Raw genomic sequence first — 117,822 nt, 5'->3', positions numbered from 1 at the left:
GGCTCAGCTGCCCACACGCACGATCTGGGCTCCAGCCCCAGCTGCTTTGCTCCCTCTGCCACCTCCTCTCCATCCTCACCACAACTTCCCCAACTCAGGCCTTCCCTCTTGCCACCAGCTGTTGTACCGGCTTCCTAACAAGTCTTTTTGCCACAATTGTCTCCAACATCCCCATTTCTAGAGTTGACATGCTAAAATGCCAGTGGTTCCTGTGATTGTCGCACATCCTCCATAAGTGCCCCCTGACTGTTGATCTGGGGTCTCCCCCAACTGTCTTCCAGGGGCTGGCGTGGGAGATCCTGCACAGCCCCCTTAGCTGCTGGACCAACTTTGATGGGGTCCTCGGATCCAGCCTCGCCTGCCCTGCTGAGGGGAGGGGCTGGACATGAGAGTCCTGGAGAATGAGGATTCTGTTGAATCAGCAGTGGGATGCGGGGGGCCAGCGTTGGGGAGGTGTTAGGAGTTTTATTGTGGCCCCCCAAAAAGGTGCCGGTGCTGCAGAATGTGACCTTAATTTGTAAATACAATCTTTACAGAGAAAATCAAGTTAAAATGAGGTTATTAAGTTAAAATGAGCCCTAATTCAATATGACTAAAGACCTTATGAAAAAATGTTGACACAGGATGCCATGTGAAATCTAAGGCAGAGATTGGTGTGATCTGCAAACCAAGGAACCCCAAAGACTGCCAGAAAACCGCTGGAAGCAAGGGGAGAGGCACGAAGCAGATTATTCTTACAGCCCTCAAAGGAACCAACCCCACCAACACCTCAATCTGGGCCTTCTAGCCTCTAGTGAAATAAATGTCCAGGCCACCCAGTTTGGGGAACTTGGTTACAGCAGCCCTGGCAAACTGAAATAGAGGCTTCCCAGACAGCCTAGCGATGATACTCAGGCAACTAGAGATGAGGGCTTGGTGCTCAGTAGAGTGGTTCGTATCATGAATGATGAACATCTGCTGTTAATTAATGATAGAACTTTGGCGAATCATTGAATCTCTATTTCTGAAGATGAGATAAAGTCGTAGCTCCTAAAGCTCTTTGAAAATGTTGACAGTATAATAACCATGCAAGTATCAGTATGAGGTCTATCCTCTCATGCCTAGAACTGTGCCTGGCACATAGTAGGCACTTGTAGATGTTTGTCAAACTAAAAGGAGAAAAAAAAATCCTGTAGTTAACCCTTCTGTACAGAATGGGAGAAGCACAGCACTCCACCTGTCCCTTGCCTGGGCCCAAGGTTCATTCCATCCTCACCACCCTGCACGGGCCCCATTCCCTGCACACACCAGCGCCCTGCCTCTAGGTGCTCTTGGGTGTGCCTTGCGCCTTCTGCGTGTAGAAATTCTACCATCGTTTCAAGGCCAAGCTCAAATGCCTGTCAATGAAGCCTTCTCTGCATCCTCCCTGTCAAAACCAACCTCTTCTCCTGGGCTCCTGCAGGGCTCTGTGCCTCGGCAAACGCACTTAGCAAGTGCTGCTGGGTCTTCAGGTCAGCCGCGCACCGTGTTTCCTCCGTAGCCTTTACTGTCCTTAAGAACAGCAGTCTGTGTTGTTTATCTTCGCCAGAGGTTGGCAAGCTGCGACCCACAGGCCAAATCCTGCCCACTGCCTGTTTTTGTAAGCAAAGTATTTATGAGACCCGGCTGTGCTCCTGTACCTGCGAGTCACCTATAGCCGCTGTCGTGCTACTGTGGCACAGACTATGTGGTCCTCAAAGGCTGAAATATTTGCTCTTTGGCCCTGTATGGAAGCAGTTTGCCAAAGCCTGATCTTCACAAGCCTCATAATACTTAGGACAGTGCCTGACCATAGAAGGGACAGGCTCAGGGCTTCCATGGTCTGTGGACACACTCCCCTGGGAAGACGACTGCAGTACAGGAGCCAGGAGAGTCCTGAGGGCCAGAGGGGCCAGAGCACTCAGGAAAGTCACACGAGAACGGACATCTCTAGTGGGCAAGGCTAAAATCCAGGTCTCCACTCTTAGTGTGCTGCTTTGGGTTAAGCGTTAAGGCAAAGCTGGAGCATCTTAATGCTGAAAGCACGTTTGTGGGGAGGCAACCATGACCTCCTAATACCATGCACATCCTATGGTCTGCTATTTATTTACAGAGAACACTGCGGTCCGTGCTTACACGCCAGTCCAGGGTCCCGGACTCTCTATTTCCTCTTCCATCTTTGCTTTTAATGCCCTTTTTTTTGTTCCTCTTGGAAAGGAATCTTTGACTAAATCAGGACTAACAGTCCTCAGGATTACCGCTCACTGAGCCCTCACATGTCTAGCCCAGACCCAACTATATACTGGTGTACGTGATCTCAAAAACTCTTCTCTCTCTCTCTCTCTCTTTTTATTTTTATCACCCCCACTTTACAGAGGTGAGAGGCCAGGCTCAGAGAAAGCAGGCAACTTTCTAAAGGTCACACAGCTGGTAAGTGGCAGAGCTGGGATTGCAGCCTGGGTCTTTTAGACTCCTGTAACACTTAGCACACTCCTTGCCTTCAGCCTGGAGACTGAGCAAGGCGAGGGAGTCAGGACACCGTGTTCTAATCTGAGCTTTACCTCTGTGCCTTGCCTGACCTTGGCTAAGTGGCTTCACCCCTCTTCACAGGGCACTGCCCTGAGGAGCAGGAGCAAGAAGATGTCCTGGCAGGGTCAGCAGTGAGCCGAGAGGTGAGCTAGCTCTACAGGGCTGAATGCCCCTACCTTCTCTTGTCATGGCTCTGTGTGACCTTGGGCCAGTCACTTCCCTTCTCTGGGAGTCAGTAGCAAAAGAAGGATACAGGATACATATGCCTGCCACGCTCCGAGCTGGGGCTTTCCCTGGCAGCACAGTACAATCACGGAGGATCCCGCCCACATCTCTGGGCTTGCGGTCCTGGCCTTGAGGATTTTTACAAAAGCTCTGGGTGGGAGGAGAGCCACTACTCTAAGGATGCCCGCCTTCGAGGCTTTTGGGATGGTGTGGCCGTGTGCATGACCGAGGAGGCACACATGCTGGCTTTGTCCCTGGAGCTGGGAGGCCCCTCCACAGCAGGCTGGTGGCCTCAGCCCCACAGCCACCAGGCAGCCTCCCCTCCCTCCTCCCTCTCCTCCCAGGCAGGGCAGCCTGAGCTGCCAGCTGCTAGCAAGGCCTATTGTTCAGCAGTGACAAGAAATGGCTGCGGAGCACGGGCTGGGAGAAGGCTGGAGGCAGAGGGGGAGGGGTAGGGCGAGCTGGGAAATGTCTCCCAACACCAGCCTCCCTGGGGGGGGGGGGGTTGGTCTGCCTGCCAGAGAGAAGTCTGAGAGTCTGTCCCCTCCCTGCTTAGGGTCTAACAGACTTCCTCCCGCCACCCCCAGTTGTGTTCTCAGGACGTGGCTATGGGTGGAAGTGTGTGGCACTGTTTGTGTGTCCGTGCAGGGAGTCAGGCCGCCTGTACAAAGATTTATGGTCACTCGTCTCCCAGCTGAGTGCCTGAGCATGGTGCCAGGTGGCCAGTGCGTCTGCAATTGTGTTCCAAGTCAGTCCGATGCAGACTCGAGCGGAACACCACCTCCTTGGGCCAGGAGAGGCGGCAGCGGTGCTGCCCGTGATGATCCCTGAGCTTTGTGTCTAGCTCAGTGGCACAAGATGCACTTCACACACACGGTCGCTGTATTTGATTCTGGTGATGATGCTGGAGGGGGTTCCGGGTAGGGGGCCCTTCTCGGGCCTGAGGAAACTGAGGGGCAGGGAGGGGCACAATGCGACTCAGTGCAACCCCGAACTCTGGACCCTCCCTTTGTTACCCTGGGGGGAGTGGAGGAGGCTTCAGGAAACTGGCCAGAAATCTATTTAAGAAGAAAAAAAGCTCCCAGCGAGCCAAGGAGCCCGAAGTCACATATTCTCTTGACGCTTTGTAACATGGGCTTGGTGGGAACAGAAGCTATTCAGAGCTTTGGTGCTATCCTGTCTGTCCCTGAGACCCTCCCTCCCTGGGCCCAAACGCACACGCTCAAAGGCAGTTGACAGGGGCAGGAGTGGCTCACCTGGGGACACCATCTTCCCCATGGCGCTGCCTAAACATTCCGCCTCGCAGACGGAGACACTTGCTGTGTTGCCTTTGAAAGCTCCCTGGCCCCCGTCCCGCCAGACTGCTGCCCCTGAGCCAGTGCAGAAATCCTATAGCCACCAAGCTGCCCCTTCTCCCCCGTCTCTGACTCTGTCTCTGTCCTTTTCTCCCTTCCCCTACTTTGTGGTCTCTCAGTCAGTCTTTCTGTATCTCTCTCTGCACGCTTTGCGTCCCTGAGCAGCTGGATGTCACAGGTCCCTGCCCTCCCGAGGCCTTGGTTCTCCTGGGCAGTCTCATGTGCTTGGCTCCAGCACCTGGACTTTGAGGCAGACCTGGTGGGGTTGGGCAGCTCTGGGCTCAGGCTCATGGAGGTCTGGGGACCTCCAAGTCACTTCCTGGGGGGCCCACCCACTGGTCCAGGGCCTCAGTGCTGCGTCTTGAGGACCCAGCGTCCCCATCTGGTCTGTCCAGCCTCCCTCGGGCTCAGTTGGGATAGAGGTTGTCCATCTCTGTTTTCCAGGTTAACCCGAGCATTTCCGATGGGAGGTCTAGTTGGCCAGCAGGTGTGGAGATGGTCAAAGCAGACAGCCCGCCTGGCTGGCCAGGGGGGGCGCAGGCTCCTGGGGGAGGTGGGCTCTGAGGAAGGACGGGTGTGTCTGCCGGGAGAAGGGTAGAAGCCTGTGGTGCTGGCGAGGAGAGGGCTGCAGAGTTTTGAGTCATTTGCTCTAAGTGGTCTGCAATCAGAATAGGTGGTGTGGGCAGGCGACCCCAAGCCAGGGCTGGGGGCCTGTGCCCTCAGGGAGACTGAGCTGGGGAGACTACCTTTGTAAAGCACTTTCTCTTTACAGAAAGTGTGGGCCCTGGCTGGGCCCTCTCTGGTCACCACTCGCTGATCCAGAAAGGGAAATTAATGCCCAGAAAGGTTAGGCAAGTTGTCCAAGGCAGTGAAGGAGCTCAGGAAATGTCACCCCAAAATATGACTCCTTGGTATTCAGAGTACTTTGAATTAAAGGCCCTTAGGCCGGACCAGGTGGCTCACGCCTATAATCCCAGCACTCTGAGAGGCCAAGGCAGAAGGATTGCTTGGCTCAAGAGTTCTAGACCAGCCTGAGCAAGAGCAACACCGCATCTCTACAAGAAAAAGAAAAATTAACTGGGTGTGGTGGCACATGCCTGTAGTCCCAGCTACTTGGGAGGCTGAGGCAGCAGGATCGCTTGAACCCAGGAGTTTGAGGTTGCAGTGAGCTATGACGATGCCACTGCACTCTAGCCTGGGTGATGGAGCAAGACTCTGTCTCAAAAAAAAGAGGATTTTGGAAGTGAGAAGGGCTCACACCCACTGAGGTGGATCCCTGTGGGCCATGACAGACAGCTTGTGTCTGATGGCTAGTAGCAGCTGGAAGACTGGCTGGGGCACCCCTGCGACACAACTACCCTTTACTGGCTCACTCCCCAGTGTTCCCCCCACGGTAGGTGGCACCACCATTCACCTAAGTATGGTGCCCACATCCCTGGAGTCATTCTTTCCCACCTGCACCTGCTCCGTCAGCAAACCCTGCTTATTCTGCCTTCCAGACAGATGCAGGACCCACTGACGCCTCACCGTCCCCACTGCCATGGCCATCCAGATGGTCTCCCTGCTCCCATCCTTGTTTGGATGTCTGTTCTCAGCAGAGTCCCCAGAGAGATATGGGAAATACACATTAGTCCTGTGCTTCCAAATATGAGCACCTGGGGACCTTGTGAAAATGCAGATTGGAATTCAGCAGCTTTGGGATGGAACCGAGAGCCTGCATGGCTAGCAGGCGTCAGGCAATGGTGGGTCAGCTGTTAGAGATGTCACTCCTGTGCCCCAACCTCTCTCCACTGGCTTTCTTGGCATAAAATCCATAATTCTTATTATACCCTTTGTGTCCCCAGCTGCTTGTCCCTCCCTACACCTCCCCTCTGCCCCATCACTTCATCACAGCCTCACCAGCCTTCTTGCTATTTCCTCCTCTTGGCCTCCACACCTACTGTTCCCTCTGCCTGGCACAACCTCCCCCTCCTCCCAGGTCTGCCTCCCAGTCACGCTCTAGCACTTTCCCTGCCTCCTCACTGTGTTTATTTGATGACTGTGTCTCTCTCACTGCAGTGTAGAGCCAGGGAGGGCTAGAATGTGTGTGTGGTGGGGGCAGGGGCTGTGTCCCCAGTGCCTGGCAGAGAGGCAGGCCCTCGGGAACCACCTGCTGAAGGAAGGAACAAAGGACTAGACCCTGCCAGGTGCTGCAGCCAGGACAGAGAGAGGCAGATCTGGCGCCTGCCCTCTGTCACCTACAGCCTTGTTCCCCAGCAGGACAGGGCGTGGGGCTGGGTGGTGGTGGGTGTTTCCTGACCTCTTCCTGTGTCTGCCCTGGGCCGAGGGTTTCCCATGAATTACCTCAGGTAGGCTTCTCTCCTGGCCAGTGAGGTGGGCTTTGACATCACCAACTCCCCATGGGAGTTGGCCTCCTATGCTGTCCCACGGTTTCTAGGGCTCCCCTCTCCCTGCCCCTGGGTCAGTGGTCTGACTTCCCCGCCCTACTCTGCCCGGAACCAATGGCCCAGAGCCAGAGCCAACACATGGGCAGCCTGCAGGGAAGAGAAGCATGTAGCACCCCCCCCTGGCCTGGGGCACTTGGATAATCCAGCCCCCATCCCAGGGCTGGTGAGGAATGGGAGGGTGAGAAAAGGGAGGTGCAGATAATTGATGGAGATAATGGTTTGTGAGAGCTAGTTACCTTTTCCAAAAGCAGCTTTGTGCTGTTAGCCTGAGCCGCCCCCACCCCCACCCTAAGTGGTGCTCTGGGCAAGGCCTTCTGCTGGGAGAGGAGAGAGCTTGCTGGCAGTTGGTGCTGAGCAAGAGGGGCTGCCTGGCCCTGCCCTGAAGGAGAGGGGAGTGGGCCGCATTTCTTTAAAAGTACTTTTACATTTTTTAATTAATAGACTGTTTTAAAAGAGCATTTTTAGATTTACAGAAAAATTGCAAAAATGTACAGAGTTCCCATATACCCCTCTTCCCGGGGCCCCCCAAGTTTATTATTAACATTTTGCATTTGTATGTGACATTTGTTACAGTTGATGAGCCAATATTGATACATTATTATTAACTGAAGTCCATAGTTTACATCAGAGTTCACTTTGGGTGTTGTACATTCTATGGGTTTTGACAAATGTGTGATGACATATATCCACAATCACAGTATCATCCCTGAAATCCCCCGTGTTCCACCTGTCCACCCCTCATCCCTCCCCAGGAATCTGGCCAACCTCTCATCTGTTAAGTCTCCATAGTTTTACCTTTTCCACAATGTCATGTACTTGTGGGTTTTTTTGTTTGTTTGTTTGTTTTTCTGAGACAGAGTCTCATTCTGTTGCCCAGGCTAGAGTGCCGTGGAGTCAGCCTAGCTCACTGCAACCTCAAACTCCTGGGCTCAGGTGATCCTCTGACTCAGCCTCCTGAGTAGCTGGGACTACAGGCACGTGCCACCATGCCCAGCTAATTTTTTATGCATATGGTTTTAGTTGTCCAGCTAATTTGTTTCTTTTTTTTTTTTTTTTTAGTGGAGATGGGGTCTTGCTCTTGCTCAGGCTGGTCATGTCTGGCCTGTCATGTACTTGTAATCATATAGTGTTTAGCCTTTTCAGACTGACTTCTTTCACTTAGCAATACACGTTTATGATTCCTCCATGTCTTTTCATGACTCAGTAGCTTGATAGCTTTTTAGCCCTGAATAATAATCCACTGTGTGGGTGAACCACCATTTATTTATCCTTCACCCACTGAAAGACACCTTGGTTGCTTCCAAGTTTTGGCAATTTTGTGAATAAAGGCAATAAAACATTTATGTGCAGGCTTTTGTGTGGACATTTGGGTAAATACCTAAGAGGATGATTGCAGGATTATATGGTAAGAATGTTCTTAGCTTTGCAAGAAACTGCCAAACTACCTTCCAAAATGGCTGTACCATTTTGCATTCCTAGAATAGGACACTCATTCAGCAATGAATGAGTGTCCTATTGCTCCTCATCCATATCAGCATTTGGCCTGTTGTCAGTGTTTTGGATTTTAGCCATCATAATAGGTGTGTAGTGGTATCTCATTGTTATTCTAATTTGCAAATCCCTAATGACATATTACCTTGAGCATCTTTTCATATGTTTATTTGCCATCTGTATGCCTTCAGTGAAGTGTCTGTTCAGATCTTTGCCCAGTTTTAATTGAACTGTTTGTTTTCTTATTGTTAGTGTTCTTTGTGTATTTTGGATACCAGTTCTTTGTCAGATATACATTTTGCAAATATTTTCTCCCAGTCTGTGGCTTGTATTTTCATTCTCTTAATAATGTCTTTTGCAGAAAAGTTTCTAATTTTAATGAAGTTCAACTTAATTAATGTTTTTCTTTCATGAATCATATTTTTGGTGTTGTATTTAAAAAGTCATCACCAAATCCAAAGTCACCTAGGTTTTCTCCTATATCATCTTCTAGAATTTTTTAGTTTTACATTTTACATTTAGGTCTATGATCCATTTTGAGTTTATTTTTGTGAAGATGTAAAGTCTGCGTCTAGATTCATTCTGTGTGTGTGTGTGTCCATTTGTTCTAGCACCATTTGTTGAAAAGACTGTCTTTTCTCTATGGAACTGCCTTTGCTCTATTTGTCAAAGATTAGTTGAACTATGTTCCTGTGGGCTTATATCTGGGCTATCTATTCTGTTCCATTCATCTATTTATTTATTCTTTTCTTAATACCATGCTATCTTAATCACAGTAGCTTTATAGTAAGTCCTGAAGTTGGGTAGCATTAGTCCTCTGACTTTGTTTTCTCCTTCAATATTGTGTTAGCTATTCCGGGTCTTTTGTCTCTCCATGTAAACTTTAGAATCACTTTGCCAATATCCACAAAATAGCTCGCTGGGATTTTGATTGTGATTATATTGAATGTATAGATCAAGTTGAAAAGAACAAATATCTGAACAATTTTGAGACTTGCTTTCTATGAACATGGAATATCTCCTCATTTATTTAGATCTCCATTGATTTCTTTCACAAGCATTTTGTAGTTTTCCTCATATAGATTTTGTACATGTTTCATTAGACTTATATCAGAGTTTTTCTTATTTGGGGGTGCTAATGTAAATGGTGTTGTCTTTAATTTCAAATCTAAAACATTGAACACTTTAACATTCCAAACATGAATCAGTTTATTTCCTGAACTTCTACAGTTATTTTTCCCACTGATTGTAAACTCTCAACTCCTTCCCTGACCAGGCCTCCCCTCCAACCCTATTTTTTCCTGTGTGCTCCCTCACTCAGTACCCTGTCATTGCACTAGCCTTTCTGACCTGAGACCACCACTCCAAGCTCAGTGCTGCCTCAGTGCTTTTGCACTTGCTGTACTCTTCACCTCTATCCTATTACATTGAACCTCTGGAATTACTATTTTTATAGTCAAAAAACCCTTAAACATCAGTGATGACATGGGGTTCTACCTACGATGTCTCACTCCGTCTTATCCTCCAAGTCTCAGCTGAAACGTCACCTCCATAGAGAGGCCTTCTCTGACCACTTCATCCCAACCAGGTACATCATTCTGTTTCTTTCCTCCAGCATTTATCACCATCCAAACTCATCTCATTTCTGCATTTGCTTCCTTGTTTCTCACCTGTATTCTGTCCTCTACCATATGAACCTCCTGATACTAGGGACATTGTCTTGATTGACAAGGCCCTCAGAGACCAGATGGACTGAGGGCTCCAAATACTTGTACCACCCCAGGGAAGGGAAACACCCCTCCACCCAATCTTGACTGGTGTCATATTTCCAACTGGCTGTCTGACCAGGAATGGAGCCTGATTTACCTGACATAGAACAATAGGGAAGCGTGATATTTCTGCCCCTAAGTGTTGAGGACTAAATTCAAAACCTCCATGATCATGTGGTTGAATAGTACCAGGGATTGTTCAGAAAAAGATTCTGTTGGCGGCAGAGGGGACTGGGTGATGACCAGCTCTGCCCCAGAAACACCCATTTGCTTCCTTGGCTACCCCTCCTCCAGCCTGTCCCCCGCTCAACAACAGAAGAGCTTTCCTTACACCCACCGTGCTACTGCATCTTTTACTCAGACCCATTCCTCTTGTGACTCCCTATTGCCATAGGACAGAGTCAAACCCATTCCCATGCCTTCGAGGCCAGTCCTTGCTCTGTCCTGCCACTCTAGCTCCTCCTGGAGTCCTTCCCTCTCTCCTTAGGCCAGTGAACCCTGCCCATCCTCCCAGCTCGGGTTAAGCCCCACCTCTTCTGGGAATGTTCCCGTCAGCCTACAATACAGGCTCCTGTGCACCTCCTGCCGGAGTCCTGGTTGGCTTGCTTGGCTCTCAGGGTTTCTTTGAGAGTTTCTGAGGCCTGTGTCAGAGCTCAGGCTCTGAAAGAATAGGGACTGAGTCCAGACACTGAGCACCAGCTTGTGAGTGTGACTTGTTGGAAGGGGAAGGAGGGGAGACCAAGGGGCCTCCAAACCAGAGAGGACCTTTGTGGACTGAGTCTCCCCCTTGGTGGGGGTTGGGCCCCCACGAGCACAGCAAGTACACCAGCTAAGAGGGCTCAGAGAAGTGGCTCGTGGTGGTTCCTTCCAGTAGAAATCCGTGCTGCACTTCATCCACCCCTTTCTCCCCTCCCCCACCGAGGGTGGAGACAGCCGGGTTGACTCAAGTGGCAGGAAAAATGTCCCCCCCCTCCAAGCTGTTGCACATCTGTGCCCAGACAAAGCCAGCTATTAATCCTTGCCTTTGTATGAGTGTTTGGGTGTTGAATTCCACTTGGATCTGCTGGCTTTGGGAAGGGGAGATTGGAGGGGATTTAGTGGAAACAAAAGGAACCCACTGAGGGGAATGGCTTGTGGAGGGGCCAAGTTGGGGGGTTGTGAAGGGGAGCTAAGAAACCCAAGTGCATTCACTTTTAGTCTGGTGAGGGCTCCTGGGAGCCCAACTTCAGCCAGAGCTAAACAAGGCTCCCAAATTCCCAGCATCTGAGTCACAGAAAGGGGCCACTCCCCAAGAGAAAAACACCCACCCTGCAGGGTCCTGCCTTTGGTTCCAGATGCTGCCTGAGGCAAAGCCTGCCCGGGCCTGGGTACTGCCCCTTTCAGAGGGGAGAGCCCATTGCCTGGTGGAGCCCAAGGGTGGGAGACAGCAGGAGATAGGGACTAGGAACTCCAGAGCCCTGAGGACTGAGTCCAGACCAGAGAGAGAGCCTCAAAGCCACCAGGAGTCCCCAGCTGAGTCCAACTTGGCAATAAGGCCAGAAGGCCTGAGGTAGGATGGGTGCTCAAGGCCCGAGTTTGGGCTCTCAGGAAGAGTTCTTGGGTAGGGTCCCAGGCAAGAGATCAATGTCCAGGGTATAATCATACAAGTTCTATCTCTGGCTTAAGCACCGCTTACAATGGCCCAGGACAGGCTCACAGTGTATGTGACTGTGTTTGTGTGTGTGTGTGTGTGTGTGTGTGTGTGTGTGTGTGTGTCCGCGAGCAAGCAGCTCTGAGGGGAGGACCCGCCAGTTGGGCAGGTGTTGTTTGATTAACGTACTTAGCAGAAGCTCTGGTCTAGTTACCAGATTGCTAGGAGAGCAGCTTGGGGTGTGAACTGAAACACCCTGATCTGCCCCTCCTACTTTGTTAATTTCATTTAAAAAATGAGATTCCCCATCTGTGGGTGCTCGACTCTAAAGGCTCACAGAGTTGTGAGTTGTCAAGTCACACCAAGTACAGATGATTTTAACTCTATGTGGGTGTGGAGATACACACACACCCAAAGCTTCCTCCCCCTTTCCCCACCTTATCTGAGATGTGTGCTTTATCATTCGTTCATTCACTGAATAGTTGGCTGAACTATTGCCCTCCATGGCCCCGTTCTCGTTCAGCTGCTGGGCAGAAAAAGCAAAATGTGGCTGCCTACAGTGTTCAGCTAAGCTTCTGGGCTTATTTAACTGTTTCCTTTTTCTTTTCCTTTGCTTTTTTGTTTTTTTGTGGGTTGTTTTTTTTTGTTTTTTTTTTTTTTGAGAGAGAGTCTCACTCTGTTGCCCGGGCTAGAGTGCCATGGCATCAGCCTAGCTCACAGCAACCTCAAACTCCTGGGCTCAAGCAATCCTTCTGCCTCAGCCTCCCAAAGTGCTAGGATTACAGGAGTGAGCCACTGCGCCCAGCCAACTGTTTTCTAATTTGTGTTAGCACTTCCAAGGGTGTTTTATTCTCTCTCTACTTTAATTAACTCTAGAAATAAAGGAGTACACTAGAGACATTCATTCATTCAACCCCTCACTCATTCAGGCGAGGGGAAGGCAAGGATGGCCTAAATGTTCTTTCTCGGTCTTTGGGGGAGGGAATTTGGGGATCAACCTGCTGTTGGGAAGGCTTCCTCCTCTCAGCACTGCTGCCGAGTGAGGACCTGGCTCCAGACAGCCCCACTCTGGAGGTGGGGGAGAGTAGGTGGGCCAGTTCTTGCCTCTGGGACTACGGCCTCCTCTGAGTCAGAGCTAGGCACTCCTCCTCTCACTCCCAGATGGGCCTTTCAGAAGACCATAAAGCCACTGTTGTTCCCAATATTGTCAGAGGGCCTCTGCACTGTTGCTGAGACCCTCCCTGGGCCCGGTGACTCTACACCTGGTGGAGACCTTGCTCTGCACGGAAGAGCCAGTGACCTCGGTGGGCAGCTTCCCGGCTGGGCCGACAGTGAGGGGCTTCGAGGCACGGAGGTGATCGTGGCGTTGAGAGGACCAGCGCGTGTAGTGGTTTAGAATTGCCCACTCCCACATCCTTGCACGGCACAGGGGGCTACAAGCAGTGGCAAGTTCAGAGGCAGTGAGTGGGCAGCTCTGACCCGTCACCAGGCCGACTGTGACAAATGGAAGTCCTGCGGGAGGAAGGGCCAAGAGGGGCAGCGGGATGTTGATGGGATGGTGTGACTGGGCAAATGGGGAAGGGGTTGGGATATAGAAGCCCGAGTCGAGTGGCCTCCCCGGTAACAGGTGCAGGACAGAGGCCAGGAAGGCCCTTCTGGAATCCATGGCTCTGAGGCTTGGCTTCTCTCCCCACCTTCCCTCCCAGCATGGCCCCTGGTGGGCTTGGTGAGGGTCCAAGCCATCACTGCTCATGGCTCTCCATGTCCATCTGCCCACCCCTGGGGCAGGGAAGGGTCTGGCTTCCCATATCAAAAATGATCAGAGTAGCATTTATTGAGTGTTATGTGCTGGGTGATTTGCTAAGTCCTTTACCTCGCACTGTCTCCATAAAGCCTTGTAACTGCCCATAAGGTCAGTACTGTTATCATTCCCATTTTATAGCTGTGCACATGGAGGCTTAGAGAGTTTAAAAGTCTGACCCAAAGTCACATGGCTACACAGAGCTGTCAGAGCCCAGGCTCTTCTCTGCGCAGATGAGCATCTCTCAGACCCCTGGGTCTTCCTTTTTTCCCCCAGTTCCATTTCCCTCAGCCTTTCTCAGACTAATTATGTAGAAAAGGCCTGGAGGATGGGGAAAAATCTAGTTTGAGCTTGAATTTTGGCTACTTGGTCAAAGGTGAGCTACAGAAATCCAGAGGGTGGATGGTCAGGGGATTATCTGGGAAGAAAACAGATTAGCTAACTCTGCTCTGGAAAGTAAGTAAAATTTTTTAATTACAAATAATTTTTTTTTTGACAAAACAAACACAGTATATCCTTTGTAGGGAAAAGCTAGAAAATACAGAGAAGTGAAAGTAAAAATATAAAACACCTTTTTACTACACACAAGTAATTAAGCTAAAACCTTACATATATTTTTGCAAACTCTTTCCTAAACACACACACATGTACTTTTCATATTCTTTATTCTTTTTAAAAGCAAAAATACAATTATTTGGAAACTGCTTTGTTTCACTCAATAATTTATCTGAGCAGCTTCTCGAGTGAGGATATATTTATCCACTATATCATATTCAATGGCTGTGTGGCATCCTATTTTATGGTTAATTCATTGAACTAATCTCCTAATGTGAGATATTTAGGAATTTCCAATTTTTTGTTCCTGCTCTGATTAGCAGGTTAAATCTCAGTACATCCTTATTTATTCATAAGACCTTAATGTGAAATTAATGGGTCAAAAGGTATGTGCATGTCCCCCAACTGCCCTCGGGAAAGATTAGCCATTTATTCTTATAAACGGTGTTTGAGACTCTCATCCCCAACCCCCAACACACACACACACAAACACACCACTGTTATTCCTGAGAATATTCTTTCATTAGGAAAAAATAAGAGTGACAATTTGATACATGAAATGCTATCTCATTATTGTTTTATTTAGCATTTCTTTAATTATTAATTGGGGTCAACAGGTTTTCATGTGCCTATTAGCCATTTTTGTTTTGTCTTTGTGAATCGCCCATTCATATCCTTTGTCCATTTTTCTATCGGATATTGTTTTTAACACAGTTGTCTTATTTTAGGTGAGTAGTTCTTAGCCCTGGCATATTAGAATCACCTGGGAGATTTTAAAAAATCCATAGAAAGAAAGAAATAAGACAGGAAGAAATACAAGAGAAAGGAAGAAAGAAAGAAAGAAAGGAAGAAAGAGAAAGAGAGAGAGAGAGAGAGAAAGAAAGAAAGAAAGAAAGAAAGAAAGAAAGAAAGAAAGAAAGAAAGAAAGAAAGAAAGAAAGAAAGAAAGAAAGAAAGAAAGAAAAGAAAAGAAAAGAAAAGAAAGAGAAAGAGTCCTATCCTAGGGTAAATAGTTGTTGGGGGTCTGGGCATCAGTATTTTTTAAGTGTTCTTGAGCTTCTAACTTGCAGCCATGGTTGAGAACCACTGTTATAAATTAAATTTCTCCCACTGCCTGGCTCCAAATGCTTTCATTGCAGAATCTATTTTAATTTCTTTGACACCCAGTGTTTTCGTGTGAAACCCGGGCAGCAGGACTGTGAAGCAACACAACACCCCCCTCCCCAATTCCGTAAATCCCTCGGAGGAGGCCGGAGTTTCAGGAAGGAGGGCGAGACAGATGCTGCGGTCAGGCCCCCTGCCAGGTGGATTGGGAAAAATGAAAAGGGCTTGCTCAGGCGACGAGACCTTCCTGTAGGTCGCGTGAGCTCTCAGTGGAGGGGAGAGAACTGTGTTCCCAGGGAACATTCGCCTCTCTGTTGCCCCCGCCTTCAGATACACAGCATTCTTGCCCTCTCTGGGACTTCCTGGCTGAAGATTAGCATTTTATCTGAGGCAGTTCGTCTCCTTTCAGACATCAGCATGAGGAGGAGGAGTTTGGGCCCAAGGATTTGAGTCCTTCTGCAGAGAACCTGCCAAGGTGTGGGAGGGATCAGGGGTGGCGCTTCTAGTTCTGTGGAGGGGTTTCTGACATTCTCAAACTTGTTTGAATTCACTGCCCTTAATACGCAAAGGACCTGCTCTCCTGCCCTTCCCCCTCTGTTCCACCCTAGGACCAGGCAAGGTGTCCTCCTGGGAGACAGGCTGGGGTGAATTCAGTCAGGAAGGTCCCTAGCATCCCACAGGCTGGCTCGGTGTCCCTTCAGGTCGGGGACTGCAGATGCCTTGCAGAGGTCTACTGGTGTGGAGGAATGTGGTCTGTAGCCCGACTCCTAGTCCACTTGATGTCGGTGCATGAGCCTGAGCCTCAGTTTCTTCTTCTGTAAAGTGGAGTGATTATATAATGCTGATACTCAAGGCTGCCGAGAGGACTGAAAACGCAGTGAATGCCAGGGTGCCCTGCGGTGGCCCCTCCACGCCCTCTCCTTCTCCGTCCTCTTCCTCCCCAGTCATGTCGCATTTATTCTGTAGCTGAGGTCGCAGGAGGCAGCCCTGCCTAACTGGTTTCCCAGCCTCCAGCCCCTAGTAGAGCCTGCACCAGAAGCTGCGCCCCTCTGCCTACACACACACACACACACACACACACACACACACACACACACACACACACACACGGCCTCCTCCGCTACCCAGGCCTCACCCAGCCTCCCTGCCTCCTTCAGCCCCCGCCCTCCCCCAGAGCCCACACTCCCACACCAGTTCCCCGCCCAGACTTAACTTTAGAAAGTCTGTTTAGTTTTATTGAGCCAGTACTTTGTGCCAGGGACCCCATACTTTGTCTTCATTACCTCATTAACTGCTCACAGAAACCTTTTGTTATCTCCTTTTAGGAGAGATGAGGAAAGCAGTTCAGCCTAACTTGCCTAAAGCTATGGGGCCTTGGGGAGCAGAACTGGGACTCTGATACCACCCTGCTGTCCTGCTGGAGTTTTGTATCATATACAAGGAGGCCTGTCTGGAAAGTGTCCAGCCCTGGATACATGGATACAATGGCTGGATACTTTCTGGACAGCCCTTGTACACTGACCCTCTCCTAGGTGCCTGCCCACAAGAGGCACCTCCCCTGGACCCCTCTGCCCTTGCTCCTCACCCTAGCCTCACCCTGCCTCTTCCACCTTGCCTCACGCTGGCGTCTTCTGGGTACCTCTTATCTCCTTTGACCTTGAGTCCCCTCCAAGGCAGAAAATGTGTCTTTGTATCTTTTTATTTTTTTTTTAGATAGAATCTCACTCTGTTGCCCAGGCTAGAGTGCCATGGTGTCAGCCTAGCTCACAGCAACCTCAAACTTCTGGGTTCAAGCGATCCTCCTGCCTCAGCCTCCTGAGTAGCAGGGACTACAGACACGTGCCACTGTGCCCGGCTAATTTTTTTTTTTTTTAGTTGCCAGGCTAATTTCTTTCTATTTTTAGTAGAGACAGGGTCTCTCTCTTGCTCAGACTGGTCTCGAACTCCTGACCTCAAGCTATTCTCCTGCCTCCGCCTCCCAGAATGCTAGGATTACAAGTGTGAGCCATCTTGCCCGGCCTATCTTTATATCTTATTCATCTTTGAGTTTGGCACAATGCTTAGAACATTGTAGGCTTTTAAATTATTATTTTTTAATTCAAAAGAAACACTCGCTCATTCTAGAAAAAATTGAAAACAAACAAACAAAAACAAAGCAGAAAACCAATATAACGCCCTCCCAAAGAGGTGCGTTCATAGGTGATATTTTAAAATATATATATTTAAAAATATATTTATATATATTTTAAAAATATATTTTTCCTTAGACAAATAATACGTGTTTTGCATAAAGCAGGCATCAGGCAATGTCATTTTCTATGCTGCTTTTCACCTCATATCATGAGCAATTCTCCATGTCCTTAGAAATTCTTTGAAAAATGGGATTTTTTGGTGGCTGCTGATTGTGCTCTCATGTGACTGGGCTCTTTTTAAACCATTCCATACTGTTGTTCATTTAAGGCCCTCTGATTATTCCCATAAGAGAAACTCCCAAAGTGGAACTGTTGGGACAAAGAGAAGGGATATCTCCAAGGCTGTTGACACAGCACAACTGGCCCTGAACAAACCTTTGCTCTATCCAACCCTCTCCCAGCCTCCCCCTCCAGGGGCACCCACAGAGCAGCCAGAAAGCCCCATCCTCTGGGGCCCCCTCTCATTCCCCTGGGTTAAGGGCAGTGTGGCTCAAAGGTGGTTGGCTGCAAAATGGACTTCCAGTAGGAAACATTCTGCACTAAGCCAATAATTCTTAACCCGCCATGGCCACTAGGTTAGCCTTCTCTGTCACAAGGTTAACAGCAGAGACTTGTGCCTCAGGAGATGGGACACGTTACAGAGTTGTGTATGTGTCAAATTTTGTTGTAAATATTATGTAAAAATATTAAGGAATATTCTGGGAAAAACACAAAAAGTCCTGGCCACATCTTTTTAATTTTTCCACATTTTTCTAGGTCAGAAAAGTAGTCTCTTCCTATGAAATGGGAATAACCTTTAACGAACTATAGGTCAGCATTTGCAAGTGTACCCCAAACCTTCTAGGGTTGATTTTCACTCAGCCTGTGAAATGCCAGCCACAAAGCAGTGGCCCAGGTCCCCAGCAGAGGCTGGGTATGTGAGCCAGGCCAGGGGCCACAAGCCCAAGCCCCTCGGAGAACATCCACCGCAGAGCCAGAGTGCTTTTCCAGCTCCATTGTAAACAATTTGGGGTATAATCTAAACAGATGTTAAGTGGATCAATTCTTGGAGGAAATCTGTGTCAATTTCCAAGTCACTCTTGGTCATCATCCAGGAAAGAATTTCTATTAAAGAACCAACCCCAGGGCTGCCTGTAGGAACAATTCTCCCAGGCTTACCAATCAGTACTCAGCAGGACACTCTGCCATTTGTGGGAACAAAGGATCCCTGGCCCCAAGGAGCTCAGCGGACCCTCCCACCCAGGAGCTGGAGGCGGCCGTGGGGACTCCCTAGCCGAGGTCTCCAGCTGCCGGGGGAACCGCCTGCAGGGCCTCAGAGACACTGCTGGTGCAGAGATTCTGATCCAGTGCGTCTGGGGTGGCTAGAGAGTTTCCGTTTCTAACGCGTTCCCGGGGGATGTGGCTGCTGGTCCCAGGACGGCACTCTGAAGAGCGCTGGCCCAGGAGGTCAGAGGGAGTGACCGCCAGGAACGGCGCCCCGGGGAGCTGGCGCCCGGCCCGGATCCGAGGGTGGCGGCGGGGGCGGGCGCGCCGGTCGGAGGGCCGGTCGGCACCGCGGTGCCCGGGGCGCGGCCGCCCGGCCTGGGGAGCACGACCGGGAAGCGGCCAGAGGCCGGAAGCTCGGGCGCCCGGGGCGGTTGGCGGCGCGGGGCTGGATGGCCAGGCGGCCGCGGGCTCCGACGCGCCGGCCCAGCCGCCCGGGCCGGTTCGGGCTGCCCCGGGGGAGCGGCCGACAGTGAAGCCGGAGAGGGCGCCTCGGAGGCGCCCGGGTGGCCTCCGCGGAGGGAAGGGGCGGAAGCCCCCTCCGATCACCCAGCGCGCCAGCGGCACCGCCCCACCCCAGCATGGGCCCGCAGACCCAGCTGGGCATCGGTTCCCAGTCCTCGTGTGCCCCGGGGACAGAGGGAGAGCTGGGAACCCACCCGCCAGGACAAAGGCTGGAGGAGGGGACCGTCAGCCGAGTCCTGCCACCCCCTTCCTTCCGGAGTGTCCGCGTTGACTAGGTCCCTGCCTCTCAAACCCTTCCTCTTCCCCAGCTTCCCGTCACTGGAGCACAGGGCTCTTGTTCACCAGAGGCGGGAGGCTTCCAGAGCACACACTGCCCTGCTCCCGCACCCTCGAGCGCACTGGCCACAGCTCCATCCCCAGCGCTGCCGCTCACGGCCGGGGCCCCTTCTCAGCGCGCTGCGCCTCCCTGGCCTCCACTTCTCCTTCTGGAAAGCCACGGGGTTGGATGGGGATGGGTCTGCGGCCCCTTCCAGCTCAATCGTTCACCTTAAATGTGGAAGTGGCAGAGAGCCGGGGTTATAGACAGGCAGGGGTTATGAGGTGGGTGGGGGAGAGGAAGACAAGAGGCAGGAGAGGGCGACGTCGAGGACCCCTTTGCCAGCCCAGCCTCCCAGTCCTGGCCCCCAAGAGCAAGCTGGCAGAGCCCAAAGCGCTATGCTACGGAAGGCCCCCACGGGAATCCCCTCGCTTTGTGGGGTGTGTGGGTTGCAGAAATATGTTTGCCAGAGAGCGAGGGAAGGAACAGGAAGGAACGTGCAAGCCCGACTGGAAAATCCAGCTGGGCAGGAGACAGCCCTGGCTGTACCTCACACTGGAGGCTGAAGCTTTGCTTGGCTCTGCACTCGTGTCACGTGATGCTGCTGGACCCCGGGAAGCCCTGTCCAGGGAAGTGACTGCCATTGGGTTGGGACCTCCTGAGCAGAAAGTCTAGTAGTTTTAAACTTTGGGGCCTTACACATATGCTGCCAAGACTGTATGCCAATGACATTATTTGCAACTTAAATACACTTTCTTAAAGATTTACTCAATGCATTCAAAGATGTTGATTCTTAATTTGCAAACTTGGCGGTAGTTTCCAACACTTTAACCCAAAGGGCTCCGTGTCGTCCTCTGCAGCCCACCCGTTTCCCCCTCAGCAGAAAGGGAAGCTCCCACAAAATGTCCAGATGGTTCGGAGAAGTATTTAAGACTGTCTGTTGCAAGTGGCAGAAATGCCCCTCCAAGTAGTTTAAAGACATGGGGGGGTGTGTGTATGTAATATAAATAATAATTTTCTTTTTGTTTGCTCAAAGAATCCAGGTAAATAACTAGTAGGAAGAGCAGGAATGCGGTTGAATACTGAATACTGAGGACTGAATACTGAGGACTGAATACTAGAAGACTCTCCAGTAGCAACTCCTAAGCTTGACAACTTAAAGTCTCACCACAAGTTTTCTCCAAAGTTCTAGTTCAAGGCTGACCAATCAACTGTGGTCAAGAAGACGGGGTGCTGTGATTGGAGGAGTCTGAGCCAGGCGCCCACTTCTGAACCAATCATCGGGGCCCAGGGGCTGGACCTTGTTCCGTTTCCCACACGGCTTCCACACCCACCGGGTTTTGGGAGATGGAGGTGGGCGGACAGTGCCAGGGGTCTCAGTGAGAATGCAGGCTACGTCTGTGTGGAGGATGAACGAGCAAACCACACAGAACGTTGGAGAAAGGGCTGGACCTGATGGGCTGGCCACTTGGGAATTTGACCTGTTCAACAGAAGTGTCCGAGGCGATGTGTTCAGTGGTGCAGGTCGCACGCCATGGCTCTGGGCGTGCCGTCTGTACTGTCGACCCTGTGGGGGCATCCCCTGCAGTTGTGCAGTGCGCAGTGTGTGTGTGTGTGTGGCCCTGAAGCCATTTCATTATTACTCAGGACGAGCAGGCTGCTGGGTGATCTTTGGGAACATCAGAATCAGGGCTCCCTGAGGTACCTGCTCACACCTGACCTCCCCTGTAATCACCTGGTGTGGCTCCTGATGAGCAAGTCTCCGCATGGCCTGAGTCCTGGCACCTGCGGGGATTCCCTCTTTCAGTGAGACGCAGGCCTCTCCTACAGACCGGTAAGCAGGCAGCTGTGAATGAAAGTGGGACCCCTGTGACTGATGCAGAATAAGGAATGAGAGTGGGTGTTAACCTTGGGACCTGGGCTCCTTCTGCACTTCTGGGCCAATAAGCCACATCTCCTGGGCTGGGGGTCTGGAAGGAGGATTGGCGGCTCCCTGGCTCCCCGAAGCTGTCCCCTCAGATACACACATCTGAGCTTCAGGGCCTTCCAGATTCCCACTGCCCTCTGCTTGAATCCTCTCCTGTCACCCCTACCTAGAGTGACCTCTTGCCTCTCTGGATACCTCTGACTCTTCTTTGGCTCTCAGCTTTCACAGCAGGAGGTATGCAAAGCATGGGGTGATCTTGCACTGCAAGTTGTGCAACCTCAGTGTTATCACCTGTAAAATGGAGATAAAAATAGTAGATACTTCTGGTGGTCGTGAAGCTCAGATGAGATAACAGAGCTTGAGAGGTCCTATAGGCGCAGGGACCTGGAGCCAGAACTTCTGGATTTAAATCTCATCTGCCATGTGCTTTTGGGTAAGTTACTTACCCTCTTTGTGCCTCAGTTTTATCATCTGTAAAGGGAGACAAGAATAATGAGAATAACCTAATTCATAGGATTGTTGGGAGTTATATGAGCTAATTCATGGAAAGCACCTTGAACAGTGCCTGGCACTTACTAAGTGCTAGGTGAAGAACTAGCTGTTATTACTGTTGTTCTTACAGAGCTTAACATTGTGCTGTGTGTACAGGAAGCCCTCAAGAAATAACTTGGCCTAGAGTGTTGGCTCTTGCCTCTAGTCCTAGCACTTTGGGAGGCTGAGGCAGGAGGATTGCCTGAGGCCAAGTGTTCGAGACCAGCCTGAACCAGAGCAAAACCCTTTCTCTACAAAAAAATAGAAAAATTAGCCAGGCCTGGTGATGCGTGCCTGTAGTCCCAGTGACTCAGGCAACTGAGGCAGGAGGATTGCTTGAGCCCAGGAGTTTAAGGTCACAGTGAGCTATGATGATGTCGCTGCACTCTAGCCGGGATGACAGAGACCCTGTCTCAAAGAAAAAAAAAAGAGAGAAATAAATAATAACTCAACAAAACAAAACCGTAACCTGCCACCTCCCACTGGCCTTGTCTACTCAGTTAGCCTAAACTCCTGGATGAGGTGGGGGCACAGCAGGAGTTTGACACAACTTTGTTGGTTCATATATCCCAAAAGTTGCCAAGGGTTATCTCTGTATTTTTCTTACCCTCGTTTTTGGGTTGGAGGGAGGGTGCCACAAACTCTCTTGGGAAACCGATGAAAGCTACAGACCCTATCCCCAGAAAGGTGTTCAGAAGCAAATATTGACAATATACTACACACAGTATCAGGGCGTTCCTGGAGCCCCTGCTGGCCAGGCTGAGAAGCCCCGCTTGAGATGATGCTCTGTGCCACGTGTCACTTGGTGGTTTTACCCAAATAGAACACAAGCCAGTCCCCTCCTTCACTCATCAGTGGGTGGCACCCCCACTTCCACCCTGGCTCCCAGAATCCCCCACTTCCTCTCCTGGGCCCTGGGGCTTGGTGCCCACTCCGAGCCGCAGCCCCTGGCCAGGAGTTGACTGCAGCACCTGGGCAGCATTTGAGGGCTAAACAAGAACACAGCAAAAAACAAACAAACAAAGAAAGTATACTCAACTTTGAAACAACCAGACAAAAGAAAGCATCCTCGAAGCCAAGTTCACTAATTCACAGGGCCACATTTGCTGGGTGGGACTAAATGGTATTTATAGCCAAGCAACCCTGGGCTCACCCTGAGTTGACTGACCCAGGAGTTGCGCAGAGTCTGGTGGAAAGGGCAGGACGAGGCCTAAGGGCTGGAAGATCAGACAACTTGCAGGGGGAGACTTTATTTTTGTTCGCAGATGATGTGGGTTTTTCCTACTAATATTAAGTATAGTTTCAGTACATGGTTCTGGGCAGATGATAACCTCAAACAGTATGCGTTTACTCGGGGTCAGTTATGTGCTTGGAATTGGGCTCTTTGCTGTGGGGCCCTTTCATTCATTCATTCATTCACTCATTCATTCAAGGTTTATTAGGTGCCTTCCGTATACAAGAAGCTGTTCTAGGCACAGCAGTGACCAAGGCACCAACAGTCCCTGTCCTCATGACGTTTACTGTCTTGGCAGGAGAGATAGAGAACACAAAACGCACAATAAATATATGCTGGATGGTAATATGTGCTAAGAAGAAACATACAGCAGGCAGGAGTTTAGAGAGGGTTGGGGGAGGCACAATGTTAGCTAGTGGCCAGGAGAGGCTTCTTTTAGCAGAAGCCTGAGGAGGGAGGGAGCTGAGCAGAGGTCAGGGGAAGGTCCCAGTGAGGAAGGAAGGCCACCTACCAGGGGCCAGTCCTGGTTGGGTTGGGACAGCCAGCAGGAATGATGACCCACAGGGCTGGTTCCACTGCTGGGGGTCTGGATGACAAGGTTGCTGTACACCACCACACTTACAGGCTTTTATACTATTAGAGGAAGCATGGGGAACAGAGGGACAAGCTAGATGACACAACAGGAGACAATCAGATGCATCCAGGGCGTGGAGCATTCTACAAGACACCTGGCCTGATCTCTTCAAAAAAATCAATGTAACGAAAAAAGGCTGGGAAATGATTCTAGATTAAGAGAAACACACAGTCAGATAAATGGGCTGTGTACTCCTTAAGCAGACTCTTTGGTTTGAACAGGCAAGCTATAAAAGACCTTTTAGGGACACTTGGAGGAATTCAAATGTAGGCTGTGTTTCAAATGGTGTTCGAAAATTATTGTCAACGTTCTTAGGTGTGATAATGCTACTGAGGTTAGATAGAAAAATAATACTTTATTTTGGATATGATGTTGGTGTGTGGGGGTGATGTGATGATGTCCATAATTTATTCTGAAAAAATTCACCAAAATAAACAAGTAAATAAAATCTAAGCTATTTGAGGTTTGGGATGGCTCAAAGGAGGAGAATATGATGCCCCAAGGAACACAGCTCACCTTTCTGGGCTTGGCCAGACACCAAATGCTTGGCAAAGCCCAGGGTGTGCACAGGCAAAGCCCCTGTGCTTTTAGGAAGGGAATGTGCACCAGCACCTGGTGCATGGGCCATACCTGATAGAAGGCTAGAGGATGAATGGGTGCATAGTTTTGTTGTGTTTCACTTCCCAGGATGGGCCCTGGCTAAGCACCCAATTTCTGCATGTTTGCATCCCACTCACCTTCAAGGCCATCACAAGAAAACTTAAAACACGAGCTAAACATCAGACAATTAAAAATGTGCGCAGATTGCCAAGGGTCACCTTCTATGGAAGTGCCTGGGGAAGCCCTCTGTGGGCTCTTTGGCGAACCTTGGCAGCACGGCCATCTCCCCAACCTGAGCCCCTTCCACGCCTCCTGGTAGGGCCGCCTCGTGGAGCCTGTCTACTTCTGCAGCCTCATGGTTCAAGTCATGGGTAGGTTGCTCATAATCACTTGATCATGAGCAGCTGGCTTCATGGTCCCTAATTATTTCATTTACTCAGGTGCCACATCTTACCCTGACACACTAAAAAGCTCCCAAGTCAGGCAAGACACATTGTAGGCACTCAGTAAGAACTTGGTGTCCTAAATAATACCTAACATTTATTGAGCATTGACTATTTCCAAGCATCATGCTAAGTGTTTAACATGAGTGGTATGTTCTGAATGGTTGTGTCCCCCCAAATTTATATGTTGAAACCTAATTCCCAATATGGTGGTGTTAAGAGTTGGAGCATCTGGAGGTGATTAGGTTATGAGGGTGGAGCCCTCATGAATGGGATTAGTGCCCTTATAAAAGAGGCCTGAGGGCACCTGTTTGCCGCTTCTTCTCCGTGGGGACACAGAAAGGAGGCACCATCTTCGAAGTAGAGAGTGTGTCTTCACCAGGCACCAACTCTGTTGGCACCTTGATCTCAGATTTTGCAGATTCCAGAACTGTGAGCAACATGTTTCTGTTGTTTATAAATTACCAGGTCTAATGTAATTTGGTTATAGCAGCCCAAATGGACTAAGACAATGAGTTACCTCTTTCACTCTCCTAAGAAAGCTGTTTTGGTATTTTTTTTACGTTAGTTCCTATCCACATTTTACACACTAGTCTATGTTCTCACAATTAGGCGTGGCAGTACCAGGCTTCAAACTCTGGCTGCCTCTTTCTGTGTCTGTTCCAAGAGCAATATGCAGGCCACCTCTTCTGTGGCTCTGGAAGGCTCAGGATTCCTCTTGTCCTGGGGCTGGTGCATGCTTGAGGACAGCAACCTAGGAGAGCCTTGAGCTGCCAGGGCCCAAGAGCTGCCTCACACATAAAACACACTCTGGGTATGTCTTCTATTCCACACCAAGCTCCATGTTGAAATGATTATCTGAAATAATAGCTCATACTCTTTCCTTCATAATCCTTTAGGAGCACACAAGACAATGAAAACTCAGGCAGATTGACAGGTGTCACCTTTCGTGGGAGTGCCTGGGAGTCAGCCTGGCAGAGGTACATACTGTGGTGGCAGACCCCCTTCAGCGGGAAACTGGTCAGGACTTCAGGCACCCTTGGCTTTCCTGTCTTCCCAGTAGGTCCCGCAAGCATCTGCAGCTGGGCTAGATCCCATTTTTTCTTTGCTCGGCTCTCAGTGCAGGGTTGCCCATTCATTTCCCTGCCGGCGGAGGGTGATATTAGGTAAATACCAGCTGTCACCGGTGGGCTCTGGCTAGACTTTCTACCCCTGAGTACATCCTTTCAACAGGTGTCTGGTGACACAGGGCCCATGTGGTCCTGTCTGCCTCACAGATGTTAGCTTCCAGCCACAAGACCGAAAAAAAAACCTGGGGTGGGAAAGAAGTGTCCAGATTTCACTGCAAATGAGGCTTTCCAAGGGCTGCTGACTAAGGAGTTTTCTTTCCAAACATCTGAAACAGCAAACAGATTGTAAATTAGGAGGGAGTTACAAGATAGTAGCTGAAGGGAAGCAGCACCGCCCTGTCTCTGGGCTGTCGCTGCTGGGCTGCCAGGACACTGGTAGCCAAGGAAGGTGATTCAGTGCAATAGGGTAGGGGAGAAGGTCTCAAGATGGAATGGGGGGTGCCCAGACAAATAGCAGGCTCATGGGGAGAGAGTTCAGGCCTCCTCTCTGAGCCAAGGGAGAACATTTTATAGTGACAAGAGTTCTGGGCCATTCTCTTGAGCCAATGAATTAATGATTCCCACCCAGTTCAGGCTCCCGAGGCAACTCGGCAAAAATAAAGTGGAACCAGTTGCAACCACGCTCAAACTGACACTTCCCACCACCAGAGTGTGAAGCGAGGAGTTGGACACTCCTCAAGACACTTGCTTTTCTCCTGCCCTGGAGTAAAAACACTACTTTCAGGAAAATGTCTCCTTTCAGCTGAGGGACTCTTTTTAGCTGTGGCTTGAATTGGTAATGAAAGGAGAGCCCGGAATAGCTTGCTCTGGCAGTAAGCCTGCTGGATTTGGGGGTCCTGGGACTGGAGGGGGGACCTGGCCCCAGAGCTGCAGAGTCAGGAGCAACTTCCTGCCCTGGCAGCCCTGCCTCCAGCCCATGGTGGAAGTCTTGCTTTGGGTAACAGGGAGAAAGAAAGGGTGGGGCAAACAGCATGCTGAAAGCTGAGGATAACTGCCTTCAGGTGCCCCTGTGGTGTCACTAGAGTGCGATGACACTGTTATGATGTCTCGTGACAGCCCCTTTCAGAGGGGCTCAAGCTTTGTCCGAGGACCCAAGAATGTGGTCATCTGAGCCACACTCAGGCCTTGCTCAGGGACTCAAGGCATCTTTACTGATTTCCTATAATCACCCACTCAGGGCCCCCTTGGAGGAGTGGTCAGGATGGATTCCAGGTTTGGGAGTCTCTCACATAGAGCCACGTATGGACTGGGGCTGCCCGGTGTTGTGGGCTGCATGGCTGTACTGCATGAGCCGGGTCACCCTGTATCCAGCTGGTTGCACAAGGCAGGGTTGAAGCAAAACCAACAAAAACAAATAGCATTTGGCAAAATGGAAACCCTGTGGGTTGGTGTTTGGGGAGGTGGGGGGTTGCTTCAGAGCCTGAAGAATTGAGTCAGTGATTGATAGAATATGATATTTTGAGGAAAAATTCAGATGAGGCTGAAGGTGAAGTACACAATATTTGCTGATAAAGGCAAAGTGCAGATTCTGGAAGGGTCCCTGTCCATTTCGCTGAGGGGTTCATGTATAAACAAATTAGGAAGCAACAAGATGAAAGTCTGCCTGTGTGTCAGGCCCTGTCCCAGGGACCCGGGGAACAAACGTGAGCCAGACACAGTCCCTGCTGTTGGGAGCACACAGCCTGGGGAGCAAGACAAGCAAATCAGTTACCTGGAAGCAAGGTGATGGGTGGCGTAACAGCCCTTGTCCTGCTTAGAGGTGGAGACTGTGGGTGAATGTTCAGGCTCTGTGATCATCCGGACCTGTGATCAAGTCTCAGTCTCTCTCTCTCTCTCTCTCAAGTTATGTAATGTCCCAGTCTTGGTTTCCTCATCAGTAAAGCATGGATAAGTATGATTCACATGCCTCGTGGGGTCATTGTGAGGATTAAGACAGAACATGCATGTAAAGCCTAGTATCTGGCCCTCAATAGCATACTTTATAGACATCAACTAGTTTTATGTTGAGTGTTATATGGCTGGAGAGGTTTGCAAAGCACTCTGGGAGGCTGGAGAGCCAGCTCTGTCCCGTGTGGGTGGCCCAGATTGGCTCCTAGAGGAAGGGAGACCGGCTGGCTGATCAGAAAGGGTTTTCCTGGGAGAGGACTGGCGTGGACCAGCCCCCAGCGGGCGTTTGGTGGCCAGCAAGGAGTAGGCCAGCCAGGAGGGAGCCCCCGTGCAGACAGGAGGAGGATCCCAGTGTTGGGCAACATGCCAAGGAGTGAAGACTTTGTCCAGAGGGCAAGGGGGTGCCATGAAGGATTTTTCTCAGGAAAAGAGCATTCTGTTGGCATAGTGGAAGAATAGATTGAAAGGAAGAAAGGAGGAGGAAGGTCAGTGTGGAGGCAGTTACAATGGTTGTGTAAGAGACACTGCAGGCCTGGAGAGAAAGGCAGTGGATATTTAGGAGGTGTGATTGACAGGACTGCAGACCAGTAGGATTAGGTGTGAGGAGGGAGCAGTGAATAAGGAGTGTGTACAAATAGAGAAGGGCCTGCCAGGGCCAAGGGGCCCAGTGGCATGGGGGATGGGAGGCCAGTGGGCACACGGATTTGTACTAAATAGTGCACGCACTTGCTTAATTTCAGGAGTCTCGGGACAACTAGGTGGGGAGGGCCAGGGGGCTGTCAGAAATGTGGTATGGAGCTCAGGGGAGAGGTGAGGATAAGGGTTGAGATCAGAAATGTTTGTTAGCTGATTCTGCAGAGGAAATACTGGGTTGGAGACGAGAGAGAGCAGCCCCTCTTCTGAGGCAGACACGGTGCAGATGATACCAGGTCTCATTCGCACGACTTGACCCTTCTGATCTTTCATGACCCTAGTCACTGACCTCCAGTAAAGAGATGGTGAGGTGGGAGAGGGGCATGAGCTCTGGTCAAAAGATCAGCCCGGAGGGGGACAGACAAAGGAGCTCAAGTCACAGTTCACACGGTAATTCAGGGTTTAAATAAGGTGGATATTATTTTGTCTCCTAAACTCTGGTTTTTAAAAACAGAAGGAAAGGAGTAGTTCTTTAAAGAGGTAAATTTAAAATAAAATCATGTAAAGTGATATGCAATATTATCCTTAGAGATAGTCCAGGCTGAAAAGATAACTGAAATGATGGATAATTGAAACAAAACAGATACCTTTAGGGCAACTTTAATATTCTGGAGGTCAGGCTAACTTTCTGTCTTCCCATCAGGAAGACAGCCACACTCTCCCACCATCGGCCTTTATCTGCCTCCTCAATGACAGAATATTGACCTGGATGAATGATGATAAAAAATCATTTACTATGTGTTTACTATGTGCCAGTGATTATATGGATTTTCCTCATTTAGTCTCCCATCCTGAAAAGGTGTAATTTTATCTTCTACTTGTATCATCCTTAAGCTTATTTTGGAGAACTAGTCACAGAATTTTTTTTTCTTCCTCTTCCTTTTCTCTCTCTCTCTCTTTCTTCTGAGGTAGGGTCTTGCTGTGTTGCCCAGGCTGGTCTCAAATACCTGGACTCAAGTGATTCTCCTGCCTCATCTTCCCTAGTAGCTGGTATTATAGGCACACCATTGTGCCCAGTAGTCACAGAAATTTTCAAACTGCATGAGGTTTTAGAGATCATTTGTAGAAATGCTCAGATGGCCCATGAGATGCCACAGGTGTAGTGTGATTAGATTTGACAAGGCTTCACTTGCTCTTATGATCTGTGGGCAAGATGAAATGTGAGCATCTTTGTGTTGAGAAGCCATATCCAGGGTCTTCCTAGCACACTGGACAGGGAGTTGCAGAGATTTTTATTGATCAACATTTATGTCGGTGATTTGGATTACGAAGGATATTTATTAATCTGTGGATGACAAAGCTGAGGAAGTCTCTATGCTAAATGGTGCAATGAAGATTTGATGAGACGGACAGGCTGAAGCAATGGTCTAAAGCTGACACAACAAAGTTGGAAAAGGATAAATGCAAAACTCTGCTTTTAGGTTCTAAAAACTCAATGACACCAATAGATAATAATAATAAAAAAAATCTGGCTTGATGGCAGGCTGTTCACACAGTGAGCTATGGCAACACTGTTGCCATCAACAGCAATGCAATTTTAGGCTACCTTAAAAGAAGTGTCTGAAACAAACATCAGCCCCATGGCAGTGATGAGGTGACATCTGGTACAGTCTGGGAAGAACATTTTAAGAGGAACTTTGGCAAATAAATGCAAGATGTCCAGAGAAGAATGCCATGTGTAAGAAAGGCCTGGAAACCATGTCATCATGGGAGGCTTGGTGGGAGGAGGAACATGATAGTGATTTTCAGATATTCATAGAAAAGAGACAGGAGTTAGCCCATGCCGCATGAGAAGGGATAACCTGAAGCAACAGGATGTCTTAGGATATCAGGTTTCCACTTAGCATCCTAACAGTCTGTGCTGCCAACAAAGCACACGTATGTGCACGTTGTGGGCTGGGGCACACTTCCTTGCAGGGTCTTGAGCCTGCATGGTGTCCCTGCAAATGCTCAGGCACAGGCTGAAGGCTACCTATTTAGAGCAGAGATGCGGGAGTGTGTGAACAAAAAGGCCAAGAGTCTGGGAAACTGCCCCTGCTTATAGATGTGTAAGGTTGTGGAAGCCAAATTCCTTATTTTCAATTGCTTCAGCTGTGAGAATTGAATCATCTTTGGCTTCCAACTTTTGGTAGCAATGGAACCTTCTTATCAAATAAAATCTTCTGCAATTGCCCTTCCTAAATATATAAGCCCAGTGTGTTACTATGGGACACCCCTCACTGCAGGGCTCCTGGGAGTAGTTTAGAAAGCACTGGAACAGCTTATCTTTCAGCTCCAAAAGTCTACAATTCTCTGAGTTTTCTTCTTACCTTAGGTTTTGATTCTACAGATCCCAACCCCCCATTATGTGAAGTACCTGAGACTTAGAAAAGGGATTTAGCCAAGATCTTACAGCTGCGTATTGGTGGAGCCGTATTAACACACAACTCCTAGTCTAATTTGGTGCTGCTTCTACCTCATTAGGCTGCTCTCTGCTTCTATCCATTTATCTTAGCTTTTGTTCCCTCAAGGTCCCAGGAAATCCTACACTGCTCTCTGTAAGATTCTTTTCCCTCTTGGAAAAGCACCAGGAAGGCAATAGATCTAGTCTAAGGCATTGCAGCCTGAGACAGTGATCCTGGAGTCATTTCTCTATGTATCACTTTATCTCAATGAAATATGTTTCTGTGGGCTGAGAAGTGAAAAATAGGTGTGGCTCAGACTTCTGGTTGCTTTACATTCTATTTCTTACAACTAGAAACTCTTACTTTTAGATGGCCACTCAGAATAAAGGTATTTCCCAGTCTCTTTTGCAGCTAGACAGGACATTACAACTCAGTTCTGGCTAATAGATTGTAATTGGAAATACTGTATATGCCGTTTGGAAAGTGTCCTTAATGGGAGGGAGAATCCCTTCTTCACCTTTCTTAGCACAATGGCTGGAATGCAGGATTGGTGGTCATAACCAGCTACCTTGGATCATGACATAGAAAATGTGTTGAGAATGGTGGAGTGACAAGACAGTAAGAATGTCTGTCTCTGACCTTATGAAGCCCCCTTACCAGCCCTAGTCTGCTTTCTACCAGTGTTTTACAGGAGACAAATAAACTTCTATTGTTTCAGCCACCATTACCATTTTCATCAACTCTGTCATTGGTTGTAAGACAGTATTATTTAACACATTGCTAAGAAAAGGAAACCACTGCCAATTAAACAGACAACCCATCCAATTGTATGACACATTCCAATTTCAGTGAAGTTAAAATGTGACAAAAGGATGAGTCTTATTACATGAAATGCAGTATTTTGGGTTTTTGTTACTCACAGCAATGCCTAATCCTGATTCAAGAAACATGAAGGAATGAAAAGATGATGAATTCCAAATAAAGAACACAGAAGGAAGAACAAGTTTCTCTATAAAAAAAAATGACTCATAAAAATAGTAGTGATGTGACTCAACTTAGGAAAGTTTTCTCCTATACTTCCCAGTCTGGCTTGGATTAACTGGGGAGTTATGTATGGCTGTTGGGACTTGGCCACTATGTGGGATGACACTCTGGGGATAAGAGAGCTGGTTTTAAGGTGTAAAGGACACAGAGCCAATTGTTAAACCAGTGTGTGATTTGGCCTGTTGGGGCTCCTACTCCTTAGTTTCTTCCTCTCCCAAGTCTGCAGGGTCTTCCTGGTTGACTTTGAGAAAGGCAGGTGGGAAGCTGCTGTCAGAGTAGTTGATACCCAAGACCAGCTTCCAGGTGACAGGCTTGCCCTTAGCTGAGATCCCAGGGAGATTCTCAGGGTTCTTCCCACCAGCCACAGCTATTGCTTTCTGGTAGTAATTCGAACATGGTCTGGTGCAAAGCTGGCAATATTTGGCCCTCAGTACTGGAGCAGTGCCTTTAACATATGACAATACAATACTACTGTACCTGTTGTGATTAAAACATCAAAGACCAATATGACAAACAAAAGGGAAGTCTGGCTTATCTAAAGGTAGTTCTAAGATGAAACATCCATTCTGTGAGTCACTAAAACAAGGCCACTCCCTTGAGGAAGGCCCACTTGATCATTTTAAAATAAAATATTTTTGTATTATTATTTAAAGTGGTCCTTCTGTGACTGCTGCCTGAATCTGCTGGGCCCCCAGGAGCCTTCAGAGTGCTGAGTAAGTGGCTCTGACCACCACTTACTCACCATTCATGTGACAGTGTCTTATATCCAATATTAACCCCCCGAGGTAGGATCATTCTCATTTTTATAGATAATTCAGTCTCAGAAGTTGATTAACTTTCTCCTAGAAACACAGCTAGTAAGCAGGCTTTATACTTATTTTGGTACATTTAGTTGTAATGTTCTAGAGAAGCAGCCCTTTACGCTGCAATTACTGAAACATGCAAAGTTCTGCTGAGGAATATTTTGAGTTGTCTTCTTCCATTCAAAAGATTCACTAGGCTGGAAATCTGTGATTATTTCGAAGGAAAGAATCCTCTGAAAAAGATCGGAAAAAAAAAAAGAAAGGAAAACTGGTAGGGAATGGATAAGCATCTTGTCACTCCATACTTATATTGCACTCAGGCAAGCATTCTAGTGGCCCATGTAATAACCTGTCAATGACAGAGGTGCAAAAAAGTTCCATGGAGCAGCCCCTAGTAGAGGAGGTGGACTACTATCAGGCTGCCTTCCTTAAAAAGTATGTCATGATTTTTGTTGAAGCAGTATCTAATAATATTTAAAATTACTTTTTAGAAATTTTCTGCTCACTTTCATCTAATGCTTATATTTCCTTGGAAAGAAAAAAATTTCCTACTAATTCCTATTTAACCTTGTTGATATTCTGATGAAGATATGTTATAATGAATCATGGGAATTTCTTTTATGATCTCATGTTCTATATAAAGACAGCTCAGCTACTAAAAGGTACTGATCCAATTCTTCTGGATCAGATTCTAATTCTTCCTGGTTTCAACAAAGTAGAAGCCCTACCAAATGATTTCTTAATACTGAATGAAACTTCACATCCAAACTCATTACATTTTTCCTTAGATACAAAGACAGCAGGCTAAATTTCTTTTAAATTATTTTATTTTTGTGTAAGCTAAAAGGAAATTTACACACTGAAATCTCAAAAGACCTTGGGCATGCACATTAACCTTGTTAGAGGTTCTTCTACATGTCTCTCTTTTTTCCATAGGAATTTCCCCAAACATTTAAAACCCATAGTTTTCACTGTATATACAGCCTAAACCATAGCAATCTATGATTATGTCATTTTACACTGTGCAAAATCCTCAAAAAATAGTGGTACGATAAAACAAAAAAATCAGTAACAGGTAAATTTCATTGTAAGACATTCATATAATTTGGTCCTTCTCCAAATCAAACTGATTTAAAACAGACACAATCTCTTTAAACCCCTCCAATCAAGTTCTGACGATGATCCATACCCTATAACAAAAGAGCAATCGATGAAGTACCTTGCAAAAGGTCAAACAGCAATATGCCGGATTGAAAAGATTAAAAAAGAGCCCCAAAACGTCAACAAAAGCCAGATCTGAAAGAAACCCATCACACACAAAATTTAAAAAATTAAACAAGGATGCTGGAACTTATTTATGATAGCAAAAGTAATTTAACATATGGTATGAAAAATTAAGAGGACATTCAATGCAATCTGAAAAGACTGAAGGGGATTTCACAGACAGTGGAGATTTGATTTTTTTTCTTTTTTTATTTCAAAAGTTTTGTAAGAAGGACACCACCAGTGTATTTCACAAAGACATAAATGTATACACCCCAGCAACACAAAAAGAATAAATCTTCAAAAATGTTCACCCCCGATTATTTACATTTTTCTAATATAAATTTAGGACTTCAGTATGTAAATAAATATACATTACTATGTATACCTTTCTAGTGCGGCTTACCAACAAATCAGCTGAATTTGATTTTTTTTTTTTAATTATAGCAGGTATGCTTTTGATGGTAGGGAAGGGATGGAGGACAGGACAAGCAATTGAAACTGTCCAATTCACATCAGTTATCAGTCTGCTTTTTCTTGGGAGCTTGTGGAAGGTGTTAACGTGGCTGGGAACATCAACACCTTGGCATGCATGAACGTTAAGTCGGGAAGGCTAGCGATCACCTTGATAGCTTCTTCACTCAAGTGCTCTTCTCTTTTCGGTTTCCTATTGACAAAAAAGAGGAGTGTGTTAATGTGACTTTGATGTAGATCAAATGGGAGAAAAGCTACTCTCAAGGTAGGCAGCAATCTGTGGGGACTTGAGTATTTTTTCCTCTGCTAGTTCCTGAATCTTGTACTATTTCTGTGTAGTATGATTTCTATGCCAGGTACCAAATCTCTCATGAAAAGCAACACATGGCCTATTTAGGTATGTTTATTAAAGTGAGGAGTGTAAATACAGATATTCACAGGTATACCAGTGTAGCCTGTGTACTTCCTAGCCTTAAGGCTAGAAGCATTTACCCAGGCATAATTTTAAAATGTTACTAAGCAGAAATATAAGGACAAAGCCTTAATAACACTACACCCAACTGGATTTCCCCCCCTTCCCCTTGTGAAACTACCAAAATTACCTCAACATAAAACAAAATATGTCTGGGGGGAGGCTTAAGTCATTTTAACCTCAGGCTTTCTTTATCACCAATGGGGAATTCCAGGAGAGCGAGCTCAAAAACACCCGTCTCAGCCCACTGGGATGCGGACAGCAGGTCCAAAAGCAGCAGCACTAGGCTGACTGCTGGTGTTCAGGATGTACTTGGGCAGGAAGGAACTCTGTAGAAGGAAATCTCTAAATTCTATGGGTCTTGTAGATGAAGTGTATTTTATTACACTGGCTCCTGATATGAGAAGTAAGTAGTTTGGTGCATATCACAGATATGAAAAATTCCTGGTAACCCAGGTTTTCTCAGCAGGTGAGCTGTAGAAAATACCAAATGAACCTTAAATATGGCTCAAATTGAGCACATGACTGCAATCCAGACTGACTTTTTTTCTAGGATGTTAAATATAATGAAGGAATAGTTACAGTCATATGGATTATTAATTTTAGACCAAAGATCATTTAAAATTGTTCACTATAAAAAGCCAATTCTCTTTTATAGTAAAAGAATAGTTGGTACTCTGTTAGAGGTCACACAAGTTATTTCTTCCACCTAAATGTTTCCTTTGCCCTTGGGATGGGGAGCAGGAAGTCAGGAAGTAAAGCAAGAAAGGAAGGATAGATGCAGGCTTTCATATTATACTTAGACTTCTCTGTTGTAAAGTTCTTCAACAGGGAAACAACTGCAGACATATCAGCAGATCAGCCAACACTGAATTTGGTTCTAAGATTTCTTGGAAGAATGAAATAGAAATCCAAACTTTTTTCTGATTAAAACCTATATTTTTAATTGCACTTAAATGGTGGCAAAGCTATTAGGTGGATGTTTGATGGGAAATTGGATATCTACATCATTCCAAAGTAAAACCAGATATATGACTTTCCAGTCTTGAAGTGAAAAACTGGAACAGTATAATGGAAGAAGTTGGCTTCTCACCAATGGCCAATCTTAGCTTTACTAATGGAGTCAACCAGATGTTATGGATCTTCTGATGCATATATTTGAGCTAAAATGTTTACCCTGAATTCAGGAAGCCTTTAGCCTTTATAATTTAGCCTTTATAATTTCCAATTTACAAGAAATTAGGGAAATAGAGAACATAGTAGATACTACTTGAAGGAGGCAAACAAATCCAAAACATTTTAGGACATTCTACAGGACTAGACTGGTCTTATTTAAAAATTAAAAAATTAGCCGGGCATGGTGGCACATGCCTGTAGTCCCAGCTACTCAAGAGGCTGAGGCAGAAAGATCACCTGAGCTCCAGGAGTGTGAGGTTGCTGTGAGCTAGGTTAACGCCACAGCACTCTAGTAGGGGCAACAGAGATTCTGACTTAAAAAAAACAAACAAAAAAAACCCAACCTTAATGTAAGAGTTGAAACTATCCAACTCTTAGAAGAAAATCTAAGTATAAATCTTTGTGACCTTGAAGTAGGCAATGGTTTCTTAGATGACAACTAAATTACATGTAACAAAAGAAAAAATAGATCTATATAAATTAGATTTCATGAAAATTAAAAACTTTTGTGCTTCAAAGGATACTATCAAGAAAGTGAAGAGACAACCTGCAGAATAGGAGAAAAAATCTGCAAATTATACATTTGATAAAGGTCTAGTATCAGAATAAAGAAATTGGCTGGGCATGGTGGCTCATCTCTATAATCCTAGCACTCTGAGAGGCTGAGGGAGGAATGCTTGAGCTCAGGAGTTCGAGACCAGCCTGAGTAAGAGCGAGACCCCGTCTCTACTATAAAAAAAAAATAGAAAGAATATTAGCCAACAACTAAAAATAGAAAAAATTAGCTGGGCATGGTGGTGCATGACTGTAGTCCCAGCTACTCAGGAAGCTGAGGCAGAAGAATTGCTTAAGCCCAGGAGTTTGAAGTTGCTGTGTGCTAGTCTGATGCCACAGCACTCTAGCTGGGGCAACAGAGGGAGACTCTATTTCAGGGAAAAAAAAAAAAAAAAAAAGAAATCTTACAACTCAGCAATAAAAGACAAATTATCCAATTAAAAAATAAGCAAAAGATCTGAACAGACATTTCTCCAAAGAAAATATACAAATGGTCACTAAGCACATGAAAAGATGCTCAAGATCATTAGCTATCAGGGAAATTCATCATCATTTTGATTTGCATTTCTCTACCCACTGGGATGGCTATAACCAAAAAGACAATAGCAAGTGCTGGTAAGAATGTGGAAAAATTGGAATGCTCATACATCATTGATGGGAATGTAAAATGGTGCCATCACTTTGGAAAAGTTTGGCAGTTCCTCAAAAAGTTAAACATAGAGTTACCATATGACCCAGCAATTCCACTCCCAAGAGAATTGAAAACATTTTTCCACATAAAAACCTGCAGACAAATGTTCACAGCAACATTAATCAAAATAGTCAAAATGACCCAAATTATCCAATGATTAATGGATAAGCAAAATGTGTTATTTCTATAAAAATGAAATATTATACAGCCAAAAAAAGTAATTAAATACTGGTACATGCTACAACATGGATGAACTTGAAAACATAATACTAGTGAAAGAAGCCAGACACAAAAGGCTACAGGATTATAGGATTCCATCCATATGGAATAACCCAAATAGGCAATTCCATGGAGACAGAAAACAGATTAGTGGTTGCCAGGGAAAGGAAAGAATAGGGGGTGACTACTAATGGGGTACAGGATTTCTCTCTGTGGTGATAAAAACGTTCTGGAATTAGACAGTGATGATGGTTGTACAATCTTGTAAATATACTAAAAACCAGGGACTTGTACATTTGAAGGGTGAATTTTATGACATGGGAATTATATCTCGATAGAAAGGCCCCCCTCCCCAAAATCTATTCCTATTGGCACTAGTTCTTTGGCCTTTAATAAACTTAAGTTAGAGGTCTTCAGCTACTAACCAGATGGCCACCCACTGACTTAGATTAGGAAGTTAATTTCCCCCCTCCCCAAAATCTATTCCTATTGGCACTAGTTCTTTGGCCTTTAATAAACTTAAGTTAGAGGTCTTCAGCTACTAACCAGATGGCCACCCACTGACTTAGATTAGGAAGTTAATTTTTCTCCATATTAGTAAAGGTAAGCAAGATGAAACTATTTTAAAACTAAGAACTTGCAGTTCTTTAAAAAACTCAAAGTAAGAAGTCATTTTCACAGCCTGTGTATTAGAAGAGAATCTTACAAGTTCCCTTACATATGCAAAGGTACTTAGAAAACAGTACTGATTGTTGTTTGTTCCACCTCAAATTTCCTCTACCTTGAGTACTCTTTCTTAACCCCTTCTTACCCTACAGTGTATCACAATGCTAGGTTATTTCCCTCTGTCTTTTGTGTATTGTCAATAGCCAAGAACATTTTGCTGGGCTTTACTTTCTGTAGTTTACTTTACTCAAAACAAAAAGAAAAATGAAACAAATCTAAAAACAACCAAAACATTAGAAATGCTTTCTGAAGTTGTACATGGCACCCACTTGTCTCTTCTCTGTACAGTTGAGAATCACTCACTGGGACATTTCACAGTATTTTGAGACTGTAAATACTAATTGTAAGACTCGTGAGTATTTGTACTTTTTTTTTTTTTTTTGAGATGAAGTCTCACTCTGTTGCCTGGTTAGAGTGCCATGGCATCAGCCTAACTCACAGCAACCTCAAACTCCTGGGCTCAAGCAATCCTTCTGTCTCAGCCTCCCGAGTAGCTGAGACCACAGGCATAGGCCACCATGCCCGGCTAATTTTTTCTATATATTTTTAGTTGGCCAATTAATTTCTATTTTTGGTAGAGATGGGGTCTTGCTGTTGCTCAGGCTGGTTTCGAACTCCTGACCTTGAGTGATCCACCCACCTTGGCCTCCCAGAGTGTTAGGATTACAGGCGTGAGCCACCAATATTTTCACTTTTACCATTCTCAAATGACACTGATTTCCCAAAACAAAATACAAAGTTGGCAACTTGTTCTCCTTTCCATTTATTTTGTTTTAAATATGATGGTCAGATACTAGAAAGTAACTGAATATAGCTATAACATTGGTTCCAGGATACACATTATAGTTTAAGTTCATTCCCTAATAGTATAGAACAAGGGGAAAAAAATGAAAATAACTTCTTAAAGCAACAGAGGTTGGAAGAGTTCCCTAGTGCACGGCATGTTTCAAGGATGAGTTAAAAAATTAGGACAGGAGGCAAATTAACAATGTGGTTTAGAGCTCCTCCTAATGGCACAAAATGAATTCTCATCATTGGTACTTTAAGCCTCTACTAAAGTTCTTTGGTTAGGTTAGTGAAACTGTAGGGGAGCAAACGTGAGGAAACAGTAGAGTTGTCCCAGAAAGAATTGTCCTAAAAATAGCAGGGGAAGGCCCAAACAATAAAAGCATCAGTTTTCATTTTTTACAAGTCAAATGTGCATTAGCTTTTAGTTAAGGTATGTAGAAAAAAATAGATGACAAATATGTATGAGAAGAATTTTTTTTTTTTTGAGACAGAGTCTCACTTTGTTGCCCAGGCTAGAGTGAGTGCCGTGGCGTCAGCCTGGCTCACAGCAACCTCAATCTCTGGGGCTCAGCGATCCTACTGCCTCAGCCTCCCGAGTAGCTGGGACTACAGGCATGCGCCACCATGCCCAGCTAATTTTTTGTATATATATTTTAGTTGGTCAATTAATTTATTTCTATTTTTGGTAGAGACGGGGTCTCGCTCAGGCTGGTTTCAAACTCCTGACCTTGAGCAATCCGCCCGCCTCGGCCTCCCAAAGTGCTAGGATTACAGGCATGAGCCACTGCGCCTGGCCTAAGAAGAATTTCAATTTATTTGGAAAGAAAAAAATAGAAAGCAAGAAAAATTCCACAGGCAGCTTTGGCAGTGGCAGGTAGCATACTACAATCACACGGGGCAATGAGAACAATGGACATAATCTGTGGACAAATAAGGATATGCATGCTACAAATCCATTCTAGAAAAAAGTTAACAATTATAAAATGAATAATAGATTTTCATAATTATAAATATTGATAATATCTGTTGAATGGATATAAGCACACAAAGTTTAAAAGACAATGTCATTATTCAAGCTAAAGTTTTTTTTTTTTTTTTTTTTTTTTGAGACAGAGTCTCGCTTTCTTGCCTAGGCTAGAGTGAGTGCCGTGGCGTCAGCCTAGCTCACAGCAACCTCAATCTCCTGGGCTCAAGCAATCCTGCTGTCTCAGCCTCCCGAGTTGCTGGGACTACAGGCACGAGCCACCATGCCCGGCTAATTTTTTTTATATATATATATTAGTTGGCCAATTAATTTCTTTCTATTTTTATAGTAGAGACGGGGTCTCGCTCAGGCTGGTTTTGAACTCCTGACCTTGAGCAATCCGCCCGCCTTGGCCTCCCAGAGTGCTAGGATTACAAGCGTGAGCCACCGCGCCCGGCCCAAGCTAAAGTTTTAAGACAGATAAAAATTCATTATTAACAGGCTCAGCATGGTGGCTCACACCTATAATCCTAGCACTCTGGAAGGCAGAGGCAGGAGGATTGCTTGAGCTCTGGAGTTCCAGATTAGCCTGAGCAAAAGTGAAACTCCATCTCTACCAAAAAGAAAGGAGAAAAAAACCAAACAAAAAAAAACCCAGATGGGCATTGCAGAATGTGCCTGTAGTTCCAGCTACCCAGGAAGCTGAGGCAGAAGGATCCCTTAGAGCCCAGGAGTTGGAGGTTGCAGTGAGCTACAATGGTGCCTCTGCACTCTACCCAGGGCAGCAGAGTGAGACTGTGTCTCAACAAAAACAAACAAGGCAACTGAACACTCCTCTTCACAACCCCCCACCCCTTAAAATTATTTAAAATAATTAAATTTATTTATAGGAGAAAAGTACTTTTTAAATGGATAGTTTTCTATAGCAGAATTGATTTTAAAGATAATCTGAAATTAACATGATTAACATGTTACTTATTGAGAAGAAAGAGCTATAATATTTCTCTCAAAGTGGGTAATATTACTAAAAGGCAATATTTCCATTTTAAAATGCTGATGAATCATAGATTTGGGATAGCAGAGTTGACATGCCAATCAGCCAGTATTTGCTCTTATACTAGTGACTTCCTGGTTCATAATGATTACCTTTCTGTTAGGAACTGGATGAGTCTTATGGTTAACATGTCAAAGCAGTGGATTATACCAGTGCTTAATTATGTAAATCTAAATGTTTTTCTGCCCAAGTGGCTTCCTCCTCTCTGGTTCCAACACTGGGAGATAATAACTATTTTTCTATAAGCCATTCCTCTGAAAGGGCTCCTAGAAAGCTTGGTAAAGCAGGGCTTCATGTCCCAAATCAAAGGTCCACATCAGCAAAAATTCCAAAATTAATGCCTATTCCCTACTCAGTCGTAGCCTGGGATCAGCCTAGGCAACTCTAAGAGTATGAAACTGGGTTCCCAAAGATGATCTCAATAATTATGAAGAGAAATGGGGAGTATTTCTGCAATGGCTTTATGATCACAGATCATAATATTTAATCAGAATTATTCTCTACAAAGTAGAGGGAAAAAAAAGAAAACCACATCTGTCAGCCCTTTCCAGTCTCTTATGAAATAGCTCTTCTCTAATAATGTTCATAATTAAACATAATTTGGCACTATTTTCTGGACTTAGGCATCTCTTGGCTTTTATAAATACAAAGTGAATTTTAATACAATGTGTTGAAATACTGCCAACTTATGTGCTTTTTCCCTTTGGGCTGTTTTAACTTGGAATTCAAAATTACAGTGTAATTAGCACTAACTGTTTACCTGGTAGATGTGCTTGTCTTCTCTACTGTGGACATGAGTCTCGCAAATGCATCAGTCACTTTGAGGCTTGAGGTGGAGATTTCCAGCTTAGAAGTTGTTAACTCATACAACTCTGGATCCACACCTTATAGTATAAAACAATAGTCAGTGATGGCAAGCTACAAAAATGGGCCCAATTAGCCACAATCCAAGATGCAAAAGGCAATGTTCTGTAAACATCTGAGTCTCTCTCTTTTTTTTTTTTTAGACTAGCCAAGTACAGTAGTGAGAAGGGGGGGAAAGTAGTAGAATAAGGAGTCCAAACTGTAACTGACTGTGAACAATCAACTGAGATAACTCACTAGCTTCAGACCAGCCAACATCTGAGTCTTTTACAAGCACAATATAGCCTTAGAACACTGTAATATTGCATTATTTTTTAATTATAAGCTCTACTTTTTGCAGGAAAATACTTTTAAAATTCTACTTTGGAAAAAAAGAATTCTACTTAGGAATAAATATATCCTTAATCTAACATTTACATAGCAGTTACTACCCAAATACTTTTAAAATTTCTATCTGCTGTAGAAAGCTCTAATTTTGGATTAGTTTGTGATATAAAAGTTATCAATGCTTTATAATTAGAATGTACATGATTTGTGTATAATATCCCTAATTTTTAAACTCATTAACCTCATTCTTTGAACTTTTCCTCTTACCCCACCTCCCTGACCATTTTTTCTCCACTATTTTCTTCTACAGCAAAAGATGTGTAAACTAATATAAAGTCTCAAATGTGGTAGATGATTTGGTTAGTTTAAATACATTATGACTATCTAAGGACATGAACTATTATTCAAAGCATCAAATTGTTAATAATCATAAACATATACCACACTGTTCTTTCTTCAGGTAAGAGGTGAGGAGGGTAAAATATTTTCAGAAAAAAATAATAAAAACACTATTTTTAGACAAAGTGAAAATTCTTGTCTCCAGGATTAATTATATTTCTATAGTCCCACATCTGAATAATCTGGTAGCCAATAGTTCAAATATCTTCTTAGAGTAATTCAAAACGAAGCTGAGTTAGAGGATTAGATTTATTGTAAAAATCCATTAAAAATCCTCAACTGATATCATTAATATATAACTATATTACATGGGGCATATAAAACTCAAGCTAAACTGTGGATAATAAAGATACTAAAATTTTTAAAAAGTTTCTAATCCTATACTTGCTTTGAGAAAATTACTTGAGGAAAAAAGTTCATGAGCTTTAGAGTATAACAGCAAAAGACTGTAAGGAAGAATGTCTTATAGCTTCTTTAATTTTTATTTATTAAAAAAGCCCTGCAAGATTAGCAGATAGTTAATATATAAATGAATATATTTACATTAACAAGTTTCCTCCTCTTAGGGTATTTCAAGGTTAATAAGAAAAAAGGAACTGACTTCCATTACCAACTTTGCAGATGTAACCATAGATCTCAGATGTTTACAGAAATCAAACAAGCAAAAGCAGCTTCCACAGTTACGAAGTCCAACAAGGGAGGAAGGCTATAGAAAATGTATGTTGACTCTCCCAAGTTCTTAATATTTCATTAAGGTACAGTTTTAAAATATACTTAAAAAAGGACTTTTCTTTGTAGTTCTATAACAAAAACATGAGTTACAATGAAAATGTAAAAAATTGTAGATGTCTGTAAAGGGACCAAACAAGCCCAAGGTATTTACCTCCTCCACTGTTAAAGATTAGATTCCAAGCAACCACAACATTTAAGTTGATGTCTAACGTATAAAGCAGAATAAACAACTGTATTCTGACTGGCAACAGGGAAGTGCTAGTAAAAACTTAGTTGGGTTTATAAAACTCTGGTCACTTGGCTGTCAAATAGTAAAGTGGCAGATTAAAAAAAAAACAACAAAGAAATCACATTCCTCTAGTGCCAAATAACTACCACTCCACCAAAAAAACCCCATAACTATGGTTAAAGTTTTCAAAAACAAGACAACTACTTACTATACACTAATAATTGGAGAGTAATTTTTTTAGTGGAAGATTTGTGTTTTTTTTTTTTTTACAAGACCTTAATGAGGCATAGTTTAGTTACATAATTAAAGCTAGCCAACCACGTTCTATGCCAACCTCCTAAGTCTCACACACAAAATAATTAAATAACCGCAAGCTAAGACGAAATGACTTTCCCAGAAACAAGTCAGAAAAAGTGCAAGCAAGTAGTGAAATGGAATACTAAGGAAGGTGTTGATACCTGTAGCTTGATGGTAAGTTTTAACAAAACCCAATAGCAATAAAAAGAAGCCAAAGCAAATATATAGTAATCAAATTTATATAGCAGCTAGAGCATATTAATGAAAATATTGAACAAAAATATTTAAAAAGGTTCCAAAGTAATGAGAACTGCATTTGACCATGCTGATTTCACTTCCATTACAGCTCTAAGCTTCTGAAACCGCTTGCTCTTCTTGCAGCTGTGTACACTGAGCCTGATTATCAGGTCATTTCTGTACTTCTTTATATAGCCAGGTTATTTGTGCTCCTATGGATGGTTTTTTAAATGAGTTTGAAATGTAACCAAAAATTAAATTTAAACCATATTTTTAGGCATCCAAAAGAAAAACAGTGACCTCATTTAAATTATAATACAGTTTATGACAAAACAAAGCTGAGCACAAATTTAAAATGGGAGTCTGATAATTAATTCTCTGAAATACAGTAATAAGGAAAGTGATATACATGTATTTGGTTATCTGTCCCCACTCCCAGTTAAGTATTATAAAATTTCAGACAACTAATTAGCTCACCTAGATCATTCCACAGATCAAATGTATTTAGAAGTAATTTAAGTATTAATAAATAGTAAAATATCATTTTGAAATCAAAACCAGACACAGATTGGCCTTTCATATGCTTGCAAAATCTTGAGAACAATGAAAATGATAACCAGGGCCTTAGATTTGAGTAATCTAGTCATTCTATACCAAATGACCTTGGAACTTCCTGTAGCAGAATCAGATCTCAAGAAAGGCATCCCGGGCTCACCCTTAGCTGACTCTGTTAGTCTCCCCCATCCATATCCCATCATAGCTCCTAAACTGTTGGAAGTGGGTGCCAGGGTTATCTAGTAGAATAGAACAAAACCAGCAAATTCTCAGGAATCAGGCTGGTTGTGAAACTCGCCATTAATGGGGACAGAAAGGGATCCTCACTATGCATTTCTTGGCATTAACATCTACATAGCACCCCAACAGCTGTCTGGTGACCAATGGGGATGATTACCAGATCACAAGTTGGGATGACGGGGACTCATTAAAATCATATTAAATAAAATGTAAACATAAAAAAAATGCCATTATAATTTAATCTTTTATTCAGTTAGAAAATGACAAAGCACATTAGTCCTTTGGTCAGTGAACTGAACTTTCACAGGACTGAACATTAATTTAACAGGCACTCTAGTAACTTTTAATTTCTAGCTTTTAGTATCTCACAGCAATTATTTTCTACTATTAATTTTTGTAACATTTTTTTTCCATGGAAAACTAACAGTATACTTTTTATTTAAGAGCTACATAAAAACAGTAATAGTTCTATGTGGCACTATATAACTAAGTGCTAGACTCCAACATTTTGGAACCTAATTTTATATTTAGCAGCACTAATAAACAACTAATTGAATGCTAGAATTTGTAAAGGTTATATATTATTACATGCACTATAATGTAAAGTCATCTTTGTGTACTAAAATATTCTTGTATCTCTAAACTTTGTTTTCAAATGGCTTTATAGAATATGCTTTAAAAAATCATAAAAAATCAGATTTTCCACTTAGAGGGGGAAAAAGAACCAAACCCTGCCTTTGTCTAAGGACATTAGGGATATTTTATTCCCAGAAACTACTTTCTGCTTTAAATATTACACTCTGAGAAAATTTTCCTTGAAATATATTTCACATAAGTCATTTTTTATAGTTAGATACTACAAAATAACAACAGATAGATGAAAGAAAAATATTAAAAAGACATTATAGAGAATACAATCTACTTGTTTCCTTGTTTATAGGAAAGTCAAGTAATGTGGTCATGCTTTTAGTAAATAAACTAGAATTGTGGTTTTAACACTCTGCTGACCTGGGATTGTGGTGCTGCTGCTAGAGCTACTGTCATCCACGGGCCCAAAGAAATCAAGGTTCAGAAGAGTGGAACCTCCACTAGCTTGAAATTCAGTGACCGTGTTGGTAGGCAGCCACACAGAAGGTAAGCCAAGGGAGGAGGGGTTATGTGTAAAAAGGGGTAAGACACACACTTGAACATGCAGGTTATAATTAGTAATCATTGCACATTTTAAAAATCAACATTAAAACAATGTGTACAGTATTAGTTTTTCATTACTAAGGACATTTCTAAAGTAACAATTTAATTCAATGTACATTTCCTCATGTACAATGTAAAGAATGTAACACTTAGTAAGGTTTTAGTTAGGAGTTCAGTTTCTTCAATCAAAACTGGAAGCCATACCAGAAAGACCAAAAGGAAAGTGTACCCGTTAAAGGGAAACAATACTTTAATCTCAACCCAACATTAAATCACTGTACATGCCCAAACCAATTCTTCATGTTAGTAATGTTGGTTTCTCATTAATGATTTAAAAAAAAAAAAAGTCAGTTTGGGGGACACGCACCAATACGTTAACTTAGTTTGAAATAAAATAACATAATAAAGAATGTCATAGCTGCCCTACCCTGATGTGCAACCTCAAAGCTGTACTGTTCCCCTTTAACTCTGAAACAGTAATCAGAAATAGTATACATTTTTAAAGAAGTTGTTAATAAAAAGCACGATGATTTGACTGAAGACACCAGACAACAGCAAAAGGTGCATCCAGGCTTTCCTTCAGCACTATGTTATTCAATTGGATGCTTTCCAGATATCCCAGGACCCCCACTATCAGGAAAAACTAATAAGAGTGTTTTAGACAATAGCAATGATAATTGCCATTTAGATGATGACAGGTGTTTTAGACAATGGCTCAAACAACTTAAGCACAAGGAGTAAGAGCAATTATATCTCAGGATCCACTTAAAACTTGTGGTGTCAACATGAGAAACTAGCATTGTGTATTATTTATTTTAAATACCCCACATTACTGGAATAAGCTATTCCCGTTTCAGGATTTTCTTTTAAAGCCATGAGTTAAACCAGTTATTTCTGTAACTGACTATTAGCATTTGGAGATAAATTTTAGAAAAGGATCACGAAAGTCATTTTCCATTTGCATATAAGTGCTCTATAAAATATTATTAAATCTGAAAACTACTGAGTCAATAAATATGAATCTATCTGCACATTGTTTTTGGTTAAATAGTTGTGCTTTGTGCTTTGAAGCAGCCTCTAATCACAAGACTTTGCATTCAAGAAAATCCCATAAATTAAAACTTCAAGAAAAAATTGGTCCTAACTAAAATATCATTTAAACTACCTAGATAACTTGTAAAAAATAAAGAAGCTTATTTTTGACTTAAGATAAAGTAAAATTTTACCTAGCTACTACTACCTATATTTGGACATTATAGTAACAGCTGGTTTCTTGAGCAATTACTATTCAGAAAGAAAGCCTGAATTTCCAAAGATAATAAGAAGTTATGTTCAAACAAAAAAAGGAAATCAGCAGAGAGAAGTTTGTCTGAACTTTGTAGCTTTCTTAACTCTAGCTCTGGTGCTAGAGGCTCTACGGAGAGACGTACCATCTAAAGGGTTAGTAAGGCCACTGCTACTCCAGTCAAACTGGACGGGTGGTAGAGACTCCTAGAGTTGAAAACCAAAAAATCAAAATTAATCAGTACAGGTTGTAGCAACTTAAAGAATCCTTAAAAAAAAAAAAAGAAAAAAAAAACTATTATAGCAAGACCATTAGGCAACAAAGTACCTAAAGACAAAACCGGGATACTTTACAATTTCAGAAGGTTACCTGCAAATATTAACACGAACTGAAATTGCAAAGTTTACAAATAGTACAGCTTATTGACATTAGAAAAGTTGTACCTAAGAAAATTATCTTTACATTTACAAATGTAAATTATCTTTACATTTTCAAACAAATTTATGAACTGATTCCATGTCAAGATTTCAATTTATTCTCAAATCAAGATTTAAACTGTTGGCTTGATCACAATTAAAATACTTAAAAACTTTACTGACTTTTTTCACTGAAGTGACTACATTTATTTTAAATCATTAGCCATTTAAAATTCCCTAACATAATAGAGAAGGTACCATATTGAAAGTGAGGAGATCTTGGTTATTCAAGACAGAATAACCACTAAGTAACTAGTAGTATAACCTTTTACAGTTTAGTTAATTTAGTTGGTCTCCTTACAAATAAAATGTAAAGGTTTGAAGTCTAAGGTTTCTGGTTCTTTACAATTTTTCAAATTTTGGAGGAAATACTGGGCCAATAAATAGGACCTACTTTTTTAAAAGTGTTGATTGCAAATATTTTAATCAACTTCTCTAATTTAGAAATTACTTATCAAATATCAGAATTTAATTTTTGCATGTCAATTTTGTACAGGAGGCCCCATGCTAATCTCTCTATTGTGCTGATTTTAGTACACGTGCTGCCAAAGCAAGCGCAAGATCTACTTTGTAAAATACACAAAAAGGGATGCTCAGAACTGATTTGACTATTCTAGATTTTTAAATTTCACAGTGCCAAACATATAAAGATAAAATAAATATAAGATGGAAGGCATACAAAAACATTTTTAAAATGAGAATTCACACTTCATTTTAAGAATATTCTTATGAGAAAAACTGTTGGGTTTTTTCCCTCTTGTTATGGGGGTGGTATTGAAATAACTGGTGTTTGATGAGACTTTTAATATCAACATGTTATTGTCCTTTTTTTGGTACTGCTCACCACTATGCTTTATTGTAAGGTAGGCACTATTAAAACTTATTTTTTTCTTGGTAGGTAGTGTCATTGTTCCCTATACGATAGGAGCATGGATTGGGTATTTCTGAAAGTCTAGTCCCATGATTTTATAACACAGTCTGAATAATTGGGATACCAATGATAGGCAAATTAATGTAAGTAGTCTCTAAAAATCAGGTCTAGCACAGAGGTTGACAGGGGACATATAAACCAAATAAAATGCTACTATTAGTTAGCAGGAGCCAGGGATAAAGTATGGCTGGGAGGTGACTATTAAGGGTGTTCTTTGTGGTGATGGATGAGTTCTGTATCTTGATTGTGGTGGTTACATGAATCTACCCATGTGATAAAATGATACAGAACTGTATACACATATTATACCAATGTTATATTCCTGGTTTTTATATTGTACTATAATACGTGAGATGTAATAACCATGGAGAAAACTGGTAATGGGACTTCTCTGTACTATCTCTGCAATTTCCTCTGAATCTATAATTATTGCAGATGAAAGTTAAAAAATGCTGGTGAAAATCTAGTTACAACCCACCTGCATGACTAATGAACATTTAAAAAGATCTTCTTTAGCTGATCTCAAAAACAAACAAAACGCTCTAAGCAGTCCAACAGATTGAATTTACTCTGCTTCTAGATCACTGACACCTGAATTGATGGACAAAATCTAGGTTTATGCAATAACCAAATTTCTGGATAAAGGGAGCAAGTTTTTTCCTTAACATGTCTATTTAAATCATGTCAAGCAGCTGGGTGCTTAGAAATATTTCAGTGATGTGCTGAAATTTTGGCTTCTTGTATAGGTGTATGGTATTTTGAAGACACAGCCAAAATTATAATAATGAGGTGCTAAGCATGAGTCAACATTTAGTGGAAATAAGAAGATGAAAAACAGCAAAAAAAGGCTAACTAATGACATTAACAAGTATGGTAACTCAAAGAGAAAGCACTAGAATGAAGCATTTTGAAGCAACTTGAAGCAACAGTGGTATGAATGATTACTGCAAAGACAAAAGCCCTAAGGGGACAAGATCAAAACAAAAAGAACAAAAACATGGAGTCTGGAGATAACAGACTCCAATTCTAGTCCTAGCTGTACCACTGATTTTGGGTAAGTCACTTAGCCCTTCCAAATATGTTCTTGTCTTATAAAAAGGGAGCATGGTATTAGATAATCATTTTTTCTTCTAGCTCTAAAATTCTGATTCACAACTAAAATAGTCACCTCAAGAAAAGAAGTTGCTAGTGGTGACTAGGAGGGTAACTGCTAGTCAGAGAGTTGACTCCGACTCAGCAGTAAATAAAGTGTGGTTAAACTACTGATTTCATTAAGGGTGGGAGTCAGTAATAGCATCATGAATGGTGTGACTGAAATTCAATAGATAAAAGTAAAACAAGAACACACTAATGGTAGTATTACTGTTCTTTTACCCATAGGATGTCTTTCCAGGTAAAAGTATCTCAGAAAAAATATTAAGTTATTAAATTTCTAAGTAAGAGATGCAATTGTTATAATACTAATAAGTATAAACCAATTTGGAAGAAAAACAAAACAAACTCAATGGGTACCCAAATTGGGATAGAACAGACAGATCCAAAAGCATGCATTCATAATGGGAATTATACAACTATGCTAAGTTTGATAACTACTGTTTAATGATGTCAAAAACATAAAAAGAAGGTTTGGGATATGTTTTTTGGAAAAAACAATGAGGTATTGAACAAGGTCTTTCCTAACACATTTTGCTAAGCTTCTAGCACTACAGGATACGGCTGTTTCATCTGTAAAATATGGCTAGTGAGAAGATATAACTGTATTACTGCATGGCCAACAAATATGATTATATATAATGTATTTTGCCACATATATGGCATGCAAAAGAATAAGAAATATCATTTTATATAAGAATCTTTACATTTCAGATGTTTGCTATATTTTAACCTAAATCAGAGGTATGGAGCCAACCAAGGATCATACAATTCTATGATGGAGGTCAGGCATCTCAGCACAAAATTCTAAATTAGCACTTTTTTATTAGGTCATCTGGACTACTAACCTTTTAGTCAAGTCCATAATGAAATTATATAAGAAAGATGATAAGGTATGCAGTATGACTAAAAGGAAATACATAATAGGACTGAATCAGGGACAAAAATGACAGGCAACAGCTAACTCTGATAAAAATAAGCAATAGTTTATGGGGTTGTAACATGTGGAAGTGGTTGGATGGAGGAGGAAAAAGAGGAGGTGGCAAGCTAAACTAGCAACAAATGGTAACAATGAGAACAGCTCCATTTTCAGTAAGGTACCAAGCAGTTACTCAAAATACTTTCCTAATACCTAACACAGTAGGAATAAGAATGTAGACTGAGGCAGAAGTGAGTATGTGCATATAGATAGGGCAGGCCTGGGAAAGCAGCTGATTGCCAGAGGACATATCAGGGCAACTAAGGACAGAGTCTACCTACTGAGACATTTTGCCCAGGCCACTTTATCTGCAGCCCAACCATCATGGCCAGCCATTTTTCACATTAGGTCCCCTTGCCCCCTAATTCATTGCCAGTAACAAGCTGGCTTCAAAGTGATATTTAAGCTCTGCCCAAGTATAAACCACAGTGGTACACAGCAGTAATATTAGATGTTTCTTGAAACACACCTGAAAGGGTAGGATCTATGCTTTATACATTATTTTCTAAAGTATGTTCTTCAAAAGTATGTACTTCTAAAGTATGTTCTTCACTAGTTCTGTGGGTGTTACAACTCCCCTGTCCTCTGGTCCCTGCAGAAAAAGGTCCTGAAAATTAAATAGGGTGATTTACCTTAGGACTCTTCAGAGTCCTTAATGTGTGTTGTGAATCCCTAACAGTGGTTATGGGAATATGATATGAAGTATTTCCCAAACTTTACCCAGGGACCTTTTAGTGTCCAGTGGGATACACATTTTGGGAAAGGCTGTTCAAACATACATTTTTGTGTTAGATGCAACTGAAAATGATATTTAAGGTTAAGAAATGAAAACATGGCAAGAATATGTTTTAGAAATGGTAATGTTCACTTAAAAACGCTAATCTTCTTAGAAAAAACACATTTAACTAGTACTGAGTCAGTTTCTAACTTTATGTGGAAAGAGTAAGCAAACCAAAATGGCCCATTTTCTTCAGATAAAAGGTGAGAGGGAAGACTTTATATTAAACATATTGGACTGAAAAAAATATCTGTACTTAAATATGCCAAGGAGTTAAAGGATAAGAAAGGTAAGATAGCCTTTTTTTCCTAATCCATAGGCTGTTTTATTAAAGGTCACATCATCTTCAAATAACAGTTTTTTCCTCAAACTCTCAAAAACAATTTTCAAGGTAATAAACACATCTAACTTTCATTGCTTTATAAAACTTCACAGGATTTTGGGAAAAACATACAATAGCAGACTTAAAGAGCTGGTATAAATGTATTTCCCATCTTGTTGAAAACCCATGACTTACCAGATTTATGTCAATAATTATGATCATACAATGTTCAAACTGCAAAGGGATTTAGATACCTGCTGTGGACTCTTCATTTTATAGGTCAAGAGAGTAAGGCCTGGACAGGTTTAAGAACTTACTCATAATCACCGAATTCTCAAATCGTGCTTTCTCTTTTTGAAAATTAAAGATAATTTATTCACTGTATTTCAAGGGATGTTCACTAACAACCAAAATCCTGTCCATCATCAAATCAAGTTTCAAAAATATTTTAAAAACTAAAAGTTAATATATAAAGGAAAAAAAAAACAGTATGTACGGATGTATGTGTACAAACATATAATCACATCTATATACATATGGATATTTTTACCTGGAATTGATCAGATGTACATGGGTTCATCTCTGGTGATATAGTGGCTGCCTGACCGATGGAAGCAATTTTTTCTGCAGCAGATAGTGGTTTCAATGGTTCCTTGGTGGGCTCTAACATACCCTGAAAAAGGTATATTGGCCATTAATTGGTGAGGGGAGGGAGGACAGAGATCAATCCATAAACTTTGTAAGAAAGTCTAGCAGGAAGAAAGAACAAACAAAACCCAGGTCTTATAAGAAAAAGACTAAAGAAAAAAAGGAACTATTCTTAATTTTATTTACTTTAAAAAAAAGAGAGAGACAAGGTCTCACTATGTTGCCCAGGCTAGCATTGAACTCCTGGGCTTCTGGGCTCCTTCCCACTCAACCTCTTGAGTAGCTGGGACCCACCCAACTATTCTTAAATTTTATTTACAGAAATCTTTATACCTCCATAATGGGAAACATTTCACAATAATATCTTTAGAATCAAAATTTTTTAAGCAAGAGCCTGTATTTTCAATCAGATGTTTTAAAGTACACAGTTATTACTGTCATATGAAAGCATAAGCACAACTTGAGGGAACACAACAATTTATCACATCCAAGCCCTAAGAATCCAATGCTTTTATGATTCAGACATTAAAATTGCAGGAATGGGCACCCTCTGTACTACACATTACACCATGGTGGTGCCTGAAGTGAAAGCTGGTTCTACAACATGCCATATAATATCATGACATCTATATCCTTCAGTGTGAATTTAGTGTTTGCTCTTGATCTCTACTAAGGTACCATGGAGCCTTAGTACTTAGTTCCTTCAACTGGCAAAGCAGAGACAGCCATTTCAGAGGGGAAAACATCTTACATGTTCCACTGGGCTTGTTAGAAGTCTAAACACTTTTTGAGTCAGACAGGAAGATACTCAGGATGGATATAGAAATAAGGAGGGGAAAAAAATCAGTACTTCAACATCAATCTTCTACCAACACAAAAAGGAAATAATCCAGGACTGAAGAAAAAGCCAGGCTTTTGCATGTTTTAATATAGTACCTGATAAGTTCTTGAATATTTATCAATTAAAGGTTATATCCCAGATAAAAGTCAACCTTAACTGGGGATGGGAGTAGGGAAGAAAAAACAAATCTGCTAAGTCAGTAATGTTAGAATCTATAAATTTCTAAAAAAAGTTTTCAGGAGAATCCCTGCTACCTCTCAACCCCCCAATAAAATAGGACATAAACTAATGCAATTTGCAAATTCAAAAAAAATTTTTTTTTTTGAGACAGAGTCTCACTCTGTTGCCTGGGCTAGCTCACAGCAACCTCAAACTCCTGGGCTCAAGGGATCCTCCTGCCTCAGCCTTCAGAGTAGCTGGGACTACAAGCATGCACCACCATGCCTGGCTAGAGATGGGGTCTCTCTCTTGCTGGTCTTGAGTTCCTAAGCTCAAAGGATCCACCCGCCTTGGCCTCCCAGAATGCTAGGATTACAGGCGTGAGCCACTGCACCCAGCCAAGATTCAATTCTTAATAATAGTACACATGAAAGGCTTTCATCTAGCAGTGAGAAAAATGAAAATAAGTTCAATACCATATTATAAATATTCTACAGGCTCACCAGTGTGCCCTTATGTAAGGAGACAAAACATTTGGTGAATGATTACTGTCTTAGCCAAGTTTTCTAATTTGAACTATCACTTAAACTGGTGGTTCTCAAATTGTGGTCTCCAAACAGCAAGTTCAGCATCACCTTGTCAGATATGCAAATTCTCAAGCCCTAAACCTACTGAATAAGAAACTCTGGGGATGTTGCTTAGCAATTGGTGTTTTAACAAGTCTTCCAAGTGATTCTGACGTAAACTAAAGTTTGAGAGCCAGGGACTTAAATGATCATTTCAGGTATTCTTCCAGATGAGATCAAAAGATTACTACTGAACATCTCATATGTATAAAGCACCATGGGAAAAATTCAGGTATAATTATAATTTGATATTAAAAAGAATTAAGTTTCTAAATGAAAGATATCACAAAGATGGAGGGGAGTTACATTTATATTCACTAAATAAACTGATATTAAAGCTTATAGAAATAGTAAAATTATTAGTAAAGAAATGTTCTGGATTATACTGTATTTACCTACAACAGAAAAAAGTACAGGGATCATCCAAGTGTTTTTAAGTGTAAGACAACCATTTATAAAAGGAGCAGAAACTGAATTTTTCAAAAAGCATAGAAAATTTCACAAATCACAATGTTCCAATTCCAAATCAATAATTAGTGCTTATTTATGGAGAAAGTTTACAGATTTAAAAGATCAAGTTCCACAGCAAATTCACTTTCACATGCATATAGTGGGTTGTAAAATTTAAATTATATACTAAGGATTCTTTTGTCATTTGTTCTTTCATTTGTAAACATAGTATTTTTTCCTTATTTCAAGTTATTGGTTATAATAATATATTTTTAGTTTAATAGGACATTTTTATTCACCAATAACTCAAAGGCACACCAAAAAACACAAACATCAAACTTTAAAATATGACTGAGTCTTGATAAGGAACAGACTGAAAATGCCTCAGTTTTCCGGGACTACCTGGCATATCTGAAAAAACAAAATTCAACAAATTTAAAACATTAATGGAAGAACTAAGGACCAATATGAGTCCTAGCTCATTTTCATTTACTATAATTTGGTATTTCCAAGCTTTTATATACATCCATAGCCTCAATATTCTATTATTTGAAATTAATAGCTGGATTAAAATATATCTAAAAGTTTAGAAAAGACAATCTTCCAAAGGTACATTTTACAAAGAGTTATATGCACTCACATTACTAAGATAAAAATCATTTAAAACAAAACAGTATGTATAATTAATGGAATATTAAAAAATCCCGAAATCAAGACTTGAAAAGATTTATGAGCTCAAAAAAGGTATTATATTTATACCCTTAAGATTCCAACACTAAATGCCTCTTAAAAAATACTTCTATGTCATGCTATATAAGATGATTTTACAGAATAAATTCAGTAATGATAAATACATGCAGAGACATTTTTGTACTTACCAATCCTGCTGCATACATGGGCACTATAACAGGCTGCTTCTTATTGCCCGTAAAGAGCTACACACGTTAGAGAGAAAGAACATATATTTAGAGAATAATCTGCCATACAATGAAATAGTCTCTAAAATATGTCTACATTCCTTTATTACATATATCATAAATGGTAAAGAAATTGTTTAATTGCCCATATAGGATTATATTTTTAATCTCCCAGTCTATTTCCTTCATTTTATAGTTAAGCAAAACACTAAAACAACAAATATCAATTGGAGAAAAATTTAGGTAGATTCATGTTTAAAAGTCAGCATATTCAAAATAAATATTTAAACCAATTAACATTTATTTTTCTGAGGAACTAGCCTATTGCAGCTTGAACAGAACTCTAACAATTTAAAAACACCCATTTGTTGAATAAAGGATTTTTCAAAGTACTAACAAACTCACAATGTTTCTGGTGTCTATTCCCAAAGAGCACAAAAGCTTCTTGTTGCTATGGGAGCCGCCCCACTGATATCTCAAGCCATGTGCATCATGGATATCCTGTAGCTCAGTCCACACATCCAGCAGTTCCCTGTAAAGACCATGATGAAGCCACCAACAATAGTTACTTAACAGCTTTTACCATGAATCCGATTTATAATATGACATACATTCCAATTAATCTTATGTCTAACATGAGTATACATTATCTGAATGAAATCCAGAACACTGACGGTCATTAGAAAAGGAACTAAGTTAAATTCATATGAAACAATATGTCAGTAATCAAGCTGAAATTTAGCCTGTGTATTATTCTCACCTTATAAATCAAAAAAATTGAAAAGGAGAAAAAGAAATCATTCAGCTACCATCTTTTTTTTTTTTTCATTTCGGCATATTATGGGGGTACAGATTTTAAGGTTTCAATAAATGCCCATTTCCCCCCTCCCCCCACAAGTCTGAGTCTCCAGCATGACCATCCCCCAGATGGTGCACATCTCACTCATTATGTATGTATATACCCGCCCTCCTCCCCCCTCCTACCTGCCCAATACCCTATTACTGTAGTACCTATGTGACCACTTAGGTGCTATTCAGTTAATACCAATTTTTAGCTACCATCTTAATACAGCTATTTAATATTTGTTTTCTCGAGTCTTGATCAACAGACACAGTTACAGTTATAGCATATATATTGTTTTGTATTCTCTTTTCAGATTTTAAGCATGTCCTAGTTTACATATTTATCTTTTTCAATGGCTGTGTAATGTTGTTAGGTCCATGTACCATCATTTATTTAGCAACAATCCCACAGTTCTAAATAAATTGTTCTTGTTTGGCTCCTATTATTAGTAAGGCAATGAATGTCTTCCTGTATTTAACAGTGTGTGTTATTGTATAGTTGTATTATTTCCTCAGAACAAATCTTTTAGAGACAGATTACTGGATCCAAGAGTATAAACTACCTGTATAACTAGCGTATTTTTTAAAAAAACACATCTAAACAGTTTTAAGGTTGCAAACTATAAACCTTTTTGTTCCCTTCTCGTCTCAGAAATCACCCAAAACAAAAATCAAGACACAAAACCAGAATCTCCATCTTCAATGAAATTAAGGGATACTTAAAACCCTGTGCCACAAATATTGAGGTCACAAAGAAGGACGAAGGAGTATTAGCTCACTTATTAGCTAAATGGAAGAAGAAACCTGGAAAAGGGGAGAAGGCTTTTAGAGGTGGAGAACAATAAAATGCAAAAGAACAGCCATAGATTATGAGTAACTTTTTTTTTTTTTTTTTTTTTTTTTTTTTTTTGAGACAGAGTCTCACTTTGTTGCCCAGGCTAGAGTGAGTGCCGTGGCGTCAGCCTAGCTCACAGCAACCTCAAACTCCTGGGCTCGAGCGATCCTCCTGCCTCAGCCTCCCGAGTAGCTGGGACTACAGGCATGTGCCACCATGCCCGGCTAATTTTTTGTATATATATTTTTAGTTGGTCAATTAATTTCTTTCTATTTTTGGTAGAGACGGGGTCTCGCTCAGGCTGGTTTCGAACTCCTGACCTTGAGCGATCCGCCCGCCTCGGCCTCCCAAAGTGCTAGGATTACAGGCGTGAGCCACCGCACCCGGCCAATTATGAGTAACTTTGAAATTAAAATCAGAAAATCAAGCTATACCCTCCAAAATCCAATAATTAATAGGAGTTCTGGAAAGATAAAACAGAGACAATGGAGGGAAGTTAACTGTCAAGGTAATAATACAAGAGAAATGCCCAATACTGAAGAACAGATACCTCCAGATTGAATGGTCCTACCTAATGGCCAGTCCAATGAATGAAAAAAGATTTTTCCAATGAATGGAAAAAGATATTTTATTGTGAAGTTTCAGAATATCAGCAAAAGAGATCTTAAACTGTAAATTTAAGGTGAGTAGAATAAAAAAAAATTACCTCCCATGTATCTTTTTTTCTCAGTAGGCTATTAGAGGATATGCTCTAACAAAATGGGATCCAAATGAAGGGAAGTCCCAAGACAACATAAGTGTAAGAGGCCTAGACTGAAACCATTCTAGATAAGAATAGGACTAAGGTCAGGGGGAGGTTTCCAGGAAAAAAATGGAAAGGACAGTTTGATAGGCTTAACCACAAGGAAAATTGCAGTAACAGGCTGCTGGAAGATAGGGAAAGACTCAGTAAATGAAAAAGAGGGTCAATTATTAAGTCCAGGGAAAAGTTGTACTATAATGAAAAGAGTGGCTTAGAAGTGAACAATATGTACATGAATACAAAAATTAAAAATACCAAATAACAAAATAACCAAAAACTGATATAAGAATATTGGGAAGATACAGGGTGGGGATAGCAGAAGTAAAATCTAACCTCTAATTTATTATACTAGGAAGTCAAAACATAACATAAAACATTGATTAGAATATTGATTTAGAAATAGTTTGAAAGGGAGTTCAAAAGGGAGTTTAAGTCTTTTAGCACATTATGATTAAACTTTTAACACAATGCTTTTGAATCTTAATATTTTAAGATAAACTTAGAACAGGTGAAATTAATGAAAAGACACTGCTGTCTGAAAACTGTCTAGTACTTACCCATTTTCAGGTAAGGCCTCTCTTGTTTTTATTGGCAAGGTGCTTGTTTCCAGCAAGTGCTTCAGGGAAGTAACTTCTTCTTCAGCATCAGGGACAAATATGGAAGGAAAACATGCTTCGAAAATTCGCTCCAGTCGGTTTAGTAAAGCTGTCTGCATCAAAACATCCCCCAAAAGTTTATTTTCATTTAATTTTAATAATCTCATAGTTTCATCGCTAACATACACCCTGTCCACTACTGTAAAAGAGGGAGAGAAACCACTACTCAGGTACAAAAATCACTAAATGAAAGGAACATAACTACTCATAAAACAATAGTTCTAAATGATTACTTTAATCATGGTGATGGTACAGTAGGTGACAAGTAACTACACACCGAATACCACACCTGGTGCTTTACATGCATTATCTTACTTAATTCATTACAAAAATTCTACAAAGAATATATTATTGCCCAATTGTATAATGAGTAAATAATCTCAACGTTTGAATAATCTGCCCAAAGCAAGAACAAAACCCAACAAAAAACCAGACAGCATTCATATTTTTTCCATCACACTGGAATGTTTCTTACCACCACTCATGTACTCTAGATTTAGGAACAATAAGATTGGATGCCTGTGAAAAGTATTATGCTATTATAGCTGAACAGAATCCTTTTCTTGGACACAAACACTTGAATTTTGAAAGCATTTTAAAATATTTTTGCTGCTAATATACAAACAAAAGTCGGAATGAACATCTCAATTTTTACTCATAAGAAATTCTACAGCTCATTTATCATTTTGCTAATCTATTATCTTCTAGAAATTCCATTTCCCTATTTTTCTTTGTAGTGTGTATGTGTGTATCTTTGAATAGACCACCATCTTCCCTCCAAGTAAAGCCTGCATATTCCCTACAGTATTTTCACCAAGAACAAACAGATACATTTCTTGGTACTTTTATTAATTAAAACGTGCTGGATTTAGATTAACCTACATTTTTCTGGGTATCACTAGGTTTGTCATACATGTGCAACCTACAATAACATTTATTTTCATTTTCCTAGCTGCATTTCAGATACATGTAAGATATTTTTCAACTCAGTCCAATTTACTATTTAAACATCAAGTAGGAATACGAATTGTTAATAAGTTAAAGCCTGCTGGATGATTAAATGTACCATTAAATTGATACCGAGTATACAAGAAAAACACATCATGGCAGTACTTCCTGCCAAGTAACAAAAACAAGTTAACACTTGATTTCAGTTGTATAGTATAGTCAACAACCAGAAAAATGAAAAGCAAAAGAAAAAATTTTCACAAACATATTTTCCAAACCAAAATCTCTTTTGGAAGCCATACGAGAACAAAAAACTTAACACTGCATAATTAGTCTCAGGGTACTCTTCTGCTACCTCTACAACAGTTCCTCTAACACCATCATTATATTCTATCTGTGTGATATGGGAAAAGGTTCTCACTGTCAATTATGAACCCCAAAGTAAAGGGTAGACTCAAGATCCCAAGGCTTGTGAAACCTGAGTGCGTCAAGGGGACCCGGCACTTATTCACTTCAACAGAGGGAATGGACAGAAGTTACTTTTAAAGGGATCAGATAACCACCTAATTGGAAACATGACGAGCGCTGGCTCCTCCTGGGCAGGGAAGGTAAACATCAACTCACATATGACCAAATTTTATTTCTCTGTAAATTACATCTTTCTCGTATTCTCTTTGTTATACTTTTAATGGGATAGAAAAAAAATGTTTATCACAGGAAGAGACCCAAAGACACATTCAATCATTCGGGCTATATTATACTATATTAACTACCAAGGTCTTAGATACAAATGAATGGAATGTACCTGAGGAAAAGAAAGATTAACCTAATCACCTCAATTTTTACTTCTTCCCCAACCTTTTCCCATGAAGGATATAAATTGAATGCAAATTTCTAAAGTGTCATGTATCTTTAGGATTAGGTATTAAATTCGATTGCTTCTAATCTTTTGTTGAATGAGGAAGAGCAGTGATCAGCCATCTTTTCCATAGAGAGCCAGACAGTAAATGTTTCAGGCTCTGCAGGCCATCTGTAAACAAGTAAGTGTGGGTGTGTTCCAATGAAACTTTACAAAAATGGGCAGCAGGACAGATATGTCTCACAAGCCATGGTTTGTTTGCTGCTGGTGAGGTACAGCAATAAATAAAGGGAAAAAAAGAACTGCTTAACAGTATTGCCCACCACAAAGAGGGAACTTCTCAACAATTCAGCAAGAAAGCAATAAAAGAATGAATAAAGATTTTGATTAAAATTAATGTTGCTCTGACATTTTACTTTTAAAAGTATATCAATTTCCAGCTATCCACAAGCCCAGTTTGATGGTAAGGGCATCCTGTAAAAAGAGTTTCTCACTACTATCTTGTTCATGGTAATAAATACTGGCCAAATTTCATTTACTTCAAGTTAATTCCAGTAAGTAAATGGCTGATATAATTATAACACTTCAATAGTGGGCCGAAGGGCTGTAGACCCAGGGACTAAGACTCATTCTCTGCATTTATAAATTGGAGCTATCAAGTCTACCTCACAGAGTGGGTAACAAATTAGAGGATTAAGTACTTAGCACTCAGTATGTGTTTCATAGGTGGCAGCTTTTACCATTACTACTGTTATAATACAGATGATAATATAAAGACATAGTAGCCTGCCAGGGAATAAAATAAATGAGTGTCAAAACTAGGCTCAAAGTTCACTAAGGATGACTCTCTACCGCTATTTAGCATTTTAAATAATTATGAAAACACTTGTCTCAACCTATCTATTTCTACCATATTATGATATAACAAGAAATGAAGTAATCCAAGTATTTTGCATCCTACCCAAGATATGAGTTGGGAAAAAAAGTGTCTAGTTTTTAAGTTATCTATTTTTAAGAGCCTGTTTCATAAATGGAACCTGTTACTGCTACTCCTTATAGATTTTAAACTTTGGATATGGGTGGTTGGCTTATTGGCATTTATGACTTATATCTTAATTGCATTAAGAAACACAAAATGGCTCTCAGCCTTAACGCCATCTTTGTAGAAACCTCAGTGCCATGAGAGCCAAGTGGAGGAAGAAGCGAATGCGCAGGCTGAAGCACAAAAGATGAGGCAGAGGTCCAAATAAACCGCTAGCTTGTGCACACATGAAGGCCACAAGATCAGAAACATGGAATACCAGAGTCCGGGGACACTAGTACAAGTTGTTGGACTGCATGCTACTGTCTAGAACTTGCCTCTCAGTGGATCTAGAACTTCACTGCCATCCAATCGCCAAGGCCACCTCTGAGAGAACCATCTTGCTCATACCAAACAGTCCCTACTGGTCCTTTGTCCTGGACCTGACATACTGGGCTAGTTCTGTTCTCAGTTGTGGCCGAGTGGAACAAGTATACAATAAATCACCTGCTGTTTCAGCTGAGGAATCAAAAAAAAAAAAAACCACAAAATGTATAAGCCACACAAGGTGTGTTTAAGAGTACTCTGCTTCCCAAGAAGCACAATAAAGTTAAAAGTTCAAAAATGTAATATAATATAGCCCAAGTAACTTAGTAAGTAGAACAGGTACAAGAATATAACTAATATAATGCTGAGAAGAAGAGAAGTCAAACAACCTACCCCAAGAACAGTTTCTCTTGTGACCAGACAAGTTCCTTTCAAGAAACAGATTTTCCAAGTAGATTGTAACGAGACACTTGTTTTTTATTTAATCATTGTTATTCTGAGTATAAAATTTGAGCACCTGAGATAAAAGGTGTATCAAGACTGTGATATTGGCAAAGGTTTTATAGGTTTCTTTGTTTTTCAGGGGTTCTTTTTTTTGGGTAAATATATTAACTAATTTTAACCTTTAAAATATAATCTTCCCCTCAATACTAACTTAATATTTGTAAATAAACATAGAAAGATCATAGGAAAATTTAGCATCACATCAAAACTAGCCAGGTGTGGTGGCTCACACTTGTAATCTTAGCACTTTGGTAGGCTGTGGTGGGAGGATTACTTGAGGTCAGAGGTTCGAGACCAACCTGGGCAACACAGCGAGACCCCATCTCTTAAAAAAAATTAGCCTGGCGTGGTACACACACCTGTAGTCCCAGCTACTCGGGGCGCTGAGGCTGAAGGATCATTTGCACCCAGGAGTTCCAGTTTGCAGTGAGCTATGATGATGCCCCTGCACTTTTGGCCAGGCAACAGAGCAAGACAAAACAAAACAAAAATTAGAGTCAATAAAGTAAAATATTCAACTTGGATTTATCCTAGTGTTTATGAGTAAAAAGGAACTTTGTTTACATTAACCTGCTTAAATAAACTCCTGTTTCTATATAGAGTATATGTCTAGCCACAATAGGAAGTCTACTTCTGGTTTTAATTAAATGGGGACACCCAATTTTTAAAACTCCGTATAGCTGATTAACTCAGAAAAAGATTATATAAAACAGTGACATTTATTAACATATTATAATACATGTGGACTTGTATTGAATGTAAAATGTCATAAAAATTATACTTTTTTTATTTTGAGTTAGTGGTAAAGTCTGACTGGTTGAGCTCTAGTTTCCTTAGGCACATAAGGCAGCATATGTAAAGCAAACAATGATCCACTTCAGGAAAGTGGGGGCCTAAAATTCAGCAAAAAAATCAAAAGATGTTCTTTGAAACATACTCACAGTGCAAAAGCCTGATATGGTGCACTGCAGTTTTTGTTTAATGCTTACCTAGTGCTTATCATGTATCAGACATTATTTTAAATGTTTTACAAACACTAGTTCATTTGTCTCGTAAGAACCATATGAGAGAAGTAACAATATTTTCTCCATTTTCTAGCTGAGAAAAATGGAGCACAGAGAGGTCATCTTGCCCATGGTCACATGAATATTAAGTGGAGAGGCTGAATTTTTACCCAGGAAGTACAGCATTGGAGTAAGTGCTCTTAATTACTTACTATATTATGTTGTTATCAAAGGAGTGCTAAGCTTAATTTCTAAAAGTTACAGAGCTTTAAGGGTAGGGACTACATTTTATTCTTGATCTTTAGTATCTAGGTTCCTACACATAGTTGGTACATGAATGCCAACTAAATTAATGCTCACCGTATTAAAAAAAAAGTACTTCACTTTAAGACTGCAGGGGGCATAACTGTTCTACTTATGAAAGTATATCTTATTGTAAGCCATGTGGGCGGGACATATTTATATAACATAAAAACAACAGCTGCCTTTTATGTACCATACTATGCTTGATGCTCTACATGTGTTACCTGATGAATCTTTTAAAAGAAACTTTGCAAGATAAGTATTATGGCCTCTATTACAGATGAAGAAACTAAAGCTCAGGGAGATTCAGATAATTAAACACAGTCTGACTGCTGGTATAATGCACAGCAAGGATTTGATCTAAAGTCTGATTCCAAAGCCTAGATTCTTTTCACCAAATCATGGTTTTGCCCACTTTTTATGGTCTTTCAAACATTTCTAGCTATTAGATAAGGTATTCACCTGTTAACCTCTAAGGTGATGAATATATTAAAAAAGCAAATGATTTCATCTAATACTACAATTCATAGTTTTCAACAAAGTTGTCAATTATTACTAAAGAGTCAGTGCCACATTCAAAATGAATATGAGTGAAATAAACAAGTACATACACAGTTAGCATACTAAATATTTAGCTGAGGTTACAATACTAAATGGCAGATTAAATTAAGTAATATTTATGCCAATTACCTGAACCTTAAATACCGTCAACCCCAAAGTACAAAAAGGAAAAATATCCCTCAGTTCTTCCTTGAATATGGAATAAGGGAACTGGTGGCTGGTTATACTAGCAGAATACTAGTTTATATAACTCAGTCGTGTCCTTCCATTCATATATGTGCCAAATTCTAAGACTGGCACATAGCAGCGCATCTAGCCATTAAACATTTTAAGAACTGGGGCTCTGATAAATGTAGAGTAGAAAATCAAATGCTGCTCAAAGGCAGGTGCCAGACTCCCTTTTTTTCTCTACTAGTGTCCAATGCCATGAAGCCAAGTAAAGAAGGTCTGCTATTTGCACAGAAGTGTACTTGTGCTCAGAAGAGCTCCTAACTACCAAAGCCATTCTGAAAATGAGAACTAGCCCAAATAGGGGCTTCTGCTCTCAACATAGCTTGATAGGTTGAGTATACTGCCAAGAGTCAGAACTAGTGGTACTTTTACACAAATTCTGATTTGCCTCCCTATTACTTTCCATTGTTAATCAAAAAATACAGTTGGTAACACTATTTCCTGCACGACTTGAAGACCATTTTCCAAGAAGTTTGTTCCTGAAGTTATTCAGTAACAGCCGACATTTACTGAGCACTTACTATGTGGTAAGGCAATGTGCTAAACACCTTCACATGCAGAATCTATCCTCATAATGAGGGTTTTGAAGTAACTACTATTATTACTCTCTAAATCTGAGGCTCAAGGAAGTTGCTAATGCAAGTCAGTTCAGAAATCTGGATCTAATCTAGAATATGGCCTTGTTTTTAATCACAATACTGTATACCCAGGGCTGACTTAACACAACAGAGACAGGGCCTAAGACCATGATACTTTTAGGGGTTCATGAAAATGTTTTAATATGTAATGATAATATATTCATTTTAATACTAAGTCATAAAATAGAATTTTAAGCATCTCTTATGGGAAAAGGGCTCATGAAAGTCATAATGCGTCCTTCACTATACCACATCTCCAAATATACACGGGCTTTTACAGCTTTTCTCTATCTTTCCCAATTTACTAAGTTCTCATATTTATTTTCTATCAGGCTCCTTCATTACTTCGAAGGTCTCTATAATTATAATAATAATTATTATTATTTTGACACAGTCGTGCTCTGTTGTCCAGACTAGAGTACAGTGGCCTCATTACAGGCTCACTGCAAGCTCAAACTCCTGGGCTCCAGCGATCCACCTGCCTCAGTCTCCTGAGTGGCTGGGACTACAGCACACGCCACCACACCCAACTAATTTTCCTATTTTTTGTAGAGACAGGGTCTCACTCTTGCTCAGGCTGGTCTTGAACTCCTAGCCTCAAATGATCCTCTTGCCTCAGCCTCCCAAAGTGCTAAGATTATAGGCGCGAGCCACTACACCTGCCCTCTATAATTACTTTTATTTTTTTTTTTTTTCAGTAAGTTAGATTTTTGGGAGAGGAAAAATTATTACCCAATGGTTTAATTCATCAATGGGGGCAAAGCATCATGTATGAGTTCACAACTTCTAATTCCCAGTTTTGCCATATCTTTATGTCTGGGGATAGAGGAATAAAGTCCTAGGGTATATAAGCAGCCATTTCATTTTACCTATTTGTGCAAATAAGCCATGTTATCTAATGTAGAGATTCTCAACTGGCATGTCTCAGTCATAAACAGGTTACAAGTCTTCCAAAAATCTCAAAAGCTCTATGTGACATATGGTGTTTCCTCTTGTGATGGTTCATTTTTGGGTAAACTTGATTGGGCAACGAGGTGCCCATGCATTTGGTCAAACATTAATTTGGTAGTGCTTGTAGGGGTGTTTCTGGATGAGATTAACATCTGAATTGGTAGACTGACAAAAGCAGACTGCCCTCTCTAATATGGGCGGGCCTTACCAATCAATTGAAGACCTGAATAGAACAAAAAAGTTGAGTAAGAGGGACATTCTGCCTGACTTTGGGTTGGCACATCAGTCTTTTCCTACCTTTGGACTTTGAAAAATCAGCTCTGCCTGGGTCTCAAACCTGCTGGCTTTTGGACTGGAATTATACCATTGGCTCTCCTGGTTCTCAGGCCTTTGTACCCACTCTGGAACTACAACATCAGCTGTCTTGGGTTCATAGATTACTGATAAATTTTGGAACTTTTTAATCTCCAATAAATCTTTCTGTCTCTCCCTCTATCTGCATACATACCCATTGGTTCTGTTTCTCCAGAGAACCCTAACTAACAAACCTCTATTTTATAAATTACTACATTGGGGTATAAAAAGATTAAGTATATTGCAAGCCTTGTTCAGCTTACCAGATGGGTGTGCATGACTAGCACCTAGGATCCCAGACTCTGGTTCATGTGCCACTCAAATGCATATCTCCTTTAAAGTACAGCAGGCCCGAGAATAACATTGCTTTGTTGTAATGTTGATGAGGAAAAAAAACAAACAAACAATTCCTGGCAGAGGCTGCTGTCTGTGTGGAGTTTACATATTCTCCCCATATCTGGATAGGTTTCCTCCAGATACTCCAATTTCCTCCCACATCCCAAAGATGTACACATTAGGTTAAATTGGTGTGTCTAAATTGTTCCAGTCAGAGTGAGTGCGCCCTGCAATGGGATAGTGTCCTATCCAGGGTTTGTTCTGGCCTTGCACCCTGAGCTGCCAGGACAGGATCTGGCCACTTGTGACCTTGAACTGGATTAAGTGGGTTGCAAAAGGAATGAATACAAATTATTATAAAATAAAACTTTGTAAGGTCTATGATAATCATACAAATGCATGCTAACAAATGATGTGGTAGGAAAGCACTCAGTGAGCCTGCCAGATTTGTGACTGTTTTTGAACTACATGGTGGTAGGAGGTGTTCTTTCAATTTTCATTTTGCAAACAATTATTCCTTGATCTAACCCACCAAGACTATAACTGCCCTTATTCACCGATTACCCAAAATTGGATAATTATTTTACTTTACTTTTTTAAAATTAATCTTTCTTTCTTAAATGTCTGTATGGCTCACATTTATTTCAATGCCTAATATTAGAAGTGTTTTGTGTCTTTATTTAGAAGTTTGGTGGTGATGTTTTAGTGACCAAAAATAAGCTGTAGGAACTTAACTGTTATTTATATCAATTAGCCTATGGCAAAATTGGTTTTGTTATATGTTGTTTTGCTTAAAGTTACAGTTTCCAAGATCCTATCAAGAGCATTAGGTGTATCAAGAGCATTACTGTATCTTGTATTTAAGGTAACTCTTAAAATTCCTTCAGCATATTTCCAGTTAGTTTTTCTTTCTTGCTTAGAAGCAGAAGTTGATTAATGTCAATGGTTTTAATATGGACAGCATTAGGTCTCACACTTAAGTGGAAGTTTAGAAGAAACATAAAATCCACTGGGTAATTTAATCTTCCATTTAAGATGATACCTTATGCCTCACCACCATTAAATATTAAGTAAGATATCAAGTACAATCTACAATTGTATACTTATCAATCCCCAATTTCAAGCTATATAAAAAGAGTAACCAATTGTAATATTCATCATGCTCTAAAAAGATGATTTGCCCTTTTTGCACAATTTCTGGATAAATTTAATAAAGTATTTCTATTTTGAAATTAAACATTAGAATGTCAAATTTTCTGAGAGAAAAATTGCAAAAAAAAGAAATCAATAAATAAAGCTACCTAAATAAAATAAGCAAAGCTCTATAAGGTCAAAATCTTAAATCTTAATTCCCCTATTTTGTTGCTTACAAAAGCAACAGTTGTAAGTTCAAATGTTCACCCACAGAAGGGAAAACCTGCACAAATTGTAGACAGATGATTTAATAAATGAAGGTAAAAAGGTAGGACTGGATATATTCAGTTTCAGAATGCTGACTTTCTGATGAAAACACCAGTACCAATCTCAAAATAACACAAGTCAAACAATTAGTGATTCTCTTCATTTTCCTTTTTGTGATACTCTTAATTTTTAAAGCTTTCAAAACAAATCTTCAGTTAATAACATTTTCCCAGTAGTATTATAAATTAGATGGCTACTATGAAAAAAATGACTTATAGTTTTCTTTTCTATAGCCAATTAATATAAACAGACTTCTTACCAACTTCCTAAATTCTCAAATAACATGCATGGCATCAGCCTAGCTCACAGCAACCTCAAACTCCTGGGCTCAAGTGATCCTCCTGCCTCAGCCTCCTTAGTAGCTGGGACTACAGGCATGCACCACCATGCCTGGCTAATTTTTTTTCTATATATATTAGTTGGCCAATTAATTTCTTTCTATTTATAGTAGAGACAGGGTCTTGCTCTTGCTCAGGCTGGTTTTGAACTCCTGACCTTGAGCAATCCGCCTGCCTCCGCCTCCCAGAGTGCTAGGATTACAGGCGTGATTCATTATCTCTTTTTTTTTTTTTTTTTTGAGACAGAGTCTCACTTTGTTGCCCAGGCTAGAGTGAGTGCCGTGGCGTCAGCCTAGCTCACAGCAACCTCACACTCCTGGGCTCAGCAATCCTTCTGCCTCAGCCTCCCAAGTAGCTGGGACTACAGGCATGCGCCACCATGCCCGGCTAATTTTTTGTATATATATATTTTTAGTTGACCAATTAATTTCTTTCTATTTTTGGTAGAGACAGGGTCTCGCTCAGGCTGGTTTCGAACTCCTGACCTTGAGCAATCCGCCCGCCTCGGCCTCCCAAAGTGCTAGGATTACAGGCGTGAGCCACCGCGCCCGGCCTTCATTATCTCTTTTTACCATACATCTAAGAAAAAAGGCATCCTGGCTATTTCAATGAAGATTCCTTTCAGAAACATTAAAAGGTTAAGAAAGTAAAGAATTATTAAAATAACATACAAAATGGTCTTTTGAAAAAATAGACTGCTTTGAAAGAAGGGTTTTGCAATTGTTGTGATTTTGTTTTGTTTTAAATCTTAGCCCAAAAAGTGAAGAACAGTTTTGACCTCCTTTCCATTTGTACAATGGAGCTATCACTACTTGCCTTTTCTATAATTTATAAGAATGTTAACAAAAGAATAAAATATACTAAACTCTGGGCTCTCAGAAAAAAATTATTCACTAAAGGAAGAAATCTATTTCTCAATAATGTTCATGTATAGCTTTTATATCAAAGCTTGAACCCTCTGAGGCTTGTTGGACCCACAGCCAATTGAGAATTAATTTAAGAACATTTTATAAGTTTGAAAGAATTCTTGTTGGCTAACTTTTCCCTACCTAAGTAACAAATTATTGAAATAAACCCAAGGAAGACATATTTATTAAAATTTTAAGATATCTTTTCGGTAGGCTAAAAAAAGGGAAGTGCTAAAAAAAAAATATGGACCTGGACAATGTCATACACCAAATATAGCTGTAAGTGGAAGAAACCTGAAATGACAACTACACCATTTGACCTCACAAAACAAACGATTGTTTCTTATGTTCAACTGAATTAACTGAGTTCTGAATTCTAAGTCTGTCACAACATTCTGTCAAAGCACAATTTGGACAAAACCACTTGATAGCATTCTGTTCAGGGCGCTAGTTGTATCCAGGTAAGATTCAACAGGAATAAATCATTTAAACTTTTATTGTTAAAAAGCTGAACATTGTAGCAACTAGAAGAAACACTTTAAGAAAAACATTAATAAATCCAATCCTCTCCAAAAGAACTACATTAATGTACTATTCCAACAGAATCTGAAGGACAAGAAAGTGCTGGCCACAAGTCTTTAGGAACAGCAGGATAAGAATGAAAGTCGTTGTTTGATCTTTATCCACTTCTGAATCACTTACTCAGCAGGCCTTACCCATTTCCCTACCTCAACTTTCTTCCCAAACTTCTTCTTCTAGACCCTTCGGGCAGTTTCTCTTCCCCAACATCCACCTCCACAGTCTGCTCATTTTGCCTAATCCAATCAGCAAAAATTAAAGTCTGAGGCCTGAGCCAAACAAATCTCAGGAATGCACATTTCTAAAGTTTCGTTTTATTTTTACAAAAATAAAATCATACTACAAAATTTTCATTTTTCAGCAGATTGTTTTTCATTTTAAAATTTACTTTCATTTTATCTTCACAAGAATTATTTGAAGTAGATATTACCTTATTTTTATATACAATTGAGTTCAAAAGTAACCTATCTAAAATTATGTAACTTTTACATGGCTGGGTCAAGATTCAAACTTAGATATGTCAGATACCACAAAGCCCAGGGGCTTTATTACCTCCTACATCCAGTTATTAAATTATACATAAATAACCTCAATCAACTTGTATGATGCAAGAAATTCCTATTTGAAGTGGTCATACTTTTAAAAATTCATTATCTGATGATGTTAAAAATTCTAAGACTACAAATTAAAGATCATCCAATACCAGTGTCACCCTATACTCTAGTGAGATGAAACTCACTAAAAGGGACAGTTAGGTCAAAACCTACAGTCCTCATTTAGCATTATAATTAGTTCACTTCTTGTTTAAAATTGCAAGTGTCTGCCTCAATAATAAATCACTCAATAGAATACACATTAGCCAAACCATGTAATAATTGAATTAGCAAATTAAACTACTCAGACACCCAAAGCCAACTGAAAAGTGATTAACTGTGCACACCAAATGGAAATACCATAATTTCCCTAATATCTTAATGTATCAAAGCAACGATGTGTAATCATTTCAACTAACAAAGACTTTGAAAATATTTTTAATTGAAAATGATGTGTGTAGATGCTGATTTTATTCACAGTATCTTTAAAATAAGCCTGTGAACCAGGTGTTATATAAATCAATTATCAGTATAAAGCAGTGATTTTCAAGGGAGTGCCCTCTTCCACACCCCTGGAGTTGAAGAAAGGTAACTAGCAGATGGTACAACTCTGGCCTGGGAATGACCTGGATAGTAAGCTATAACTCTAGTGGCTAATTTAGGTCAAAATAAATCTTAACGAATCTTCTCTGAAAGAATCTGAACCAGGCCAGGCGCAGTGGCTCACCCCTGTAATCCTAGCACTCAGGGAGGCCAAGGCGGGAGGACTGCTCAAGGTCAGGAGTTCGAAACCAGCCTGAGCAAGAGCGAGACCATGTCTCTACTAAAAATAGAAAGAAATTAATTGGCCAACTAAAAATATATAGAACAAATTAGCCAGGCATGGTGGTACATGCCTGTAGTCCCAGATACTCGGGAGGCTGAGGCAGGAGGATCGCCTGCGCCCAGGAGTTTGAGGTTGCTGTGAGCTAGGCTGACGACACAGCACTCACTCTAGCCTGGGTGACAAAGCGAGACTCTGTCTCAAAAAAAAAAAAAAGAATCTGAACCAGAAAGGATAATGTCCAAGGGCTAAGGAGTAAAAGTATTCTGCCTGATACACCTACTCCTTAGGAAGAATAAACCTATAACCTATGTATGCATACATTTGTAAGAAATTATACCAAAATAAATACGATCATAATAAGTCAACCTATAGCCATTACTTATCTTAGATCTAAACCTTGAGTCATCTCATACTCTTACCCCAAGTCTTTCAGTAGCTGTTAAATTATGAGGTTCAAATCTGCTTTTTTTTCCTAATTCATTTTCTATTTCTCAATTCACTATAGCCTTCACCACAGGATGAGGTTTCAAATTCTGCTTGCTTTCTCCTGTACTTCGATTTCTGAGGTCTTTAATGGACAAAATTAACAGATTTTTTTTCCCCTGAAGCTTAAAAACCTTCTAAATCTCAGCTTAAGGTTTTTAAAAAAAAACACTGTAAAGGTAAAAGCTGAAGAATTACAGGAATAGTTAATTAGCTAATAAATCATTTTTTGCAAAAGTGCTATTTATAATTACCAAAAATCCAAGTTGATGAATTTCTATAAATATTAAAGAAATTCACTGAGATAAAGAAAAGAAAAATCTCAGGCTGGGTGCAGTGGCTCATGCCTGTAATCCTAGCACTTTGGGAGGCCGAGGCAGGAGTTTGAAACCTTCCTTCCTCCTCAAGGTCAGGAGTTTGAAACCAGCCTGAGCAAGAGCGAGATCCCGTCTCTACTAAAAATAGAAAGAAATTAACTGGCCAGCTAAAAATATATAGTAAAAATTAGCCAGGCATGGTGGCGCATGCCTGTCGTCCCAGATACTTGGGAGGCTGAGGCAGAAGGATCACTTGAGCCCAAGACTTTGAGGTTGCTGTGAGCTAGGCTGACTCCATGGCACTCTAGCCTAGGCAACAGAGTGAGACTCTGTCTCAAAAAACAAAAAAACAAAAAAAGAAAAAAAGAAAAGAAAAAAGAAAAATCTTACCAAGCTTTACTAAAGGACTCTCTCTTTGTAGTTTCCCAAAGGGTTGTGAAAAAATGTAACTCATCTACAAATCACGCAAGCAATTATATCATAATGAGATGAACAGGTACTCAGTTGAAAAAAATTTTTTGAAAATCTGAATTAGAAGTCGCCACAGCAATTAATATCCCATATATAAGAGAAAATTAGCGAATACCTGAACTGAAGTGGCTGATTCCTGTAAATGGCCACTAGCAACCGCTCCTTTGGAAGTTGTTAAAGGGACACTGTGCATTTTGGGGGTTCCTGGAGTATCAATATTTTCATCTGTCCTATGTGACTGCCAGGCTTCCTTTCGATGATGAGATTCAGTAGCTTCCTGGTCTCCAAAAGCAGCCCAAGAACAACTATCTTTTTGTTCATCCTCAAAAGCATGCCAATCTACAACTTGGCTAGGACCAGCTGAACTGAAGTCTGCAAAATCATCAGAGTCTTGAAAAGCATTGCAGTCATCTTGAATATTTGGCACAGAATCAAATTCTCCAAACTCACCTTCTTGCCCATTTTCCAGTTTTGAAACAGGTTCAGTGCCTGTTCCACTAGACTTTCTTGCCAACTGACATCCCTCTGATAAACTATCAGAAGTCTGTTTTAGGTCTGACTCGGTATATATCATTTCCTCTTGGCAGGAAATAGCATTCATATTCCCAAATTCTCCAAAGTCATCACCTGGTTCACTAAAATGTGGAAAGTGCTCTGAGGACTCTTCAAAAGTGGCATCGCTCATTGAATCTTGAATACTAGCAACAAAAGGTGGAGTTGTGCCACTGGCTGTGCCAAAGTCACCAAAATCATCCTCATTGGTATCGTCGCAAGTCACAAAGTCGTTACTACTATCACCATTTTTTACACTTACAGAATCATCCAAAACATTTTCTTCTGTGGGGTCAATGTTTGGGCTTTGGAAATCAGTAAACTTTCTACTTTCTTCTTTGGAAGAACCAACTTCATCATCAGCGTCAGAAGTTTTAATAGAATCCATGCATAGGTCAGCACATTTTGAAGTAAATAAATCAAGTTTTTCTTTAGTTTTACATTGTTCACTCTTAATGGCTTCTGAATCATCAGCTGAATCTATCAAACTCCTAGCCTTTGATTGAACACTTGAATTTAAAATGTCATCCTGTTGCAGTGTTGGAAGGCCTTCTTTTTCAACACTGAAACCTCTGTTAGTCATTACGCTGATTTCTGAAACACAAACCTGATCCTTTCCATCAGTGTCTCCTTTATTGTCAAAGCTTCTACCCAAAGACACTTCTTTTACAGAATTCAGTTCATTGACTCTGTTAATTTTATTGTTTTCCTGAATAGTTAGTGCCTCTCTATCATTTAAAACTGCATGTCCTATCTCTTCTAGTTGTATCCTTTCCTTTTTGGAAAATGTGGCAAAATCTGCAAATTCCTCAGCAGGGCTAGGTACAGAGTCTAAATTATACTCAGTGCTATGAGTGCTAAGAGGCTTCCGTCCCTTTGAATCAGCTACATTGTCCAGATCATCTGTTCCCTGAGGATTTACAGTTTCCAACACTGCAAACCCATTTGTTAGAATCTCCAGACAAGGAGGCTTTTCACCATTGCAGCTCTCTAACTGCTTGTTTTGATGAACATTCATATCAGTTCTAAAATCTCCTGGAGAGAAACTTTCAGGTGTTCCAACATTTTGTCTCTGCTCCACTACTTTATTTAAATTTCCTGGACTTTCCATGCCATCAATGGAAGTATCTAAAGTTTTGGATGAAATTCTTTCTTTGCTGGTGGTAGAAAGTAAAACATCAGACTGTCCTTTCACAGGAGTTGAAAGTTCAGCAGCAATGTCCTTATCATTACCATTTTTAATGGACTTAAAGCTTGTAAGGCTATCTACATTTTCTGAGAAATCATGAATTGGCATAAAATGGTTTGAAGGAACAAATTCTTCCTTGGGACGAGTATAATCTGGTGTATCAAAATCAACAAACCCTACACCAGAAGGGCTAACTTCTGAAAACCCACCAAATTCCCCAAATTCATCATCATCATCATCCTCTGCTCCATTGTCCAGTGGTGGTGGGGATGAAGAATACATTCGAATGATGTCTGGCTCCATTGTTCAGCTGCTTTTAAATCATTAATTTACACCTGTAAAAAAGAAAAGATTTTTTTTTTTGAGGGGACAGATTACATAGAACAAGATCTTTCAAAATTCTCTCAAAGCTACTTTAAAACAACGCAAATTTACACTCCTCCGTTTTGTATCTTTCAAACTATTTTTCTTTTAGGTGAAATTACTTTACACAGCTATAGATATACTGGGAAAAAAATTCTCGATTCTAGTGTACGATACCAATGACACTGGTAGTATATTAATGAAATTCGGAGGTTCCAGAAAATTTAATACTTATGAAAGTATACCTATAAAATTCTCTCTAGGACACTGGCTTGTTCTGTTCTCTTTCAAATTCAATGAGGACTCAGTGCTTGCCTTAGGGATTTGTATGAGTTTTTAATAAAAGACATAAAGATTAATAAATTAACAAATTAAAATCTGCTATATTTTCTTCACTTTGCTTTTCAATGCTTATTTGACCCAAATTAGTTTTTAATAACTTTAAATTGTGAAATAGTTTAAGACTCAAAAGAAGTTACAAAAATAGAAGAGATCTCATGTATATTCTACCTAGCTTCTCCTAATATAAATAACCATAGTATATGGGCAAACCAGGAAACTGACATCAGTACAATACTATTAAGTCAGATATAGATCTTGTCTGGATTTCACCATATGTGTATGTGTATGTGTCTGCCTGTAGTTTTATAAAATGTTATCACATGTATTGATTAGAGTAATAATCACTACAACTAATATAACAACTGTTCTATCAATACAAAGAACAGTTGTGTTCCCATGTTACCCCTTAATAGTTATCCTTCCCTAAACCCTAAATGGAATCTGTCTGGGTTATTCCGTTCCTCTGTGCTAAGGAGTCAAAAGTGCCACAAGTCAGACTTAACATTTAAAGCAAAGAGTGGACTAACAACCAAAGTCCTAGAATAAAAAACCAGCCTAAATAATGAATCGATACTTATACAATTCACATTGCCAAGTTAGATATTGAAGGAAACATTTAAAAGAAAATCCAACCAGTTTTGCAAGCTAGAAAAAATCACTTTCTTCCAATTCTCAGAATAAAATTTAAGATCTTCCAGTTTTAGATGAAGGTACCTTAGAAACCACATAATTTAATTTAGAGATGAAGAAAATGAAGCCTGCTGATGAGTAACTTTCCTAAAGTTCATTCATACATCTGCTTAGTAAAAAATGGCTTTAAAATTTTGAAAAGGATCTTTGAGGTAAATGAGTGCTTAGTCACTGAGAGTCATCTGAAAGAAAGGAGCAAGTCACAAAACAAGTAAAAGAATCCATTGTAAAGAATCCATATATCTACTTTAGATTATCTTCCTTATGAAATCAGTACCATAAGGAAGGAAATAACTGCTTTAGCTCTGAGATACTCTTCTGCTGATTTAAAAAGGAAAAAACAGTCAAAGACAAATATAAATCCTATTTTCTTCTCATCTAGTGTGTCCTGACGACCCCTTCTAATGCTTAGTGTACAAAGTAATTTGACTTCTAACAGTTGCCCTGTAATTATGAAGTTCCTATTATTTAAAAACACTCTGCAATTGTTAATGAGAGTGTGGGGAAAGGGACCCTTGCCCACACATGCTACTTGGTGGGAGTGTAAATTGCTGCAAGGCTTCCAGAAGGTAATCTGGCCATACTATGCAAACTCCTTTTTAAAGAAATCTAAAATAAAATGCTCCAAATGGATTATGTAAGCAAATTATACTATATCCCTACAATAGCATATTATGCAGCCATTAATTGCACAATTCCTTTTTCTAAAATTTAAAAGCATTCAGAATGATGAGGACATGTCAAAAGGACACTAAAGCCAGCTTGTAGGGGCTGCTACTAACCAAATCAGGAACAATTTGAGCATCAAAATAAAGATAATAATGGATTATAACCCACTGAATAAAATAATAAACTGAGTCCTCACATATATAAACATTGAAGTAGGTAAAATGAAAGCTAGATAAGGAAGAGGATATTTGCATAGTTTCAAAGTACCTCCCAAAGTAATTAAATAATATACTTAATTACAAAGGGTAAAAGTGTAACTTTATAGTGTGAAGCCTGACACTACCTTAATCAAGCAATCAATGTGAATATCGTCAGTAATGGGAACACTGAAATCATGCACCACCTGATGAGATGCAATGAGAATACAAGGGCAGTTCTCAAATATTCCTGTCAAAAATATATAACTTGAATTCATGAGAAAACTTCAGAGAAAATCAAATTGAGAGAAAGTCTACAAAATAATTGACCTGTATCTTCAGAAGAATCAAGGTCATGAAAGTAAAGACTGAAGAACTGTTTCAGATTGAAGAAGAATAAAGAGACACATGACAAGTTAATGCAATACTTGATCTCTACTGGATCCCCTTTCTACAAGGGTCATTATTGGGATGATTGTGACATTGAATAGAGTACAAAATCAGATAGCAGCAGTGTACATATTGATGTTAATTTCTTGATTTTGGTGGTAATCTTGGACTTCTGTAAGAATGTCCTTGGTTGTAGGAAACACACACTGAAATACTTAGTGATATGGCAACAGGTTGGCAACATAGTCTCAAATTGTTCTAGAAAAAAGATTTTTATTGAACCTGCAGCTTTTTATAAGTTTGTGATTATGTCAAAAAGAAAAAATTAAAGGCAAAGAGATTTATATGTTTACATTTAAATATGCATATTTTAGAATAAATGTGTTACTTACACAATAACACCTTCACAAAACTGGTAAAATATACCTAACAAAATTTACCATTTTAAGTGTATAATTCAGTGGCATTAACCACATTCACATTGTTTTGTGAGTATCACATCTATCTCAAGAAATTTATTTTATCTTCTAAATATCAAAATATCTTCTGTACCCATTAAACAATAACTACCCATTGCCCTCTCCCTCCAGCTCCTGTAACCGTCATTCTACTTTGTCTCTATGAATTTGACAGCTCTAGGTACCTCATGTAAGTGGAATCACACAATATCTGTCCTCTTTTAACTGGCTTATTTCATTTATGTCTTCAAAATTCACCCATGTTATAGTATACATCAGAATTTCATTCCTCTTTAAGGCGGAATAATATTCTATTGTATGTATATACACAATTTGTTTATCCATTCACCTGCTGATGGATACTTCGGTGGTTTCCATCTTTTGACTATTGTGAATAATGCTGCCATGAACGTGGGAGTATAATATACTTTATTTTAAAAACTTATTTTGAAATAACAGACTATAAGAAAGCTGCAAAAATAATATAGATTCCTGTGTATCCTTTAAATCCTTTAAACCAGCTTCTACTAATGGTGACACCTTATATAGCTCTAATACAATAGCAAAATCGGAAATTGACAGTATTGGTACACAACTATTAACAGACCTTATTCAGTTTTTACCATTAAAAAAAAACTTTATTTGTGTGTGTAGTTCTGTTCAACTTATCCCCCATACAGATTTGTGGAACTACCACCACTATCAAGATACAGAACTACTCCCACCTCTATCCCTGTCCCCTGGCAATCACTAATCTGTTCTCCACCTCCACAGGTTTGTCATTTTAAGAGTGTTATGTAAATGAAATCATGAAGTATGTACCCTTGGAGGTTAACTATTTTTCACTCAATATAATGCTCATGTGGTCCATTCTGGTTGCTGCACGTATCAATAGGTCAGTCCTTTTTATTGCTGAGTAGTATTCCATTGTACAGATATATACAAGGTTGTTCATCCATTTACCCACTTTAGGACATTTTGGTTGTTTCTAGCATTTTCTATTTTAAATAGTGTATATATATGTGTGTGTACATATATCTAGTGTATGTGTGTATATATAATACTGATAGCATATATAGAATATAATCATATACACATATAATAGTATATATAATGAGAATGCTATGAACATTCATGCACAGGTTTTTGTGTGAACATAATTTTTCATTTCTCTGGGATAAATGCCCAAGAGTGTGATTGCTGGGTACCACAGTAAGTGCATGTTTAGTTTTGCAGAAAACTGCCAAACTATTTTCCAGAGTGGTTGTGCCATTTCACATTTTCATAATACCTTATTTTTTTAAAGCCACGGGTTTTTTTCTCCCTAGCAGAATCTGTTCATGGTTAACGTACTGCTTTTGCCAAAACCTCTCACTGATTGAAAAATGAAATAATTTATTGATTCAAGGTCTATTTCAAACTCAGATATTAATGCAAATACAAAGATCCAAGTTAGGAACTTTGTCACCAAAGCAACAACTCAGAAAGTAGTTTTTCTTCTTGTTATACATTGGCAAAGTACTTTATTTTACCTTACAGGTGAGACAGGTTTATCAGCCTTCAGACTAAAGAAGAAGTATTTCTCAAAACTGAGTCACCTATTGATGAGAAGTACTTGGGCTACTGCATGTTCCTCTTTAGCAGGTCTTGGCTCTGGCTCAGCTCACTCTTCAGAAACCTAAGAGAGTGCCACTGCTTCTAGGTTTCAGCCAACCAATCAACCACTGTGGAGGAGGCTCAAAACTTTACAGAAAATTCCTCTATGCCCAGTCCAACTTAACTCAAAAGAAGCCTTATGTTAATTGAAGTATTACTTTTTAAATGAATTTACAAATTAAATTTAACTTAGATAATCCACTTTTTAATTTTTTAACACAGAAAATACAGAGTTTAAACAGCTGCTCCTACTTAACAGGGGGAAAAAAAGGATGGATAAGCTATTTTAATACTATGCCTAGCACATAGCAAACTCAATAAAAATTTCTTCATCCTTCTTAATAGACTACATACTCCATCCACATAAGAGTTCCAAACAGTTGCCTAATTTCTTTATAACCTGAACAAATGTGTGTGTAGAGGGTTGTATTCAACTTTCCATTTTTATGTCTGTTTATTCTAAGACCTTTTGGAGGGGAGTAAACAACAGGGCTAACGTATTGGCAGCCAGGGAACATTCAAGCCACAGTATACAAAAATAGTGGACACGAGGGTCTCATGATCAGGTATTAAACAGGGTATCCCAGAAGTAGAGCACAGAGACAGAATTTGGGCAGGCCTCCTGTACTTAGGAGATTTCACATCCTTGAAAAATCACATCCTTATAAGGATACTAGGGGCGAATATAGGTGAATAGCAGTAATTAAAAGCGTAAGCCAGAGCAGACCTTCTGGGCGATAAACCAGGAAAATCAAAGGGGTTTGGGAATTCTGGTAGAGGAGGTCTGATACAAAGGTATCAGAGGGAAAATCCTGAAGTCCAACAGCAATAAACAGCGGACACTGAGCACTGTGCCAGATTAGTAGCCAGGGTGCCAGGGCATAGTAGTCAGGGTGACACTGAAGGTGATTCAGGATTAATTTTTCACCCAAAGAGAAGCTGCACTTGCTTAATGATGTCTAGCCACAAATCTAAAATGGTCATGGAAAAGAGAAGATGGTGAGTCTGTAGGTTGTGAGCTCTGGGGTTGAAAGGCAAGATGGACTTGGGAAGGCAGAGGTAAGAAAGACGGAATGAGGCCAATGATTATCTAAGACTATTTGGTCCTCTAAGATGATTTTCAAATGACCAATAAACATGAAAAGTCACCAGGGAAAAATGTACATTAAAATGACAACAAGATACCACTACATACCCACTAAGATGGCTAAAATTAAAACAAAATGATTCTATTCACAGCCACTTTTGGCAAGAATGTGTGGAGCAACTGGGGTTCTCATACTTTATTGGTGTGAGTGTAAACTTGTACATGTACTTGGAAAACTGTTTGACTATATCTACTAAAACCACACCAGACCTTCAGCACCTGGCACATTCTGTGCACTAAGTAAATTATCAACTATCATCACATTTTAACTTTCACCAAGTCTGTGGTTCAAATCATAATCTACCCATAAGAAAATGTAAGTCAATGTTTGCTTAGTTAGCACAAACATTCACATGATTCTCTATATTTTAGCTTTTTTTTTTTTTTTTTTTTTAAGACAGAGTCTCACTCTGTTGCCCAGGCTAGAGTGAGTGCCATCGCATCAGCCTAGCTCACAGCAACCTCAATCTCCTGGGCTCAAGCGATCCTCCTGCCTCAGCCTCCCGAGTAGCTGGGACTACAGGCATGCGCCACCATGCCCGGCTAATTTTTCTATATATTTTTAGTTGGCCAATTAATTTCTTTCTATTTTTAGTACAGACAGGGTCTCGCTCTTGCTCAGGCTGGTTTCGAACTCCTGACCTTAAGCAATCCACTTGCCTAGGCCTCCCACAGTGCTAGGATTAGAGGTGTGAGCCATCATGTCTGGCCTTGATTCTCTATATTTTAAAAGGCCACTGAAAGAATAAGTCACTTAAGAAAAATATTTGTAATCACATTAAAGATACATGAAGTTAACTTTATTACTTATTTTTATAACCAATCCCTAGAAAATATAAAACTTATATAACTATATAAATTCATAGGCTTGGCAGGCGGGTGGGGTCTGATAACAAACCGAATCTGAACCCAAGGTTGAAGGCTGAGACCACAGCCTCTAAACCAACTCAAGGGATCCCATTATTAAACTGTTAAAAGATAGAGGTTTTGAAGTGAAATAGAAAAATACAATCCAGAAGTTCTCACCAGTATTTTGAAGTAAACTGGCTGTCGTTCCTATCCAGTTAAAGGAATGACCAAAAGAATACGAGTTTATGGGAAGGTACCTGACTGGGATAGAAAGGGTTCTTCACATGTGGGAAATATATAGGGTATTTCCTACATATTCCTCTAAGAGATAGTTAATCCCTGCCACCCATCCTACCCTCCATGATCCACAAAGAGTCTAAAGGTCCTTGGGCTCATATTAGGTGGTGGTGGTGGTGGGGTCTCTGTCTCTAGTAAGAGACCCTCTAGGAATCTCCCCAGAATCAAACATTCAGAGTTCCTTCTGACAAGTTAAAAGCTTACAGCTCACACTGCTCTCCAGGGAGAAACTCCCACTCTTTACAGAGAACCAGCCCAGCTGTATCAATGTGTACATCACTTTTCAAGGCCAGATAAATAGACGCCCAGATTATACAATCCAGCTTTACCCAGGACTTTTTAATCCAAACTTACTTTTGTGGGTACTGGGATATGAGGTGGAGGAGAACACAAGCAGGAAGCATGGTGATAAGAAAGGGGAAAAGAAAGACAAACAACTGTATCTGAAGTTATGCTATTGACTACAAAAGTACAAACTACGGTAGCAAGTTATATTTAATGGATCACAAAAAAGAATCACTACCTTTTTACCACAATATGTCTGAGGTTTATAGTCACTCATTAAATAAATCACTAGGGTGAGTGAAGAAAAAAAGAAAATATTTTCTTTAGAAAAATGTATGAAAATGTTACATAAACAATCAACAACATCAATTTACATCACAAATGTTGCCTGGTACTGCAGTTCAAATTTTTCAAAATCTTTATTGTAATATCCTTATGAGAATTCTAAGGTAATGTCAAAATGTACTGTCAACAAATGTGCCAGCCTACAATTCTGCTTAAGAGTTACAAAGAAATAGAAGAGCCCTTCCTCTGAGCCACATGAAGATTTGGATTTTAATTAACTTTCAGTTTCCTTTTTCTTCTGTTGTTTTTTTTTTTTTGAGACAGAGTCTTGCTCTGTCACCTGGGCTAGAGTGTAGTGGAGTCATCATAGCTCCCTACAACCTCAAACTCCTGGGCTGAAGTGATCCTCCTGCCTCAGCCTCCTGAGTAGCTGGGACTACAGGCGCATTCAGCCATGCCCAGTTAATTTTTTTATTTTTTGTAGAGATGGGGTCTTGCTTTTACACAGGCTGGTCTTGAACTCCTGAGCTTAAGTGATCCTCCTGCCTCAGCCTCCCAAAGTGCCAGGATTACAGGCCTGAGCCACCATACCTGGCCAAAGGTAAGTATGCTTTGGTTTTCAATATATCTAGATGTCTCAGAAGTTTTCACAGCTCTAAAGAAACCTACAAAAATGATCATTATTACTTTTTCTTTTTGGTGATTTTTCCTCAAATATTAGCTCAATAGAAACTAATGAATACAGGGAGAGCCCCTAACTTTTAGTAAAGAATTGAGAAAAGGGTTTTGTTGTTGTATCTTTGTTTTTTAGGATTATCGTTCTCCTTTCAACAGAGGCTGCAAACTTTAAAGCTATTTAAAGTTCCTGCAATCCCAGAGCTGAAATATCTTTAAAAGATCCCATGATTAACTTGTCAACTTAAAAACAAGGTATCAGACATGCCAATTGTATGTAAATATATCAACTGTATAATATGATGAAGTATTATTTAAGACATGTTAAATAATATTGTTCATGTGTTTTCACTCCCTGCTTACACCAATGTCAATATTAAAGTAGTACTTATTAAGTGACTATTATGTGCCAATATTATGTGAAAAACATTCATGATTTATCTCATTTAGTCCTCACACTCTCATATGAGGTAGAAATGATCTTCATTTTACAGATAAAGAAATAAAAGCTTAAAGAGTTTAATCTCCCAAGTTAGCATAACTAGTAAGTGGTGAATTAATCATAATCTAATCAAATATTTGATAAATGTCTTAAAATATTGCAGAAACAACTGAGAGCAAATAGAATTATAAATATTCTAACTAAAAGATTTCTGAGTTATTCAGAAAAAGGTTTCTGAAACTTCCAAAGTAATTTGAAAAGAGAAAGATTTTTACAAGTTGAAAAAGTACTATATATCCAACAAAAATGCCAAGAAGCAAATCTCTTATTTCAATATTAATGTACACAGTATCAAATGTGAACAAAAAATCAAAATAAGCAGCAAAATATCTTTTTGTTGTTGTTGTTGTTTTGTTTTTGAGACAGAGTCTCACTTTGTTGCCCAGGCTAGAGTGAGTGCCATCGCGTCAGCCTAGCTCACAGCAACCTCAATCTCCTGGGCTCAAGTGATCCTCCTGCCTCAGCCTCCGGAGTAGCTGGGACTATAGGCATGCACCACCATACCCGGCTAATTTTTTCTATATAGATACTAGTTGGCCAATTAATTTCTATTTTTAGTAGAGATGGGGTCTGGCTCTTGCTCAGGCTGGTTTCGAACTCCTGACCTCGAGCAATCCGCCTGCCTCGGCCTCCCAGAGTGTTAGGATTACAGGCGTGAGCCACTGCACCTGGCCAGCAAAATATCTTTATTCCTAAATTGATCACCCTTAAAAAGCCAGACTACCAATTGACAACAACATTTTTTGTCTTCTTGGTTTTGATGTCATTAAGGTTGATTCACAGAAGTACAAACATCATACACATAATGTCAATTACATGAGGAGCAACATACCTTCACCCTTCAAGTGCTAATTATCTTGTTAAGCAGCAATAAGAGTTACTTAATAGAAGATGGCTTTCAAAAATTCCCATAAAAAGATTTTCTTTTACTGAACATTTTAACCTTCTACACAAATCCATAACATCATTTTGTTTGTGTTTGGATAACTTGATGTAAAAATTAAACACGATAAATTTAAAAATTAGATTGTTTTACTTTTAACTTATATCGACTGACCATATTTGAAGACTTACTAGCTATTTTTCCCAACAGGTACTTCACTCAAAAAAAGAATAAGTAACATTGGTTAACTATTGACAACAAGGGCAACGAAACAGAAGCAGCAATGAGGATAGATGCATTAGCCCTTGGAAAACATTTTTTCCCCTAGTACTCTCTGCTCCTATCATATAGTGGCAAAATAAATTAGCCACACTAATTTTCTATCCTCATATCCCTGAAACCTTACAATGAAAATAGAATCTAAAAGGCAGAAACTACATCGATTTTGTGTCCCTTCACTAAGATCTTGCTCATATCCACAATCTTGTCTACAGATAATCCCTGGACCTTCTGTTCTCCTTCTCAATTGCTTGCTCAGGGGTTTTTTGAATGTCTCCATCAATACTGATGCTTTCTTTTCAGCCCATAAATGCTCAAGACTCTTCCATCCTCAAAACAAATCAGAGCAGAACAAAACAAAACCCCTCCCTTCTGTGTCCTTCCAGCTCTCCTCCTCTTTATCACCAAGCTACTCAAAAGGGACATATCTATTCACTATCTCCACTTTGAAGCCTCCCACACACTCCTCAAACCAACACAATCTGGTTTCCATCCTATCAATCCACTGAAACTGTTCCTGCAAGAGTTTCTTTCCTTCAGCTCAAAAGACTAAATGTTGTGCAAGCACAGGCCTCTGCTGTTTACCACTCCATCCTCAGGGCCTGGCTCATGGGAGGGAGTGAATGAAATACATTCTCGTTGGGGCATTTATTCTACTAACCACTCTTGAATTGTACCCCATGCCACCATCTCTTCAATTAGATTTCTATAACCCTACTTCTGGTCTCTTAGTGCTCCATCAAATAAGGAAATACCCAAGTTTAATCAAGGTAAATAAAGGGAATCTGAGGGAGAGTGGTCCAAAATGTGACGAATGTGAAAGAAAACAAATCCAATAGTTTGTGCTGCAACATATTGGAAGAAAAAATACAGAGTACAGGACAGTACTCTACATGCAAGCTGGGAAAAAATACCCCCAGCTAAACAACAAAAATTTGTAGTAAGTTTTTAAAATATCTAACATGAATTTTTATTTATTTATTTCTTGAAACAAGAGTCTTACTCTGTTGCCCTGGGTAGAGTGCAGTTGCAACCTCAAGCTCCTGGGCTCAAGCGATCCTCCAGAGTAGCTTGGACTACAGGCACTTGCCACCACACTGGGCTGATTTTTCTATTTTTAGTAGAGATGGGGTCTCATTCTTGCTCAGGCTGGTCTTGAACTCCTGAGCTTAAGCAATCCTTCCACCACTGCCTTCACAGTGGTAGGATTATAGGCATGAGCCACCGTGCCTGGCTAACATGAATATTTGCTTTGAGACAATTTCTCAGCATAACTGGAGGTGTCAGCTAGTGCCACCAGAGTATGATGCTACTCTGGATAGTCAAACAAAATTTCTCTTGCTCTCATTCTTTGCTCCCCAGCAACTTTAGTACTTCATGAAAATTTTCCCACAGAAGACTCTGCAATCAGCTGACAGTAACAGCTGACACACTTTAAAATAAATTTCTTGCTGTAAAGTTTTAAATTAGCATTTTGGTCAAGACTGATAAGTTAAACCTCAAGAGTCCATGGTATTCTAAGGAAAAAAACCCTCCAAAACCCAAAATATATAAGAAACTACTGTGTGGACTTTCAACACCAAAGACATCTCTCTAGTCTGTATCTAAAAATGTACACTTTTGTAGTTTATCTTCCTCTGTCAGTACTTCTCTCTGTATTATAACCACCTACTATGAGAGCCAACGCACCTTTTAGAGAAAGAAGTATCTTTCTCTAGAAAGGTTATGAAACTGCAAACAAATGCAGTTAGAATTATCTAAGCTAATAAGTAAGCAAACAATGTCCTGCATAATCTAAAACTCACAAATTTGGATTTAAAATATGACCTACATAATAGCAAATTCATGTCACAAATTAAGTCTTTGCCAAGTGGTATTAGTTTTACTTTAATTTGTCTTCTGACCACCCACCCAGCAATTAAGAGAAAAAGATGACCTAGAGGCATGTGAAGTGACAGAAGGAAACCAGACAATGAACCAGGTTTAAGAATAGCTATAAATGGGCGGTGTGCGGTGGCTCATGCCTATAATACGCCTGTAATCCTAGCACTCTGGAAGGCCAAGGTGGGCGGGTTGCTCGAGGTCAGGAGTTCGAAACCAGCCTGAGCAAGAGCCAGACCCCATCTCTACTATAAATAGAAAGAAATGAATTGGCCAACTAATATATATATATATAGAAAAAATTAGCCGGGTGTGGTGGCGCATGCCTGTAGTCCCAGCTACTTGGGAGGCTGAGGCAGGAGGATCACTTGAGCCCAGCAGATTGAAGTTGCTGTGAGCTAAGCTGATGCCATGGCACTCACTCTAGCCTGGGCAACAAAGTGAGACTCTGTCTCAAAAAAAAAAAAAAAAAAAAAAAAAGAATAGCCATAAATGATCCACAGGTAAAATAACACACAATGACATTCTAGGGAAAATTATCATAACCAAAAGTTTTGTATATCTGAAAAATCAAATATGAACGCATTCCAAAATAATACTCATGAGTGTACATGTGTGTGAAGTATATACAGATAATGCCACAAGTGGGTTTATTTCTATCAACCCCATAAAAACTATGGAAGGAATTCTGCGTCAAACAGGTTTCTGGTTGACCTTTTAATGGTGTTTTTGCTTGGTTTAAAGTTTTACTTTTTCCTGAGAGGTAGAAAGGCTAAAGGGTAAAAGGAAAAAAAATATTTTAATAGATGACATTTATTATTTGCAACATACCAGATTCCTTTAGAAATGATTTGAGAATTAACTTGCCATATAAAGTAGAATTTTTCATACTTTTCCTGTGACCAACAGAAGAAATACATTTTAAATGACATTAAAAGAAAAAGTTTCATCAGAAAGTATTTACCCTTGCTTTCTGTATATTCTAATTTTTAGTTATATTTCATTTTTTCTTAAAAGCTGGTCATGACCTCCTAAGTTGATTTCACAAACCAGAAATAGGTTCTAATCCAAAGTATAAAAAACTATTCTCATTCCTTCTGATTCAATTCTTTTAAATCCAATTATTGCTTTTCAGTATACAAGAGGAAGGAATAGGGCTTCTTTTAAAAGAAGAAAAAAAAACTCCTTCTTGATCTGGTACTTATAAGGACAAAACTCATTCTGAAATTATGCTATTTCAATGAACCAATCTGACAAAAGGAAATGTTCTTTTTCTCTTTATGGAATTTTGCATAAAAGTAATACATGAAAAATACTATTTATTTTTCTTTAAATTCATACTACCCTCAATCTAGGAAGCAAGCCACTTTGAGGATAATTTTTTTTTGAGACAGAGTCTCACTTTGTTGCCCAGGCTAGAGTGAGTGCCATGGCATCAGCCTAGCTCACAGCAACCTCAAACTCCTGGGTTCAAGCAATCCTTCTGCCTTAGCCTCCCGAGTAGCTGGGACTACAGGCATGCAACACCATGCCCGGCTAAATATATATATATGTTGGCCAATTCATTTCTTTCTATTTATAGTAGAGACGGGGTCCCACTCAGGCTGGTTTTGAACTCCTGACCTTGAGCAATCCGCCTGCCTTGGCCTCCCAGAGTGCTAGGATTACAAGCGTGAGCCACTGCGCCCAGCCATAATTTTTTTTTTAAACACACATATTAAATAAAACATAAATATTTTGGCAAATTCTAATGACTTTCACTTTGACTTCTTACACTTTTACCCAATTGTTTAGGTTTGCTAACATTTCTTGTGGAGTGTCGACAATGTAAAAGATCTCTAAAAGATCCTTTTGGTAGGAGTACATATGAACTCACATATCCTATGGCAATTTAGTAAAATAGCAAATATTTTAATGCACACTTTTTCGATTAAGCAATTTCATCCACAAGGACGTACCCTACAGATGTATATCATGCAAGTATGCAAAGATATTTCCACAAAAATGTTAATTCCTGGTATTGTATGTTCCATTAAAAAAAACCAACTGAAAACAATTTATCTATCAATAAGGAAGTGGGTAAGTAAAAAGTACAGCCATTAAAAAAAAGCTATTCATATAAAATTCACAGGAGAAAGTGTTTAAAATACATTTTTAAGCAGAAAAGCATTTGGAAAGGTATTGTGTGTTTTTTTTTTGTTTGTTTTTTGTTTTGAGATACAGTCTCACTCTATTGCCTGGGCTAGAGTGTCGTGGCGTCAGCCTAGCTCACAGCAACCTCAAACTCCTGGGCTCAAGCAATCCTGCTGCCTCAGCCTCCTGAGTAGCTGGGACTACAGGCATGCACCACCATGCCCGGTTAATTTAAAAAAAAAAAAAATATATATATATATATATATTTTTTAGTTGTCCATCTAATTTCTATTTTTTTTTTAGTAGAGACGGGGTCTTGCTCTTGCTCAGGCTGGTCTCAAACTCCTGAGCTCAAATGATCTGCCTGCCTTGGACTCCCAGAGTGCCAGGATTATAGGCATGAGCCACCGCGCCTGGCAAGGCATTCTCTTTTGCTTTTCCTCCTACTTACTGTATCTGATCCTTTCTCCTTCAATGGATTGGCTTCTCCTGCTTGCCTCATAACTGTCAGTGTTTTGCAGGCCTTGGCTTTTCTACATTCTTTTTTTTTTTTTTTTTTTTTTGAGACAGAGTCTCACTTTGTTGTCCAGGCTAGAGTGAGTGCCGTGGCGTCAGCCTAGCTCACAGCAACCTCAAACTCCTGGGCTTGAGTGATCCTTCTGCCTCAGCCTCCCGAGTAGCTGGGACTACAGGCATGCGCCACCATGCCCGGCTAATTTTTTTTTTTATATATATATCAGTTGGCCAATTAATTTCTTTCTATTTATAGTAGAGACGGGGTCTCGCTCTTGCTCAGGCTGGTTTTGAACTCCTGACCTTGAGCAATCCGCCCGCCTCGGCCTCCCAAGAGCTAGGATTACAGGCGTGAGCCACAGCGCCCGGCCTTTTCTACATTCTTATCACTGAAAAATTTCATCCTCCTTTTTTTTTTTTTTGAGACAGAGTCTCACTTTGTTGCCCAGGCTAGAGTGAGTGCCATGGCATCAGCCTAGCTCACAGCAACCTCAATCTCCTAGGCTCTCGCAATCCTCCTGCCTCAGCCTCCCAAGTAGCTGGGACTATAGGCATGCACTACCATGCCCGGCTAACTTTTTCTATATATATTAGTTGGCCAGTTAATTTCTTTCTATTTTTAGTAGATATGGGGTCTCACTCTTGCTAGGCTGGTTTTGAACTCCTGACCTTGAGCAATCCGCTCAGCCTCCCAGGGTGCTAGGATTACAGGCGTGAGCCACCTGGCCCATCCTCCTTTTGTATTTATATGTTCATAATTCCAAACCTTATCTATCTGCAGGCTTTAAGAATGCCAGATCTGTCTGCCCAAATACCTTTTAAAAACATCTCTACCTGTGCCTGTCCCAGAGACATCTCATATTCTCCAATTCCAGAACTGAAGTCTACCTTTACTCAAAAAGCAAACAGAAACTACTTGTTCCTATACAATATTCTGGATTCTAAGTCCAGAAATCTGATTGTTACTGCTGACTGCTTCCCCTTTACCACCCCCTTCCACAAATTAAATCAACAACAAAGTTCTAACCCCTTAACATCTCTTATTGTACTTGTTTAAACACCTCATGACCAATATCTTATTTCAGGGCCTCATTCTTTTTGGCCAGGATTGCTGCAGCCAACATGGCTAAGATACTCCCCCTTTGCTCCAGCCAGACAAAACTACCTCTGGTTCCTCCACGGGCACCATGTTACCTCCAAGTTGTCATACATGCCATTTCTTTTAATTTATTGTTCTTATTTGTCCAGAGAATCCATTTACTAATCATTTAAAACCTATTCAGTTTTCTGTGAAGGCTGGGTAAGTGAAATCACCTGTATTTATTGAATTACTATGTGATAGGTACCGTGCATGGTGCTTATTCATACACTATCCAGTTTAATCTCAAAAATCCATTTTAGGCTGGGTGCAGTTGCCTATGCCTGTAATCCTAGCACTTTGGGAGGCCAAGGCAGATGGATTGTTTGAGGTCAGGAGTTCAAGAGCAGCCTGAGCAAGAACAAGAGCAAGATCTCATCTCTACAAAAAGTAGAAAAATCAGCTGGGAGTGGTGGTTTGCGCCTGCGGCACCAGCTACTCAAGAGGCTGAGGGAGCAGAATCCCTTGAGCCCAACAGTTTGAGGTTACACTGAGCTATGATGATGCCACTGCTCTGTAGCTGTGGTGACAGAGTGAAACCCTATCTTGAGAAGAAACAAACAAACCCATTTTACAGATGAAGAGATAGGTAGGTGTTTGTGGTCCCAGAAAAAGCATGGAAAGTGGGGCTCTACCATCAAAGCCAGTGTTCTTTCATTATGTCGTGCTGTCTGAATTTTCCTTCTTTATATGCACCTATTACATTTAATAAAGTGAATCACATTTGTTTCCATGTTTTTCTCCTGTATGAGACTATAAACCAATGGTTCTCAACTTTAGCTCTGTATTTTTTTTAATACCATGTTTCCCTGAAAATAAGACCTACCCATAAAATAAGCCCTAGTAGGATTTCTAAGTATTTGCGCAATATAAGCCCTACCCCGAAAATAAGACCTAGTGATGGGGGTGGCTACGCAGCGTATCTGCATAATGCATGCATTTCGTCACGGAGAGGTAAAGAAAAAGAGCAGCCCTTCTCATCTGCCCCATGAGAGCTCTATTGCTGGACATGAGAGATGGGGGCCAATGGTTCCAAATGAAACAGAGTCCCAAGAAATTCAGGATGGAATTCGGGGTTTGGAGAGTTATGATAATGTTCCAGAAGAAGACAACTATATTTGAATAAATGTAGATTATTGTGCCATACTTTAAAAAAAATAACACATCCCCTGAAAATAAGCCCTAGGGTGTCTACTTGAGGAAAAATAAATATAAGACCCTGTCTTATTTTCTGGGAAACACAGTAGAATGCAGAGGTCCTCAAACTACGGCCCACGGGCCACATGTGGCTCGCCGAGGACATTTATCCCACGCGCCGGGTGTTTTTGCTGCGGCTGCCTGTACTGCTTAGCAGCCGATTCGTCCTGGGCCCATAGTGCGCATGTGTGGAATGTGCGCTGCACTCTCCAATGGTCTAAGAGACAGTGAATTGGCCCCGTTTAAAAAGTTTGAGGACCCCTGGTAGAATGGGTTGACCTAAATTAAACATCTGTAGTTTTAAAAAAGTTTCAAAGGTGATACCAATGGATTAACCCAGACTGAGAACCACTGTGTCAAGCTCCCAGAGAATATCATTGGACTTTATAACTGCATAATAACAACAGCTCCATATTCTGAGTTCTGAACTGCTGAACTCATTGATACAGGTAAATCACTGCAATAGTACTTTTGCTCATAGAAAATTTTCTCTTACTTATAATAATTTCATTGTGTAAATATTGTTTTAAAGTTGTGTTGTACACATTTATCTGAGAATATCACTAAGAAATTTAACATTCTTAAGATTTCAAAAACAAGGAGTTCACAACATTAAATCTTCAATATTTTATTTAAAAATGAAACCTGAGGCCAGGTATGGTGGCTCATGCCTATAATCCCAACACTTTGGGAGGCCAAGGGAGGATTAAGACCAGCCTGGGCAACATGGTGAGACCCCGTCTATACAAAAAAAAATTTTTTTTTAAAAATTAGCTGGGTGTGGTGGCATGTACCTGTAGTCCTAGCTACTAGGGAGGCTAAGGCAAGAGGATCGCTTTAGCCCAGGAATTCAATGGTACAATGAACTATGATCATGCAACTGCATTCCAGCCTGGGCAACAGAGAAAGATCTTGTCTCAAAAAACAACGCCCCCCCCCCAAAAAAAAAAAAAAACATTTACTGCAACAATTCTTGAAACATTAAATAGGTATTTCAGACAGCTCTAGATGTGGGAAATTCTATTTTAGAAATATCTAATTACTACTTCCTACTAACCAAGAAGCTTCCAAAAAAATTTGTTTATTCCTTTTTGAAGCTTTACTTATAATTATAAATTTTAATGTCATAGAATTCTTAGAAATACGAAACCATGCTTAAAAAAATTAATCACAGCCAGGCACAGGCCATTCCTATAGTTACAGCTACTTGGGAGGCTGCGCTGGGAGGATGCTTGAGCCCAGGGGTTTGAGGCTGCAGTAAGATATGATCAGGCCAGCAACCTGGGCAACAGACACCCTGATTCCAGAAAAAAAAAAAAAAATCATAGTTTTACTCACAGATGAAAATGAATATGCAAACAGCAGCAGCAACAACAACAAATATTCCTCTACTTCTAGAAAGAAATGTCTTTGGTAATCTGAACTTTTTATTATTTAATTGTAACACTTGCACTGTGCTTCAATTAAACTTCTGAAACCCAATGAGACAGAGAGCCATCATCTGTTGGCCCATTATGATATAGGAAAATAAATCTCAAATATGGAAAGGAGTAAGAGAAAATGGAGACTTAACTGTAAGTAAAAAGCAATGAATATTCAAGTATTCTGTTTGGGCTTTAGGCAGGAGAAAATATGAATTTTTGATATCTGAAACTCTTGTTTTTTTTTTTTAGGCATGAAGATACTATTAAAAATAGTAAAAAGTATAAAAAGAGTTCCATGTAAAAAGAGTTAAATTATCTCTTAGTAAATAAAACTTTTTATAAATAGCTACTAAAAACAAAAGCCTTAAGAAAAAAATCAATGCTCAGGTTTTGAGTGTCACTGCAGCAAACGTATTTTATCTGCTAGTACTCCAGTTCAACATTTTTGCATCCACATGATAAACAATTAAAATGAGAGATGAACAAGGCAAATCAGAAAATACTATAAAACATAGGCAATGACTCAGAAGAAAACACAAAAAAACCCACTTGGGAGACGGGTTGAGGCAAAAATACTATTCATTTCACTTATTAAAAAAAGCAGTGGCCTCATTAAAAAGTATGCAAGTATTAAAAATCCTACTCCTAGGAGTTTTGCTTTGAAAAGTATCACATATCACTTAGAATGATTTAAAGAATAGCAAGTGATAAATAATTCATTAATCACTTAGGAATGATCTCCTTTATTACCTAAACACAGAATTGTTTATTTTATTTAATATAAAAACTGAGCCTATTAGCAATATAGAGTTGTTACATTTATTGTTAAGTTAGGTATTTTATCTTTATTCTGCTCATGTAAATAGGGGTCTTCACTTGCATCCTATCTAACTGGCAAGTACTGTTCATATAAGTGAAAGTTTTTGATATATTGTATAACATCACATCACAAGGGAATTGGGGTAGACTGACCTTTTTCTTTCTAATTCTAATGTCTCTGTTTTTCCATACTGATTTTATTGTCTAATGCTTTCAATACCAAGTCTCTCAGTAGTGGCGATAGTAGGCATCTAATATTCCCCTTAATTAAGTTACTGACTTTTGGGTCAAGATATAATATATTTTAGCATATTACAAAATTATCCAGTATTTTTAAGTTGCTTTGTTAAAAAAAATCAGAAATGGGTTTTAAAATGTCTTTTCAATATTTATGGAGATAATGACGTAATTTTTCTTTCGGTCTATTAACGTAGCAACAATACCAATACCTATTCATAATTGTCTCCAGCCTGTTTGATAGTTAGGAAGCCCAGTTTATTTTCCACTGCAGGAAAAAAGTAAATGTTTCCAAAGAATCAAATAAGCAAGGTGTGAGATTATCTACTCAATTATACATATTTCAAACAGTAAGTATTTAAACTTGGTCTTACTCCTTACTTTCACTTTTACACAAACAGGCTTCAAAACAAACTGAAATTTTCTCATAAGTATTAAATACACTTAAATTAGTAGGATCCAGGTTTCATCCTTATTCAACTTTCCCTAAACAATCTCATTCACCTAAGGCTTATAATTACCACATTCTAGGACTCCTGGATTTATCTCTACAGCCCAGCAAAGCCCATTCTGCTAGATAGACTTCTCCACCTGAATTCCTCAAAGACCTCAAACTGAGTTTACCAAGAACAGAGCTCAAGCTCTTCTTCCTTAAACCTGGTCATCTTCCAGGGCTCTCTAACTCAGTGAATGGCTCCACCATCCACCTAGTCACTAAGCCAGAAACTTAGCTTTGACAAAGTTCCTTACCCTCCACTGTCTCTAAAGGATGATTTTACTTCACAAACCCCTCAATTCTGGAACATCTGTACCTCTTTTCAGTTCCTCTGACTCCACCGCTGGTCTAAACTGCCATTATCATCTAAACTAGTACCCTAAACAGTATTTAACAATGCCCAACTCAAGCAATCTTTTTAAAAGTCAAATATGATCCTATCAATCCCCTGCTTGTGGTAAAGATTTGAATTGAATTAAAAAAACTTTAACAAAGCCCATAAGCCATTCCTATCTCTCTAGCCATACTCCTCCCTTCCCCCATTGTTTCCTGTGCTCTAGGCTAGGCCTTCTTTCAGTTTTTGAAAGGCAGACAATAACATTCCCTTGCACCACAGGGTCTTTGCACTTGCAATCCCATTGCCTCTCATATCCTTCAATTTTTAGGCAAGAGATCAATTCCTAAGTTTCCTAATTTAACACCCTCCCCAAAGTCCTCCTACACATATTTGTTTCACAGCATTAAGAAATGGAATAAGTTTGTAATCAAATGCTTATAACTAAAAAATTGTGTAAGCTGTGTATATTATGAAAAACACTGACAGATTGAAATGTAGTATGTAATTCTTAAAAATCTATTTACCACTTTCTAAAACAGTTAAGTTAATCTTGTATTTCTTCTCCATAAAAAAAGAAGTCAGTGTCATGTTCTGGAGCAGCACTGTCCAACTGAAATAAAGCCATACATGCAATTTAAAATTTTCTAGGAGCCACATTAAAAAAAGAAACAGATGCAATTTATTTTACTTAACCCAAAGTATCCAAAATATGTGATCAATATTGATATATTTCACATTAGGTTTTGAAATCTGTTGTGTATTTCATACTTAAAGCACATCTTAATTTGGACCAGCTTCAATTCACGTGTGACTATTGGCTACTGTATTGGACAACACACTTGTGGAAGACAAAATTGTATTTCTTGTACTTTAACAGCTTACTAACAGAATCAGTTACTTTAAAAAGAACATGGCATTAAGCAAGTTTAACCTCATATCAAACAAGGACACATTTCAGGTTTTAATCCTTCAAAAACCTTAAATTATATTAATATAAACATTCCACATTGCTAAAAAGCCTAAATCCAAAATAAAAATTCAAGTAATTTTAAAAATTGCATATTTACTGATCACCTGAGGAAATTACAGGGAGATGGGTACTCAAGCACTGCTGATAGGAGTGATTTCATTACAACCTCTTGGAAAGCAATTGGCTTTCCCTTTGATTTAGTAACTCCACGTCTAAGACTTGATCATATGGAAATAACCAAAAACAAGGTCAAAGATTTATGTACAAACTTGTTCCCCAAGATGCTCTTCTATGATAGTAAAAACAGGAAAAACCCAATCAGTGGGTAATAGTCACCAGAGATAACTTGAAACTGACATGATGGCATTCTATATAGCCATTAAAAATCATGTTTTACTGGGAGTGGCGGGAAGGGCATTTATTGAAACTTTAAAATCTATACCCCCATAATATGATGAAATTAAAAAAAAGAAAAAAAATCATGTTTTAAGGAATAGTTAATAACATGAGCAAATACAATTTAATAGTTAAGGAAAAGAAAAATCTGTGCAATAGGATTCATATATATGTATGATGCACTCACATACTTATTCATATTTTAAAAAAAAAACTGAAGGCAAATCAAAATATTAAGTTTTCTGTTTGTGTAGCATGATAACCAGTGATTTTTTTTCCTATTATTCCTTTTAACACATATTTATTTATTTATTTATTTATTTATTTATTTATTTATTTATTTTTTTTGAGACAGAGTCTCACTTGTTGCCCAGGCTAGAGTGAGTGCCGTGGCGTCAGCCTAGCTCACAGCAACCTCAAACTCCTGGGCTCAAGCAATCCTTCTGCCTCAGCCTCCCGAGTAGCTGGGACTACAGGCATGCGCCACCATGCCCTGCTAATTTTATATATATATACATTAGTTGGCCAATTAATTTCTTTCTATTTATAGTAGAGACGGGGTCTTGCTCTTGCTCAGGCTGGTTTCGAACTCCTGACCTCGAGCAATCCGCCCGCCTCAGCCTCCCAGAGTGCTAGGATTACAGGCGTGAGCCACCGCGCCCGGCTAACACATATTTATTGAGTGCTACTTTATGCTAGGCATTAAAACATGCCATCATGGGGCATACCACTTTTCCTCTCACTTTTCCACATTTTTCTAAATTTTCTATATAAGCATTTATCTTTTTATAATTTTAATAACCAGAAAAACATAATATGGAATGAATACTGATTTGGGTAAATCAGCTGTAAGGGGAAATATCTGGATGAACTGGGAAAGAATTTGAATGTGGTCTTGAGTATTAGTTTAGATGACTAAACTAGCTGACTTAACAAAATAAAAAATCTACAAAACAGCATATGCACTTCATTCTGGTAAAAAGTATACACACACACACCCCTACATATATAAATGTATGGGGAAATATGATTATATAAACTGTGAACGGTGAGGGATCTCTTTTTTTTAAATGGGGTTTTTTGCTTGTCTAAATTCTGTGATGCTCCTATAAGACTATTTTTAAAAATTAAAAACTATATGTATATATACACATCCACTATTTACTGAGCAACTACTACAAACAAAACTGTGTCTGGCTTTGTAAGGGATAGAACTAAGTAAAAGGAGTCACAACCTTAAAGAAACTTGCAATTAATTAGGATGAATAATATAAAAGTAATACAAGACAAAATAGAAACAACATATGAAATAAAATATGGCTACCAGGATTCTAAGAAAAAGATCACACTTGATTGGAAAGAGAAAAAGTGGTGAAAACGAGAAAAAAATTCAGGAAGGTGAAAAACGGGAAGGATTTAATTGACAGAGGAAATGGTAGGCACTGAAAATAAAGCATAGGGTCACTGTCAAGGAATAGTAAGACACATAATAGAGTCTGTTTAGAATGTATAGGGTATATGAAGGGAGTAGGCAATAAGCTGGACACATAGTTTGTGAAGGCCTTGAATCTTCAAGGGAGTGCCACTGTGAGTCTTTTGAGTTTAGCAATGGAGGATTTAGTGGAAGTTCCAATTCAAGAAACTATTCTTTCTATCACTTCTCATCAGCTGCTACTAACCAACTTGGTTTGAGCCACTACCATGTCTTTTTGGCTGTATCTCTGTAACCACCTCCTAACTGTGTATTTCTGTTTCCAGTCATGTAATCCTATAGTCTATTTTTTATACAGCAACCAGAAAGACCTTTTTTTTTTTTTTTGAGTGAGACAGAGTCTCTGTTGCCTCCGCTAGTGTACTGTGGCATCGGTCTCACTCACAGCAACCTCAAACTCCTGGTCTCAAGTAATCCTTCTGCCTCAGCCTCCCAAGTAGCTCAGACTACAGGCTTGCACCACCATGCCCAGCTAATTTTTTCTATATTTTTAGTTGGCCAATTAATTTCTTTCTATTTTTAGTAAAGACAGGGTCTTGCTGTTGCTCAGGCTAGTTTCAAACTCCTGACCTTGAGCGATCCTCCTGCCTCAGCCTCCCAGAGTGCTAGGATTACAGGCGTGAACCACTGTGCCTGGCCTGGAAAGCCCATTTTTTTTTTTTTTTTTTGAGACAGAGTCTTGCTTTGTTGCCCGGGCTAGAGTGAGTGCCATCGCGTCAGCCTAGCTCACAGCAACCTCAAACTCCTGGGCTCAAGCAATCCTCCTGCCTCAGCCTCCCGAGTAGCTGGGACTACAGGCATGCGCCACCATGCCTGGCTAATTTTTTCTATATATATTAGTTAACCAATTAATTTCTTTCTATTTTTTTATAGTAGAGACAGGGTCTCGCTCAGGCTGGTTTTGAACTCTGACCTTGAGCAATCCGCCCACCTCCGCCTCCCAGAGTGCTAGAATTACAGGCGTGAGCCACCGCGCCCGGCCTGGAAAGACCATTTTAAAACATAAGATTATTTCACACCTTTACTCAAAAACCCTGTGATGGCTTCCCATCTCACACAGTAAAAAGCCTAAGTCACTAGAAGTTCTATAAAAACCCTACAAAACTGCCCTCTCACTCTCTAACTCTGATCACATCTCCTACTGCTCTTCTACTAGAATAGAGTTATTCTAGCCACACTGGACTTCCCTGCTACAATTCCTTGAGCATTCCAGGCACACTTCTGCCTTTACCATTCATTCCCTTATTTGTCTCCCCTCCTTCAAGTTCAAACCTTCTCTGACCCCACCCTCCATAAAACAGCAAGCCCTACCAACATCCCTAATCCTGGCTTAAAATAAAAGTCAGCACTCTCCTATGCCCCAAACTAACTCTATTTTTCTGATGATGACACTTAACATCATCTCCTATCTTACTGCTGTTTTGCTTGTCTGTCCCAAACACACATACAAAGAAACTGAAGCTCTAAGCAGGTTTTTTTTCTCTTATCCCCAGCACCTAAAACAGGGCCTGACATAGAACAGGTGCTCAATCAATATTTGTAGTATTAAAGAAAGAGGATAACATGGTGCTAGTAGATATTTAATTGAAATGGTTTATGGCATACTGTAAATATTTACATAAATAGAACCTACAGTGACTTTAATCTCATTTACTATGTAATTTCCCCCTATGAACTACTAACTAATATAGTGCTTATAAATTAACCTTTAATTTATGAGCAATCTATCTTTGCAAAGCTTACCTTTAAGTTAGTTATTTGGAATAAGGGTGGTAGTGACAGAATAGGAAGGAATCTTAAATCTCTATTTTCTTCCTCTTTTCACTTCTCCCAAACTAATGAACAATGATTCGCCACCTCCTCCCTTCCTCCCCACTGATCTGAATAGTTCTTGACCTTTTCCCTTTCCCAGGGAATAGGTTCAATCCACAGACCTATGAGCTCCTACCCTAGGGTAAGGCCAGAAATAGAAACTAGGAGTGTGATACAGGGCTGTTCAGATGGTTGGCAGCAACAGAGAAGAGCCCAGGCCAGGGAAGTTAATTCAGAGGAAGCTGGAGAAGCCAACAATTCTTAATCCAATTGTTTTTAATTTAGAAACTCCTTATATTTTAAAAGGAAGTCAACACAAAATAACACTAAATCCTTCCCTGTCTTCTTTTTAAATATACAGTGCTGAAAGACAAAATGATCGTATGTGTTTTAAATACCTAAACTTTTTATTATGAAGGATTTCAAGCATACAACAAAGCTTAGAAAAAAAGCCATAAGGAATGAGCAAGTATCCACCACCCAGCTGTGTTAAACCTTAATCTCTTATCAAATCTGCTTCAGATTTTAAACACAGTAAAATATTTATAAACTCACAGTCCCCTCCTAGATCTTTCTCTCCAGTTCTCCAGAGGTAACTTTTATTTTGAATTGGTATTTATCATTCCTATGCATGTTGTACTTTTGCTACATATTCTATGAATCATAGAAAATATATAATGTAGTTTTGGAACTTTTAAAACTATATAAATGTTATCATATTCTGGTTCTGTCACTTACCAGCTGTTTGACCTTAGGCAAGTTACTTAATACCTCTGTGCCTCAGTTTCCTCTCTGAAAAATGGGGGTTAATACTACCTACTACCCTATAGGGTTGTTGTGAGGATTAAATGAGTTAATACACTGCATATAAAGCATTTAGAAAAGTAATCTTGCTCATAGGAAGCAGTATATATATTAATATTAGTGTTAGCAACTATCATATAATGCTAACGGACCCATTGTGTATCAATATATACATACATATATTGAAAAGATTAATTAGCAAAATGACATGTAAATTTTATATAATGCCAGATATTTTCAAAATTGCATAAAAACTAAAAATGAAGTTCAGGCTGGAAAGTTTCACTAGCCTACTGAAAGAGGAATTGAAAGTGCTAGGAATAGAGAGAAAAAGCCTTTATTTTTAAATTTACAAATTATAGGTAACATTAAATTAGAAAATAAACATTTTATTTAAATAACTTATGATTTAAAAATATCTAAATACTTAGCTCCCTCCTTTCATAAGATTTGGGGGAAGAGCTGGGAGAGAAGGGACAATTCCTCAATGAGATACTAGTCAAAGACTTCTTTGCCTGTTGAAGAGGGCACTTTAGATTTCACACAAAATGAAACATCATTGGGTACTCAAATTTCACTATTTTACTGAACTAGTTTGTCACTAACTGCAAGCACAACAAACTAAAATTTAAAATAATGTTTTCTAATAGGATTCATCTAGGTTATACGATTTTCATAAAGACAACTGGATTCTGCAAAATTTATCAATGTGGTTATGGACACATTATCTTTGTTTTGGTAAAGAATTATTTTTATAACAGTCTCTAAGTCAAAAGATCAAAAAACATCAAAACTTAAATGCCCTACATATTATGTGAATTCTAATGAATTTCTTTCAGGAGCTTTTTAAAGATTTAAAAATATATATGTACTTTGAAGATCAATTAATATATCTAGTTTGACACATACACAAAGGAACTAGATCTAATGAGCATCTACTAGGTGCCATTTACTGGGCTAGATGTTTTACATAGGATCTATCCTTTAATCAATGTGAAAATATCTTTATGGACAAAATTTAGAAGACTACCACAGATACTCTGAACAAATATACTTCTGCAAAGTATTAACAATGACTACAAAAGCCAACATTTAAACCGGTAAAGCATATAAAATGTAGGTAACTGTGCTAATTATATCAACACAAGAGTGTTGAAACATTTGTTGCCCCTAGAGTTTAGCATATATGTTTATGTCTAAGAGTTTAACTGAAAGCAACAATCAAATGTAACATCAATGATAAACGCTGTCTAGTTCCCTTTCCCTCCCCCTCTCACAAAAAATCCTCAGAGAACGTAGCCAGTAGAAGGAAGATTTATACCTTATGAAAAGTTCCCAAGTAAAGTTCTACTTTACTTCTCCTAAAGTGAGAACTTTGAAACAGAACCGTTGTTTTTGTTCACCACCCCCCGAAAATATTTACATGTATGAGACAGTCAGCCCTTCCCTCAGTCCCAATAGAAGACTCAGTATAACTTGCATAAACCAAAAAAAATCTAGCGATTCCCACTACTTTCCTAATAGAGCAAGGACCCTACGAACGCTCACCCCATACTCTTGTTCCTGCCCCAAATAAGTCGCAGCACCTGCCAAACCAGGCGCTTAAATAATGGTCCAACTTTTCCAACGCAATCTGGAGAGACGCAGATAATTTCTTGAAGAGTGCAAGAAGACAGCAGAAAAGACACTGTCAGTGCATAAGCTTTGGGGCTGTCTCCTCTGCCTGTTGGAGGATTCAAAATCCGCTTACTTCAGAGACCCTTGGAAGCAGCACACTCCGGTCGCGGCCGGCCTCGGGCCTCGGCGAAGCAGGCAGTGTTTACACCTGTCACGAGGGAGGGGGGGGGAAGAAAAGAGGAAGCCCGAGCAAAGCCCCAAACTTCTCAACAGCTCCCGGGAGAAAGCGGCCGGTGTGCAGCTTCGGGCAGGTGGAAAAGAAGGGACAGGACGAACCGGCGATGGCCGGGGAGGGAACGGCTCACACTTGCCCGGCCGGTGCCCGGGATGGCAATGAGGTGGCCGTGCGCTTCGGGCGCCGCCGGCTGTATTCCCGCACCCGCCGCAGAAGATAGCAGAGCCGGAGCCCGGAGCCCGCAGGCCCGGCTCCGTCCTCGCAGCCCGCGGCTCCGCGGCGGGCAGGTGCTCCCGGCCCGGGCGAGAGTCTGGCTGGTGGGCCGGGCCCGGTCCCCGTACCCTCTTTTCCCCCGAGCGGCTGGGGAGCGGAGCGGCGGCGCTTACCTGGCTCGTTCGGGGCGGCCGCGATGGGCATGGCTCAGGGGCCCGGGGAGGAACTGGCTCCCCGGGGAAGAACCGTCTGTTCCGACGCGGAACTGGTGAGAGCGGAAGGCCAGCTGCTCACAGCCCTGTCAGCGCAGCAGCGCCATGGACGCCCACCCGGAGTTTCGGCGCTGCCGCGGGACCCCCATCTCACTACCCTCCGCCCTCTTCCGCCGCCGCCGCCGCCTCCACCTCCTCCGCGGAGACCCCCCGCCCACTCCACACACTCTCCCATCATGCAGCGGGGGAACCGCTGCCGCCGACACGTCACTTCCGGGCGCAGGTGGCTAGGTCGGGACCGGGCGCTGGTGGGTGCTGGAGGGTGGGGGAGGACACTCCAGGGGAATTAGTGTCACAGAACGCTTACCCTTGCGCAGGCGCTGTCGCGCAGAGCTCCGGCCGCCATTTTGGGTGCGGGCAAGCTGCCCTTTCCTTTTACTTCCCTGCGAGTCATCTAGCTGTGGGCGGATAGATGACTTCCCGCACTCCGCCGCCCGCTGAGGCGGCGCTCCGGACGAGGGACAGGTGCTCCTATCAGCTGGTTAACGTTAACGTTCAGCTCAGGACCGAGTTAAGTCTCTCTCTCTCAAAGTAAAACTGCAAAGACTTGGAAGCGCAGAACCGTATCTTCACCAAAAACCTACAAGAGAGCATTCATCAGCTTGCCCCGATAAACGACATTTCATTCACAAAGTTCCTTCCTCTTTTTTATTTAAGCCGATAAAGGAGTAAGCTGGTATTTAACGAATAACAAAGAAGAGATTGTGATAAATCGAATTTAAGGTGGGAAAGCAACCGGCGAACTGACAGGTCGTCTTCGAGACCAACAACAAAATAATCCGGCATTTGGCTCAAATGGAGACTGGTAGTTTTTCATAGATCCTTCGGGAGAATATCCAATGAAGTTAAAGAAATAAAATCCATTTCTGCATTCAAACACATTTCTGTAACAGAGGTCATAACAGATTTCGTTTCCATTGTCAGTCCTGAGCTGTTGATCATTTGTGTTTTTATAACATTTCTCCCTCCTTTATCATGAATATCTGTTAGAACACTGGCCACTGTAAAAATCAGACTTTGAGGCTACAGGATTATATTACTGTCTGGGATGATGAGCCGGGGATCCTACCCTGCAAAATGAGCTCTGCCGGTCCCTCATTCTGTCCATATTGTCAAACCTGGTTCGGTAATTTGAATAATTTAAAATAGGTCCAAAACAGAAAAGCTCCGTAGCTACCCAAAGAAAGAAGGATGGAAAACACCCTCTCAGCCACAGAAAAGTGTCCACCCATTTGAGTGGAGGAATTATACAAATCAGAGGAAAGATAAGGACAATAGCAGTTCATCATGGTTTATCCCGCCTCTGCAATGTTCTAGACAAATTAACTTGAAGTGCTAAAATAGACCTGCCTTCGTCTCTTTACAACTCAATCGCTGTAAGATATACGGAGACTGCATCACTTTAAATTGGAGTACCAACTGCTTTGTGGTGACGCGGGATTTTTTTGTTATTGCTCAGTCACTAAAGTAAGAAAAATCTATATGGCTTGTCAAATTTATGCCTATTGTATTTCGCCCCCTGCTGGTTTAGCTCGTGTGCAAGCTTGAGTATGTGTGTGCATTGAAAAACTGGAAATGCATTGATTTTAGAGGACCACATGCTTGTTTTCATTTGATAGCTCTACTAAACAAATATCAAAAGAAGATATGGCACGATCAAAAGCAGACCCTACAGTAGGAAAATGTTTAACTACAACAATGAATTTAAACATCAAACATTAGAAAGAAAACCTTGCTTTGGGGAAAATATTTTTCTGATTTCATACAAAACATCAAATTACAAAATGATGACTTTTGTCTAGTAAATGCATAAGCCAATCCTATTCACTTAGGACAATTTAAAAATCAGCTTCCTACTTTGTAATATGGAATTTGAGTAGGTCTTTGGCCAACTGCCTTTTGAGTGCAATCAACCAACCTGTAATTGGTAATCTCACATGTACTTCTGAAAACAGCACTCTTATGCTTATAAAATTGTATTACAAAAGGAAAGTCTTTGAATTTTTAAGATGATAAATCTATGGGAAATATACAATTCATTGCATTTGGAGCCAATGATAGTACTGTTTTTGTTTACCTTTAAAAAATTATGACCATAATGAATTACCTAAGATTTGCCATCAAGAAAAGAAAAAAAACAACTACCAGTTAACGATGTTTTATAATTACTTTTAGTTTTTTCACCTGTGTAGACTTTTTACAAAGTTGCGATCATAATGTAAATAGATTTTGTATCCCTTTTTTCACCTAATGTTATGGTGTAAGCATCTCCTATCATTTAACGTCTTAATTGTATTACCTACATAGTCTGTGGAATGGGCATACTCTGATTTATCTATTACCCTAATGGTGGATGTTTTCCACTATTATAAATACTACTTTGAGGAACATTTTGCACATGTAGCTTTGTTAAATTTTGGGAAATTTTTCTCAATTTAAAAATTACTGAGGCAAAAGTCTATAAATGATTAATTGGCACTTCATCATCTCATATTATTTTCCAAAAGACTATACCAATTTAGAATGCCAGTAATACAGGAGTGTACTAATTTTACCACCTTCTCACCAGCAGTGGATAATAATTAGAAGGGAAAAAAAAAGATTGGACTGGCCGGGCGCTGTGGCTCACGCCTGTAATCCTAGCTCTTGGGAGGCCGAGGCGGGCGGATTGCTCAAGGTCAGGAGTTCAAAACCAGCCTGAGCAAGAGCGAGACCCCGTCTCTACTATAAATAGAAAGAAACTAATTGGCCAACTAATATATATAGAAAAAATTAGCCGGGCATGGTGGCGCATGCCTGTAGTCCCAGCTACCCGGGAGGCTGAGGCAGAAGGATCACTCGAGCCCAGGAGTTTGAGGTTGCTGTGAGCTAGGCTGATGCCACGGCACTCACTCTAGCCTGGGCAACAAAAGCGAGACTCTGTCTCAAAAAAAAAAAAAAAAGATTGGACTAAAAAGTGAAAGGAACTTAATTCATATTTTATCATATAAGAAATCAACAAACATGCAAGTACAAAACCCCAGCAATGTTGTGTTCTGGAAAGGCAATATACATAGATCAGGCTCTATGAACAGGCTCTATTATCACTATGATTTTGTATAAATTATTTAACTTCTCTTGACCTCAGTCTCCTTATATGTTGAATGAGAGAGTACAACTACATCACAGGTTCTCAACCCTCTTAGGACAAATAACAATTTGGCACCTGTATCTCTTTGAAAACATGATCAAAGCTTTGGCCCTTTCTGTAGAAAAATTTATACCCACAGACACTCAAATTTCTCAGACATTCTAACACTCATAGAAGAGGGTCTATGAACCATAGCTTAAGAAATCTGCACCAGATGATCTCTAAGGTCCTTTCTGTATCTAAACATTTACCTAAGACTTTATTTTTTTAACTTAGTAAACATATTCTGGCTAAAAAAGTACTTCTTAGTGAATAAACAAATTATGATATATTCATAGATTGAATACTATTGCATATATACTATTGAGCACTTAAATAAACCAGAGCTATAGGTAATTTGGTTAGATTATAAAAGCAATGAAAAATAAAGTGTCAAAACGAGTTCAATCTGCTGTGAATTTTACAATGTATGTGAATTTTAAAAATAAACCAATACTTTATTTGTGGATATACATTTTTATAGTAAAGTATAAAAATATAGATGGAAAGGATACATACCAAATTCATTAGAGGCTGATATGGGTCAAGAAGCACTAAAGAGGACTTCATCTATAACTGCAATGTTTTATGTCTTTAAAAAAATATAAAGCAGCTGGGTGCTGTGGCTTGTACCTATAGTCCTAGCTACTTGGGAGGCCGAGGAAGGAGGATCACTATCGACAAGGAGTTGGAGTCCAGCCTGGGCAATATAGCAAGACTCCATCTCTTTAAAAAAACGAAGCAAATATAACAAATGATTTGCATTTAATTTTAGGTGGAGGGTGTTTGTTATATAGTTCTCTGACATGTTCTGTATTCTTTTCTTAAAAATGATTAAAAAATAACTTTTCCAGAACAGTTAGTTTAAAACCATGAAATTGTGAACAGCATTCTAGTGATAATTCCTGATGTACTATAATGCTAATATCTCAGATTTACACAACTTTTCAAAGTGCTTTTAAGTATATTATCTCTTCTGATTTTCACACAGACCGCTTAGAGCTGATTAATACTATTTTATAGAACATGTGATCACAGATTTTGGGATATGTACAAGATTAAAAAGTTAGAGATGAATGAGGATTACAACCATGATTCTTTCCCCCTATCCCATTTGGCCTTCCTACTTTATAGAACTGTAATATTATAACCCCTCTGTTTACCCATACCTAAAGACAATTTATCTCATTTTGTCATATAATGCACTTTCTCTATGTTCTTCATGTTTCAATTATTTTCTAATGAAGTTTTTTTCCTCACAATGAGCATGACTAATAAACTGAGTGAACCTTCACTATATTCTAAAATATTATGTATATAAAATTTAAGCCAATGAATAATTTGCTGAAAAAGTTTTGGCACCTTTAGAAATTATCTAGTCCAAGAGCAGTCTCTTCCCAACCTCCCCCTCCAATTTAACAGATAAATTAATAATACCTTAAAAAGTTAAATGACAATGATATCCTTAGTCATCCAATTTAAAGAGAAGTACGTACTAGAAACCAGGTTTCATGTTCCTAATCCAGAGTAACTTCTGTTTTTACCCCACATGATTTCATGTTTGTTACACTCTTTTTCACCAAAGCACATAAAAACCCAAAACTATTTGGGACCCAAATAAACTTGTTTTCTATATGGTCAGCTGGATGTGTCCATAATATAAGATGTACTGAAGATAAACATTCATTTCAGATATAAATTAGATTAATCATGTGGAATGAAAGTATAAAAAGAAATATTTTATTTTTTTACTGCTGTCCAGTCTTCAGATATAAAAAGAAACATTTTGAAATAGGAAAATACTATTACAATATTTTGTTGCCAATGTTTTTGTTGCTGATTTGATGGGAATTTCACCAGTTTCTCAAAGTGTGATGAGCAACAGAAATTTTGTTTCTTAATCATTACCACTAGTCTTTTTGGACTTGCTTATCAAGTTTATTACATAAATAATAAAAATTATAATTTAATATTGTAGTACTTTCTTGACTACTGGTTATTTAGAACTTTCTGGACAAATATTCAGTATATCAGGGCAAATATTGAATATTTAAGAATTCAATATGTCCAACCTCTTAGTACATATTAATTTTATCAGTAAAATTGGAGGGAGAGGCAGGAAAGAGACAGCTATTTGACTAGATGATTTCTAAAGGTGCTAGAACTTTTCCAGCAAATTTTCCAAAGGCACAAATTCTATACACAAAAGTCTATCAAATTCTAAGAACTTTTCAAGTATAAAAATTTGAAGGATGAGTTCAGGTGGTAGGAATTGGGATGAATACACAGCATTTAAACCAAGGACCCCAAAGACATTTTCCAGATATATTTAGATATATTCTTTTGTCATGTGAAGACATAGCATTCCACTCTTTTGGGGGATGCAGCAACAAGGCACCATCTTGCAAGCAGAGAGCAGCCCTCACCAAACAACTGAACCTGCCAGCACCTTGGTCTTGAACTTCCCAGGCTCCAGAACTGGACATGTACCCACCCATGGGCTTACCACAGTTGGAGAGATATAGATGGAGTATTCTGTTAAAGGGCTCTGCAGTCCAACCATTTTCATCGTTCTAGTCTTCAAGCCTCTCTCCTGGCTCTGTGCAAAGCCTCAAAGGGCTCCTGATGTGTTGTCCTGATTGCAGAAATGGTTCCTCTACCAACCTGCTACATTGTGAAATTCAGCCTGATCAAATGGGGAAAACATAACCTTCTGAGCAACTTGTCTCCCTGGAGAAAAATCTTATCATGGAAGAGACTGTCTGGCCTCAGGGCACTCTGGGACAGTCAAGGGATGACTCTTTTTCTACTTTTGTCCTGTATTTCAAGGTGAATAAAGATGGAAACCTTGCTGTGAGTCATGAAAAAAATATATATGTTAAATTAAATATATTATTAAAGTCAATTTCCCCTGTTTCTTTTTCCTTTTAAAAAAATACAGCTACTGAAAAAAATTTAAATTGAATATGTGGCTCACATTATATTTCCATTGTACAATGCTGAAATAGAGCATTATGTTTGTGAAAAACCTACATCTATCCTTAGCTTTGTAGTAGGATCCAGGGAAATACAATAGAGGTAGTTTTCATGTAATTTTTACAGTTGCATGAGGGCAGAGATATGTCTGTTTTATTCATTTCTATATTCCCAACTTCAAGAACATAACCTGATACATGGTTGATGGCAATAGATAATTTATTCAACAAATGACATTCCCTTGACTCAGTGGAATGAGTAGCCTTAGGAAAAAAAAATTTTTAATGTAATTTTTAATAGCTTTCTTGAAGCTTTGTTGTTTATCATGTCCTTCAGTATAGTTTTATAATTATCTAGGTATAATATCAATTTATGGTCTATTTTTTAAATATCAATTAACAGTTTACTGATTACCTTTATGCACTCAGCACTGTGCTCAGGGATTATAAAGAAACAGGCCTTGGTTCTTGCCAAGGAGTTGACAGTCTAGTTAGGAGACAAGACTAATATACCTGAGATAATCACCAACCTTGAAACTTCTGATTCTGTCAAATGGAGAACAATTAGATGCTGAAGCTGCACAGGACTGACAATAACAGTGATCAGTTCAGAGAAGAGGAAGATCTGCTGGAAGAGTTTGGAAATGCTTCACTTCAGGTATCTGTTTGCCCCAGTGTATAGTTGGTTGTGCTGAGGGCTGCTTCTCCAGGCTCCCCAAGAGCCCCAGCATTAGGCTCTGGCTTGCTGCCCCCTCTAAGCACCAGCCCTTTCTCACTGGGGGTATTCAGAGGGAGCTTCTCTCAACCCTATGTTATTCCAGTGAAGTATGGTTTGTCTAGGCATTGTTCTCATTTTGCAACTCTTGAATTATCTCAGGCTTCTTTGGAGCCTAGAATCTTATATATTACTTAAAGAATTTAGAGATAATCTTCCTACTGTTATTTCTCAGAGGCCCACCATTTTTTCTTCAATGTCTTTAACACATTCCATGTTCCCCCCCACCCCAAAGCTACTCTCATGGCTATCTCCTCTTCAAGAACTCACTCAGGCAATGTAGCAGTAGTCCCATGAAGGGCACCAGTGGAACTTCCTGCTGCCCCCTGGGAACTCCAAACAGATCAATGCTGTGGATCAGGAAGCTGCTCCTGGCCCTGAGCTGATGGTCCTTGAAGGTTGTTCCTCACTCTCACTCCTCTGCTGCAGCTGGGCCTGGGATGCTGACATTCTGGTGGCTGCACCCTGTTGTCAGAAAGAGAGGAGGCAGCTTAATATATGAACAGAGGATTAGTTTTAAAGTGGGATACACCAAGGTGAACATCAGCAACATCATAGGACCTTGCCAAGAACTTTCCTCAACTGTAAAAATCAAGATAGTGCTCCTACCTCACAGAGCTGCTATCCAGACGAGATGAGCTAGTATGTGTAAAAGACTCCAACATAGAGCCTGATATTAGTCTTTTAATGGAAAATCCTATTGTCATTCAATTGAGCCTCCCTCTAGACAAATGATTCTTAACAGGGGGCAATTTTGACACAACTCCCTCCCTGCCAACCTGGCAACATTTGGCAGTGTCTGGAGATACTTTTGGTTGTCACAACTGGGATGGGGGTACAACTGGCATCTAGTAGGTAGAGGCTAAAGATGCCTCTAAACATCTTACAATGCATAGGCAGCCCCCACAACAAAGAATTATCCAGCCCAGCATGTCAGTGGTGCTTTCCAGAGATTGTCAGTGCTGACATTTTCAGCCTCTACTCGTACGTTAGAGCTGACACAGACGGTAATGCTCGTGCTCTGGACTCTGAGCCCACATCGAGTACACTAGACCCTAGGTTCTTACAGCTCTGTAGGTCCCATGAAATAAATGTTGCTGTACTATTCTGTTTTCCCTTTTAGGAACTCAGAACTGGGCAGAAGAGGCCTGTGCAGGCGCTATGCTGGGTGCTTCCTCCTCTCTGGGGTAGAGGGGAGTCTTGTTCTCAGACCCTGGTCAGAATCAGAGTGGGTGGCTGCCCTTCATTAATACTGTCAAGATGAGTGTCTCCCCTCTCTAGTGAGGGACTCAGCCCAATGCTCTGGACTCAGAGGCAGACAGCAGCCCCAGGTGGCTGGTTACCACTTCTCTTCACACCTTTAGTTTCTTTGAGACCCTAAGACTATTTTGCCTCATTCAGCCTGGTAGATATTATTTTTGCTTAACCCCTACCCACTCCAACTAAAAGACAAAGGCAATTGATCACAATGAGCCTGCTAATATGACACAATGTGAAGTACACAGATCACAGAAGTACACAGTATTCTTGCCAAATATATTTAACCTGAATCTAAATAAGCCTTTAAATTTAGCTTTCAGTTTACAGGAAATACTGGAGGGAAAAAGTCAAATAGCACTGTGAGGAAGCAATCATACCAACCTAGTAGCTGGATTACTTTACATAACAGATAACTTGGTCTCTTCAAAAGTGATATTCTAGTTTAAAAGAGATTTAAGAGTAATAGCAATCAAGTACAATACATAGTTCTTGATAGGATTCTCATTTGAATAAACTATTTATTTATTTATTTAAGGGGTGGGGAGTTGTCAGGAGGGGTATTCAGTTGCTTTGTTTTGTTTGTGTTGAGGCAAAGTATCACTGTGTCACCCTGGGTAGAGTGCAGTGGTGTCATTGTAGCTCACTGAAACCTCCAACTCCTGGGCTCTAAGGGATCCTTCTGCCTCAGCCTCCTAGGTGGCTGGGACTATAGGCGCACACTGCAATGCCCAGCTGGGTTTTTTTTTTTTTTTCTCTCTCTCTCTTTTTCTAAGAGACAGGGTCTTACTCTTGCTCAAGCTAGTCACAAACTCTTCTGTTCAAGCAACCTGCTGCCTTGGCCTCCCAGAGTGCTAGGATTACAGGCGTGAGCCACTGTGCTCGGCCTGAATAAACCATTTAAAAGACATTTTGGGGATATTGTGGAAATCTGAATATGGAGTGGCATTAAATACTCTTGAGGAATTATTGTGAATTTTTAGATATATTAAGGAAATTATGGATATGTATGATAATGTCTTTAGTTTTTGCAGATGGCTGAAATGTCATGAAGCCTATAACATTTTAAAATAGGTCATGAAAAAAAAACACCCATATGCATAAAGAAAATATGGCAAAATGCCAGCAATTATTAAATCTACTCTAGATGATAGATATACTGGTGTTTATTTTTACTATTCTTTCCATTTTTCTGCTACCTGGAATGTTTTCATAATGAAAAATAAAAGACTATTCAATATTTTAAAATGCCTGAGTGTATAGATGAGGTCTGGATTTATTTATTTTCAAATTGCTGCATTCCCTAGGCAGTCACTGTCAAATACACATTTCTGATCCTGGAGCAGATCGTATAAACAATGATCTTAAAAACGGTTTTAAAGATGTAGAAAGGAGAAAACAAGCAAGTACTGCAACTTCCAAATCAATTGTAATTAGTTTAAACCCTCTAATGTGCACAAATACAGTAGAACTACAACTCTGTTCAACAAGAAGCAGTTCTAATGCAGTGTTAGCAAGAGAACAGCAGGAATTATATTATCATGAGTAGTGTACTACTTAAGTGGCAGTATTGGCTGGAGCCCTCTCTGTGACTTTCCAATACATGTTCCGTCTACTTGGAATGCTCTTCTTCCTGCTTCGTACAGTGGACATTTTTGTATGTGTGTGACAGCTCAGTATCTAAACCGCTTTCCTATGTGTCAGAAAATCTTCAACTTATGAGTACTATACTGTACTGTAGAAGCCTTCCTCTCAGTATAAAAGCTAAAAATGCCAGTGTGGGGAATTAAGGATAGCTGCCATTTTTTCCCCCGTTTCTTGCATTGCTTATGATAGAGCTTATCTTTCTTCTTGAATGTGTGCTAGCCTGTGGCTTGGTTTGACCAATAGAATGGGTAGAAGTGGTGCTATGTAACTGTCTAGGCTGAGCATTGAGAGATCTGAAGCTTTGACTTTATTGCTTGGAATGCTCCCTCTTGGAAGGGAGACACTGTGTAAAATGTACAACTACCCACAGAGCACCATGCTGTAGAAGCCCAATCTATATGAAGAGGCTCCATGGAGGAGAACTGACTTGCTCTGGCTGAACTCCCAGCCAACAGCCAGGCATGTGAATGAGCCATCTTGGACAGCTCAAGTAGATGAGCTTTCAGGTGGATTTTAGACCAACTAGATACCACTTGGAGCAGAAGAACTGTCCAGTTGAGCCCAGGCAACACACAGAATACTGGGTTGTTGATGTTTTAAGCCACTAAGATGGTTTGTTATGTAGCAATAGATCATGAAAACAGTTAGATACCTACTTTTCTAGTTTCCTTTGTAGCCAGATGTAGGCATGTGACCTAGCCTAGGCCAATCAGATGGATAGCTCCAAATTTTTTGCCATTCTTTGCATTGTGAGATGGGGGCCCTAGGATTTGCTTTGGGAGCTAATGACATGTAAAAGCAAACCACAGAGAACTTTTCTCTGATGGTGATGTTACCAATCTCAGCAAAACTGAACTTCTGAGACAGCAGGAACTGGTTGCTGTTTAATGTCCAGGGCCAGTGGTAAAGGCAATACCAGCTTCAGCAATATCCTCCCTAGACCATATTTGTGGTATGACTTGGTAGATTTTCTAGCTGTGTGGACTCTGAGACTGGTCCTTGCATGATCCAGGAAATTCTGTGAGCTGCCTAACATCATTTTAATAATTTCTTTTCTGCTTAATCACCCAACATTGATTTCTGTTGCTTGTGACTAAGACCTCTGACAGTGCGCTTCTTAAACTAGCTGCCTCCTATTTTTCCCTAAGGTAAAATTCAAAGCTCAAGAGTTACTCTTCCTGGAAGCCTTCACTGACCTCTCCCCACTTGCCACCCCCAGATTTGTTGCTCCTCTCCTAAGCCTCTGCAGTGCCTTGTGTGTATCTTTAATATTGCTCTTGTCATATCTATTGTAACTTCTAATTTCATAAACCGCCTACCTTACTAAACTGATAACTTTCAAGGAAAGAACTGTATTTTTCATCTCTGTATATCTATTGTCTCATATAGTGCTCATTTAACATTTGTTGGAAGAATGAATAATCGAATAAATGAAATTAATGATATGAAATTTATTTATTTATTTATTTAGAGACAGGGTCTTGCTCTGTTGCCCAGGCTGGAGTGCAGTGGTGTGATAACAGCTCACTGTAACCTCAAACTCCTGGTCTCAAGCAATCCTCCCACCTCAGCCTTCCTAGTAGCTAGGACTATAGGCATTTACTACCATGCCTGGCTAATTAAAAAAAATTTTTTTTGTAGAAACAGGGTCTCACTATGTTTCCTAGGCTAGTCTTGAACTCCTGGCCTCAAGCAAACAATCCTCCCATCTCAGACTCCCAAAGTGCTGGGATCACAGGCATGAGCCACCACTCCAGGCCCTTCGTGTGCTTATAACATCTACCTAGGCATCATTTTGAAGGTTTTTCATTTTTTTTTTACCATTTACATTCTTGTCATAATACATCAGTAAGATCCTACTGACAATAAAAATAGAGCAAAATTTTAGAATACTGCATTTATAAAATCACTGTAAATTCTTTGGATATTACTGATATCCATAATCTTAATGAATTTCTTCTCAGCCTAGTAACTGTTCCCCTTTTATGCACTGGCAGAAAAATTTTCAATGTTATTCAAATGATTATTTTTATTCTTTTTGATGTAAAAATGTTGAAAGTGTGGGTTTTAAAAATCCATTAAAATGATATTCCCTAGAGTACTTTAGTCTAACTCTTTGGAAGGAAGAGTTGTATAAGAAAACTCATTTTAGAGGTAAGGAGATGACAGATACACATAATGGTGCTCTTAGCCTATGACTTAGTGAAGTCATGGAAAATGTTCTCATTTGTGAAGAGCATGGGGTTAAAGGTGAGTGAAAATATTTGCTGATCAAAAATCCAGTTATAGAAGCAGGATTTGCCCACTGCATCAGGATCTCCAAAATTGAAGCATTGGCAGCTTTTTCATTTGGAGGTCCACAAGTGATAGTGACATGTACCAAAAGTTGAGAACTATTAAGATAGGGGGCCATTTATTTTCTTTTGGCTGTTAACTTATAATTTTACCACTTAACAAACATTAACTGGTATGTCAAGGCTTGATCCAAGGTGCTATGGGGCATAAAGATGAGTAAGGCACTTCCTGGCCTCCAAGAGTTTGCCACCTAGTGTCAGGTACATGCAAAGGTACACACATGTGTTTTATGCACTTTTCTATATGTTCTATATATACTTCAATAAAACAATAATTAAAAAAAAATTGTCTGTACTTCATGGATCTATATGAGGTATAGGTGAGCCACTGTAAATAAAATATTGAACACAGGGCTTGGGACTTAATAAGTACCAGCAAATGTTAGTTGTTGCTGCTGTTGTGGTGGTTATTGTACGGTGTTGAATCCTCACTGGACGATAGATAGACCCATTCTCTTTTGGCTAGATCAACTGCATGGAATTTGTGATAGACAAATCTTGAAAAGAGAGGATGGCATACCTCTTATACTGTGTCCATCTCAGGACTCCTAAGCACAGGTTCCAGTGGATCAGTGTTCCAGGTGTTTGCAAGGCCCTTCTCTGTGGTTCACAAAGCAGTTCCTGGGGTGGGTGAGGTAGGATTGAAACTTGGGTCATTCCTGGGTGTAAAAGAGAACCTGTAAAATCCACACACTAAAGAACTGAGATTGGTAGTTCCCAGACCCTGGGAGCTTTTATGAGAGTATTGTGCTTTTATCTTTCCGTCAGTATTATACACATATGGTGCTCAAATGCTTACAGAATGAATGAGCACATATGTCTCGAAAGCATCAGCAGTTTTAAGTCTGTGTTACCTTCCACATAAATGTGTACATCTTACACAATTTGAATAGTTCCAAATATTAAGGGGGTACAGATGTTTTTGTTACATGGATACCTTGTACAATGCTTACGTTGGAGCTTTTAGTGTGCCTGTCATCATAATCCTGTTCATTATATCTGAGAAGTTTTATCCCTAATCCTCCCCCCCAATTCTTGGTTTCTAATGTCCTTTACATCTTCTTGTATAATCCATGTGTGTCCAGCATTTAGCTTCCAATTATTAGTGAGAACATGTGGTGTTCATTTTTCCATTCCTGAGATGCTTTGCTTAGGATAATGGTCTCCAGTTACATCCAATTTGCTGCATTATTTCATTCCTTTTTATGACTGAGTAGTATTCCATGGTGTGTGTGTATGTGTGTGTGTGTGTGTGTGTGTGTATCACATTTGCTTTATCTACTCATGAATTGATGGATACTTAGGTTGATTCCACATCTTTGCAATTGTGAATTGTCCTGTGAAAAATATTTGAGTGCAGGTGTCTTTTTGATGACTTCTATTCCTTTGGGTAGATACCCAGTAGTGGGATTGCTGTATTGAATGATAGGTCAACTTTTAGATCCTTGAGGAATCTCCATACTGTTTTCCATAGAGGCTGTACTAGTTTGCAGTCCCATCAACTGTGCATACATGTTCCTTTTTCTCTGCAACCACATCAGCATCTATTGCTTTTTGATTTCTTAATAATAGTCATTCTGACAGGGGTAAGGTGGTATCTCATTGTGGTTTTAATTTGCATTCTCTTGATGATTAGTGATGTTGAGCATTTTTTCACATTTCTTGGCCATTTCTCTATCTTTTTTTGAAACAATTCTGTTAATGTCTTTTGCCCACTTTTTAATGAGATTGTTTTTGTCTTGCTGATTTGTTTGAGTTCTTTGTAGATTCTGGATATTAGCCCTTTTTCAGATACATGGTTTGTGAATATTTTATCTCATTCTGTAAATTTATGCTGTTGATTATTTCCTTTGCTGTGTAGAAACTTTTCTGTGTAATTAAATCCCATTTATTTATTTAAGTTACTGTAATTGCCTTTGGGGTCTTTGTCATAAATTCTTTGCCTAAGCTGATGTCTAAAAGAGGTTTTCCTACATTTCCTTCTAGAATATTTATGTTTTCATGCCTTATATTTAAGTATTTTCTCCATCTTGAATTAATTTTTGCATATGGTGAAAGATAGGGGTCCTGTTTCATTCTTCTGCATGTGGCTATTTAGTTTTCCCAGCACCATTTATTGAAAAGAGCTTTCATTTCCTAGTTTATGTTGTTATCTGCTTTGCCGAAGATCAGTTGATTGTAGATAAATGGATTTATTTCTGGGTTCTCTATTCTGTTCCATTGGTGTATGTCTTTACTTTTAAGCTAATACCATCCTGTTTTGGTTACTGTAGCCCTGCAGTGTAACTCGAAGTCAGGTAATGTGATGTCTCTAGATTTTTTTCTTTTTGCATAAGATTGCTTTGGGTATTCTGGCTCTTTTTTGGTTCTAAATGAATCTTAGAATTATTTTTTCTAGATCTGTGAAATATGATATTGGTATTTTGATGGGAATTGTGTTGAATCTGTAAATAACTTTGGGTAGTAAGGACATTTTAATGATGTTGATTCTATTCATCTATGAGCATGGACTGTTTTTCCATTTGTTTGTGTCATCTATGATTTCTTTCATCAGTGTTTTGTATTTCTCCTTACAGAGATCTTTCATATCCTTAGTTAAGTATATTCCTAGGTATTTTATTTTCTTTGGACTATTACAAATGGTAGTGCATCCTTGATGTAACTCTCAGCTTGACTTTTTTTTTTTTTTTTTTTTTGAGACAGAGTCTCGCTTTCTTGCCTAGGCTAGAGTGAGTGCCGTGGCGTCAGCCTAGCTCACAGCAACCTCAAACTCCTGGGCTCAAGCGATCCTGCTGCCTCAGCCTCCCGAGTAGCTGGGACTACAGGCACGAGCCACCATGCCCGGCTGATTTTTATATTATATATATTAGTTGGCCAATTAATTTCTTTCTATTTTTATGGTAGAGACGGGGTCTCGCTCAGGCTGGTTTTGAACTCCTGACCTTGAGCAATCCGCCCGCCTCGGCCTCCCAGAGTGCTAGGATTACAGGCGTGAGCCACCGCGCCCGGCCTTGACTTTTATTAGTATATAGAAATGCCACTTATTGTGTACATTGGTTTTGTAACCTGAGACTTTGCTGAATTTATTTATCAATTCTAGGAGTCTTCTGGTTGAGTCTATAGGGTTTTCTAGATATAAAATCATATCATCAGCAAATAGGGATAGTTTAACCTCCTCTTTCCCAGTTTAGATACACTTTATATCTTTCTCTTGCCTGACTGTTCTGGCTAGGACTTCCAGTACTATGTTGAATATAAGTGGTGACAGTGGATACCCTTGTGTTATTCTAGTTTTTGGGAGGAATGCTTTCAACTTTTCCCCATTCAGTATGTCTG

The 117,822-nt window shown here is 40.2% G+C and overlaps 1 protein-coding gene across 2 annotated transcripts; it reads right to left on the bottom strand.

Annotated features, from left to right (window-relative positions):
* Positions 1-33,257: 33,257 nt before the first annotated feature.
* AFTPH (aftiphilin) lies at positions 33,258-102,461 on the bottom strand. Of its 2 annotated transcripts, XM_012764921.2 has the most exons (10): positions 102,211-102,461; positions 72,731-74,691; positions 58,504-58,655; positions 55,872-55,998; positions 55,428-55,484; positions 52,376-52,498; positions 47,333-47,393; positions 45,720-45,803; positions 41,592-41,715; positions 33,258-34,378 (listed from the first exon to the last, which is right to left on the bottom strand). In XM_012764921.2, exons 2-10 carry the CDS (start codon positions 74,657-74,659, stop codon positions 34,234-34,236), a joined length of 2,802 nt encoding a protein of 933 aa, XP_012620375.2. In that variant the 5' UTR covers positions 74,660-74,691; positions 102,211-102,461; the 3' UTR covers positions 33,258-34,233. The 2 variants fall into 2 exon arrangements, with proteins under 2 accessions (XP_012620375.2, XP_012620376.2); XM_012764922.2 differs by lacking the exon at positions 45,720-45,803 and having other exon boundaries at positions 102,211-102,460.
* Positions 102,462-117,822: the final 15,361 nt, after the last annotated feature.

This window comes from Microcebus murinus, chromosome 3 (genome assembly GCF_040939455.1).
Source record: "Microcebus murinus isolate Inina chromosome 3, M.murinus_Inina_mat1.0, whole genome shotgun sequence".
Taxonomy (NCBI): domain Eukaryota; kingdom Metazoa; phylum Chordata; class Mammalia; order Primates; family Cheirogaleidae; genus Microcebus; species Microcebus murinus.
The sequence above is the reverse complement of the archived record's forward strand: the minus strand, read 5'-3'. Positions and strand labels throughout refer to the sequence as shown.

What these genes read in the sequence shown, in the direction of transcription:
- AFTPH (XM_012764921.2), bottom strand. Translation starts at nt 74,659, where the DNA reads ATGGAGCCAGACATCATTCGAATGTATTCTTCATCCCCACCACCACTG. An exon ending in GAGGCCTTACCTGAAAATGG is followed by an intron (nt 55,999 to 58,503) that starts GTAAGTACTAGA and finishes TGGTCTTTACAG; the next exon opens with GGAACTGCTGGATGTGTGGA. An exon ending in GTACATCTGATCAATTCCAG is followed by an intron (nt 47,394 to 52,375) that starts GTAAAAATATCC and finishes TTTCAACTCTAG; the next exon opens with GAGTCTCTACCACCCGTCCA.